At 36.9% G+C, this 142,758-nt stretch overlaps 6 protein-coding genes and 1 non-coding gene across 14 annotated transcripts; 6 read left to right on the forward strand and 1 right to left on the reverse strand.

The window, feature by feature from the left end:
• Positions 1 to 2,407: 2,407 nt before the first annotated feature.
• mtmr8 (myotubularin related protein 8) lies at positions 2,408 to 13,279 on the forward strand. 2 transcript variants are annotated; one of them, XM_059551119.1, is made up of 14 exons: positions 2,408 to 2,576; positions 4,401 to 4,523; positions 4,844 to 5,006; positions 8,160 to 8,317; positions 9,002 to 9,130; positions 9,511 to 9,645; positions 10,073 to 10,205; positions 10,356 to 10,465; positions 10,557 to 10,682; positions 11,242 to 11,291; positions 11,643 to 11,843; positions 12,020 to 12,148; positions 12,336 to 12,462; positions 12,546 to 13,279. In XM_059551119.1, the coding sequence occupies exons 1-14, from the start codon at positions 2,553 to 2,555 to the stop codon at positions 12,834 to 12,836; spliced, it is 1,899 nt and encodes a 632-aa protein (XP_059407102.1). In that variant the 5' UTR covers positions 2,408 to 2,552; the 3' UTR covers positions 12,837 to 13,279. The 2 variants fall into 2 exon arrangements, with proteins under 2 accessions (XP_059407102.1, XP_059407101.1); XM_059551118.1 differs by having other exon boundaries at positions 2,410 to 2,576; positions 12,543 to 13,279.
• Positions 13,280 to 14,049: 770 nt separating this feature from the next.
• On the forward strand, positions 14,050 to 17,412 carry asb12a (ankyrin repeat and SOCS box-containing 12a). The gene is made up of 4 exons (XM_059551120.1): positions 14,050 to 14,131; positions 14,686 to 14,884; positions 15,627 to 16,199; positions 16,998 to 17,412. The coding sequence occupies exons 2-4, from the start codon at positions 14,695 to 14,697 to the stop codon at positions 17,150 to 17,152; spliced, it is 918 nt and encodes a 305-aa protein (XP_059407103.1). The 5' UTR covers positions 14,050 to 14,131; positions 14,686 to 14,694; the 3' UTR covers positions 17,153 to 17,412.
• A 4,830-nt stretch (positions 17,413 to 22,242) lies between these two features.
• On the forward strand, positions 22,243 to 27,341 carry amer1 (APC membrane recruitment protein 1). Of its 4 annotated transcripts, none has more exons than XM_059551121.1 (2): positions 22,243 to 22,374; positions 24,131 to 27,341. In XM_059551121.1, the coding sequence occupies exon 2, from the start codon at positions 24,236 to 24,238 to the stop codon at positions 27,047 to 27,049; it is 2,814 nt and encodes a 937-aa protein (XP_059407104.1). In that variant the 5' UTR covers positions 22,243 to 22,374; positions 24,131 to 24,235; the 3' UTR covers positions 27,050 to 27,341. The 4 variants fall into 4 exon arrangements, with proteins under 4 accessions (XP_059407104.1, XP_059407105.1, XP_059407107.1 ...); XM_059551122.1 differs by lacking the exon at positions 22,243 to 22,374 and adding an exon at positions 22,540 to 22,679; XM_059551124.1 differs by lacking the exon at positions 22,243 to 22,374 and adding an exon at positions 22,712 to 22,783.
• Positions 27,342 to 33,922: 6,581 nt separating this feature from the next.
• Positions 33,923 to 64,813, forward strand: arhgef9a (Cdc42 guanine nucleotide exchange factor (GEF) 9a). 2 transcript variants are annotated; one of them, XM_059551125.1, is made up of 11 exons: positions 33,923 to 34,109; positions 51,488 to 51,667; positions 51,973 to 52,056; positions 57,448 to 57,663; positions 57,998 to 58,177; positions 58,260 to 58,492; positions 58,659 to 58,788; positions 59,671 to 59,802; positions 61,641 to 61,884; positions 62,111 to 62,179; positions 62,892 to 64,813. In XM_059551125.1, the coding sequence occupies exons 1-11, from the start codon at positions 34,101 to 34,103 to the stop codon at positions 63,062 to 63,064; spliced, it is 1,650 nt and encodes a 549-aa protein (XP_059407108.1). In that variant the 5' UTR covers positions 33,923 to 34,100; the 3' UTR covers positions 63,065 to 64,813. The 2 variants fall into 2 exon arrangements, with proteins under 2 accessions (XP_059407108.1, XP_059407110.1); XM_059551127.1 differs by lacking the exon at positions 51,973 to 52,056 and having other exon boundaries at positions 33,927 to 34,109.
• Positions 64,814 to 66,543: 1,730 nt separating this feature from the next.
• On the reverse strand, positions 66,544 to 86,937 carry gab3 (GRB2 associated binding protein 3). The gene is made up of 10 exons (XM_059551131.1): positions 86,851 to 86,937; positions 77,212 to 77,515; positions 73,730 to 73,934; positions 72,176 to 72,579; positions 71,380 to 71,432; positions 71,009 to 71,240; positions 68,867 to 68,957; positions 68,470 to 68,554; positions 67,730 to 67,840; positions 66,544 to 67,422 (listed from the first exon to the last, which is right to left on the reverse strand). The coding sequence occupies exons 1-10, from the start codon at positions 86,920 to 86,922 to the stop codon at positions 67,306 to 67,308; spliced, it is 1,674 nt and encodes a 557-aa protein (XP_059407114.1). The 5' UTR covers positions 86,923 to 86,937; the 3' UTR covers positions 66,544 to 67,305.
• A 17-nt stretch (positions 86,938 to 86,954) lies between these two features.
• LOC132141542 (probable global transcription activator SNF2L1) lies at positions 86,955 to 108,776 on the forward strand. Of its 3 annotated transcripts, none has more exons than XM_059551128.1 (25): positions 86,955 to 87,080; positions 90,393 to 90,476; positions 91,449 to 91,615; positions 91,739 to 91,839; positions 93,275 to 93,375; positions 93,661 to 93,840; positions 93,968 to 94,123; positions 94,295 to 94,426; positions 96,364 to 96,432; positions 96,551 to 96,660; positions 98,015 to 98,241; positions 98,366 to 98,487; positions 99,345 to 99,497; positions 99,637 to 99,769; positions 100,778 to 100,923; positions 101,747 to 101,875; positions 102,065 to 102,175; positions 104,343 to 104,456; positions 104,574 to 104,696; positions 104,786 to 104,918; positions 105,547 to 105,665; positions 105,916 to 105,990; positions 106,091 to 106,228; positions 107,582 to 107,692; positions 108,126 to 108,776. In XM_059551128.1, the coding sequence occupies exons 1-25, from the start codon at positions 86,970 to 86,972 to the stop codon at positions 108,183 to 108,185; spliced, it is 3,105 nt and encodes a 1,034-aa protein (XP_059407111.1). In that variant the 5' UTR covers positions 86,955 to 86,969; the 3' UTR covers positions 108,186 to 108,776. The 3 variants fall into 3 exon arrangements, with proteins under 3 accessions (XP_059407111.1, XP_059407113.1, XP_059407112.1); XM_059551129.1 differs by lacking the exon at positions 86,955 to 87,080 and adding an exon at positions 88,644 to 88,838; XM_059551130.1 differs by lacking the exon at positions 107,582 to 107,692.
• A 2,695-nt stretch (positions 108,777 to 111,471) lies between these two features.
• On the forward strand, positions 111,472 to 111,543 carry trnae-uuc (transfer RNA glutamic acid (anticodon UUC)). Its single transcript has one exon. It is a non-coding gene; the product is annotated as a tRNA-Glu (tRNA).
• The last annotated feature ends 31,215 nt before the right edge of the window (positions 111,544 to 142,758 follow it).

Below are 142,758 nucleotides of genomic sequence, written 5' to 3' on the forward strand. Positions count from 1 at the left end.
AGAAAACTGGAACTTCAGGTTGTATTTAATATATTTCCTTTAAGTAAAACTTGGTGCTTAAGAAACATTTCTGAAAACAGCTTCATATTTTAGGAATTCAAGCAATGGCTGCTGAAAATTCAGGTTCACCATCAAAGAAATCATATTTCATATTTGATCAAATAAATGTACCTTTATGAGCATAAGATTCCAAATAACTTTTATAGTTTCTAAATATATTTAGGATATTTTTCATAAATGAAAATTTATGATACCATTACAATACTAGTTCAGGTATTTTTGTACCGGCTAATCAAAATCAGACAAACATATCTGTCCTTTGTAGCTGAACCCTGTTGACATGCCCAAACCTGGTAATGCTCACATTGAGAGCACAGGAATGAGATACATGAAATGATACGGCTCAGATGGAGCGGAGTTAAGTGTTAGACAGCATTCAGATCTGTGTGTAAAGATCCATCTGCAGATTTGATCCTTTTCCCAAAGGCCATGTCGTTTATCTGGGCCTGTATTCACAAAACATCTTAAGGCTAAAAGTAGCTCATAACTCGCCGATTTAGGAAAAAAACTTAAAAACAATGGGTATGTCTGTCCTAAATTTAGGATTCCAAAATTTTTGCTCTAAGAGTTTCACAAAGCGTTTTAACACTAAACTAGCTCCTAAATCTGTAAAACATTAGTAGTAAAGAAGACTCCTAAGTAACTAAGACCAACTATCCTAATATGGATGTTGCCATCAGTCTGCGTCAGAATATAAACATTTTAGAAACATCTGATGATAATGAGCTTTTAAAAAAGTATCACCTTTGGTTTTAGAGGTTATCCCAATTGAAAATTTCCCTTTGATTATATCCTTGTTCAATCAGTTGGACAAGAAGTAACAGCTGTTCTTGTATCCAGTTTGGTTTTCGTTTATGTTTACACGACTTACTATCAGCCATGATTATTCTACTCCGTTAATTAAAAGGCTGTTTATATGCATATCCGCTAATTGTGTATGATGAGCACACATGTAAGAGGCTGACAATGAACTGAACATATACTTGTTTAATTAGTGACACTTAGCCTGCATTCATTTTAAAATCTTTATTTGAATGTGCATATTTTTATTTTATTTGTAAATCTTTATCTGAATATGGCAACATATCGTGCTCTACAATATTTCTATGAATCACTGTGTGCATAGTTAGTAAGCATTCTGACATCATCCATAGCAACGAGGTCAACCCTGCCCTTTCTCTTAGCTTAAGACTTCTATCTATTCCTTAGTAAAAGTTTGTCTTGGCAAAAACAAATTAGATTCTCCAACATCTGAAGGCCTAAGCTAAAAAAATCTCCTGGGCTACATCCAAATTAGGTTCTAAATTCTCACTTTTTGTATGCATATTCAGATGCAGTAAATGTATTTATTTATTTTTTGTATTTTTTCAGAGTAAACTCTGCCTTGATTCGAATAAAACTCACCTTTGCACTTAAATGCGGTCAATGATTGTTGTCTCACATACTACACTATGTGTATTTTTGCTTTTGTGTTTACAGGACACTGGCAGGTATTCGAGAGGGAATTTGACTTAAGCCGAGTGAGCTGTATGTTAATGTTCTTCATTAGTGTGCTGTTATCAGATAACTGAGCCTAAGGGTCAGGAGGTGGTTATGGAGACAATGGGTCAAGCGATGGGGGTCCTCCCCAGCAATTAGGAAAATCTGGTTGGGCCACCCTGCAGGAGCAACCCCCCTGTGCTGCATGTGTCTGGGTGTAGGTAAGGCCTAATGAGGTTTCCAGATATGTTTAGGATCGTCTAGATCAGGGATTTCAATCTTTTAGATGCCACAGACCCCCAAATACGATTATCCTTATGCGATGCACCCCATCCTTAAATTGAATGTATTATTTTAATCAAAAATTTAAAAAAAAAAGTGAAAAATATTATTTTGAAAATATTTAGTTCCTATTATGTTACATCATTGTGTTTTTTTTCTACTCACTGTACTTTTACACATTTTTTAATAATTGTATTTATTTATTTATTTAAATGTATTTATTTCAATCAAATTTATTATTGATATATATATTTTTTTTAACCGAACTTATTTTAATCAGATTGCATTTATTTATTTTAATCTTTTATTGCTTTAATTTGTGCATTTATGCACAGGCTAGTTATATCTTAAATCTAGGGGAGCTGAGGTATAGGTTTAGACTGATCTTTACCCTTAACATTGTGTTCCTAAAATAATTGCCATAATTATTATTATTTATTTTTTTTATTAATATCATTTGTTGACAGACGGACTGCAGTGGTTTAAATTATTACAACAGCATCCTTCAGGAATGAACTGCTGAAAACCCATACCAGAGCCCATACATCAAGTAGGCGACTGAAAACACGTCGAGCTTCGAGCTATCGCGATATTTGCTTCGGTCAGCTGACATGATTGTAGTCCTCAGGTCAGAGAGGAACGCAACATGATATGAGTTCCTGGAACAAACATGATAACTGCTAAACATCGAAAGTTTAACGTGGATATTTGGATGATAAACCACTGAAAACATGGAACACATTATAACGCCAAAGGTAAGTCTGAATCAACAGGTGTGCTCGGGTAAATTTGGCAGATCTCGTGCTTAATGTCAGATTCAGTACGTTAGTTAACTATTACTCTAAAATGTCGATAGATTTAAAAACATACAGAAGGAAGCGTTTAAATGGGGTTTGTTAAGTTGTTAGGTTTTACTTAATATGCTGTTAAATCCAAATTCGTTTTAATGTTGTTTACTAAACGTAACACGTGATTGGAATGAACTTGAAGGAGTTTTCAGTCCTCACTTCATTAACGTTACTGTAAAAGAGTAACGTTAACTTAACGTTATTTCATCCAAAAATCAGATGTAACTTTGCTCAAGTGAACCTGAAGGCAAAAAAGAGGGAAATTATATACAAGTCTTTATCTTTTTAGATTCTACATACACCTATGATCATTCTCATGTAAGGGACCCCATCCTACTGAAGATATTTATATAGTTTCTTGTATAAAGACCCCATTTATACAGTGACAAACATAATATTGTAAATATATATAAAATAGAATTAGTAAAATATGTATTTTCTATAAAGTTAAATTATTATATTGCTTTTTACTCATTTTAGTACTGTACTGTTACAGTACTGTATTTATTTATTTAATTGGCTTTAATTTACTTTCTTTCCTCCAACATAATTTTAATTCATGTATTTTTTTTTTTTATCTATTTATAGAATTCTTCTCTAAAGTTTTCCACATACCCCAATTTGAAGTTTTCCCTGGATGCAAATTTGAAAAGCCCTGGCCAAAAATATACCCCTGGTTTCACAGACAGGGCTTAAGACTAGTCCTAGACTAAAATGTAAGTCTGAGCTGTTTCCACTGAAATAAACTTGCACTGACTGATCTTAAAAATATATCAGTGCCTTTTTAGTTTTAAGATGCACATCGGTAATGTTTTTTTCCAAGCATGTTTATAAAAATTACTTAAATGTCCTAATTGATCTATGGTCTAATCCTGACTTAGTCTAAGCCCTGTCTGTGAAACCGGTCCATAGTCTCCCATCATTGCCCATCATCTTACTTAACACACTTGATTAACATCATCTCAAGGTCCCTACACAGAGGAACCTTCAAAATGCACAGTTCTGCATGGGCACTTTCGTTACATAATATTATATGGTCATATGATCATCATAAAAAGTATAAAATAATGAATGCTGCAGCGTTTGGCCTTTCTGGATATTTTTGGCGGGACATGGAGGGCTCTGCTCAAAGGATGTCACATGTTGAATCAGCAATACTACAGGAAGCTGACACCTCTGCCTGTTAATAGAGAATTATGGCTTTGAATCTTGATTAAAATTGGCCGGTAGAATCTAAAAAAACCTTCTGTGGCTTACCTTGAGTTTCTTATCTTGCTGAAATACATTAACATGTTCATTAAATAGAGACATTAGAGAATACTAACTTGCATTTGCTGTCCTAAAGCCCTGAAGGAATCATTCTAATCATTTACTGAAAAGATGAATTCTCATGTTGTTTATCAAGTATAAACGAGCAGAATACATAAGACTCAAGGGAAAATTTTACTTAGTGCTGAAGTGGCATCCTGTTGTTTCATTGCTTGTTACTAAGTAACCAAAATGGCAAGAGCTGGAGGAACAGGATGTGCTGACAGTAGTCTGAAGAGGTTCTGTAGGATTTCCTCTCCATTGTGCTAAACACGGACTTGATGATGGGTTCTGCTCCCTGAGGGGCACATCCAAACCCTCGGACTTGATTGTGTCACTAACCCTTGTGGTCGCTGGCTAGTGCTTTTATTATTTGCAGATTGTTGAGTCAATAATTCTGCACTTATGTTTTTGTTTTTACAGGTGGAGTATGTGAAACTACTGAACAAGTATCCTGAAAAGAAGTCAGCTCTGGGCACTCTCTACTTGACCGCTACTCACCTTATCTATGTGGAACAAACTAACATTGCACGCGCAGAAACATGGGTAATGTAGACCACTGTGAACAAAATTTGTAATGGTCTTCTACTTATCTGTTGTAGGATCAGTTACACTTTATATTAAGGTGTCTTCATTACAGTGTAATTAATTATACAGTATTAAGTATTAAATAATATTAATTAACTACTTACTAAATGGTTAGGGTTAGGCTTAGGGATACCTGCATGTACTTATGAATAATTTATTGTTATTGCAATAGTAAGTAGATTTAACATGTGTAACAAAGTGTTACAGTAGGATCTTTTAGAAACACAGATGTCTAGATGTCTGATAACAGTGGATTTACCAATCGCATGTGTTTGAAGGTGCTGCATCATCACATCATGTCGGTAGAGAAGCTTCCATTGACTGCATCCGGTTGTCCACTCCTGATCCGCTGTAAAACCTTCCAGCTGCTTCATCTGCTGTTCCAAAAAGAGAGAGATTGTCAGGATGTCTATCAGTCACTTCTGCACCTCTCTCAACCAGGTGCACTCCACACACACACACACACACACACACACACACACACACACACGTTTGCTTCACTAACCTATCTTAGTGAGGACATTGCAGATAGACTTCCTTTGATTTTATATCAGGTTAATGATTTTTTTTCTACCACCTAACCCAAATACCCTTAGATTAAATCTTTTGCTGATTTATAAGCCTTTTAACTAGTTAGGACCAGTCAAATGTCCTCACTAGTGGGTTTTCGTATTTCGTATTTCACAATATAAGTGATGGCATTTGGACCTCATAAGTGTAGTTAAAACAATATTTGAATTTAAAGGGGTCATATGACATTACTAAAAAGATCATTATTTTGTGTATTTGGTGTAATGCAATGTGTATATGTGGTTTAAGGTTCAAAAAAACATTATTTTCCACATACTGTACATTATTATTGTTTCTTCTCCATGCGCCGCCTTTCTGAAACGTGTAGATTTTTACAAAGCTCATCGTTCTAAAAAAAGTGAGGTGTCCGCTGATTGGACAGCTGTCTAGTGCATTGAGATTGCTCAAGCTTGTGACTGAAATATTACGCCTCTTACCATGCTGTGTTTCCGTGCGTCCCAGTGCAATGAGATAAAACCCATTACAAACGAGGCAATTGTTGCATCCAGTGGGTACATAATTACTGATTATAATGACTTATACTTTCTTTTTATATGTTGTGTTGCATATCGCACTGCGTAAACATAAAACCATGTCTGCATTTTTTTATTTGAGAAACAAACTCTAACAGTTACTCTACACTGCTTAAAACTCGCGTTTGAATCATCAGTGGCAAATTCTTAAAAAAAAAAAAAAAAAAAACGTACTTACAGACTGTGTGTCAGAAGCGCCAGACTGTCCTTGCAAAGTTGGAACTGCCCCACTTTATAGAAACAGCCTTTGAGCACAGACCCATTCTAGGCTTTTCTGCAGGTTCAAGAAACAGTCCCCCATAAAATGTGCTGCACACATCTGAATATTTGGGTTGAACTGTTCTGGAACAGTGTTGTAAATACAACTTAACCACTGATTTCTAGTTGTGTCCTCTTTTGGATGGCCAAACAAAGTAGTTTCACTTTCACAATGAAACACACAGCGCCTCCACAACATGGTGCCGGCGGCAACAACAATACTACAGCGAGAATAAAAGTGCCTTCTTTCTTTAAACAGTTGGGCTACGTTATGCAAATCTTCCCACATTATGAGGTACACATGTGGGGGGGGTGTTTAAACGAGGCATTTCAGGGGGGCGTGGACACGTCTTAACTATTATAAAGAATATCTCAAAAGGAATTCCCACCCTGAGAGATTTATATATGGACAAAAAAATTGATACATTTTCTGAGCTGAAAGAGAAGTTCGATCTTCCTGCTTCACACTTTTTCAGATACCTACAAATTAGAAATTATGTTCGTTCCACTATGCCAAATTTTGAAACATTATCAGCTGATAATGAATTACACAAATTGCTCACTTTCACCCCCAATACCCCAAAGTTAATCACAAAATTTGTAGATTTCTTTACAGTTGAGTTAGATATCTCAACTAATCATCTGAAAATGAAAAGGATTGGGAAAATGTCTTAAGAATATATACATCTGCTCTATTAATGCCAGACACCAGCTGATTCAGTATAAGGTGCTGCATAGATTACACTATTCAAGGGTCAAACTGAACACTTTTTATTCTACAGTTTCCCCACTCCGCAATAAGTACGAATCTGCAGAGGGCTCTCTTGGTCTTCTTTTCTGGGCATGCCCAAAACTCTGTGAATTTTGGTCAGAAGTCTTTCAATTTCTCTCTGATGCTTATCCATGTTAGCTTCCTTTAGATCCTGTGACTGTGGTTCTTGGCTGGTCAGCTTCCTTGCAGTGTCTTAGCCATGCTTTCCGAGTGCCTATACAGTATGGTATGATGATTGCAAAAAAATCGGTTCTTTGCATGTGGAAGAAAAAGTCGAAACCGCTATATTCAAAACGATGTTGTCAGAACTCTCCTCCACCCTACATGTGGAAAGACTTAGATATAGCGTTTCTGGAAATATAGATCAGTTTGATGCTTCTTGGAGGCCTCTTTTCAATCACCTGTTAAAAACCTCTAATAATGGTGATACTATGTGAAATTTAGTTTTCTTTTCTTGTAATTTCTATCTTCTTCAACTTCTGTGTCAAATCTTAATATGCTCAGGGGGTTTTTTCTCTTTAAATCTCATTTTAACATTTGACTTTGTTATCCTCAATTATTTGTCAAAACTAGCGACAGTGTTGACACTGTTGCAGATATATACGCTCTCTGTTATTTTGGTCATTTTCATTAAGTAATGCCCTTGTGAGGTAAAAAGGCCTAGGTGGTTATCTATTCTATTATTATTTTTTTATAATTGTCATTATTACAATATTATTTCACCTTGTCTATGATGTCATATTGTGCAAAAACTTGCCTTGAACCCCTTTGTCTTTATTTGGTGATGTGGTTATCTGCTAAACTGAATCTTTTGAATTTTTAGTTTTTTCCTTCTTGCTTGTGTAGCTGTGTTTTGTCCTGTCTTCTGATTGTACTGTTTATGTGTCAGAAAGTGCAAAAATACCACAATAAATACAATCTACAAAAAAAAAAAAAAACCTTTTATAAAGAATATCTCTTCAGATTTGAGACTTTAGTCTTTGCAACTCTTTGCAAGAGCTTGTAACACTCCAAAGAGAAAGGAAAAATTGCATCAGATTTTATATTTAATTTTAGTATTTGTGCTCTTCAATTTTAACATTTATTTCAGTTAGTTGCCAAGGGCATATTTATAATTTTTATTTAAGTTTTTAAGTTTACCCTTTTGCATAATATTTGTATTTAATTTATTTTGAACTATTTCAAGTAAGTACAATTATTTGTTATAGTTTTAGTTAACATTAACAACACTGGTATAAGTAATGAATATGGTGACAATACATGACTGGCCCAATTAGACAAACAACTAATTTCAACTAATTTTTTTTTTTTTTTTTTTTAAAGCATTCTTATTTAGTTCCCAGTCCAGTAATCTTCCAGTAATGTTTATTTAATTCAGAAAAATGCAGTAATATTTTGCAAACTGACCCAACTGCACACGTTTGCTCTCAGATTCTTTACTCTGCTTTTGTGTCATTTCAGTCAAAGAAGAGGAGCTGTATGCCTTTCTCTATACTCCACACCAGAACCAGGAGGACAGAAGACAGGGTTGGGAATTCATCAGTGTGGCGAACGACTTCAGCAGGATGGGTCTCTCCAATGAATATTGGGAAATCAGCCCCCTCAACAAGAACTATGAGGTAACGTCTTCCTATATATTCTAATATGCTTCCTGTTTAGGACCATTTCACAATAATCAGCCTAACTCTTTTTGTCTACTGATCACAATTATTCATATGTTCTAGATACAAACACCCATATACTACCCTTCAGAAGTTGGGGGTAAAAGATATTTTTCTTTTAAAAAATTCATACTTTTTTTTTTTCAGTAAGAATGCATTAAATGACACTTGACGGTGAAGACATTTATAATATTACAAAACTTTTTTGTTGTACTGTATTTTAAATAAATGCTGTTCTTCAAACTTCCTATTCATCAAAGAATTATGAAAAATATTAAGCAGCACAACTGCTTTAATTAATTATTGATAATGATAAAAAAACATTTTTGAGCGCAAAATTTGCTTATTAGATTCGAATAGAAAACTTTAGTTATTTTAAATTGTAGCAATACATCACAAACACGGTAAAACTGTAATACTTTGATCAGAAAAATGCAGAACAGCAGAAGACAACTTTTTTCAAAAACGAATCTTATCAACTCCAAACTTTTGAACAGTAGTTTATGCACCCAAAATTTGATCAGAATATTCTTTTTTTTATTTGATAAACATTCATATTTAAATTGTGTATAAATTAAGTTATAATTATAATTCATATTTTGTTCCGTCTCATGGATCTTTCAATGTCTCTCTTTCACACAGATCTGTAGCACTTATCCATCTATCCTAGGACTCCCTAAAAATGCCAGTGTTGCGGTAGTAACAGGCAGTGCCAAGTTTAGGAGCCGAGGGCGATTGCCTGTTCTGTCTTACTATCACAAAGACACTAAGGTATACAAGCACATGCACATCATGAATACACATAATGGCTCTGTTACACAACCAAATGAGCACCCACAAAATCCAGACAGGCTGGCTTTTCCAAACAGTAGACATCCTAATTATACTGTCTTTTAAAACGTGTGACCAAATTCTAATGTACCCTTCACCGATAACACAGTCCCAAAATCACTGCAACAAAAGAAAAGCTAATTATTAATACTATATATACTTATTTTATTCAATACTGCAAAGCAATGAATAGTTTAAATCAGATTTACCTAGAGACTATTAACTGCATTTTTACAGTTGGTTTAAAAAGGAATGGTTAGAAGTTGTGCCACTAACAACAACACTATTTTTTCTTTGCATCTTGTGTTATTGTCTTGCAGGCTGCGATCTGTCGCTGCAGTCAGCCTTTGTCGGGTTTGACATCTCGCTGTGTGGAAGACGAGCAGATGCTTCAAGCCATCAGCCAAGCGAACCCCAACTGCCCTTTCATATATGTAGTGGACACACGGCCTAAGGTGTGACCTTTAACCTTAACCTTTCTATAAACATAAGAGGACACGTCCAGAATGATACTTTTAAAATGTTTATCTTTAAACTTTTAACCCTAACTCCTGTGGCGTGAATGCAGGAGACACATAATGTGTAATCTTTCGCCCTCTGACCCCAACTACTCTTCTATTTATGTAGTGACTAGTTAACCATTCCATTCTTGTCATAGTAAAGTCTTTCTGTACCACCAGAATGAGGTTATGGAATGAATTTTATTTTTGTATGTGTTGCAAATATTAATGTGCTCTTCAGTTTATCGGTGCCCATCTCATGTTTCATCAGTGTAACTGGAGAAACAACATTTCATTCCTTTCCCTATTATCTAGGAGATCGTAAACCTTGACCTGACCCTCTGGAGCTATGTATGCATACATTTGTGTTTGTCTTTGTCAGTTGAACGCAATGGCCAACCGTGCAGCTGGCAAAGGCTATGAGAATGAGGACAACTACTCCAATATCAGGTTCCAGTTCCAAGGAATCGAAAACATTCACGTCATGAGAAACAGCCTACAAAAATTGCTGGAGGGTGAGAGAACACTTTATTTAGTTTTTTTAGTAGTACTGGTAGATGCAGTAGCTGATTAGGTTTATTTCTGTAAGTTGCTCAGTTGAGCGTTGGCTGTACCTTTTAAATCAGTAGATAAAATGATGGTTGGTTGTACCATTGCTCTTCCAGTGTGCTCTATGAAGTCTCCTTCCATGAGTGACTATCTGACAGGTCTGGAGAACTCTGGCTGGATGAGGCACATCAAATCTGTAATGGATGCAGGTGTGTTCCTCGCCAAGGTACTGACCTCCATACTATAATTGCATAGAGAGACACACCATCAGGAGTATATCAGCAATGATGAGCTCAGTCATGTTGTTTGTTCTCTAGGCTGTCAGTGAAGAGAGGGCGAGTGTGTTAGTGCATTGTTCGGATGGTTGGGACAGAACGGCTCAGGTGTGCTCTTTGGCTTGTATACTGCTGGACCCATACTACAGAACTATTAAAGGCCTCATGGTAATGTCCCAGTAACCTATAACCTCTACACTCAACACTGGACTCCTCTGAACTTAGTTCACACTCACATTTATGTCACACTGTTGAGCAGGTAATGGCTTTTCAAATTAAGTCATTAACTGTTCCTGTGTAACTTTATTATATATCATATGGGTTTGTGGTTGGTAAAATTGAACACTTTAATATTTCATTTTTAAAATGTAAAAATTAAATTTCTGTGATGGCAAAGCTGAATCTTCAGCGGCCATTACAGTCTTCAGAAATCATTCTAACATGCTGATTTTGGTGCTTAAGAACATGAATGGAAAGTTTAAACAAACCGCATTTATTTGATAAAGAAAGTTTTTGCAACAATATAAAAATCATCATCACTGTCCTCGCATTAAATACCTGAACGTGTTAAAAAAAAAGTTTTTATCTTACTGACCCCAAACACCCAGACTGAAATATGGCAAGATAATAGAATCTAAGGTTTTGACTGTTGAATTTGTTTATCGTGTACAAGAAATCAGGCTGTTGGTTAATTTTATTATTTGAATTTTTATTTTTTTTAATGCAGGTTTTAATAGAAAAGGAGTGGATCTCTTTCGGTCATAAATTCAGTCACAGGTAAAAACTTATACTGTTGTTGCATGTATTACAAAATACCCCCCCAAACATTATCAGAGCTTTCCATTACTCCAAATATGGAAATAAGATATATTTATAATAATAATAAAAGCATTTTAAGATAATTAATGTTAAATATTTTAATAATTAACAATATTTTTTAATAATAATAAACAGTAGTAACCTTAATTCTTAAGAATATTGCAAATATTAAAATGTTAAAACATTACAGTTACCTGTTATATACTATAAAAAGGCTCACTTTATAATAGTGAGCCATTACGATCAATACCAAGTCAATTTTTGTGACATCACATGCTCATTTGTACTGTATGTATATCTGTGCTGTAGGTGTGGCCATCTGGACTCCGACCCCAAAGAAGTGTCTCCGGTCTTCACCCAGTTCCTGGAGTGTGTGTGGCAGCTTTCTGAACAATTCCCCTGTGTGTTTGAGTTCAACGAACGTTACCTAATAGAAATACACAATCAAGTCTACGCCTGCCAGTATGGAAACTTCATCGGCAACTGTCAGAAAGAGAGGCTGGACATGAGGTGAGGAAAGACACACACGTACATGTATGTACAAAAAAAATTATGCAGTCGGCACTGAACGTGTATGCTTCAAAATGAAAAGCAAATATTCTTTATTATTAAAGATGAAATCAAACATGCAGTGATTTGATCGATTTGAAAATGCTTTGCTTCAGTGTTCTTTTGTGGGATTTTAGGTTGCATGAAAAGACGTTTTCCTTGTGGCCACATCTTCTGAAGAACCAGCATCTGTATCGAAACCCCTTGTACCGGCGTTCATTAGAGAGCACTTTTCTGAGACCCAGCACTTTACCACTGCACTTCAAGTACGGATACACTCTTAAACATATAAATAATCCAGCTCTGCCGCTGCAAACTAACATTTAAAGATGACACTTAAAAAAATTCAACTAGTAAAACCAAAGTAATTAGATTTTTATCTAGAGCAGTTTTATTTGTATGTCTTCCTGAATAGTTTTGCACCAAATTTGTATGTCTGTATGTGTTTCCCAGGTTCTGGTGTGGGATGTATAACCACTATGACAGAGGCATGCACCCAAAACAGTCTGTTCTAGACCAGCTGATCTCCCTCACACAGAAGCAGGTGGAAGGAGAGAGAACCATGACTGAATTACAGCGAGTAAGTGGTTTGTGGTAGTTTTGTCAGTGTGGAGAGGTATTCGATTGATATGACGCTGTCTCTCTCTTCTCTGTTTACAGCAGCTGGCTGTTGCAGATGGAGTTCTCCCCGATCCATCCGGACCAATCAACACACCTACGAAACAGGACAGTCCATGTGAGAAGACTCCTACCGCTCCTGTCGTCCAATCAAATGAAAGCTGCGCCCCTTTAATTAATGGAAACGCAGAGGAGGCGGTCCTAGGAGCTGAGAGGTGCAATGAGGAAGAAGGGGCGGAGCCAGGAGCCACCGAACACGATCTGACCTCCTCTGAGGACAAACCTGTTTCTGTGGAAACAGAACATTCCAAAGAGGAGATACAAGAATCCTCTTGAGTCTCCATAGTAACAGAAAAGGACATTCTGACTGAGACCCCAAAGAACAAATGTCTGGATTATTGAAAAGATGCATAAAGTACTGTTTCCACAGCTGAAGCTGCAGCACACTCGTTTGAGATTGTTTATATTGCTGTTTATTAGATTTCTATTCTTGTGCCCTGTTATATCTGTTCTGAACATTTCTGCAATGCTCTTTGTTTTTTGTGGACTTCAGACCATGAGGATTGAAGCTACATGCTTTGAACGTAGGCACAGAATCATCTTCATTTTGTTTAAATGCCGTTCTGATCAAATTTTGCCTTATAAAACTGTTTTTTTTATGTCTTTCTCTTTCTCTACATTTGAAAGCCATATTTTGATAATGATTCATTCAGAAACACAGGCAGCTGATGTGAAATTCATGTTGATAAAGGGAAGATATTGTTAAAACATGGATCAAATTGATTATCAGGGCTTAGTATTATATTTGTATTGTTCCTTAATGCAAACGCTGTTAATTTCTCATGAAAAGGAACACAGCTGATTGATTGCAATAGGATGCCACATTGTTTGAGCCAAGCTCTAATGCCAAACAAAAAATTTGATGTGCATAAAAATATTCTAGGAATATTACCTATTTCCTTTTAAACAAGCCTTTTAAATTGCATGTAGTTTTGCAAAGCAGTACTATTTTTAATGATGTCTACCAGATGTGGAAAACTAGTTATTCAAATTCTTGAACCCTGGCTGCTATGGAACTCCAGACAAGTTTGTCTTATTATGTGAAATGCAAAACCAATGTTTAAAAATGCTTCCTTTATTGAGAAGCATTTGTTTACATTATTATTTTGTGTTTAAATTAGAAATAAAATCTATTGATAAAATGTACAGCAATAGTAAAAAGGGCATTTTGAAATAAGAAATGAGAGTGATACCACTTGAAAATGACCATGGTTACATTACATCTGTTTTGTTTTTTAAACAGAAGAGTTATGCTCTGTGTATTGTGTCAGCTATTTTTATACACGCTTGTTTTGATCATTGCACTGATTTGTACCTCTTTTGTACATCACATTTTCTTTAAATAAATATACATTTAAGTGAACAAATGTGAGTTATGTTATGTGATTATATTGCAGTATGTTTGTAGACAACACTAAACTCGCTCCTTACATAAAACCATAGCATAAAACCAACAGATATGACTGGATCCCATTGGCGCTGTGTGTGAACGCGCACAGCGCCCCCTCTGGTCGCCCACAGTGACACAAGTTCAGCTTCCGCTGTTTGCTGCTCGTCGGTGTTTGGGCTTGGTGAGTGTCCTTGAGGCGAAAACACATGTAAAATATCTACTATATGCTCGTGTTGTATATTTATTGTAGTCTATACCTTAAAAATGCGTGTTTGGTTGACAGCAGTTCTGAAGGAGCGAGTCAAACGCTGCTGTATTTATGTTACAGATAGCGTTACTGGAGTTAAATACACCGAGCTCCGATAGCCTGGGAATAAACATCCGCTTGTTTGAATGCGACTAGCGTTACTCTTAAGCGAGTTAATTAGCATAAAAGCTTTAAAGTCTAGTTTTGCTTGTATTTTTGGTGTTTATCTCGTTTGCTATCATACTAACTGACCGTGTATGTTTACTAGTTCTCGTTAAAGCTAATGCAGATAAACTCTTATCATGACAAAGCATTGCATTAATGTAAATGCTGTCAAATATATTACATAAATATATCATAGTTTACTCATTGATAACAATCATATCCCGATATAAGGTTGATTTGTTATTATGCAAAACTGTACTGAAAGTTCAAGCTGTCATGCAGAAGCCCTCATCTGTGCATCAACTGTTTGTTTTTCTCTGCAGTTCTCATCTATGCTCCAGCTGAGGCCAGTGGAGGAGGATGAAGCAGCCGCTGAGAGTCTGGTGCTGAACCGAACTGTTGCTAAAAATGACCATTTCCTGCTGGCCGAGCTACTGTCACAAGAACGCTACAGGAAGTGCATTAATCAGCAGAGCGGCTGGGGGATCCCAGGCACACCGTTACGCATGGCTGCGTCTAAAGGTATGTTCCATGGTGTCACATCTGAGTTTGTTGTCCACCACGACCACAAGATTCAAGATTTTATTTGTCACATACTCCGTTATATATATATGTATATTGTAAATTTGTACCCCAAATCCAGTCATAAGTAGCATGGGTATATTTGTAGCAATAACCAACAATACATTGTATGGGCAAAAATGATTTCTCTTTTATGCCAAAAATCATTAGGATATTAAATAAAGATGTTCAATTAAGATATTTTGTACATTTCCTACCATAAATATATAAAAACTTAATTTTTGAATAGTAATATGCATAGCTAAGGACTAAGGAATGTTTTGATTACTTTGCACCCTCGAATTCCAGATTTTCAAATAGTTGTAACTCCAGAAATTGTCCTGTCATATCCTAACAAACCATGCATCATGGAAAGCTTTTATATATATATATATATAATATATATATATATATATATATATATATATATATATATATATATATACAATTAAATTTATGCATTTAGCAGACGCTTTAATCCAAAGCAATTTACAGTGCATTCAGGCTATCAATTTTTACCTATCATATGTTCCTGGGGATATATATATATCCCAAAGTCTCTCAGTTTTGGCCTTTCCAGATGGGAACAGGGTGAACAGAGAGTTACCAGGGCGATTGAAGTCTTTGATGATGCGATTGAGACACACTGCTTTCTGCAGGGCTTTGCAGTAATTTTTAACACAGCAGTTTTTTTCCACTGTAGGTCACCTGAGGTGTCTGCAGTTGCTCCTGTCCCATGGGGCGGATGTAGACCGCCTTGATGTTAAGGCCCAGACCCCTCTTTTCACCGCTGTGTGCGGGCGTTACTTGAGCTGTGTGATTGCACTTCTCCGTGCCGGAGCTAATCCGAATGGAAGCCACCTGAACAACAGCTCGCCTGTGCTCACCGCTGCCCGAGAGGGCGACCCCAAGATCCTCTGCCAGCTGCTTCAGCACGGGGCGGAGGTCAACGCCAGGTCAAAGGTGACACTGTGGGCCTCAGGGTTTGCTGTGTGCAGCGGGCCACTTTACCTGTCAGCCATTTATGGACACCTGGATTGCTTCAAAATGTTGCTGTTATATGGGGCAGATCCGAACTATAACAGCCCGGAAGAGAATGTGAACAGCAGAGCCACGCAGCAGAAGACGGTCCTGGAATTGTGTTTGAGACACGGCTGTGGAGTCGAATACATTCAGCTGCTCATTGACTTTGGGGCAAACGTCTACCTGCCGACCCTCATTATAGAGAAGAGCACCAAACAGAACGAAGCTGTTGAGCTGTTGCTGAAAGAGCGAGGTGAGAGAAGTTTTAGTGGCATTATAGCATTGTTTTTTTTTTATTGTCATTATTGTTGTATGGAAATCTGTTTCTACCATGGAATAAAAAATAAAAGTGTTTTTTCGCCTGCAATTCTGAGACAAAAAGGTCAAAATTTCAAGGTATAATTCCAGAATTGCAAGATATATTTATATAGAATTTTTCTTCACAAATTCTTAGTTTAAATCTTGCAATTCAGAATTTTTGAATTGTTTTTCTCAGAATTGTGAGTTTTTACTTTGGAATTTAGAGATTATATTTTACAATTCAGAATTGAAAGAAAAATTCGAATTGTTAGATGTACACTCAGTATTGCAAGGGGAAATAAAATCAGAAATGTGAGATTAAAAATAACTTGCAATTACCTTTTTTATTTATATTTATAACATTAGGGAAACAAGCTTCCAAGGTGTTGGTAATTAAAACTATTAAATATATTTTATCAAATTTAAATAAATCTGAAAATAAACTATAAATATACAATGAAAGTTTAATTTAAATGTAAAATTAGAAGTTTTGCCTGGGCAACTAACTGAAATAAATGCATTTAAGATGAAGAACTAAAATTTAAATGGAAAATTAATTAAATATAAATAGAATTAAAAAAAAAAATAAACGAAAGAAAAAGACAAAAGCACATAATAATACTCAAACTTAATGTAAAAAAAAATCCAAATTAAAGCTAATTCCAAATTAATTTAAAATGAATGAATACTATTAGTGAAATAACACTGATTGTCATTGTTAAAGAACTTTTTTAATCTCTGTTTTTCACAGGGTGCCCGAAGACTCTCACATCTCAGTGTAGATTGGCCATTCGTAAACACCTGATACAGGTGAACAAGATTCAGTCTTTGGACTGTCTGGAGATTCCACCCAGGCTCATCGATTATCTCAAACACAATCCACACAAGAGTGCACTGGTTTACTGACAAAACCGATTACACTCCACTGTGCCTTTACTAAAGGACAGACTCATTCATTCACATATTGACTGTACAGGTAGACCATACACACATCTAGAGCGAAGGAAACAGACAGAAGATCTGAATTAATGACCTGGAATCACTCGTATGCAAACTCATAGATGGACCGATATACTGTTACTAACAACCCTGGTTTACATATATTAAGGGTATTAAACTTGAACATCCACGTAAATTAATTAGCTTTAATATCTTTCAAATTTGACTGTCTAATATTCCCAGAAGTGTTGCTGCAAATGCTCTAGAATTATGCATTGTCATACAGCCTGTTCTGCCTTTGCAAGATCATCTCGTGGTTTCTCATGCTAAATTGAGCAAATTTTTTTTTATTGATTTTTTTTATTGATTTTTTTTGTTTGTTTATCAGAAACAGCTTGTCGAAGGATGTAAACATGTTGGTAAATGACTTATTGATCTTAATATGATGTGTAAAATCCAGTGTGATGTACTTGTGTCTATGAATCCCTCATTTAGAGCAGATGGACTCTTCCAAAAGATGTTGTGTAACCTCCATTCTTCGATAGGAATTATAGCAGAGATATTGAAGTATCTTGCCTGAGGATTATGAAGTAGTCAGTCTATGCTTATTTGGATACACAGGTGTATTTTGAAAACACAATTCTGCTATGAATAACATCTGGCTTGTAGTTTTGTTCATAAAATTGAACCGCTGAACACCATAATTTTTCTCTGTGTTGTCTGTTCTCTGTATTGAAATTTATGGGGTATAGTTTTAGGTGCCAGTTTCCATACAGATATTTATTTCCATTTCATAAAGTAGGATTATTGCACTGATGTGAAAAACTCAGAGAACTAACAATTAGCTGAAAGAGCAGATATAGACAAGACCTTACCAAATACAGACTTGGCCAGTCTAATTTTAGCATTATATGATGTTATATTATTTATGAATATTTAGCTTATCTAAATATTAGCTTTAATTTATTTTTATTTTATTTCAGTAGTTTTGTGTTCTTTTGTCATTATTTTTTGATAATTATTTCTGTTTTGGTCATTTATTTCAGTTGAGTTTTTCATGTAATCTAAATGAACAAAATATTTTAAATAAGTTTTAGTTTAAACACTTTTTGATGTCAAGGACCCCTCGTCCCCTTCTAAAATAAATAGGCTGCAAAATTAAATGATTGGCTTTTTGTCATTGTAGGACTGCAGTCCGTAACTTTTTTTTTTTCGGTTAAAAATAATCCGAAATCAATATTTGAGCAAGTACATAACCAGACAGTGTTCAAAATGATCGCCCTAACAGCGGTTAGCAAATAGGTTTTCACGGGAAATTCAAGCATACTGCCACGTCATTACGTCATGTCTGTAAAGAAGTTGTCCCATCTCCGAGGCTATTGCATGTGACATTTAGAAATTATACTGTACAGAAATTTAAATCTACACACTTTAGACCAGTGGTTTCCAAGCCTGGTCCTGGAGGCACCCCAACACTGGACATTTTTCATATCTCCTTTCTCTGACACACCAATTTTAGATCTTGGAGACTGATGACCTGAATCAGGTGTGTTTGATTAAGGATACATGCAAAACTTGCAGTGTTGGGGTGCCTCCAGGACCAGGGTTGGGGCAATGCTGATGTTGTTAACATTAATAATTTGAGAATAAAGTATATCAATAATAAATAATTTGCATGGTTTGATGTGCTATGAGCAAACCCATCTTTAGATAAAATCACCATTGCTAACGCGATTTATTGTTATGTTTTTTTACTTCAGTTGGTCAGAACAAATGTGACTTGCATTACTAATTCAGATGACAATATATGGTGAAAATTCTTATTTGGGTCATATATTGCAAGACATAGGCTAGAATTTGTCAAGTCACCTTTATTTATATAGCGCTTTAAACAAAATACATTGCGTCAAAGCAACTGAACAACATTCATTAGGAAAACAGTTTGTCAATAATGCAAAATGACAGTTAAAGGCAGTTCATCATTGAATTCAGTGATGTCATCTCTGTTCTGTTTAAATAGTGTCTGTGCATTCATTTGCAATCAAGTCAACAATATCGCTGTAGATGAAATGACCCCAACTAAGCAAGCCAGAGGTGACAGCGGCAAGGAACCAAAACTCCATCGGTGACAGAATCGAGAAAAAAACCTTGCGAGAAAGCAGGCTCAGTTGGGGGGCCAGTTCTCCTCTGACCAGACGAAAACAGAAGTTCAGTTCCAGGCTGCAGCAAAGTCAGATTGTGCAGAAGAATCATCTGGTTCCTGTGGTCTTGTCCCGGTGGTCATCTGAGACAAGGTCTTTACAGGGGATCTGTATCTGGGGCTCTAGTTGTCCTGGTCTTCGCTGTCTTTCAGGGCAGTAGAGGTCCTATCTAGGTGCTGATCCACCATCTGGTCTGGATACGTACTGGATCCGGGTGACTGCAGTGACCCTCTGATCTGGATACAGACTGGATCTGGTGGCTACGGTGACCTCGGAATAAGAGAAACAGACTACTATTAGCGTAGATGCCATTCTTCTAATGATGTAGCAAGTACATAGGGTGTTATGGGAAGTGTTCCCAGTTCCGGTTTGCCTAATTAATGCAGTCTAAAAATCCTTGAACGGATTTGGATATTAAAAGCATATTAGTATGTTATGTGTAAGCCAGGTTAAAGAGATGGGTCTTTAATCTAGATTTAAACTGCAAGAGTGTGTCTGCCTCCCGAACAATGTTAGGTAGGTTATTCCAGAGTTTAGGCGCCAAATAGGAAAAGGATCTGCCGCCCGCAGTTGATTTTGATATTCTAGGTATTATCAAATTGTCTGAGTTTTGAGAATGTAGCGGATGTGGAGGATTATAATGTAACGGGAGCTCATTCAAATACTGAGGTGCTAAACCATTCAGGACTTTAAAAGTAATATTTTAAAATCTATGTGATGTTTGATAGGGAGACAGTGCAATGTTGACAGGACCGGGCTAATATGGTCATACTTTCTGGTTCTAGTAAGAACTCTTGCTCGTGTCACACAATTTGTGAGTGATAAGTACATTTAATATCCACAAGTTGCAGTGACTGACTGCCACACATACTCCTCAATCATTAGATTAATTCGCGCTCGAGTCATGCAGATAACTTTCTGTCGATTTCTCCTACCCTGTCAGATTTTCCTACCTCCCACTAAAAAAGTGGGCAGTACAATTCGACAACGAAAAATGCTACTGTAAAGTTATGGTTTGTTAACGTCTACACCTACCCCAACCCTAAACCTACCCTTACAGTAATGCATGAGAAAAAGGACGTGATATTGATGTGCGCATGCGCAGTAAACCCGGGTAGGAAAATCTGATGGGTAGGATCAGTATTGGGAAAGTTCACTTTCTACATGAACTAGTTCAAAGTTCAATTCACAAATTTTAAAATGAACTAGTTCAGTTCATAGTTCAAACTACAAAATTTTGAACTAAAGTTCACAGTTCCAAAAATGAACTAGTTCATAGTTATTTTTTTCCATACGTTGCTGCGAGCAATTATTTTTAGAAAATTATTGCCACAGCCCACATAGAATCACAGACAGCAATTATTTTATCAGTTTTAACAATGAAGCTATGCGTAAGATTTCATCTTCATATCCAATTTTGAATCCTTATCCAACCAGAGTTTACATTAGCATTGAGGGGACAGCATTTCCCCATTGTTGCTTTAATGCTTTGTCTCCCATTCTCACCGACCTTGTCATAAACATCATAAAATTCTTTTAAATGATCATACAACTTCTTGCTACATGCTGCTGTCGTTTGCTGTTTTTTTGTTTTTTTTTCACGCATGCGGCGGACGGCGGTGCGACATTGATGGCTGGTGTTGCCAGATTGGGTGTTTTTCCGCTACATATTAAGAGCTGTTTACGGTGTGTTTTAGCCGGATTTTCGCATGGAAGGCTCTATAGAAATCTGGCACCCTATTGAATGAAGTTAACCTGAGAGAGCGTGCCGTTCACAGACACCAGAATGAACGAGTTCACAGTAATGTTCATCAGGCATTAATACAGCACGTTCAGTTCACGTTCGCCCAAAATATGAACGAGTTCATGAACTATTGTTCATTGAACGCGTTCAGGCACAACACTGGGTAGGATAAAATGTCAGGACACCGGTGCACAACCAACACATAGAAGATAATTCCGCAAACAGCTGCAATTGCAGATTTTCAAACAGAGATGGCGACAAAGAGGCAAAACTTGTGGACTGCAGCTTTAAAGACATTTTTATTTTGGTGGATAACTTTACAATTCAACACATTTAAATCTGACATCCTCTAAAAAATATGCTTAGTAAAATCTTAATTTTCTGTTGACCACTGGGGCTTTGGGCAGGTTTGGTTTACACCTCGTGTACATCTCCAACAGAGCATTTATTGTTTGAATTAATGGTGGGCAGAGCGAGGCTTCATGAAACACTAAATTAGTCGAAGCAAAGGAGCCGAGGCTTTGAAACAATTCGACACCCGTCTTCACGTTGACACCTAGTAGTCATTTTTAAGTATTGCTCTGAAACCGCACTGACAACGAATCGAATTGACGAATTATAATTTATATGTTGTGCTTGTTATTCCACCATGTGGATTGGGGGTTTGGTTAGCATGTATGTAATTACAATAAATATTTGAAAGTTGTGTTTTTATTCTGTTCTTGTAATGTGTTGTAACATCTCTCTATGAACTCTTTGTGAATATGTTATTCTGGTCATGAAAAAAAATTACATTATTAAAAGGCTGACAACGACTGGCATTTTTTACATATAAAGATTTTTATTTTAATATATTAATAGTTCTACTGCATTAACTACACTTTTGTAATTCCCGGGAGTTGTCGAAACATTAAGTTTCAAGTCAGCAATCCCTAGTGTTAATTGTGTATATTATATTATTTTATTGCAGGGTTATGTAACCTATTGCTATTATTACTTTAATTACCTTTACCTCTTTTTTTCATCTCACTGCTTTTTATAGTGCATGCAAAGATTGTACGTTGAAGTAGACACCATGGTAACTACTAACTACACTTCCCAAAATGCACATTGCACGGAAAAGCCGCCAGCCGCTCCAGCCAGCGCTCAATGAACAAAGTGAATCACAGCCGCGAGCTCCTGCAGCGTTGCGCGAGGACAGAGCACATCACTGCACGTGCGTTCGGAAAAGATGGAAAAATAAGGCGAGTATCGTTAATGTTTCTATATGTGTGCATTTTCGCTATTTGACTGTTAACGTACGTGAGTGTATAAGCATAAACAGATGTTTGCGTATGCAAGTTATGTGTATACCAGTGAAGCGGACGCGAGCTGGTTAGCGTCTGGGCTAGCAGTGATGGTGTCCAGCTGGGGACACTGCGTGTAGTCTTTTGATAGAAGTTCTATTCGATGCCAGTAACATTTTCTGTGCAGTAATTGGTGTAATTGATCTATGGGGTGTAGTTCTTTGGACTGTATGTGTTTCTCCTTTGTTTATGATGCACATACAGTGAGTGTCCAGGCCCGTTGGCTTCAGTCAGCTTTGTTTTGATTGTAGGTTTAATCTAGCGGAACTTCACTCACGTTATGTGTTGCATTGAAGGACTCCTTCAGGTTGTAACACTGTACTCTCATCGATTTTGTTTTTGTATTGTTGTAGGTTAGCCTTTCTGCCTCTGTTCGTATTATTCACACCTACATGAGCAAATGTAATTTACTGTTTAGTACATAGCCCAGTGATAATAATCTGCATGATAGAACATTTTCTTCTTGGTGATAGCTGTAAACAGGGGGAAGACAACAATGCAAATGATCATTAAAATATGATAAAGTAACAGGTAAGTATTATATATTGTATTTTTTTTTACAAATATAATTGTGGGTAAACCATGCATTTATTATTGATTACTGAAAGACCAAATTTCAGTCAATACCTGAATAAAGTCAGGACAAACTGAGATTTAGCCTAGTTGGTGGCAGGATTATATTTTGTGTTATAAACCCTAAAAAGTAATTCATACCTTAAAAGGATAGTTCACCCTTATGTTGAACACAAAATAAGATATTTAGAAGAACCAAACATTTGTTGGTCCCCATTGGCTTTTATAGTAGGTAAAGAAATACTATAGAAGTCAACGGAGATTATTAACTGTTTGATTACCAGCATTTTTCAAAATATCTTCTTTTGTGTTCAATAGGGATGGGACGGTATGAAAATTTAATATCACGATTATAGTGACTAAAATTATCACGATTATCAATATTATCACGGTTTTGTTGAAACGAGATGAAAGTGTTCAAAAATAGTTGATACTCACACTGAAAACATTTCAGCAAGTTTTATATTTAATAATCAACAAACAACTAATAAAACAAGCAACTCTATGCACTTAATTTAAAGAAAGATTAAATTCTGTGGCATTTCCTTCCTTACAATGAAAAGTGTAGAAGCATAGAAAAGCATAGAAAAGTCACTGACTTTCGCCATTCCTTCTCGAAATAAAAACAAAAAAAACATTGTGCGCTGCGCTTGCATCAGACTGTTGCTGGCTGGACATGATTTAATAGTGAGTTATTAGAACCGCGATAATCAAACACGGTTTTAATGATAATTCATTTTTAAACGATATTACTAACCTTCAGCACATTTTATCACGGTTATCAATAAAACCGGTTATCGTCCCATCCCTAGTGTTCAACATGTTTGGAATGACATGAGAGTGAGTAAATGATGACATTTTCATTTTTGGGTGAACTATTCCTTTAAAGTTTAAACCTTTTTTGCAAGGTCATATTTGGGATTTATGGAAATGGACATCTTGAACATAAATTTACAGATACATCTTTCAGTGTTTTAATAAATTGTCATTGTAAATGTTTATTAATAACTAGGTGCTAGATTAGTTTTTTCTTATTTTGACTGTTCCTAACGATGCATCTCAATTTCTGTTTCTTTCACAGGTATAAGATGTTTGATAAACACAGTCCCCATAACTTCCAGCCCGCCTCTCAGGGTGGAGTATTTACTACATACATGCTCCATTAGCCACAGTCAGCTGTGTCAGTATGGAGACCACCACAGGAAGTGAGGTTGTAGGTGCAGAAGGGGGTCCACAGTCAGACTCTGTTTCCCATGACAGCCCTCAATCTCAGTCACCCCCTTCTGTGAAAATACGGAAGGCGGCTTTTAGGTTCTTTGGTGGTCGGAAGAGCATTTGTGTTCTGCCTAGCTTTTTCGGTGGCCGTGGCAGAAGTCAAAGAAAGGGGTCATCAAAAACAGGCGTTACGAAAAGCCAGACATACGATGGGGTGAGCAGAGCATGTTGGGAAGATTTGGGTAGAGGAAGCAGTGAAGCTGCCTCAGGGGACTTTGAGTTTTGTGCCTCCAGTGACCCTCAGAAATCACATGAGGATCATGGGAAGTCTCAGTCTCTACCACGACAGCGCAGAGGCCTCCGGGGGCTTTTCAGCAGCATTCGGAGGCACAGGAAAAACAAAAATGTTGAACTAGAAAAGCGCGAGACACATGAAATGTCTTCAAGCTTCCATGCCGAAACAGTGCCTGGTGCCCTGTCGAGTGTCAGTGACCGTAGCGAAGAGTTGGTGCCAGATGTGCCTAATCAATCCACAGGCAGTGAATGCAAGCTGCCATCGGCTGCCACTGAATGTACGAAAGATGTAACGCTAGTGCCTGAGAAAAGGAGGAGCAGAGTGGAGGTGGATAAGAGGAAGAGAGCAAAAGAAGAGGAGAAAAAGGGGAAGGAGATACAAAATGCGGAACGGGAAGAACTGACGACATATCATCAACCCCTGTGTGCCGAGTCAGAACTGGACCGTTTGGCTGAGCAGAATGTGGATGTTCCTGACTGGGAGCCTCCAGCTGTATCCTGCTCCTCTGAAAACCTAATCTATGGTGACGTTTCGTCATTGAAAAGCTTTGATTCGCTGACCGGTTGCGGAGACATCATTGCAGACCAGGATGATGTCAGTGTCGCCGAGAGTTCTGTGTCTGCCGAGAGAGGCAGCCGAAACGCAGGAAAACGGAGCTCATGTTTTGTCACATATCAAGGTGGAGGGGAAGAGATGGCAACTCCCGATGAGATAGACGCGGATTACTTGCAGAGCTTATGGGAATCTGAAACTAGTAATGAAGTCTGCTATGTCCCCTCAGACATGGGCTCGGATAGCACTTCGCTTACTCCTGATCAGCAAATCAGCTCGATCCATGCCACCTCCAGCAGCAGCCCACTGGGAATCACAGAAACAGCCCTCACTCCTGTTGACCTCTTGAGCCCTCAGAGCGATCGGCAGGAATCGGTTCCCAACAGCGATGAGGGATACTATGACTCCACCACGCCAGGTATGGAGGAGGAGAGTAGAGAGCGTCCACAACAGGAAAGGCTTCCACGGGACAGCTACAGTGGTGATGCCCTTTATGAACTTTTTGAACCTGACGATCATCTACTCAGCCCTGCTCTTCCTCCCAAGGATGCCCATTCATTTGTTGGTGCAGATAAGAGTCAAACAAACTCTCTGTATGCTCTGGCATCCTCTGCCCTAGAGACCAGAACAATGGAGACAGAGGAGGAGCGTCTGAGCAAGATCCAGCATGCCCTTCTGTGCTGCGAGCTCCAGAATCTCAGAAGCCCATCAAAAAATCAGCTTCTGTTCCACACAGACTGCTTCTACGATGATTCAAGCCTTTCCGCAGGCAAGGGTAAGATGGTTTTGAAAGAAGCCATGAATCAGTGCTATCCCCAATCACCACCGAGATCCCAAGCTGTAAAAGAGCCAGTACCTCTCAGCGGGGGTCAGATCCAGGAAACTCCATTGTTTGCCGATTCAGGGTTTAGTCCACATGTCGCTGAGACAAGCAGACGGCAGCCTCAATCTGAGGATCAGAGCCCAGTACTACCCACCAGAGGCTGCAGTCAGTCTCAAGAAGAGCTGATGGTCTGCTTCTCCCAAGCACTCGTAGATTTCACAAAGAACACCCGGCTTTATCGCAACTCAACTGAGAGTCTTGATGGCTCAGAGTCGAGTTCTCCTTTCGGACCGAGTCTGAGTGCCCTGCCCGCCATTGTCACGTTCGACGTGGTCGACATGGAGAATGAGGGTGAATGTGAGCAGCAGACCGAGCTTGTTGAGGAGGAGGAGGAAGAGTTGGCATCACCTTACGAACCCTTCGAGGATGATGGCTGTTACCTTCAGCAAGATGCCTTTGCTGAGTGTGACCAGCGTACTTTTGATGCCTACGAACAGAGTCTCTTGCTAAGTAACGCTTGGGGTATTGCTAGCCTTCCTCGCCATCTCAGTTTGGGTCGACCTTGTCCTCCCGTCCCCGCCCCATTAGCACTAAACCGTCGCAGTCGCTCCCTTGACACGGACAGTCTGGAGTTTCAGACAAGTGAGCTTTACACCAACTGTGACTCTGTATTTTCACAGCGTAGGACTGCTGATTGTAGTGATACGGCATTACCGCAACAGCCCTGTGGGATCACTGTTGATAGTTGGAGGCGGGGCTATGGGCGGAGTTTTGAGTCCTCCAACTCTTCTCAGCAAGAAGCGAAGTTGCCACACGTGGGCCAGTCAACTATAAGACCTTCACATCTCCCTCTAAAGAACAACTGCCATAATCGTAACCTCCCTGGATCCGCTAGAGCCGATGGCGATGGGGAGATTTTGTTAGGGGGAGGCGATGCTCTTTACCCCTGCAGTTACCCCCCTACAGGTATGCAATGGAAGAATCGACCTGTCGGTGTCACTCAAGGTGTGCCCCACCTTCGCTCTGAGCAATCGGCAGACCATCGAGAAATTCCCATAAAGAACCGGAGGGGGGAACTTCAGGGTAGCTTTACCCCTGCACCACCCAAATTATAAACAATCTCTCCCATTCCAAGTAAAACAATAATACAACTAGACAAGTCTCGTCACCAAAGTATGCTGGATGTTTACTGACAGTCTTGAATTGTATCCCACTCACACACACTGTAGTTGCTGTTACTGCCAGATAAGCTATAGTATTCTTTTGTGATGTACCGTGTAGTTTCTGAGCTATGTTTTAGTTTCTGTGAGTTTAAGAGGACGTGTATTTGTAACTGTATTTGTTACAGCATTACTCCGCAGGTGCTGTCTGTATATATGCCATATTGCTTTGCATTTATGTAGCCAAGTATTGCTATTGAAATTGATCTATTAGGTTTGGTTTTAGATATGTTTTTGGTATATTTGCAAAAAGACGACAACCTATAAATGACTTATTTTAGCATAAGAATGAAAACCTTCATTAGAACATTGAAACCGATATCATCTTAGAATTTGTTTATCTATCAAATTCCGTAAGAACACATACTTTTTAATACAACACTTTTTTTTGGGAAATCGAAAATATGCTGTATGTTTCAAGTTTTTAATGTTTAGATCTTGGAACTTTTTAAACATCTTGTTTAGCTAGTTACACATTTCTTTAATATGGTATTTTTCATGTTTTTGGAATAGCACATGCTACTTTCATAGGAAAAATGCCTGTTAAATCAGTGGCTTTTTGGCCAACATCTTTGATTAACTTCTTTATTTACAGAAGGCTTAAGGATCGGAGTATAGAATCTAGTTTATTTCTTTTTGTGCTGCTAAACATTATGTGATTGTTTGGGATTACATAATGTACTGTATTAACTGTATGGATATCTGCATATTATTACTGAGTATTCTTTGTGTACATTTGAGACAGATCTGGCCTTCAGTCTTCAGTAAATATGATTTATGTAGTTGGTAGTCAATGGGTACTATCTTGAGTCATTTGAGACAGAATGTCAGTAAAGCCTTTAACGATGTTATGTGATTGTTCTGTGCTGTTATACCACAGTCACGGTCATCTATCCTTATCAGAATGCCAAAGTCAGGTTAATGCACTTACCATTTTTACCAGTGCATATATTCAGCTCTTAAGAATGAATCAACCTTTGTGTTTCCTTGCAGATAAATCCAGTCCTGTTCTATAATTAATGTTTTGTTCAGAAAACCAAAAGCATTTTTTCCTCTCATTTTGTGTTTTAATACACAAGCATGTACATACACAGACAAAGAATGTTAGAACTTTTCAGAAAAACTTGACCTTCATAGCCTCAATGTTGTCATTTTCAAAAGGTTTAAACATGTCAATCACAACACACTCAACGCAATCTCTTTCCACACAGAAATCAACACTGATTGGAAATAAACCCTTAATAGGCATCACTACTGCACATTTGTGAGTGTTTTTTTTAGTACCATAGTTTAGCTGTAGTTTCCAATGTTAGATGATTTGTTAATAGTGCAGCTTTAGGTCATTATTTGGCCTGTTATATGGAGTTTCAGTAAAACCTAAAATATTTTTTTTTTGGAGCATGCTTAAAAAAACATGTTTTGCATTATTGAAGAGCTTCTGGTATTTGGGACCACCATGACTTTCGATGTTGTTATTATTATTATTATTATTTTATTGTGCTCTTGTACTGTGAGTATTCTTAGGATTAGCAGAAAACAGAAATGATCTTAATATGTTAGTGAGAAAATGGAACTCTTTTAGATATATTAAGACTGTACTATCTATTTTGACAAAAGAGAAATGGAATATTATGACTTATAGCAAACTGTGTGTAAGCTTATCATCCCCCGACATGTGCACTGTAATTCTGTTTTTTATTATTTGGGGAAAACCTAAATGGACAAATGGATTTTGGATGTGGCACTTATAGGTGAAATAGCATTAGTGCCTTATTATTATTATTATTTTGAGCTATTAGGCATTGCCTTGTTAGTAGAGCTGATGCTATATTTGATTGACAGGTGGTCTCCGTCAAGAAGGCTGCAGTTGTCATGGAAACTGGTTAAAGCTGTCATGCACGTCTTACTGTTATGAGCTGGGAAGAGCAAAATAAATGTAGGCAATTCGGGACTGACAGCAATTGATGTGTCATATTGTCCTTTCCCGCCTCCCCTCTCGTTTTTCTTTTTTGTCAGTATGTAAATTATATACATCAGTAAACATAAGAAAACGGATCAGCCATCACTTGAGCGGTTTTGGCTCCCTCTTCTGGGTAGATTGTGTCCAACCACTATGTTTTGATTCCTCATGTCATAAATGGTTTTAATATTGTTTTACACTATCAAACATAATCATTCAAAACCATCTTGTTGTTGATTTTATTTTAAATGTATCCATCTGTGGGCCTTACTATGTTTACATGTGATGACAATTTAAAAAAATTGTCTAAATTTAGTGTAATTAGCAAACTGTGTGCAAAACCTCTCAGACAAGTTTGTTAATATCTTGCATTTCACCCTGTCGCTCAATTCATTTAGTACAAAATTGCCCAGGTTTATGCATTTATATTTATTTATCATTTGCTGTTACACAAAGCGACTCACAAACGAGGAACACATGAAATAATTCTTAATATCTTAATGTTTAAAATCTGTAAGAGAATATTGTGATGCACAACAGCTAGACTTGACACAAAACTTCCATCTCTGCTCTGATTTTTTTTGTGTGTGCTAGTCCACCACTGCATTAGGGGGCACTCTCAGCATAAAACACAACTAAAACAACAGGACTGCATTTATGGTGTTGTTATAATTTTGGTGATAAAACAATTTACAAGCTTAATCATGTAGGTGAGTCAAAGTGCAGAACTGCTGATAGAGATTTATGGATACAAAGTTACAAAGTTTAACTTTTAACAGCATTTGCAGCATACTGATTGATATACATTAGCTTGTCTGTTTACTTCTGTCCTGACGTCAACCAATCAACACGCAGCATTCCATCACATCCCTGCGGGATGCACTCCCAGGGTTGCTATGCAATGGCAATCTTGTATTACGTAGAATAAAACCACATGATCCAGAGTTTGTTTATTGCTCTCACTGCGCATTGAAATGTTTCTCTTGACTGGGAATGACTGTCATTATCATCTGTTTGTCTGAATTGAAACAGATGGCAGGTTTACTGAACTCTGTTAAAAGTGCACACAGTGTAAGGTAATTTGAAGAATGGTGTATTCCACAAGACCCATACTAGTTTCGGCCAACAACCAGAACCGTACAGTGGACAGATTTCAATATGACCTATTTCTACGTGGTTTGTGTGAGCATGTTGATGATTCCTCCATTGGCACTGAGCTGTGTGATGAATCTTTTTCTCAGGAGAGAGTATATTACATAAGCCTTCAGTCTCTATCTCTCGATCCCTTAACAACCTTGGCATTCATCCGAAATGGATATTAGAGTTTGTATAGACAAGCTTGTAGGCCTACTGTTGTCATTTTTGCGATTGTCTCTTTTTCTTCATCTTGAATGAGAGGGAAAACCTATTAAAAAGAAACAAGTCCTTTAAACTTGGAGCCAGTATCATGCTTTTGGACAACAGTACTATTATGGTAATACCATGGTATTCTGTGAAGTACTTTGAAGCCATGTGAATAAGCGGTGTATGAATATGGAGATAATCTAGTACTATTATATACATCAAAGATCCATTTGTGTACTGCTCTGCACTGCATTTTTGAAGCAATCTTTAATATTTAATAAGAATCATAATTTAACAGTGATTTCTAGATTGAAGCTAAAGTATTTTTAGACAACTTGGAGAACCAAGTAAACAAGCGGTGTATGAATATGGAGAGCATATATACATCAAAGTGCAACTGAACTGTTATGTACCACTTTGCACTGTATTTTAGAAGTAAATAAATTTAAACCATAAATACAATTTTTAGATATATTCAAATATAAATATTTTTAGAAAACATGGAGAACCATGCAGATAGACGGTGTATGAATATGGAGAGAATTTAGTATGATTATATTAAGTGCAATTGTACAGCAGAAGTCCGTTTTATTTTTTGTATTTCAGAAATAATATGTTTAATAGTATTTTTTAGATTTTAGGTTTAAGCTATAATTTTAATAGTGTTTTTAAAAAACATGGAGAACCCTGTAAATAAGCAGTGTATATGGAGAGCATTTAGTATCATTATGCTTTACATCAAAGTACCTTTGTACTTTTGTGTACTGCTTTGCGCAATATTTTGAAAATAATTTTAGATTCTTAACAGCAATCTACTAGAATATTTTAGACTGTACATATGTTTTAGTATTTTTAGAGATATAAAAGAAGTCACAATCAGTAATTATTCATACCTGTGTACGTGTCATTAGCCTGGAGCTCAAGACTTCAAAACCTCCTTTTATCTACAGATATGGAGCACTTATGTATTCCACATAATAATAGCAGTATAGCACCATGTTTTATTTATGAAACTTTGAGCTCTCTTCTCATCTGATTTATTCATGACTCACACACATATGCCACAAAATACACTATTCTAAATAGTGCCTTGGGAATGAGGTAAAGCTTATGAGGACTGTGTATATGTGTGTATATATACATAAGATGCCTAAAGTTTAAAATTGCATGAGCCGGACAGGACATATTGTCTCCAAAAGCTTTTATACACATACACACCCACTCCCTCTCTGTTATGCACACACATATGCCCCCAAACATTGAGTCCATTAGTGACATCCCAACTCGCACACTGCCTGCCTTGGTTTTAAACTATGAATACACTCTTACGTATGCAAGAGCTACATCACAGTAAACCTCGGGACACACAGAGGAGAGTCAGGGGGAGGGGATCTTGTGATCCCCAGAATGCTTGTTACATCATCTCTCCTGCTTCATTGCATAATGTAGCAAAAATATATATGTGAAGGTCAGCTAGAAAGACTCTGACAACAGAACAGTTCCGCTGGATTGGTGTTCTGTGTGTCTTTCTGTGTCAGTACAGGAATTTCAGATTAGTGCTTTCTTGCAGGGTTCATTTGTCCCCTAATCATTTGAAGAAAGGGTGATGGAGACGGTGATTGGATAGATGTTTTGGCTTCGCTTTTAAGTATTACAACAAGAATGTACATGGAAAGTTGACACAGTGCTCCTGCAGTGTGATAGAATAAGCCTGTACTTTTTTGGATTTGGCAGACACTTTTTTTCATAATGACATGCACTGTATTTAAGGTGTACATTTTTATCAGTGTGTGAATTTCTATGGGAATCACATCCAGATATGAACGTTAGTTAATTAATGCATACATAATTATTTATGCACCTCATATTGAGAGAGTACATGGAATATTTAATTAAGAAAATGCATTTTAGTAAGCTACATGAATATATATATATATATATATATATATATATATATATATATAAAACATAAAATGCTCAAAAATTTGCAAACATATTTTAGTAAAATCACAACTGATGTTACACAACATAAGTCTGCACAATAATCTAATATCTAAACTATATAAAATCTACTGCTCAACCATTCAAATGTTCATCAAAGTATCCTGAAAAGGAACTGTTTTTCAAATAAATCTTAAGCATCACAACAGTATTTAACATTAATAAATAATAATACCGTGTATATATATATATATATATATATATATATATATATATATATATATATAATTATTATTATTATTATTTATTTTATTTTTTTTGAGGAGCAAATCAGCATTAAAGAATGATTTCTGAAGGATAACGTGACACTGAAGACTGGAATTTCAGCTTTGCCATCACAAGAATAAATTCCATTTGAAAATATATATGAATATACTGTATATATTTTTTAACTGTAATAATATTTCACAATATTTGTTTTACTGTATTTTTGATAAAATAAAATTAAGCTTGGTGGGCATAAGAGACATTCAAAACATAAAAAAAAGAAAAAAATGTCAGTGACCCCAAACTTTTGAACAGAAGTGTTTATACAGGCACTTGATCTCACTACAGAAATGAAGCAGTGATTCAAACATCACATTAGCTCCTCGTCTATTGTGTGGATGTGTATGTGTCTGTTGTCTGTGTGATTTCAAACACACATTGTATATAATTATGCCTGATGGCAGAGAGTAATCTCCTCTCACCCATGATATCAATGTTTTCAGTATCATATTACATTAAGCCTGCCTATGATGGCTAAATAATAATAAACTATTTAAAAATGAATGGTGTACAGGACTGTATTGTCTGCATGATGCATAATTAAACACATCTGAAGTACTGAGATTCATATTCAAAAACAACACCTGCACATTGAATGTATTCTGATTTTGCCAAAAATAAACAGCTCTATTCTGTCATATTCCATTGAAGTGTTTGTTAAAAAACAATATATTATATTATATATTAAAAAGGTAAAAACAAGGGGTTAAATCTGACAGCTTTATTAAAAGTGCTTAGAATAGCAAAAATTTAATTTGAGAGAGTTGTGATATTTTTGTTTCCAATAATTAGGATTCTTTTGCATTTGATGTTTTGAGATGGGACCCTTTTGGGACACATTGCAGGGGTTGTATATTTTTACCAGGAAGTGTTAAATAGATAAATACGTAGATGGTGCCTGCTTGCCTCAGTCTGAACGATGTAAAACAGAGTGCAATTTTGCCCATTTCTTTCCTTTGTTTTTGCTTATTGGACATGTTCCTTTCTGTACTGCGACGACGAAGAAGCAAGTTCCCAAAGCCAATAGTTCAGCATTATTTTTATTTTTTTTGATTATGTAAGGTTTGTAGCCTCCTCAATAGCAGAGTGAAGCACCCCTTCTTTTGACTGATGGTTGGCTCCTCAGTGTGTGTGTGTGTGTGTGTGTGTGTGTGCACCGCCCATACTTCAGCTCTATTCATAGAGAGAGAGAGAGAGAGAGAGAGACGCAGACTCCCACCTCGCCGTGAGAACAGAACAGCGTCTAACCGGACTTACGTTTCTCTTCCACACGCCGCGCGTTGCTCACGGGGCGCGGATACAGGGTTGCAGCTGGCGTCGGGGGCTCGAACCTGCGGAAAGGACACGGATCCAGGACCAGGACTGATCCTGAGGATGATGAAGGTGAGGCTGCCTGTGATGCTCCCGTGAGCGTCATTCTTCTGGTTTACCGACGATCTCTGTTAACGGATACGAAAATAACGGGGGTGGTTATTTTTTGGCTATGGTGGATACACACGAGCAGAACAGAGGTCGCGGAAGCGTGAAATGACATCTCGGCATCGTGAAGCATTCTTCGTTTTATTCACCTGGGAGGCAGCGAGTTAATGGACGCTCCCCCTCGCGCCGCTCTCAATCCGCCTGCGCGGAGAGACTCGCACCGTTCCAGTGCTATGGAAACGGGAGAGATGGAGCAAGCGCACGACAGAGGGGGATACCCAGCACCTCAGCGCCGCCTCGGGCATGTCAATGACGCTGGTACATTTTGCGCTCTCCTAAATGTGTCACGGTGTCCGTTAGAAACTGTTCAACTTTGATTTAAGCGCGATGCATGTGCGTGCGCAAAAGCTGTTCGGTTTTCTGCCTCCGTCGTGGCTGATTCTGACGCGAGTCCGCGTTTTCTCGTTTATTGATCATGAGCGACCGGCCTTCTGTAGTCAAGCGCCGGGATGCGCGCGCGCAAGCACGCGTGCGTCCGCTTCGTTTATTTTTACAGACATGATCGTTTGTGCGCAGTTTATCGGTGTCAAACGCGCACACGCGGATTTCGCGGTCGAGGACGAGACTTGAAAGCTAGGCCTGCGATGACGCGGCTTTGGCCTCCGATGAGAGTATAAAACCCGGACAAAATGAAAGAATTGAAAGAATGCTCGCGTATTTTGTTTCCTTGAGGTGTGTCCTCGAGCTGATCGCAATGAGACGCTCCGATGATCACAGGTGCCTGGCAACCGTGTCCTGTGCCTCTCACGTCTTTAATTTCTAATGCACCATCCTACACCATCTCTGGTTTCTCTGATGTTTAACAGATCTTGTCTATTATAGAGAAGCCACTTATCATCTGTTGACCTATGAGCACACTACACTTTTTTTTGCTATTGAGGGACATTTGAACAAGCATGGATGTATTGTGCTATCAAACAATGTATCCAGGCAGTTGCATCTGAATGGTCATATACTGAGGCCATGCCTTATTGCACACCCCATTCATCCAAGGTTCAGACTAAAAACACGAGAGAAGTTGGCGTTAAACCAGTGACATTCCTTTGCATGGTTTGTTTTAATTAGATTTCACATGCTTCTTGTGCAGGTAGATGCTAGACTGTAGTAGGGGAGTGTTGTAATTTGTAATGAATTTAGTTTTAAAGCCTGCAACTCAGTGTTTTTGCAGAACAGTTTGTCCCTAAACTGTGTAAAGTACACTGGACATTTTAAATTTTTTACATATAATTTCAAATATACTTTTTTAAATGATTATTCCTTGCACTTTATTTCCAAATGGTAAAAAAAGGAAAGAAAATCAGTTCTGAATTTTAAACCAAAATATCATCAAATATAGAAATAAATGAAACTGTTTGTTTACTGACATTGTTTATTTGTGTTCACTTGTAATCATCACAAATGTGACTTTAACATCAGTAGAAGTTGGTCAGACATGATTCTTCTTTGTTTTTAAATGAAGATTAAACTTTTGTATGGACGTTATATTTCAAATGAAACAAGACCCAGCTTCAGGGATATTACACCAACTGAAATGTGACCCTGGACCACAGAACCAGTCATAAGAGTCAAATTTCTGAAATTGAGATTTATACATCATCTGCAGGATGAATAAATTAGCTTTTTTGATGTATGGTTTATTAGGATAGGACAACATTTGTCAGAGATACAACTATTTGAAAATCTGGAAAATTGCCTTTAAACTTGTGTGAAGGAAGTTCTTAGCAATGGATATTACTAATCACAAATTAAGTTTGAATATATTCGCAGTAGGAAATTTACAATATATCTTCATGGAACATGATCTTTACTTAATATTCTAGTGATTTTTGGCATAAAAGAAAAATCACAAATTTTGACCCATACAGTGTATTGTTGACTATTGCTATTAATATACCCCAGTGACTTATAACTGATTTTGGGGTCCAGGGTCACAAATTATAAATCATATGTGCAAAATGTTCATACCTCACATTAGGTTTGTAAATTTCCTGTAAATTTGAGCTATTTCTATACAGAGACTGAAAGACTCTACTTCCGCCTCAGAGCAGTGTTGCTCATGCATGACAAGGATTTCATCATTTCTTATTGGCTAAACTGATGGTGTTCCAACATTCTTATCCCTAACCTGACCCCTTCTAGAGGACAGACGGGGGTTTGGCTATTCTCATTAAAGATGATTACGGAATCACTGCCATCAGCTAAAACATGAATCAGCTGAATCATTCCCGAGAACTCATGTTGTTCAAACCATCAGCCTTAGTGTTTCGTGTGTTCGCGCTGCAAGCGCATATTTGCAGACTGGGGTTATGTTGTGCGTTGGAGCATAATGGTTCGGATGCATCCCACTGAAGTGCTGAAACCGTTGACTCACTCTCTCTAAGGAGAAACAATATTGCTCCCAAAAACTTCACTGATGGCATACTGCATCAAACTCTGTAATACTTCTGCTGGACACTCAAAGCCACAGTACATCATCTCAATACACACACACTCAAAAAGCTGTGACTCGAGGGGTACCTTTTCAAAAGAAAATGTACTATTTAGATACTAATAAACACTTTAGGTACGATACAAATAAGCGTCTCTTATGGGTAAATAAGGTACAAAGGTTTTAAAATACTGTCAATATGTGTACCTTTTGACAGCTTTGTATCTTTAATGACCCGTTTTCATTTTAAAACACAAGGGTTTGAACTCTGTGACTGCTTTATTAGCTGTTTTTTTCTTCTTTGACACACCAAACATATTAGGCACTGTGTTTATGTTCTGTCATATAATATTAGAAATACCAGACGGGAAATTTTCACATATTGTCACATGTAAAGCGGTTGTACGCACACACTGCAATTATGCATTGAGACATCAGTTAACACTGGTGTGGGATGTTGAGCACAGACTCATTCTGTACTGCCAAGCTATGGTGGGATATTTCCCTTTTGCATCAGCATGCAGTCCTTCTCTTCTAACAGATCTGATGCACCTGTTAACAGTGAAGGGAAGTCTGGGAAATGTACTGCCAGTGCAAGAGAGTGACTCGGACTTAATGTCACAAATGACATCATGTAGTTTGCATTATATGCCCTAGAGACAGATTCTCTGCCTTCTTTAAGTGCGCAATCTCACACAAGTGTAAATGCGCATGTTGGCGTATTCGTTAAAACAGAAGCTTACGGATTCACTTTACATCCTACTCTCGTGATGCCAGCAGCCTTTAATCCTGTCCTCTGTAGCCATCTTAAAATGCACTAGATTCAGCTCGGAAAATGTTACATAAAAGGTGATTGCAGAACAACTGAGGTATGGAGGCTTTCTAGATAGTATGCTGCTTCTGACCTCATGGTGCACATTATAGGGGTGCGTTCTGGTCTTTCAAATTAGCGGCTTGAGGTTTCAGGACCGTTCCACCGAGCTGGTGTACGACATTCACATGGAGAGGCATGTGCATCCAAAAATATGACGACGTAAGTGTGGGAAAGAGCGGGAAAACCAAGAGAATGGCCAGATTTAGAAACATCTGCACTGGGAGCGTAGGCTGGGAATCCACCCACCAACACACACAAACACACGCATGCACACACACACACACACACACACACACACACACACACACACACACACACACACACACATATCTTTTGCATCTTTCATGGCTGAAAGGCTTTTGTGCATTTTCTCATCTCGTGTTTGTTTTAGGAACCATGTGGGCAGGCAATGGTGCATGAGTTTAAAGCATTTATATTCTAAATTTAGACCTCAAGAAAAAAGTGCAAAATGTTTTATCAGGATGATTCATATCAACGTGGAGGGAATAACAGGCTCAAGCGGCATCATACGGCTAAGCAGCTCAGACTCAAGTAGTTGCTTAAAACATTTGGTTCATAATGTTACTTCTTTGTCTGCACATTTCATTTCTTTTATTATCTCTCCCTGCAAGATATGATGAGAATTAATGACTATATGAGTTTGTTTGTGTGTGTATGCAGTAATGAGAGCTTAATCCATAGGGTAGCAGTCTATTTTAATGCAATCTTCTCTCTCCACGTGCTTTCTCCAGTTCTCGCTCTTAGACTCCTAGCCCACTGTACTCAGATTACATAATCGTCCTCCCCAGTCAGGTGTGTGTGCGTGTGTGTCTATGGTGAGGCAGCATCCTCTGCTCTCTTAGATGTTCTGTTTTCCTTTTCCCCCTTTTTTGCAAAGCTATAGCCCTTATAGGGCTGTTCTTTCTGTAGTGCAGTAATAATGATAGTGAAAGAAAGAGTGATGGCAGTCCCTGAGAGCTGAAGTGCTGACCTACAGCAGCTGTTCTACTGGAGGGGTGGAGATATTCGATTATTGGACATGGAATGTTGTTAGAGGGCCTAATGGGTAATTTGGACCAGATGTTGAGGTAGACACCCTGGTGAGTGTTTTAAGCCTCTGCTGTGCCATTTGTCCAAAGAACCGCAGCTTTCTTAGAGCAGAGGTATCTGACATCTGTGCTAGTGAGCTAGTGAGGGGTCATTTCCTTCCTAAAAACAAAAGTGTAACAAATCTTGGATATATCTAGATTCAAATGAGGTTGATGATTGACTAGAATTGTAGAAATGGCAGCACCTCGAGGTTTACCCACATCGCTTTTACTAGCTGGACTCTGTTACACTTGTATCATCCCCTCACTATTTGATATTCTTGATGAAACTCTGTTTTTTTTATTGTCAAGATTACAGATAGTTTTTAAATGTATATTTTTATGCTGGTCAACCTCAGAAATCTAAGACCGCTTGTTAGTGGCAAAAGAAATTGAGATGGACGATCAAATCAAAGAAGGCTGGCGCTACTGTCTTCAGATATCGAATGTGAACTCAGGTGTGATGCTTCAGTTTGTTATGGTGAAAGATTGTGAGGTAAGATGTAAGTAGCTAAAAATTAAGTATTTCTCAATGCAAAGATTCTAGAAATCTTTCGGACTTGTCGGTGAATGGTGGATGGTAGATTCGTGAGAAGAATTGGACTTACGGGAGAAGAATTGGACTTATTGGACGCATCATCAGTAGTGTTCCTCTGGGTCATGGGGTGTTTCGGCCTTTGACACTATACACCCTCCCCAGAAGTGGCCAGCTCTAGGTTGATCAAACCTCAGCTAGCGTCCCAAGTCCAATTAGCCATGAGAGTCACCTTGTTGTCAAGCGGCGGACATCTCAGGGGACTGTGCATGGCAGAGACGTCCTGTTCCCTGAGTCAAGCCAAAGCAGACTTATCTCCTGGCACACTACTTGGGGGCCCAGCTGGGGTCGTTCCTCTTCAGCCAGAGCCACTGGCTGCTTCTTTCTGCTGCCTCTGATGCAGCTTTAACGGCTGTGCGCTGGTTCTGGCCCTTAATTCCCAGATCCCTCAGCAGTTTTGTGGTGGATGTTCCCACAAACCCTCCCACAAATGCCTCCTCCATGGAATCCTCCCAGGGTACAGTGAGTTCGATTATGTATACCTTCTTTATGGAGGGGGACCAGAGCACCAAGTCAGGCCTCAAGGAGGTAGTGGCAATCTCTGAGGGGAATACCAGCTGTTTACCAATGTATGCCAGCATCTTCCAGTCGCGTGCTAGGCACAGCTGGCTTCTCTCTGATGATGTGGAGTTGCTCCTGGCAGCTTTAGCCCCTTCACGGACGAAGGCAGTTACCCATGGTTTTGTTGAGGTGTTAGGCATTGGCAAAGACAGGGCATTGATGCTGGATCGTTTTTTCTCCAGTGTGGCAGCAAGGCTCTCCAAAACTTGGTTGTGGCGCCAAGTATATCGTCCTTGGGTAAGGCTGGTTTTACACCGGATGAGTATGTGCCAGAGGGAGGCTGGCCTGGAGCACAGGATGCACCCAGGATCTTCACCGAACCACTGATGGAGATTAGTTGGTGTTGGGAGGACATCATATATGGCTCTGATGGTAAAGCTCAAATCCCTCGCTTCCATGGCCCACACATCCCTCCAGCTCAGCCTCCTGCTTTCGACACTCTCCCACCGTGTTCACACGGTGTTGAACCTGAGGATGTTGAGGATCATGTACAACCCTTAAACATCTCATTTCATCTGCAGCTTATTCTCATGTGAGATATTATTATGTGGCACCGCGTGTATCAGAGCTGTAGGCTATCAACCACACACTGAAATATTACACGATAAAATGATGTAACAGCCCCTGAGATTATCAGATTGGATGGTGATGAATTTAGTGGGATGAAATCCTGTCTATAAGAGCCAAACCGAGGCAATCTGTTCATAAACAGTGAGAATACAGCAGTAGAGTAACACTAGCATTAGAGGGCCATGACTCCTGTGTGTGTGTGTGTGTTATCTGTCGTCACTTCATTCCTCCTGCCTTTATTCCTGCATGAATGAACTGTACTCAGGAACACTCTTCCTCTATCTCTCTCTTTCTTGCTCAGTCTCTCATTCTCTGTATGAATGCCTTGGTGCACATATCAACAAAACTTATGTCCTTCTGTCAACACCCTTACACACTATCATTAAATTGATTATGGACTGATTATTGATTATGGATCACAGGTTAATTGAATGGGCATTTGTTTAACATTTGACCCAAATCACTGAGCTTTCTCAAGAGTAAGCTTTGACAAGAGATGATCTTTACTTGCTGTTTTAGACCATTCTGGCTTCTGGCTTTAAATAAATGTAACATGGATCCTATCCAGGGCTTTAAAAGTGAACTGAAAATCACTTTTCTGCATGTGAATAGAGGCAGAATATGGAATCAGAAATGCAATTCAAATGAGAATATAAGAAAGTAAAATCAAAATGAATTTAAATGTACACTATGCAACTTTTGGCGCTCTTGAGGCTAATAAACAAAACTGTATGCATATAGTTGTTGTCAAGACAGATCTAAAATGATCTGAATATAAACACTTAATACAGACATATCTAAATGTTCAAGATAACATAAAAACATAGTTTGAAAAATGGATTTATGTACTTGCTCATTAAATAAAGCTTGAACATTTTGAATTAAAGAAGGTTACATATTGTAGCTTTAAATTCATTATAATTTTAAACTAAAAACACCAATTTTGTCCAGACTAGCTTTGAATGTAGCCTTTTATCACATTTGGGAAAGAGTTTTAAACTTTGAAGGCTTAGGCCATATGGACAACATTTCTATCTTATAACATTATTGGAAGCTTGTGTTGAACATCCTGTCTCCTATTTTTCTAGAAAGTTCATTGGAGCTCAATGGAATTATAGTGTAATTGAAAAAGAGGCCCTTGCACTGTTATTAGCTCTCAAGCATTTTGATGTGTACCTGGGTAGTAGTATTAGTCCTATTGTGGTATATACTGATCATAATCCCCTGGTGTTCCTCTCTCGTATGTCAGGTGCTAATCAACGGTTGTTACGGTGGTCACTTACTCTACAAGAGTACAGCTTAGATGTTCGTCACAAGAAGGGGGTGAAGAATGTTATGGCAGATGCCCTTTCAAGAAGTTAAAGGAACACTCCACCGTTTTTTGAAATAGGGCTTATTCACATTATTTCCAACATTTAGATAGGTGGGCAAATGCATTTTTGAGTCAGTGCATGCATTGTTTTAGTTTGACTGGGTCGGCGTTAGCTTAGCTTAGCACAATGAATGGAATCCTTTGTTGCCAGCTAGCATGGCCTGAGTAAAAGTGATCAAAAAATTAAAAAAAACCCCACCTAATTACTTCTTGTGGCCTGCGTATTCACAACGAGTACAAATAGCGATCCAGATTAACACTAGGCGATTTCCTAGGCAGATATTGACTTGGGACTATATTATGGGGAAGCACAGGCGAAGCACTGCTGCTTAGGCGAAGCACTGCTACTTCGGCGCAGAGATATCACGCAACACATGAAATCCCACGACTTCCGTCAACATACCGGCGTGAATAGTCAAGTATAGTAGCTGCCTGGCTATTTTCCTTACAGTACACGAATGGCGATGAACATGGCTGATTTTGAGAGAGACGAAGAGATTGACTTCTCAGACAGTCAAGAACCAGAACCATACCTATTTGAACCAGAGTTTACAGAAGACGAGCTGCGTGCTTTGGAAATAGAACGACAGGAGGAGGAGGTTGCGATCGCTCGTGATGAGAGCCAACATGAACTGGTGGTGTGAATGTGGGGGAATATGCCAATCTATGCCGACGGAAATAGAGTGTCTATGCTGTAGAGAGTGGGACATGTTTTTGCCATTGATGACCAGGCTCAACACGTCAGATCAAGATAAGCGTGCCCGAAGTTGTGTCACATCTACAGAGGATTTCACTGCGCTGATCCATTCTGCAGTACTCGATTTTTTTTTCCGGTGTGACAAAGTGAACTGGAAAAAACGCCCCACGCCGACTGGACCAAATGGAAAGCTGTCCACAGAGTAAGTGATTATTTTAATCATGACGCATGTATAGATCGACCCATATTATAGCTGTATTCACATAGAGTTGATGTTTTCACAGGCAATATAGGTTATATAGGAAAAGAAATAAAAGACAACTTACATGTGCACTTTGTTCTTCCTGTGTTTTCAAAGTAGTCCTCTGGTGCAAAATGTTCTTCGCAAACACGATACTGTTTTATTTTGTTGAGAGGCGTTGAACTACAGATCTCCAGAGCTGGTAGCCATTTATTTCTTAGTTCCACATTAGGTGGAATTCTGTGAAACATTACATTCGTGTATGTCCTTTGCTTGTTCTCACAACCTTTTGCTATGCAGGTAATAACCATGTTTGCTGTAACTTCTCAAAATTAATCATCCAAAAGCGAAGACACTCGGTGCAGGTCACGCCGGTATGTTCTTCTTCTTCTGTTTTTTTTGACGCGTTGCACGCCGCTATGTTGACGGAATTCGTGGGATTTCATGTGTTGCGTGATATCTCTGCACCGAAGTAGCAGTGCTTCGCCTAAGCAGCAGTGCTTCGCCTGTGCTTCCCCATAATATAGTCCCAAGTCAATATCTGCCTAGGAAATCGCCTAGTGTTAATCTGGATCGCTATTTGTACTTGTTGTGAATACGCAGGCCACAAGAAGTAATTAGGTGTTTTTTTTTTTTTGATCACTTTTACTCAGGCCATGCTAGCTGGCAACAAAGGATTCCATTCATTGTGCTAAGCTAAGCTAACGCCGACCCAGTCAAACTAAAACAATGCATGCACTGACACAAAAATGCATTTGCCCACCTATCTAAATGTAGGAAATAATGTGAATAAGCCCTATTTCAAAAAACGGTGGAGTGTTCCTTTAAGAGTGGTACCCGATTAATGTATCCACCATCTAGGAGATGTTTGGGTTGACGTCTTTATTTTGTTTCTTATTTTTATTTATTTTTGCATTCTTAGTGGTGGGGGTGTTACGCCCTGTGGACGTATTTGTGAATTGTGCGCTCTTGGGAGAGTGATTTCACCTACTGGGCAAGTTAGGCATTGCATGTTTTCTTCTCTTGCTCTTTCTGCCTCTCTCTCCGTTATAGATCGCTAATTGGATTCCAGCTGATGTCAATCATTCATCAGTACTGAGTGATTTATTAGTCTTTATTACCTCTTAACTTTGTGAATGAACTTGTCAATTACAAACTATGAGAGAGCGTGTGAACGCTATGGTGGGTGTGTTTATGATTCTTTTGTGTTATTTTCTAATTTATGTAAGTACCTTTGTTTGTCTTTCTTAGGAAGCGGTAGGGAGAGGGTGCCATTTTCTTTGAATTAAAAATTTTGTTTATGTTTATGGTAGACAGGGAGATAGGTAAGACTCTGTCATTTCTTTTCTTTTTTTTTAGTTAAAGTGTAACTAAACCCCTGCTTAGTCTCCAACCGGAGACATGCAGTGACGAATTGATTGACAGCTGCTGTCAGAGACGCTAAAATGAAGAGTGACTGTAATGACGCAAGTAGCTTTGCAACAGAGCGTTCATTTGAAGTAGAGGACTTTTCTCCCCCACTTTCACCTGAAGTGGAGGATGTCGAGGTGTCTGTTCATATCAAATCGAGCCGCTGGCTCAAACTGCGGTCTTAACTCCCGCACCGCGTCGCTTTTCAGCGCGAGCTGTGTGGAGAAGCCCATTTCCACCTCATTTGCGTTGGAGAAGCAATCCCGTGTAAAATGCAGTTTGCACACTCGAGCTCTAGGCGGGAACTTGCGTTCTTCCAGGCCAAGTGCATGCAACCACTGGCTCCTAGTTTTAAAGTCTGCTGGTAAACTATGCAGTCCAGCAGTGCTGTCGCAACTAGCAACACACCTCCGTACCATCCTGACCACTGTACTAAATACAGATAAATTTATGCTAACTTGAAGATCTAAATAACTATATAATTGCTATGCTAAATAGATGCTATAATAGACTATCCTGCTCATTATCAATACTCGCAATTCCAGCTCCTGACTCACTACAGTGATTTTGATGGTTTTATACTGCCAAGGGCGTGGTAGCTCGTACCAAGGGGCGTGGTGAGCTGGAAACTGCTTACGTCACCTGCCACCGCTTACGTCACTTGCCACCGCAACATCCAATAGGAAAAATCAACTGCAGTAGCCCCCGTTCAACCTGAAGAGGGCAGCACTCACACGTTTTTACACCATATATTGTAGAATTAAAACACTTTATACTCAAATGTAAAAAAAGTTACTCGAATCAATGAACAGCACTAATAAAGCCCCATTCTTATAGATCATTAACTAAAAAAAGTTGGTTTAGGGTTTAGTTACTCTTTAAGGTTATTTAGAGTTTCCGTGTTTAGTTAGAGGTTTTTTTGTTTGTTATGTTGGCCTGGCCCTCTCCTGAAGATTTGCTTCCTTTGTTATTAATAATTTTAAGTTATTTGCTTAATTTTTAGTGTTTGTGCTCTTCTGGATCAGGGGATTGATGTGACCGTCAGACTTTTTTTATTTTTTTTATTTACATTTTGTTACGACTTAATTTAACCCCTATACTAACAGTGAGGTTCGTAACAAGTGGGTTGTACATGATCCTCATCCGCTGTTCTCTTTTCGTGTTTTAGTGTGATCTGATGCTAGCTTGGACAGGAACACTGCTTTTCCACTGCAGTTTTTCTGACTGATTTGCATAATCCTACGGCCTACTGTTCCCTTCAGAGAGAGAGGAAAAAGCACGTTGCAACATTATTGAGACGGCACAGAGACAATTCTTCTTAACTTTTAACTTAATAAATCAAACTCATTTGTATTCTGTTATTAGTGATGAATTGGTTGAACTGAAGTATGAATGATCCTAATGTCTTTTTCCTAATGAGCCAGGAACTGATTAGTGAGATGTTAGTAAAAACATTTACAGTCAATTATGGGAATATGGTATGACTTTACGATAACAGTTGGATTAGTAAATAGTATTTCATTAAAACATTAAAATCCAGTCAAGAGTTTTAAATTAACTTTAATTATGTATTACATAAACAAGTGTTATATTTCCTTTATTTTTTCATGATTTGAATCACGGAACAAACAACAAACAGTAGCATACTGTGACTTATTGTTACATTATCATTTCATTATCATGGACTTTTAGTTTGTTTTCACTAGTTTCCTGTCTGACTTTGTTCAGTTTTCCCGCCAATCTTTAGTTGTCATTGATAGGTCTTTTTTTTAAATATTATCCTCATTTGCCATGTTTTTAAGTTGATATGTTCTCACCTTTCAATTTGTCTGGGATTGTGTCGAACACAACTGTCTTGTAGGAAATTATAATTTGTATATTTATTCATGAAACTTATTATAAAATAATGAAGCATTAACATAAACAAGAACATCTCAGGCAATCACAGCTATCTTAATATTTACAACGGCACAATTCCGACAGATATTGCTTTTATAAAACAGTTCAGTGAGCAAGAGATTGTTTTGAATAACATACATTCTAGATATTATTGCCAGTAACTTTGTAATTTTTTTGCATTGCTAATTAAAACCGTTCCAAGCTAACAATAGCAGAATTAATGACAGCAAAGCGTCACTTTTATTTCTAAAATTTCCATTTTGTTGCTTGAATGAATTGAGTGAATCATTCAATGATTCACTTACATAAACAACACTTTTATCCTGGAAGAAACAGAGTGTTTGAACTAAAGGGTTAAATTAATAATTTAGTGATTCATACATGAAGGCAGTCACTTGTTGCCACCTATTGGTAAAACAATGTGATTCACATGAAATAGTCTTTGAAAGATCCCCATCACTAATGCAAGATTTTCACCCAGTGATGGTTGAAATTTCAGATCTGTACACACAGCTGTCGAGCATGTAATACAGAAACAGTTACCATATCAGATTACAAACATGAACAAGACACAAGTAATGCATTTACACACATAGCGATACATATAGCTTCTGGAGAATATTCTGTACAGTACAGGTGCATCTCAATAAATTAGAATGTTGTGGAAAAGTTCATTTATTTCATTAATTCAACTCAAACTTTAAAACCCGTGTATTAAATTAATTCAATGCACACAGACTGAAGTAGTTTAAGTCTTTGGTTCTTTTTATTTAACAAAAACCCACCAATTCACAATCTCAACAAATTAGAATACTTCATAAGACCAATGAAAAAAATATTTTCAGGGAATTGTTGGCCTTCTGGAAAGTATTTTTATGTACTCAATACTTGGTAGGGGCTCCTTTTGCTTTAATAAAGAGAAGTGACATACAGCCAAGTATGGTGACTAGGGGTGTAACGGTTCACAAAATTCACAGTTCGGTTCGATACGATACACTGGTGTCACGGTTCGTTTCGGTACGTTTTAGATACAGCAAAAAGAAAAAATTGGCAGATAAATTTCCTTAATTTTTAAAAAATGTTTTATTTATTAAAACTAACAAAGTATGTTTTTTTTAATGTTTTTTTACATTGAACAATGATGGAGCTATTCTTTACCCATCTTCTATGGTGTTTTCTTAGCAGCATACAGTATAAAACAAAAACAGCTCCTTATAAAAAAAATGAAAATGTTATATTATTGTAGTAGTTATGAACAAATACAAAGATGTAACTTTTTATATGGAACTCTATAACTTATATTGAATGTGTTTTTACTCAATTGGTTCTCTATAGGGCTTATGTTTTTTGGAACAAAGCAGGAATTACGGTCTGTCTGAAATGGGCTCGTGAAGGAATATTGTAACGTGGCTCAATTACATTAAGCATGTTCTTAAAACCTACGTTTTCCATTACAGAGTAAGGCGCTCGCTCACTCAGTACGCGCTGAAGGCTCGTTGCAAAATGGCTAATGCGTTTAACAGACCAGAAATAGAAGATCCTCCAATAACCAACAGGTCTGGTGTTTGGGTGCACTTTGGATTCCCTGTAAGCTATAATGGTGATGATAGAAGGAATGGTAAATAGTAAGGTCTCAAATCCGCGGCTATAACGTAAATGTAGCCTACCAATCGCCGTGGTGATGTCTTTTGCCCTGCTTGAATCCGTTGGAAATGTCTGTCTAAATGCTGCGGGGATAGTTTGTTGCTGTAATGATGAAGTAGAGGCAGTCGGATCCATCTGCAGGACTTTATTGAAGCAGGTATCAAACCAAGGATGCACAGAGCATAAAACACTAAGGTAGCACGAAGCAACATGCAGCGTGGTAAAACAACACTTCACAGAAAAACACAGAACCAGGCAGTCCAGATAAAGGGGGGATAATGATTAACAGGTGAATATGATGATGCTAATGAGAAAACCAGACAGGGCTTGAAACTAATGATAGCAGAAGGGAAGGATGGGAATTGCAGTCCTAGAACTCAGGTGACAAGGAGCGCATGAGACCGGAGAGAGGTGAAGGCGCGCGCTCAGTGACAGGCGCGCGCTCCGTGACAGTTGCGTGTATGTTTCTCCTTTTTTTCGTCTTTTTCCAGATACTGACACACTAAGGTGATGTCGGCGTAAATGAGTTGACATGTTTCAAGTTTTTTTCAAGACATTGTCAAGACATGTTTTTTTTTTGTATTCCCGCTGGTGTACCCTAGATGCGACATATCATTGTTTTTTTTATCCACCACTCTCTTGCCATCACCATTATAGCTTACAGGGAATCCAAAGTGCACCCAAACACCAGGCCTGTTGGTTATTGGAGGATCTTCTATTTCTGGTCTGGTAAACGCATTGGCCATTTTGCAATGAGCCTTCAGCGTGTATTACTGAGTGAGCGAGCGCCTGACTGAGTAGCCTAACATAAACATATAAGTTGGTGTTTTTTTCTTCTTCGGGGGTGTCAGGGGCATTGCCTGTTATGTCGTTTGGGTTATTGGGCTACCTTGTTGAATGCATATCATTATATTTCACAATTTTTTTTTATTTTCCAAATATAATTAATTAGTCCAACGAACCGTTCGGTCCATAATGCGTACCGCGTACCGAACCGTAAGCCTCGTACCGAACGGTTCAATACGAATACGCGTATCGTTACACCCCTAATGGTGACCCATACTTAGAATTCATGCTCTGCATTTAACCCATCCAAAGTGCACACAAACACCATGAACACACAACCGGAGCAATTTATGCTGCGGCACCCAGGGAGCAGTTGGGGATTCAGTGCCTTGCTCCTCAATCGTGGTATTGCCTGCCCAAGACTTGAACCCACAACCTTATGGTTAGGAGTCAAACTCTCTAACCATTAGGCCACAACTTCCCACCAATTGCTGCCTCAATTCAGCGTGGCATTGAGGTGATTAGTTTGTGGCACTGCTGAGGTGTTATGGAAGCCCAGGTTTCTTTGACAGTGGCCTTCAGCTCATCTGCATTTTTTGTTCTCTTGTTTCTCATTTTCTTCCTGACAATACCTCATAGATTCTCTCTGGGCTTCAGGTCTGGTGAGTTTGCTGGCCAGTCAAGCACACAAACACTGTGGTCATTTAACCAACTTTTGGTGCTTTTGGCAGTGTGGGCAGGTGCCAAATCCTGCTGGAAAATGAAACCAGCATCTACAAAAAGCTGGTTAGCAGAAGGAAAAATGAAGTCCTCCAAAACTATTTGGTAAATGGGTGCAGTGGCTTTGGTTTTCAAAAAACACAATAGACCAACACCAACAGATGACATTGCACCCGACAATCATCACAGTCTGTAGAAACTTAACACTGGACTTAAACAACTTGGGCTATGAGCTTCTCCACCCTTCCTCCAGACTCTAGGACCAGTTAAACAGTCCAGTTCTTCTTTTCCTTAGCCCAGGTAAGACGTCTCGGACGTTGTCTGTGGTTCAGCAAATTCCTCGACACGTCTGTGAATGGTGGCTCTTGATGCCTTGATCCCAGCCTTAGTCCATTCCTTGTGAAGTTCCTTTAAATTCTTGAATCTATTTTTTGACAATCCTCATAAGGCTGCAGTTCTCTCGGTTGGTTGTATATCTTTTTCTTCCACAGTTTTTCCTTCCACTCAACTTTCTGTTAACATGCTTGGATACAGCACTCTGTGAACAGCCAGCCTCTTTGGCAATGAATGTTTGTGGCTTACCCTCCTTGTAAAGGGTGTCAATAATTGTCTTCTGGACAACTGTCAGATCAGCAGTCTTCCCCATGAATGTGTAGCCTAGTGAACCAAAATGAGAGACCATTTTGAAGGTTCAGGAAACATTTGCAGGTTTTTATTGGCATGTCACCATATTCTAATTTGTGGGCTTTTGTTAAATGTGAGCCAAAATCATCACAATTAAAAAAACCAAAGACTTAAACTACTTCAGTCTGTGTGCATTGAATTTATTTAATAGACAAGTTTCAAAGTTTGAGTTGAATTACTGAAATAAATGACCTTTTCCATGACATTTTAATTTGTTTCTAAGAATTTTGATGACTTTCCATAGACTTCTATTTCTTTTATACTGATTAAACAATATTTTCAATCCCCAACCCTAACCCTAAACCTACCCCTTAATTTTTTTTGCATTGTTACACTTTCAGACAAACACAATTTTGGTTCTCACAATGTAGCATAAACAAGAACACACACATTTATGTTGGGTAATTCAGTGCCCTGTACACTTGAACAACAGTAATGGAGTTTAGATATCAGAGCAGCGGAGAACTCTCGCATTTACCCACAGTGTGTTGTGACACTGAGATAACAACTGCCATGATGTGTATCAAATGCAGTTGCTTTATACAAATCAAACAGATTTTACTCTTTCTGCTGACAACATAAAATTTTTTTCTCTTTAAGTGCGCTAAAGAGAATTTTTTACAGCCTGGCTGCCTCTGAGACAGAGAGAGAGGAAAAGTGCCTGGAGTTGTGGGGGTGAAATCCTGTAGCTGATTATGTATGAGTGTTTCTGTGTAGAGAATTACCAAGCCATCATCTCAAGTTGTTGTCATGGGCTTGTATATATGAAAGTCAGCTGGAAGCAATACTATAACGCATCTCGTCTTTACTCGAGCATGGAAGCCATGGTTACTCAAGCACAGCTTCTCTATAGCTCTGTGACCTTGTACATTGCCACTTCCTTCCTATATGAGCATAACTGAACCGTGGGATCCAGTTCATTTGAGATCTGATTTGGAGCTGGTTTTAAAGAGACATTCTCTTTTAAATTGTGTTTATTTCATTAAATTAACTCTCACAACTGAATGTTTAGAGCAAGTTAGGATGAAGTATGCTATTTGTATGGCACTGTAGTCAATATCTAGTTGTTAGTCATTATTATATAAATAGCATAAATTCTTTGTGTGTGTGTGTGTGTGTGCGTATGTGTATTTAACTCATGAACTGCCCTCAGATATTTTTCACCAATAACAAAAGTTATTGGTGAAATTATACAATTTCAGTTTTACTGTATTTCTGAGCAAATAAATGTAGCTTTGGTGAGACATCTTTCAAAAACATTAAGAAACCTCAATTAATTTTATTTGCTGTTAATACTAATAAGGGTTGCACATTATTTTACAGTTCATGTATGGGGCAGGGTTTGGTTCATGGTTAGTACCTATGTATTAACTATTTATTGTAATTACTACATAGTATGTACATGAGGAATACAATGCTACCCTAATTAGGCCTATCTACTTCTCTCTAAAAAAGGGCTATTGTGTCTATCCTAGAAACTTAATCTGCAGCTTTTGTTTCCAAACTGAGATGAAGCAGTCAGAAAAACAGGGCAAACCCAAATGAGATGCAGCGCTATATCTCGACACCCCTGTCAGTTTTGTTTCCGCAGAGCTGACTGTGGAATGGAAGCCAGCATGTGACTGTTTGATGTTAATCCAGAATGTTTCGGATGTTATGTAACTGTTGTCCTCTTGTAGCTCATCCTGCATCTCCTCCATCTCTCTTTCGCAGTTGGTCAGCGGGGGCTCTGTAGTGAATGCTGAGGCAGTATGGGACCATGTGACCATGGCTGACCGGGAGCTGGCCTTCAAGGCCGGAGATGTCATCAAGGTGTTGGACGCCTCGAATAAGGACTGGTGGTGGGGTCAAATCGACGAGGAGGAGGGCTGGTTTCCTGCCAGCTTCGTCAGGGTGAGCCTATCTCTGACATATACCTGTCTGATGGCCACCTGTCTAAGACACCACATCTGTTTAACACAGCTGTTTTCATACCCAATACCGTTTCTAACTCAATAGATGTCAGATAGAGCTGTTTTAAAGAGATGCAACATGCACGCCTGTCGAGAAATGAACAGTATGAAAGATTTTCAGGTAAATGATTCAATATTAAAGACATACTGTGAGTCACAGCCCAGTCAGAAGAGGTCACATTCTTCGCTTTAACCTCCATCTTGAACCCAAACTCTTGTTTGTGTTGCTGTTGTTGTTTCTCTAAGGTGGAGTCCCACCCCCCTCAAACCAAACAGCTTTTTTATATCAACCCTGTCGCTGCATCACGCCTCACAAACGCCACGGCTAAGGTGCGTTTTTTTCAAAACCACTGCTTACCGTTTGACCGTTGAATGCATCCCATTGCTTACTGCTCACATGTTGTCGCTGTGTTCCAACGTTTCGTTTCCGCCACAGTCGCCGCGCTTCGCTTCCATGGCAACTTGTCTTCATGCCCGGGTCTGGCAGAAAACACTGAAATGGGAAAAAGATTTTGTTAATGTTATGCTGACTCAGTTGTGACATTTAACAATGATTACTATCAATATTTCCCTCTTTTCTGACAGTATCTTTTCTTTTTCTTTTTTACTGGGACTTGAGCAGATGTTGGTCTTAATTTGAGCCTCTCCGACTGCTAAAGATCTATCTATCTATATCTATCTATCTATCTATCTATCTATCTATCTATCTATCTATCTATCTATATATATATATATATATATATATATATATATATATATATATATATATATATATATATATATAAAGAGAGTTACAGAGACTGAAATCTCAAAAATAGATTTTCAGACAGAAATTTAAACATAAACAATTTTATCAGTCCCTTCAGTGATTCTAAAAGCATCTCTTTAAATTGTGTCAGGGGTCTCAGTGGGTCCCATTGCAAACACTTCCTCTACCTCTACCTTTTCTTTCGCTATAATGAGCCAGTTTATGCTTGAACCCCTTCAACCTCTTGTATATTATATAAACCTGAGAAAAGTCTTTCACCTGTATTTCAGGTGTTAAATTATTAGGGATAATGTAAAACCCAGATCTAATATCATGAGTAAAGTGTGTTGAAATGTTGTGAATAAAACTAAAGGAGGTGATATGATCAAGTTGCACAGTAAAACTGAAATATTAATCATGTGCAAGCACAGTCAGGCTTGATAATTTGCATATACATGCAGATTTGCCGCTAGCCACCCGGGGGGTGATGGCCCTGCACATAACTAAAGATTAACCCTCTGTTGCACAACATTCCCTCTAGGTAACAAACCTGTTCTCTATACATTGCATAAACACATGATAATTGACATAAATGCAATTTCCCATTACATTTTTATGAATTAACTTTTATGACTTGATCATATATAGCTGATATCATATTATGTTTTATTTCAATTGGATCTTTTTGTACTATAATTTCGTAAATATAAATTATAAATTACCTATTATTTAGATTGTGTACACTATTCAGAAGTCTGGAGTTTTTGGATTAATTTTTTTGCAAAGAAATTAATACTTTTATTAGACGAGGAGAAAAAAGTAAAGACATTTATAATGTTGCAGGAATTTTAGTGCCATTTTATGCAAGTAAGTTCTTCCATAATGAATGCAATAGAGTGTTAATAACGCTATCGTATTGTTAATGATGCATCTGCATTGTAAGTCCACTGCAGTTGTGCCCAATATGAAATATGAACATAAACCCTTTTAGTGGGGATCATGGGTGAAAGGATAAAAGGAGGTGTAGGACAGATATGTGCTTATGAAAGAGGAGTGCGTTCGTAAAGGTGGAGTGCTCTTTAATGGGACTTTTATGTAACTTGGTCTTAACTTTGGCTACATACGTCGGGTTTCCTAAGTGCATTTCTCAGTTCCCTTTTTGCTTTCTTCTTATCTTTCTCTTTCCTCTCTTTTCTAACAGTCATCTATTCCCACTTCCTCCCCAAACACACACAGATGCCAGGTTGTGTAAGCCACTCTCTGGGGCATGACAGGTGTGAGAAAATCTCTTCGCTGTACAGAAGATATCACCTGTGTCCGCACAGACAGATACATATTTAATAAAACACACACACACACACACACACACACTATATCACTCTGTAGCGCACGCTCTTTATTCTGACACTTTGAGCATCTCTTATGCAACACTGAGAAAGGACAAGGAGAAACAGACAGGAAGAGAATGAGTGTGAGAGAGATGGATGCGGGAGAGTCTGAAAGCATTATGTCAAACCAGTTGGTGGCGCTGGCCCGCAGGTTTGGCATCTCTCTCCTGCTGAGACCTGGAGCTCTCGTGTCATCAGAAATCATTGCTCACTGTTTACTCACAGTCCACACACACAACACTAACTGTGCCCGCGTACGAGAATCAGCAGCGTACGGTGGAGCTAATAGAGTTTTAATTCTGAAACCTCACATATATAAAGACGAACACAGCTTAAAGGTGAGGTAAGCATTTTATTATTTGAAAATAAATTGTCGTTTATCCCAGTTGCAGTGTGTAATTTCTGCACCATTAGCAGCACAAAATGCAATACCTAAAATAATGCAGTCAAATTTTGCCACAGCAAACTGAAACCAAAGAATCCAATTTATGGTGCTTCACGAATGAATCCTGTTTGCAAACAAATGAGTTCAGGTAACGTTATATAATTTGAACAGTCGCATATTGTGAACTATTGAAATGGTACATCTGAGAGTGAATATAATCATACTAAGTACTCAACTAAAAGAGATTGATAAATGTTGTATTAATGTCACTTACAAGGGTTAGTTTTTGGTTTTGGTGTAAGATGCTGACACCTTTACACTGTATCCTCTGTTCTGCTGTGTCTTGGGTTTCTCTTCACTGTTCGGTGAGGTTGAGTCATGAAGCATAAAATGAGACGTCACTTTTCATTAGAGTACAGGAGAGAAGAACAGACAAAAAAAACAGATTGCTCTGGGAGGAGAGGGTGAGAGAGAAAGATAGAGAGGCTAAAATAGATTGGACACTGAGAGGAAGGAAAGAGAAGATTGAAGTGTGTGCAGGTGTGTGTGTGTGTGTGACATCTGCGTCATCGGTGTTCTTCTGAATTTCTTTATTTCTAGAAACAGACAACCGTAGCAACACACTCGTTGTGTAGCCGGGCAGCAGGATCACTAAACTAAGCCTTTCTCTTGACAAGGATGAGAACGGACAGCTAGCATGGCTAATGCACTGGAAAAATGCGCTGAGGCAGAGATTTCTAGCTATACAAGTATAATTTGAGATTTTAATGAGATCTTAATCCGAGAAACATCCTTCAAGAGATTAGACATCGTATCTATGACTCTGTGTAGAAACAGAGTGTGTGAGACAGAAAGAGAGAGAGAGACAGAGAGAGAGAGAGAGAGGGCGAGGGACTTATGCAGGACATGGTTTCAGGGTGAACAGAATCTGTGACAGGCTTGTGTATTTATGAAAATCTATTTTTAATTGTGTCCATATCAGGTCAGCAGTGTTGTGTGTATGTGTGGGTAAAATTTTGCTATGTCTGTGCTATCTCAATGTCCTAACAAGGATAAAAAACCCTGAAATTACCTACACTGTGGGGACCAGCCAGCAGTTTCCATGAAGAATACGGCTTAAAGGGACAGTTTAGCCGAAATGAAAGTTCTGTTATTATTTACCCATTCTCATGCCATTCCAAAATGAATTCTGTTTATTCCCCCCAAAATAATGGAAGACCATGGAAGCCTGTTTCCACCACTGAATAACAATTAAAAAAGTTAATTGCAACATTTTATTTCACAATTCTGACTTTTTTCTCAGAATTATAAGATATAAAGTCACAGTTGCAAGTTACAGAGTCCGAATTACTTGATATAAAGTTTATATTTCACAATTCTGACTTAACTCGCAGTTGTGAGTTCATATCATGCAATTCTGACTTTAGAATTTGCAACTTTCTAAGAACTGCATGATGTAAACTTGCAATTCTGAGAAAATTTCAGGCTTTTTTCCCCTTAGAACTGGACTTTATAACTCGCAATTGCAAGTTTATATCCTACAATTCTGAGGAAAATAGTCAGAACTGCAAAATATAAAGACGCAATTGTGTGAAACAAAGTCAGAATTACCCCTTTTATATCATGCAATTCTGACTTAAAGGTGGGGTAAGTGATTTCTGGTAGCCAATGTTGATATTTCAAATCACCAAAACAAGCACACCCCTACCCAAAAGGGTCTCACCCCTGTTTTGATAGCTCCGCCCCACACATACATACACAGACCAAGAAACAATTACGGTGGAATCTGCTGTATTATTATCGGCTGTATTAAATATATTATCTGACTTTTCGGACACAGACAGTGGAGGAGGTTTAGACGCTCCAGGCTTGTAGAGTGTGGAAATAATGTGTCTTTATCATAGCTGAAGGGAACGACAATACGATTGCAGATGAACAAACAAGTGAACGTGACACACAAGCATATTCAAGCAAAAGCCAGCATATATTAGTTCTGTGAAACAAACCAAAACCAATGTTACTCAGCTATTGAGAAGAAACAAAGCAACCTTTACAATTTCTGAAGCTTGAATTCAACTAAAAGAGCGACTAATGCTTTCTTCAAAACTTCACCTTTAGTGGTCCACAAAAGAAAGTTATACAGGTTTGTAACAACATGAAAGTGAATAAATGTGGACTGAATTTTCATTTTTGTGTGACCTATCCTTTAATAAAGTGATTAAAATAATGCTTTTATTAGGCTACTGATATGACCGGTGTCTACATCTCATTTTAAATGCATTTGACATATTTTTCAAAAGTATTATTCTTTTCATAAAGGGACAGTTCACCCAAAAATTTAACTTCTGTCATCATTTACGCATGTTGTTCCAAACCTGTATGACTTTTTCTTTTGCAGAACACAAAAGAAGGATATTTTGTCAAGTGTTATTTAGAAGTCAGAGGTAACCAAAATATTCTTTAAGACATTTTCTTTCATGTTTCACAGAAGAAAATAAGGGATTGGAACAACATGTATGGGTGAATTATAACAGAATTTAAATTTTTTGTATCAACTGTTCCTTTAAGTTTTACCTTTTGTACATCTTTTGTTTCTGTGATTTAGGTGTATAGCTCAGTATATAAAATGGGTGCATATTCATTGGTTTTTATTGTGCGTGTGAGAAAGAGAGTTAGAAAGTGTGTTCACGTGTGTGTTCACATCATTTGGCTCACCTTGGAAAGCAAATGATAGGTTACATAATCAGGGCAAACAAAATCACATCAGATCCTCTCAACCACCAAACACACATATACTGTGTTCCTACAGTCACAAAAATAATTCATTGGATGAAATCAATTTAATTAAGTTAAATGTATCTCCCTCCTTCTCTTCCCTTCTTCTGGCTTATGTGTGTGTTTCTTGGCAGCTCTGTGACAGGTCCAAATGCAGATTCATTTATGTCCATGTGAAATTTTTTTACTGCAATGCCTTTGATGTGGAAAAATGCAATTGGGTCTGGTGCCACCAGAGGGCACACTCTGACTCCTTTTATTTCACGTCAATGTAACTTTAACCCCTGAAGCTTTAAAAGCCCTATCTAGACCTTTTAAGCCCTTAACTCCGGATGCTCTGAGTCGGATGCTAATCGAATGTGAGCACAATTATCATGATTAGTTTAACTGATAATAACAGGTCTCTCTTAATGTGTGTGTTCTAGTTATGGGTAAATCAGGAGGAAAACACCGTGGTCGAGGCTGCTGAAAGCTCCAGCGAGGTGCAGAATGGCCATGCGGAGGCCAGTCCGAACCCCAGCACTGACTGCCTGTGTCTGGGCCAGCCCACGCAGAACCGGGACCAGATGAGGGCCAATGTCATCAATGAGATCATGAGCACAGAAAGACATTACATCAAACACCTGAAGGACATCTGTGAGGTAAAAACATGCCAACGCTTTCAAAGCTCAGGAGACTTCACCAAGTTCTCATTTAACCATCTTATTTGGTCGTCTCATATGGTTCCCCTAAAATGGAGACAAACTACAACTGAGACAAAAGTTAAGTAAGAGTTTAAAATTGTACAGTTTATGTAAAAGGCATGGCTCAGATGAATCAGATATTTTAATTTTTGGCTTGTCATCTTACTAAATGTGAGCATAACACGTTAAATACATTTAAATAAATGCAGCCTTAGTGAGCGTAGGAGACGTGATAAAAATCCCCAAACTTTTGATTGGTAGTGTAAGTTTGTGTATGTGTTATGCCTTTTAGGGCTATCTCCGTCAGTGTAAAAAGCGCAGAGACATGTTTAACGACGATCAGCTGAAAGTGATCTTTGGAAATATCGAAGACATTTACAGATTCCAGTTGAGCTTTGTCAGAGACCTGGAGAAACAGTTTAACACAGAAGAACCTCACCTCAGCGAGATCGGACCTTGCTTTTTGGAACACGTGTGTATTGAAACACAGAAAATCACACATATGTACACAATGAGTCGAGGATACTGATTTTTTATGGTTTTTTTTTTCACAGCAAGATGGATTCTGGATCTACTCGGAATACTGTAACAATCACGTTGACTCCTGTATGGAGCTCACACGTCTCATGCGAGACGCACGATACCAGCACTTCTTCGAAGCTTGCCGATTGGTTCAGCAGATGATCGACATCGCCATTGATGGCTACCTGCTCACACCAGTCCAGAAAATCTGCAAATACCCTCTACAGCTGGCAGAGTTACTGAAATACACAGTACAAGAACACAGGTACACACGAAACGCACTAACTCCAGGTGCATCGTGCAGATAATGTCACTCGGGTCCACAGAATATATGACTGTGTAAATGACACATATCTGGCTTCCACTTATCATTTTGACATCCCTCATTTTCACTCTTCTGTTTCGCTCATTCTTTTCTCTTTCTTTCCCAGTGATTATCGGTACGTAGCTGCGGCGCTAGCTGTAATGAGAAATGTCACTCAGCAAATCAACGAACGCAAACGAAGGCTTGAGAACATTGACAAAATTGCCCAGTGGCAGGCCTCTGTACTGGATTGGGAGGTGTGTGGCTAAAGCTTTTCAGACAAAATCATTAGTAAGATATAAACGAGAGCAATGGAAGAGCTAAACAGGAAAAAGATATATAAATAATAATAGTAAATTATTAAATAAGTAGCACAACTGTGTGTATATGATTTATAGGTTTTTGAAAGAAGTCTCTTTGAGACTCTTTGAGAAGAAATCTCTTCTCAATTTGATTTGATGCTCATTTATTTTTGGTGCTCAATTAATAATAATTAATTTTTGAAGCAGTGTTTGTTGCTTAATATTTTTGTGGTAAGTATTCTTTCTCTAAATCTTGGATGAATAGAAAGTTGAACAGCATTTAAAAAAAAAACCTTTTTTTTTTTATCCATCCTTATTATTAAAAGTATTCATTATTATTATTATTTAAGAAATGATACCTCCCCTACACTGTTAAATATTAGCATCACAATATTATGCAGCAAAAACATTCAACATTGATTATAATAAGTAATGTTTCTTGAGCACCAGATCAGCATATTTAAATGTTTTCTAATGACCTAAGAATAATTTATTCTGAAAATGATATTAAGTAGAAAATTACATATCAAAATATTTAGAGAAATTGTAATAATACTTACATTATATTACTGTGTACTGTATTTTAGATCAGACGAATGCTGCCTTGGTTAGCATAAGAGACCTAACTTATTCTAACCCATAAGTGTAATTAATATTAGTTAGTGTAATAAATATTCACTCACTCTGATGTTATTTCCTTTTACAAGCTCCAATCAGTGATGCATGTTATTTACATGCAACCTTCATTTGATTTGAGAGCTGCATACTAAGACCTGAGCGATGATCAGAGCCTCAGTGGTGTCAGATGGAGTGATTCATTTGTTATTGTGTGTGGAGGGCGATGATATTCTGGACAGGAGCTCAGAGCTTGTGTACACTGGGGAGATGTCCTGGATATATCAACCATACGGACGCAGCCAAACCAGAATCTTCTTCCTATTCGATCATCAGATGGTCCTCTGCAAGAAGGTGAGGAAAGGGGATGAAGCAAATAACTGATTAAATTGTGGTAGTGCAGCACAAATGAGAGTTTGTGATTTGGATTCCATCCAGAGGTAGGAGCTATTTTATGTTTTAACTGTCCTCCAAACACCCTTAAGCTTAATGCACGTGGCCCATTTTTAGTCTTTCCACAAAGGTGCAAAAACAGATTTCTTCAGCCCCATCTGACATGCACAGACAATACAGCAACACAAAAACAGAGACAATCAGAGACATATGTGACCCTGGATCGCAAAACCAGTCTAAGTCGCGTGGGTATATTTGTAGCAGTAGCCAAACATACATTGTATGGGTCAAAATGATAAAAAAAAATTTTAATGCAAAAATCATTAGGATATTAAGTAAAGATCATGTTCCATGAAGATATTTTGTAAATTTCCTACCATAAATATATAAAAACTTAAAGGGATAGTTCACCCAAAAATGTCAATTCTGTCATTAATTCCTTAGCCTCATGTCGTTCCAAACCTGAAAAAACTTTAAGACCACAAATTAAGATATTTTTGATGCATTCTGAGAGCTTTCTGACCCTCCCGCAGACAGCAATGTAATTAACACGATCAACATCCAGAAAGGTAGCAAGGAGATCGGTAAAATAATTAATGTGACATCAGGGGTTCAACTGTAATTTTACAAGCTACGAGAAGACTTTTTGTGCACAAAGAAAACTAAAATAATGACTTAATTAAAAAATTTGTCTCCGCGTTAGCGTAGCGCCATTTTCAGAATCAGAATCAGAATGAGCTTTATTGCCAAGTATGTTTACACATACAAGGAATTTGTTTTCGTGATAGAAGACAGTGGAGAGTATCCACTGAACGCAAACAGCGTATCCTGTTTTTTGTCAGCCGCACCGCATGGATACGTTGTTTTCGTTCTAATCAAAACGTAAATTAATGTTGAAAACGTATCCGCTTGGTGTGGCTGACACAGAACAGCATACGCTGTTTGCGTTCAGAGCTCTCAGAATGCATTCAGAATGCAATGTGTGTTCCAAAGATGAACTTAAGAGAAGACTTACAGGTTTGGACGTTATAAGGGTGAGTAATTAATGACAGAATTTTCATTCTTGGGTGAACTATACCTATATTTTTATTAGTAGTATGCATTTCTAAGTACTTCATTTGGACAACTTTAAATGTGATTTACTCAATATTTAGATTTTTTTTGGACACTCAGATTTCAGATTTTCAAATAGCTGTATCTCAGCCAAATATTGTCACAAACCATACATCAATGGAAAGCTTATTCGCACTGCTTTTAAATGATGTATACATCTCTATTTCAAAAAATTTACCTTTATGACTTATTTTGTGGTCCATGTAAACATAAATCATGATATACCTTTTCTTTGATGAATAGAAAGTAAAAACCAACAACAACAACAACAAAAGCATTTATTTGAAATAAGTCTTTTGCAATTGTAATTATAAATGTCTTTACTATCACTTTCGATCAACTTAATCCATCCTTGCTGACCAATTGTATTAATTTCTTTCTTTAGAAAAATCTTTCTGGTCCCAAATTTAGAACAATATATACAGTATATAGAATATAAAATTAGAAACTATTGTGTATTATGTCTTTTGATCATGGCCAGTCATAGTTGCTATCACACAGAATACAACCTCCTGGTGTAGCAAATACCTTGATGTGTGTGGAGAGGAGAGGAAAGGAGGTGGTGGATGAGAATGATGTATTGGATGTTTCATGCTGGAGCAGAATAATCAATCAATCCAGTTTCATTCTATCAGTAATCTGTCTGGATTACAGACATACCCATAAAGTCTCTCCGCCTTCCACAGGATCTCATTCGCCGTGATATTCTCTACTATAAGGGTCGGATTGACATGGATCGATACGAGGTCATTGATGCAATCGATGGCAGAGATGATGATTTTAATGTAAGTGTGAAGAATGCCTTCAAACTGGCCAACAGAGAGACAGACGAGATCCACCTGTTCCTGCCCAAAAAGCTGGAGGAGAAAATCCGTTGGCTTCGAGCGTTTCAAGAGGAAAGAAAGATGGTTCAGGAAGATGAGAAGATTGGTGAGTTCAGACATTATTTCTCATGTCGTCTCAAATTTCTATGCTGTTATTTAATTTACGCTAAATGTTTGTTTATTCCAGCTTTTTCAAAGACATTGTCCAAACAAGTTCATAGTCACTACTCACACTTCACAGTGATTTAAACTTTGTTCTGTTCTTCACACAAAGCTACTAACTTTTACACTGAATATTTTTATTTTTTTTATTTTATTTTTTGTCCCTTTAGGCTTTGAAATCTCTGAGTATCAGAAGAGACACGCTGCCTTGACCGTTAGGAGAGTTACCAAACAGAAAGGTTTGAAATCTTGAAGCCTGTTCTTAAAGTAGAGCGGTGTGATAAAATAATAACGATAATTATCACGATATAATTTCCTCAGTAAAACGATAACAAGAGATTTTCAAGTTCTGACAATAAAGAGTCAGAATTAATGGTTTGATATATGTACGTATATATAGGCATTTATCATTGTTGTGTTTTTATTTTATTTAATTTTTTTTATTTTATCATTATATATTTATTTATTTGTTAATATTCGCTGGCATGGGGTGGGAGGTTGTTCTGTAAAAACGTGAAAAGCTTTACATAAAATATATATATATATTAAAAAAAAAAATTATTGTTTTGATGTCTACAATTTTCACTTACGAGCAAAAATCTGCTTTTAAAGGCTGCCCAGCACCATCTTGAAGTATGTTCCTCATAGAATTTAGATGTTCTTAGAAGTTGTTGTGTCTCACTGCTTTAGGCAGAATAATCCTTCTGCATAGCATAATTTCCATGCTAATGGCCAATAAATTAAAACTGTGTTCTATTGTATTGCTGTTACCATGGTGAAAAAGTGCATGCTAAGAAAACATAAATAAACTGATACAAATTGGAATTGCAGTAAATAAAAAATAAGTGCATCAGTAATAAGTAATGCTGCAGTAACAAGTGATGTTAAACATAGTAACCCATTGCGTTTATGCATTAATTTTTGTGTATTCCCTTGTGTTCCTCTTCTCAGGTGTGGGCCGGTCTGGCCCCCCAGCACACCCACCTCCACTGGACCCCATGAACCCCGGGCAGTACCTTCTCCCCGACGGATACGGGCAGGCGGATGGATACGAATACGAGCCCAAACGCAGCACATCTCCCTTCTGGCAGAACTTCAGTCGGTTAGCTCCCTTTAAAAAATAGAACACACTTCCACCAGAGGTCGGATACACCAGCCTCTGTATACTTGGAAAAGCACTATTCTACTTAAGATACATCAGCGGGACTTGAGGAGGACCGACACACACACAAACTACAGGAGAGAGGACGGACCTCGCTTTACTGGGGTTTACCAGGCGTATTTCTTTTACTGGGGTTACGGGGACACCTCGCTGGGCTGGCTGCACTGAATACTGTACACAACATGTTGTAATTCACAGAATCACGCAAACGCACACACAAAACATACATTTTATCCCTCAGCACTCTCTTTGTAGAGAGGTTTTAAATAATGAAATATAGTTTCTTCTCTATATGAATCAACGGAAATCGAATTTTCACCGTTTGAAGCACTAAACCAACGTAATGACTCTTGCTGTCTAGCGCCGCCCTGGTGTTCCTCCGTGCACTGTGACTATTCGGGGCATTCTCTCTCACCCAATCTCTCTTTTTCTCTCTCAATCTCATACTCCACATTATCACGTGTTTTTCCAACAGTTTCAAGTCTGGTCAGAGCTGAAGATTTTTGTTTTCCTGGACAATTTCTCCTTGAATGGAACCTGCTGCACTCTTTAGTTTGTTTGCATGTGATTCAGTTCATTGCAGGTATTTTTATTTGTGTAACTCTATTCCTACGGGTCTCAAAGAACAGTGGATCACGATTTGCAAATTTGTCACAGCAGTTTCTTACACCGATTGCGGTATACTGGAAATACGGATATTGGAACAACTTTGACATTCAGAGAAACCTCCAGTCAATCAAGCTAAAAGTCATTTTGGTTTGCTGGAGCTTTTAGGCACCTTGATAAAAACACAGAGCAGAGAAACCTAAAGGAGGAACTGTTTTGCTCAGAACAGTGGACCTCTGTAGCTTGTTTACGTCAGAGCCTTGTTTATCCTGAGGTCTCGGTCGCAGCTTCACCATTGTTTCCTCTCTCCTGTCATAAATGCAATCCGACAGAAGAACAGAAAACCTGAAGAAAAAAAATGTAATGCCACCTCTGAGCCCTATCTTAATTTTATGGGGAATGATACCTGGACCAGGATGACTTTAATCCTACTGATCAACCTCGTAATGACGTGCCAATTCATCTCTAACATGCCAAAATAGTCTGGTTGCCAAATTTTCCTCTAACAGGTGCATTGGCATGTGCGAATGCCAACCCCATGAGCTGGTACCCCGCCATGTGACTTCTCAGGCGAAAATTAAGTCAGTGAAATTTGGTTATCGCTGCTAGGATTAGCATGACATAGCGTTTCAGTTTGTAATTGTTTTTTTGGGATTGTTTTTGGTTCTCTCTCTCTCTATATATATATACAGTATATATATTTATATTTATTTTTTCCCGAATTAAAGGGACTTGTGCAAAATTTAATTTATGGTATATTCTCGTTTTGTCTGATAACTTTCAAAGGATAGTATTTAGTCCAATCACAATATTTATAGTATTGCTATAAAACATTATTTATTCTATTATAGTGTGAATTTCTTTTTCCATCTTGATCCTCTTTCTATATTTTAGAGATTCTGCTGGAGTGTTAAAGACCCTTTTGGGGCATAAAAAAATGTAAGAGGACAGTATGGAAGAAATATGTCACACACGTGTACTAAGTGCCACATGAAACTATGATTATGTTACAAAGGAAAATATCAGTTTAATATTTTTGATTCGGTGATCTGATTGAAATAACATTATATCATTATTTCATAATAAACTTCATTATGGAGAAAAACAGAGTTGAAATTAGTATGTTTCCTCTGGTCTCATTGTAATTTTCATTTTATCACCCGTTTGCTAAACACAGTGATGTTGGTTTCATTTTGAAAAATGTTCATATCATAAATGGGTAAATAGCTTATTGAATTCCAAAAGCTGAATTCAAATATGTAACAGATGCACACTACTATTTAAAATTATGAAGAAAATGACAGTAAAAGCATTTACAAGACATTTTTATATAAAATTTTCCACAAAAATATAAAAAATGTGTTTCTTGAGCACCAAATCAGCATATTAGAATGATTTCTGAAGGATCATGTGACACTGAAGAGTGGAGTAATGATGCTCAAAAATCAGATTTAACATTACAGGAATAGATTACATTTTATAATATATCTAAATATAACATATGCTTTTAAATTATAATAATATTTGACAATATTGCTGTTTTTTTTCACAAAACTTCTTTCAAAACAAAACAATTGTGTAGGTACAAATGTAAAATGTAAAAAGAACAGATTAAAGAAGAATCTTTGAGGGTTTTTTGTTTTCAGTTTATTGAGCTGAATTGTTTTAAAGTGATTTAATGTGTTCAATATGCATCACAATAATTTACCTGCTGACGGATAATCATCCATTATTTCACACAGGTTAGTAAGGTCTCTGAATTTCAGCAAAACACGCAGACGCTCTCTCTCTTTCAGTCACTCGATCTTTCTCTCTCACTCGTGTATTACATTTCTTCGTGAAACATAAAGCGAAAATCAAGATTGGCAGGAAACTGTTGATGTCACAGTGATAGTTTCCCATGAGATTTTTGTGCTCTCGTCAGTACAGCAAAATCTGACCACCATAAAAGAACAGTGGCATATAAGCACAGCATGACATGACACAAAAAATCTACAACTTAAAACAGAAATACATTCGTAATGCCTTATAATCGTGAAAGGTTGATGGGAAAAATACATTCCGATAAATATTGGCAGACCTTCATATCCCTGTTAGGTCAATAATCTGACAGTAGTCTAACATGTTCAACATTCAATATTCACACAGGAGTCAATCCTTAAAAAGCAAAGGCAGATTTCCCTTCTACAAAACATTCAATTCCTTCATAGTTTTGTTCTTGCATCCAATCACAGTGTGTGGTTCCAGTGGTCTACAGTGGTCTGACTCTCATCAAACATGATCTCGAAGGTGTGCAAGAAACACATTCATCAGTAGAATTGTGTTTTTGGGACACTCTTCAGTGATTGTACACGTCATAAATATGTAACATTCATAATATCTTTGTGACACCTTTGAAAACATTATTTCAGAATTCACAAGGAGGCAATGTGACATCAGTGTGCCGTTATATTCAGGGAATTATTTCAAAATAACATCCCAGGGAGTGCAACTCAGTCACTCTGTACTTTTTCCAAGTTAAATAAATGATCAACGATTCATGTGAATTTTATAAATAATTTCTGTTAGAAAGATTTGTGCTCTGGTAAACAAATTCAAGCTTTGGTGACATATGTTTTTACATGAGATTAATGCTGTTAGCATTGTTTGGATTTCACTACCAATTCAGTTTTAGAACAAATTTAAGCAGTAGTAGTATTAAATTAAGGTCGGTGAAGAGAATTCTATGCTTTTCAATAAATTACACACCGTCATATTAAATATGAATTTCAAAGTGGCTGCGGTTTTGAAAAAAAACTTACACTGTCATTTAAAAATTTAAGAAAAAGAATAATTAAAGAATTAAAGGTTTTTTTTTCAGCAAGGATATATTAAATTGCTCAAAAGTAATGGTTAAGACCTTTATAATGTTAAAAAAGATGGATAGAAACTTTTAAATCATCAAGTTCTTTTCATCAAAGAATCCTGAAAATCCTGATTATTTCAAACGTTACTAAACATATTCAAAAAGTAAACAGTTACTTTAAATTGTATTCGGATTTTTAATATTTTTTTGCAGGCTTGGTGAGCAGAAGAGTTTTCTTTCAAAAGCATTACAAATCTTACCAAACCCAACTTTTTGAAAAATAGTTTATGTAGCTAACAATTTAGGACTAGAACCTTTATAATACATATGAACTCACATCCTTCTGGTAGTTTAGCACTTTTTTAGTACATACTATCAATTTGTTTAAAAAAAAAAACACCATTCACATTTGGGGTATGGCTGTATAGAATTTATGATCAAATTAACATCAACTGCATATTTTACTTTACTCATAAACCAAAATTAATAGGATATGCTAATTCTCTTCCCGGTTAAAGAACTACAAAACAAAGCTTTATTCTTGAATCAGTGTGTTGGAGGTCTTTTATTCTGGAATAATTTCCTGAATTATATGTCATTTTATTTTTGGAAGGTTTCTTATCCAGCTCTGTACTGGCTCCTTTTACAGCAGTGTAAAAAACCAACATGTACCTGAAATTGTAGGAGATGAAAACAAGTCAAGTTTTGAACCATGTAATAATTTAAATGAATTATTTCCCGCCCCAGAGGGCTTAGGCTTTTGACTGACGGACGTCCTTCCACTCCAACTTGGTGTTTTGTAAAGCCTGTGTCTTCTTCTCGTCTACCTTCACGTAATCCACCCTGTACTCGTCTGCCAGCAGCGCTTTCTGAAAACATCAAAAAACACAATACCAACAAACAATCAAAACACTAATCCACATGGCCGCAATGCATCAAGCCAGCAGGCAGATTTAAGCCATGTCATCTTTAGAGCTGAGGGCTTACAAAGCAACAGTAACTGGGACAGGAAGTGCTGAGTCATTGTTATCACTGCTTGAGGATTCATTGTATAAAGCCACAAACGATCACTACAAGAGATAGCAGTACCCACTAAAACCCCACCAACATGCACCAAATGTTTGTCAGGTGCAAGTAAAAAATATGGCTCTTAAACAGTTCATGCCTACCACTGACCTTCTGAACAGGTGAGGGGGAGGCAGAATTAAAGTCAAGTGACAAGTAATCCAGCTGAGACGGCCTCATCCAGGGAGCAGAATCACAAGCTGGGAACAAGAGCCGAGACTCCTGAACAAAGGAAAACACATACACATATAACCAAAATATATATATATATATAAAATACTGACACACATTTTATGGTTTATTGTTGTGTGGAGGCGTGGCTCACTCAGAAGCATCACATCAGATATCACAACAATTATATCAATAATATTATAATGTCTATACATGCATATATATATATATATATATATATATATATATATATATATATATATATATATATATGCTGCTTAATATTTTTGTGGATTCGTCGATTAATAAAAAGTTCAAAAGAAAAGCATTTATTTAAAATAGAAACCTTTTGTCACATTGTAAATGTCTTTACTGTCACTTTTGATCAATTTAATACATCCTTGCTGAACAGAAGTATTATTTTCTTTCAAAAAGGATAGGCTTTTGAATTATAGTGTTTATCATTGGAATTTAAACATGAACTAACATACAGTTTGCCATCTTTTTTTTCCTGAAACAATTTTCATTGCTATTTTGAGATTTACTGTTTTGTTTTGGCATTGGTTTATCATTCTTTTGCTTTAGTTTCTACCTCTTTGCTCTATCTATTGCTAATTTCAAGGAGAAACAGAGCAATCAATTATTAAGGAGAGAAGACGGGTTAAAGAAAGTCCCGTTACCGTTGGCGTGATGCTCCCTTCCTGTTCAGAGCCGTTTAGGCCCCATACCCGCCGCCTGTCCAGAGGATCAGACTGAAGTGATGTGCTAGAGACAAACAAACAGACACAAAACACTGCAACTTTTACATACTGTACATGTATACAAATATCTTGCAATTAACAAATAACATAACATCAGTGTGGCGTTCATAAACATCACAAACAAGCAAAACAAGCCACTTGTGGAGAGTGGGCTGCAATGGCAGGAAATCGAGATCAGGTGACCTGAGCAAGAGCAGTGTCAAAACAAACACAGTGTCTTTGTTGAAGATGTAGGACACAGGCAGAAGTGATTGAGAAGAAGAACAGAGTTTGGGGTCATTTTGGTGTGTAAATATTAGTCTGTCACAATTCTCACCTGGGTTCTGTCATTGTGCGTGTGAGGGGAACATGGAAAGGACATTCAGAAATTGTGGACAGACCCCGCAGGTCTAAAGGAGGCGGTCGAGCTGTGAAAGCAAACACAGAAAAGTCAAACACTCCTTATCTTTTTCACCACACACTCAAACAAACACTTTCACTTTTAATGAGGCATTTCCTTTCTGTGAAGCCTGTAGGAACCCTGCGCCTCCACTCAAGACACAATGCTGTCTGTTCTGTGTCTCTGACAGTCACGCACTTCCTCTCTTGGCAAATTCTAAGTTGAGAAAGAATTTAAATTGAAATGCCGCAAAGAATCTCTTAAAGAATTATGCCCCTGTTCAGAATGAAATGTTCCTTGGAATTCCTGAGAAGTGACGTACTGTAATCTGGTGACTGTTTTGTATTTATATCATATGAGAGAGTTTTGCAATACATCACATGAGCAAGATTGCTGTTTCCCCCAAAATACCTACAGGACTGCAAATGTGATAGTGATACAACAAGACGTTAGTATTGTGTTATTTTAGAAAAAAATATTGTTTGTATTCTCTGTTTTTAATAAATTTCACCAGTGAAAACCGTTACAAACAAAGCCAAAACAAAAGTAAAAGCATATAGCAGTGTTTCGTTGCTAAAGTAATCCACCTTCATAAATGAACCGAGTGAGCCAATGATTCTTCGTCTCCGAATGAATCAGTCTTTTGAACGAATCGGTTTAATGAATGACTGAGTCCTAGGAATAACTTCTATTACAGTGACTTGCCGACATCTACTGGCGGAAAAATAATTATTATATTATAATAATATTTCGATTTCATTAAAAAAAAAAAAAAAAAAAAAAAAAAAAAAAAATATATATATATATATATATATATATATATATATAGCACATTAATGTCCATTTAAAAATTGCATTGTTTATGCAATTCTAATTCATGGCAGACTTTGTAAATATACCTAAATGTACGATGCAGCTTAAAAAACAAGATTATGGACATATTTGTAGCCTTAAAGGTTTATGAATAATAAATTATATTTTGAATAAAAAATAATTTTTGCAATGTCTATTAATATTCACAATTCGCAGCCCAGAGCTTCGCCAGTTCGCAACTGATTTATTTTAGGAGCGAGTCATTTTATTGAGTCATTCAACGAAAAAGAATTGACTTATTCGTTCAAACATGATGATTCATCCAGCAAAGAATCAATGAGCGAGTTATTTGGTTGTTCGTTAGGAAGCTAATCGTTCAAAAACAGGGATTAATTGAAGAACCACACTGCTTTGTATTACTTGGACAAGCTCAGCGATTAAAGGTAAGGTCACATTTACAGTTGTTCATCGATTTTTTTTTTAAGGCAAATCACTTTTCCAAAGGACTGTATTTTCGCGCCAGAGTCTGCACCATTATTAAAAATAGAATTATTTTTTATTTATTTTTAAATACACAGTGGCTGTTAAACCATGTTAGAATTCGAAATGAAATGTTCTCTACAATCTCGAGGTAAGACTGCAATAGTAAAACAACCACGAAATGTGGATTCTGTTTGACACACAGATCATGATCATGAGCTCTGCTGCTTCTCATCTTCCTCATATTAATTTTCAACATGCGTCACTCTTCTGTAGGCCTACCTCTCCTCACATGAGATCATCTTTTTCATTTCTCTATTTTCGTTTTCTGACGTAGCTTACATCTCCAGTGCTGTTCTAGTAATTGAAATTGCTTGATGACAGCAGTTATAGCTAACACTGCACATCAATATATCACATAGCTCTGTTGTGCAAATACCTTAAAAAAATTTAAACATAACGAAAACCAAGAATTCTGAAATAGCAAGGCTCCTAAACCTATGTCGTCATCACATCCGGTCTTTGAGCTAGACATTAGTCATTGTTACAGTTTGTTTAACGTGGTAAAAAGTGTTTGGAATAGATGCATCTTATTGGCTTAATGTGAATTGCATTGTCCAAATGCTGTTTTGGGACATAAAATAAATGTAAATCTTATTTAAACATTTATATTTAAAGGCAGCAGGTCATTCTCAATAAATAAATGATAATGCTAGAATCACAAAACTCTGGTTGTCACTTGTTGTAGTACTGGTAAACCTTGCATTTTAACCCAGAAACATTTACCCCGTATTCTTGGTTTAAGGTTGCGGTCGACTGGAGGTGGCTCAAGGTCAGAATTGGAAGGCGAAGGCAGTTCTGTTTTGCCGTTAGTGAGAAAGGAGATGGGGAGGGTGGAGGGGCTCATGGGTATGTATCCGTCTGAAGTCACATCAGAGCAGCCGATCGGTGGGGAGGCCATGGGCACATATGAATCCTCAGAGTGGTTTTCAGTAACTGTGGTATTCAGAAATATTGGCTAGAAATAGAGATAGAGAGAGAAACTCACTGACACATCTGGTTTCTGCCAGTAAACATTCAAATTGATCCGTATTTACAGTGCCTGTTTAACTTTCTCCAGGCTCATTTGACTATTTTATATTTGAATATTTCTTTACCAAGTTGAGGCTTAGACGTTTGTTCCAGTTTCTTCCAGCATTGTCATACTCTACTGAAAACATGAAAGTATAGTATTAAAATATATAACAAATATTGTTGAAATGTTATAATGAGAAAAGGGTGTCATTGACAACATCGCCCCGCTTCATATTTGCTTAATGAAATCCAATAGTTGTTTCTCACTGATTTCGGGGTGATTCCAAAAATAGTGACTTTTTGCTCTAGCATGGCACACTTTCTCTCAAAATATGGGCATTTCGTTGCTTTTTTGCTTATGACAACCATTTTATAAATTGAAGAAATCTTGTATTATCCTCTAATCACCATTCAAACTGTCACAAAGGCATTATTCATATCTTCCTCTGAACCAGGTTACAGCTATTTGTTAAATGTATGACATTATTTAAAGCCTCGGCTGGTACTGATTTGGAGGTAAGAATTATGGCCAATGACAGAAGAAAATGCAAACATATTTTCTGCTATATCTGTGGGACTTCTACTGCAACAAAAGGCCAAAAATATACAGATTTTGTGAATTTGTCTTTGTATATTTCTTTGACATTAAATGGTACATTTGAAAATGTTCCCACTCATTATAATACATCAGAATACAAAAAAAAAAAACTGAAATTTTGTTATTTTTATAAGTGCATTTATGAGAAAAAAAAGAAAAAATAACTGATGTGATGGAACATTTTTATGGATATTTTTGCAATCAGCTTCATCAAATGAAATGATAAGAATTTTCTTGCAAATCAGCAGAATTTGTATTTTTATTTTTTTGTGCATTCTCACCTCTCTTAAAGTGGTCTATTCCTGAAAGTGACGTCCTGCGAGGGAGGAGAGCAGGTTGTGGCTGATTACAGCTGGTATCCTCATAACAATGATGATCGGACAGGTGTGTAGGTTTGGGTGGGAGGGGAGGAGGGGTCTGTGGGTCTGATGTACCGTAGAAGGGCCTGTCGAATCTGAAAATGTCCTGTGGCCGGCGTAGAGACATGGGAGACGAGAGGCAGGACGAATGGGAGGAAGAGAGAGAGAGCGGGCCACTGGGGGCACTGAATGGGGGCTCACACATCCCACCCAAAAGAAAAGAGGAGGGGGAGGAGTCAATGCGTGGGGTGGGGCTAAACACATCCTCTGTGTACTCAGACGAGCTCTGCTCAAAGGAGCGTTCAGAGTTAGAGATGCTGTTAGACCTAGGGAAGGACAAACAGAGATAAGCATGTATGCACAAAAACAATAACCATATAAGTACTGTTATATAAAACACGGTTATATCAAACTTCTATGGAAAATATATTTTTTGTTCAGTGAAAGGACAATGGTGTGTTGTCATAATGAAACTATTTCTATTTACACAGGCTTCCTCTGCTGAATGATTTAGAAATCACACATCTGCATAACAAATTTAAAATGTGCTTTCATATGAACTGTCTTAGAAAGACATAATCTAAATAAACAAGTGTAATGCCACATATTAAGTATGTTAAAAATTAAACATTTCCTTAGGTCTCTGAGACACAAGTCAACATGAAATGAAATAATACTTCTATTCAGAAAAGATGAAGAATTGATCAGAGGTGAGAGTAACAATATTTATAATCTTACAAAATATTTATATTTCAAATACAGGATGTTCTTTCTATTCATCAAATAATCATAAAAATTGTTTTCTCAAAAATATTAAGTAGCACAACTGTTTCCAACTGTGATGATAATAAGAAATGATTCTTTAGGACCAAATCATCAGTATATTATTATGATTTCTGAAGGATCATTTGACATTGAAGACTTGAGCAACGGCTGCTGAAAATTCAACTTCGCCAACACAAGAATGAATTACATTTTAAAATATATTAAAATATACAACATAAAAAACCTGTAATAATATTTCACGATATAACTGTTTTTACTCTATTAGAAAAAAAAATGAATGCAACCCTGGTGATAATCAGAGCTTTCAAAAACACTGAAAAATTATACCGACCCCAAACTTTGTGAACTGTAATATACCTGCATAGTTTTGTTATTCTCCATAATGATGCAACACAAAACTGCATTACTAAAATCATTGTGCATTTGTATAAAACCAATAAGTTCCTACTTTGCATGCATGTAGCTGAAGATTTGTTTGAATCTAATCACCGTGTGTTATGCTGCAGTGACCAGAGGCGAAAAGCGTGAGAGATTTTCTATTCTCATTTATTCTCTCTCAGTCCCCTTTATTAAATCAGATTAGAGGAAAAGCTGATGTGCTACATGGAACGAATCTCATTTCCGTATGGAGATTAACATATAAATATTATTTTTGCAATGTGTGATCATAAGAAGCAGAGTGGGTCTTGCCTGACGATGCTCTTCGTGCCGGTTTCACACTGAGAGAGAAAGAGGTAGTCAAGTGGAGGACTGATCTCTGATTCGCTGGGCCTGTCCAGGACTTCGTGGTTTTCGACGGTAACTGTGTCCTGATTGGCCACGAGAGAAACATGAGGAGAGAGTGCAGGAGAGGGCTGCTGGGAAGAGGAAGTGCGATTAAGACTGTCCATTGATTCTGTCAAAAAGAAAAAGAGAGAGATTTGGTTTATACATTATCAATACGTAAAAGAATGCAATAACCATACTTCACAAATACCATTTCTGAAATACCTTTGCTTCTATTCCAGAAGGTGGCAGACCAAACCTCCCCCTTCCAGCCCCCCACACACCACAACCCACACACACACACATCTCTTTCTCTTCCTGTTTAGACTCAACAGTGCGTTAGCAGTGGGCAGACATTTCTAAACCACTCAGTCTCACAGATGAACACGTGAGGCTCATGCCTGCTACACTCGCTCTCAGCACATGATGCGTTCACGGTTGATTTTTGGGGTGTAATCATTTATTTTTTTTAATAGTAAGCAAAAATATTTTTGGAAGGTGGAACTGAGTTGAAATAATGCTGAAAAAGGTCACTGTGGAAAGTTTTGTGCCGTTTCCATGGTCAAATCGATGTTTGCTTGTGAGAATGAAATTGAAGTGACAGTCTCATTTTGGGAGTAATTGTTGAGCAGGTTAATTAAATAGGCAATTTTAAATAATCCAAGTGGTTTTTTTTGCGTATAAACTGGTGTCCAGACAGCGTTTGGACGTCTGATATCACATGCAACCTTCTGGTGCTTGAAAGGCATTGTGATTAATGCCGAGGTAATGTTGTGGTAAAACAGTCGTAGATAACCGGCTTTTGATCACGTTGCAGCTAGCATGCTAATCTGAGGGGGTTTGTATGGGCTCACGTAAACATTGCTTCTTTGGCAGAGCCTACTATTGTGTATCCAACACTTGAACAACTGACAATGACTCACAACCTTTCTGGCAGAAGAGAATTCTGAGAGGCACTAGGCGTGTGGTTGTATTAATTTCTGTAATCCTATATTTACTGTAAACAGATATAGGTTTTTACTTAAATGTGTACGCCTATAACGATTTTGCACAGTATTTGTTTTTGTAGGTTTAAGATTTTTGGAACCATTTTTTTTATAAGGTTGCAGTGAGATGCCTTTAATTATTATGTAGAGCTGTTTTTACACCCCAAGTCCGAGGTTGCCATGGTAAAGGGATTCAGGAGAACAGAGAAGTGGTTAGCAGTTGTCATGGTGATGGGTCATTGACAGTAGAAATACAGTAAGCGGTCATCATTGACAGGTAGAGTGAGGGACACACTGAGACGTTGTAATTGTTGAGAGGGAGAGTATATATACAGTGGTTGTCATGATGACAAGTCAGAGTGACAGATGAGAGATAACAGTGATGTCTAACGTGTGGCCCTGGCAGAAATCAACATTAAGTTCACAAAATTTCCCAGAAGCCTCGGTGCAGTCTTGAAGCAGGATCTGAAACTGCGGCTCTCCAGGTGCGACTACAATCTCTGCTGTGTCCTTCTGTCACCCCCACTGCAGGAGAGTCTTTCTGTAAATAATCAGTCCTGCTGGGGTCTGTAACGAGGTTAGCGACCAAGACTTTGAGTCTCCAAAGCTACACTTGCTATTTCAATAATACGTCTGATAGTCACCTCTGGCATCCATCTAAGACTTAAACAACAGGAAGAAAAATGGTGAATTAAGCCTTTTACAGATGTCTATGTGTGTGGAGAAAAGGGCATAGATGTGCCTGTTGTTCTATATATAATAGCTTTATCTTTCACAGTAGTTTAGAGGCGTGTGTAACCCTCCAGCGTGTTGTGTATTAGACAGTAACCATACGCGTGTGTGTCTGAAACCCTCCCGGCTGCTGTGTCACTCATCTTTCTGTTATCTTTCCAAGTAATGTGTAACTTGTGGTTTCTCTCACTCTCTGTGTTTGGTATATCACAGTAGCCATTCTAACTGCTAACATTCTTACACTTATTATTGTTCCAGCTTTAACAAAAACATGTTTTCTTGCTATGATGGACACAGATCGTGACACTGGCTGTTTGCTGTTAGTTAAATATATGGGATGCTACAGACTTAAGAGCATCTGTTATGACAGACTTGTGTGTGTCTTAACACTCCTCTGTGATGCAGCTGTTGCTCTGCAGACGATTCAAAAGAGAGGAAGAGAGATGGAGGAATGGAACAGAATATTAAAATAAGACCTCGCCTAGATTACAGCGTCATGGATTCTGTCTGCGTCTCTCAGTCTCTGCATCTCTCTCTGGAGAAACGTTCTGTGGTTAATTATTTCCCAGGCTAGGTTTATTCATTCTAAAACTGAATCTTTAGGTTAATGCAGGGATCTGATGTGGTGAAAGGGCTGATCATAGGCTGTTTTTGAAGTATTTTATGTACAAGGGATTTTCCTGTTTTAGTTCATCTGTAGTACTTTCCTTTCTTATAAACCCACATGCATATACGGTTTGTATTCATTAATGACATGTTTACAGCAAAGACAGGTTAAATAATTCTAAGAATTTAATTTTGAGATGCTTTTGTTTTTAGTTAGACTAGAAGTTGTTTTTCCAGTTTGTCCTATCGCCTGCCACTTACTGGGGTAGAAAAATTATTACAATTTTTTTCTGTTAATAATTTCTAAAATGCACATATAAAAAATTTTATGATCAGAATTTTATTTTTTCTTAAATAATATTTTCATCCAGCACGATTGCATTCAATTAATCAAAAGTGACAGTGAAGACTTTATTATTTTTATTTAAAAATTGTTTATTTCTGTTCTTTTGAACTTTATTTAAATCAAAGGATCCTAAAAGTGTATCATGATTTCTACAAAAACATTAAGCAATATATAGTATATTAAACACTGATAGTAATAAGAAATGTTTTTGCAGCACCAAATCGTGTCATAATAATTTCTAAAGGCTCATGTGACATTAAAGACTTATATAAAATAAAATAAAGTTATTTTAGATTGTAATAACATTTCACAATATTGCTGTTTTGCTGTTTTAGTTTTTTTTTAATCAAATATATTCTGCCTTGGTGAGCAGACGTTATTTAATAAGAATTTTTTTTTTTTTTTTTACATTCTCATTCTCACATGTAAAATTGAATCAATTCCAAACCAAGCCCTTGTGCTAATGTTAATGTGTAGTGTTTTGCATTGAAAAGGGGAAAAATTAAGCCAAAGTGTCTGGAGTCAGGAGTGTTTTGAAGAATGAGGTCATGGACTGCTCATTCTTCAGAGAAATCGTAAGGTAATTTTCAATAGTAAGATGATAAAAAGGGAAAGAAAACTGACTGCAACCCAACATTTCCGACACTATTAGGAGTTTATTAGCGTCTAAAATTGATCAGCTGCTGAGCATGTCATACTAAGTGCTCCAATAAAACTTCTGTAATAAACCTCCTCACCTGTATGTCTGTTCAGTCCTCCAAACATGCAAATCTGTCCAATGTTCTGTACCCAGATGTTCATCTCTTCTGCTGTTTTGGCCAGCAGGTAAAAGATGCGCGTGGTGGTCTTGACCACAAACAGGTGCTGATTCTGGTACTGGCGTTTAGTGGGCCGCACCTCTGCCTCGATGGTGACCTCGCACTCCTGCAGGTCGATGCTTCTGATGGGTTTTCGGGAGCTCTTGCTACGGTAATATTCCAAAACATCAGGATTCCCGCTCATCCGACCCCTCCGCAAAACAAACCATCGCTTTCGCCATGACTGAGAGAGAAAGGGACAGAGAGCGAGAGACAGAGAGAGGAACAGAATTAGATTAACATTGTTCTGCTGAATGGACTCAAGTCTTCTCTAGAGCTTTAGATCTTTAGGTCTTGTTTTCAGACTGCAAGCATTCACTCTTCACACGCAGAATTTGGCCCCATTTAGATCTTGACACATTTTGGTCTTGATTGGTATTACTTTGAGCAATTCACCTGTACACATTATTCCAGATAAAGTAAATAGCTAACTGAAACAAGTTTAAGTGAAGTTACCAAAACTAAAAGCTTAAAAAATATTTTAAAAGTTAAAAAGAAAACTGAAAAAATAAAAATAATAGGTAATTCAACATTTTAATAAATACTATAATAGTTTATAAATAATACTTAAATAACACTGATCAAAATATACAGTACCAACTTCCTCTGAAACAAATGTACTTTTCCACTGATGTCACTAAGGCTGGCTGTTGGATAATGTTAATAAATATGTAAACCGATAATTATTACAAATTATATGTGAGTACAAAAGAATATATAATTACAAATCAGTCTTGCCCCAATGTCATATTTTTCACATCATGCCGTGTCGGTGTTGAGGAGCCAATTTCATTGCACAATAATGAAAACGGCTCGATTTATTATGACTAAATGTGAAAATGAAACTCGAAGAGTAAACAGTGATCATTACAAGAGTTCAGCCATTGCAGAAATGGTCTTAAAATGGGTCTAGACTGATACATCTGTGGCATTTGTATAAGTTTTTTTTATTATTTCTCCAATATCAAATTCAACACCGGTGTCCTCCCTTACCGACTGTGACCGTGGCAAGGCTAGTGTACATGCGAGAACAAATTTACAGATAAACTTCTGTCTAAACTGGCCAGGGTGTGGTCTGCAGTCAGAGATGACTTACAAACTTACTTCCCAAGAAACACACACAGAGTAATCTCTTGGAGCAGAAACAGGGTGCTCATTCGGTTATAAGAAGTACATAATCAACACAGTCAATCAGTATAAATCTCCTGGCTTAGCAGTAACAAGAAATCCAGTTTCTGCACTGTAATCAGTTGCAAAACATGGTTATTAGATGAATTAAGTTGTTATTCAGTTAAAAACATATTAGGTTATTATGACATCATGAGGTAATTAGGTTAATTATGAGGTAAATTCATATACTTTCAGTTATTGGGTCATAATGTCTATTTTTTATACAGTGTATTATGTGTCATGTTAAGTGTGTGAGTGTGAGTGTGTGTGTGTTTTGTTCTATTATGTCCAAGTAGTACCTGCCTCAGGTGAAATCTGGAAGTCTGTCTATCAGAGAATTCCTCTGTGCCTGTGACATTTCCATTTTCTGTACCATACTGTTTCCATACTGTATAGTATTTATCTTTGATAAATTGATATCACAGAGAATGTTCAGTTTAAGCATGTTAAATACATTTTGAATGGTGACATACTCCGTCTGAACACAATTTAGGAATTGGTCTATGTCAGTAAGGTGAAATTGGAAAGCCAAAATGACCATCAGATGCGGCACCAAAAACCCAACTAAAACCCAAACCAAACAAACACCATCTGTCATTGCCACTAGCTTGGAATGAATCCTTATTCCAATTCTTGAGAATGTTGTTTCAGTCAAATAAGAGAAAGTTCAGCAGTTTTGTGTGGCCTTTCAACATAACAGCTCCCATTTTCTGGAACCATCAGCAACTTGGATGTTTTGTTTTCTTCTGTCTGACATCATTCACTTCTGTTGTTTCGAGTTAAAGCATCTTTGTTCACTTAGGTGCTGTTTTCTTTGTGTAACCAGAATTTCACTACCGCAGTCAGCTGTTACACAACACCTGACGGTAAAGACGTCTCACACAGGCGTCTAAGAATTTAATCGAATTAACTCCCCAGCAGAGTAGAGTCATTTAAGATTTCTTGAGAAACAAGACCAGTTTTCTAAACTTTTCTCTAGTTATGTTCAATTCATTCAAAAAAAAAAAAAAAAAAAAACTTTCTTACAGCAATATTTTAAAAAGGCCACAGTCTTGCACTTGTATCATCAGGAAAACCCTGACTTCCTCCTTTGAATTTTTTTTTTTTTTTCAGATGGCTAATATGATCCAAGCAAATGCATGTTGGGAAAGAAAGCTGCAGAGCTGTAGGATTTCTATCCCTCTATAGAATCATAAGACAAACTCTCTTCCTCTTCTCTGAGATCCAGAATAAGTGCTGACATGAGTTCTGAAAGCCAGATTAAACAAGAAGAGGTCAGAATAGACTTCTCCATTTGTTTTGGTCTTACTGCCTACATTTTTTATCCAGTGACTTATAGTACATTTACAGTACTCCCAGGAGTGACATGCCTATTAAAATACCAGGGGCGCATGTGACTCCTCAGATTTTTAAGATGATGACTTTGAATGCAACATCCAAAAAAGGGGGTTAATGTGAAGTGAGAAATAATTTGGAAATCATTTGGTTGGTCTGATGGGAGTCACAACTTCGATAGATCATTTGTTTTAATCCAAAGTGGCTCCAAACATATAACTTTTACCTGTCAAACACTAAATGATTTTTTTTAAAGCAGTTTTTTTCCTTTAATTAAAACAACAAAAAGATACAGTGATAACTGGCTGAAAAATTATAATGATAATAATAAGGTATTTTGGATATTATGCTCATGCTTTCCATTTTACGACATTTCAATCAATTCTGAACCTTTTCACATATACAGTAAGTGTTATCACACTGAAAAAAATTGACATTACAGAACACTTCTAAAAATAGATTTTACAGTAAAGGGGGAGAAATGGCCACAAACACTTCCTTAAAAGTAATCACACCTCGTTAACACATACACAGAACACATAAAGGAAATGTAGCTTTTTGTAGCATTTGCTTAAATGCTGCTTACAAGGCAAAAGTCTCCATGTTCTTGGCTTTTACGATAAGAGATGCAAGAAAGCTGACAAAGGCTAAAGTGGGTATATTTTACCCTGAAACCTAAGCAGTTTCTCAGTTATTATTATTTTTTTAATAAAAAAATAAGTAAATTTTTTTTTAAAGAAAATTGCTAGCACTGGTGTACTGTCAAAAACTCAATTTAAAACAGGCTTGAATGTATATGGAAAGTTACAAAGCACAAACCACTAGGCACTGATTAAAACCCAGTTATCTTTAACAATTCTTCCATCTTGAGTCACTCGTGTGTGTGTATTTCACTGAAACACATACGTTACTCTTCCCGTATCTGAAAGTGTTTTTCTGCAGAATTTGTCAGAGACCACACGTTGTTCTGGGCATGCTCACAACAGCAGGGTCAGGCCATGGCCTTGATTTACCTCTGTCGTGAACAAAGACCTTCTCTCTATTCTTTCTTTTGGAATGGATACATTTTCTTCCCCTTATGCATGCATGTTTTAGTCAAAGAGAGGAACTAGAACTATGTTTTCCCAGAAACCCTCACAGAAGGGAAGTCTGAAAATGGCCTAAACGTTTTTCTGCGTTTAACAAACACCAACATTTTCATGTTTAGATGTGTGTGGTTTTAAGAGTTTGTCTACATGTGTTTGCAGCATATATCTGTGGTTTGGTCTGTATTAGGGCTGTCACTTTTTATTCGATATTCGAATATGCATTCGAACATGACGTGAAATATCCTAACGCATTCTCATCCCAAGGCGTCATATACTGACCCTCTTGACATTTCGTCAACATCCTACGCATATGGCACCCTCTAGCGTCAATATGAGACACAGATTATGGGTTAAGGTTAGGGTTAGGGTGAGGGTTAGGGTTAGACCGCTAAGAGGCGCCTTCTGGCCCATTTTTATCTGCTTCTAATATTGACGCTAGAGGGTGCCATGTGCGTAGGATGTTGACGAAATGTCAAAAGGGTCAGTACATGACGCCTTGGGATGAGAACGGTCTGAATATCCGTAATCGAACTATAAATAAAACATCCGGTTTTTAAAATGCCATGTGTAGCGCATTTTTTTTACAGTCTATGATTAGACCGTCTGTTTTTTATTTTATTCTTTCTCATCTTATCCAGTAGAGGGCACTCTAGACCTATTGTAGCGTAGGCCCATGACCAAATCAAGCGAATAAGAGCTAGTAGACAGGCACGTCTGTGTGCTCCGAACGCGTGTTCTGTACTCCACCGCGGGGAACATTGTAAATAAAAAGAGAGCCGCACTTAATCCAGATCAAGTTGGTGTTTCTTGCAAACAATATGAATTAGACTAGACTGCCTTACTCCTGCTGCTGTTTAAGTTGTCACATCATTGTTTGTTCCTGTTCTGAATAGTTTTTTTTTTTTTCTTTTTTCATTTAGCCTAATGTTGTGAGATATGCATAGTGGCACTTCATATAAGTTGATATTTTTAAGTTGATAACCTGCTACTTCAAACATTAAGTAAAAAGAAAATAATAATCCAGATAGTCCTGTTTATGACTCACTGTTAATACATTATATATTCGAATACATTGCATGGTATTCGATATCTGTTCGAATTTGATTTTTCTCAAAAGTGACAGCCCTAGTCTGTATGGTTGGTTTAAGACGAAGATAAGTAAATGTGAATCCAAACTAACATTTAACAATGTGATTTGTTTTCTTCCTAATGTAAACAACAAAGAGTAAAGAGAAATTGGTTTCCCTTTATTTTGTGCAAACAAGTAACGATAGTCTTAATCACGTTTTTGTACTTATAGGCCTCTCCATCTTATTTAGCAAAATGTAAGTTCAGGCTATTTTCTTTGGATGTTCGAGACTTTAGAATTCTTGGCCTTCAAGTAAATAACTATAAGTATAGCAGTGCAGTAAAAAAAAAAAAATGCGTTCTCACATTCAAACTCACGTCATCGTTAACAGTTCTGTCTAATACAGATAGAAGTCCGTCTGATAATCTGATAGAACAGTTAAACAAAGGAATGAATGTATACAGAAATTATTATAACGATTGCTTTTATATTATTAATAATAGGAAGGCAAATATTATAATACTTTCTCGTTTGCTGCCAGCATTAAGCAAATACACATTTATATAATTTAAACAAATCTTTGAATGACTAATGCATAATTAATTTCACAAACCTTGCAAACTAAGTCCAATCCAGCTGTTCACTTAGATCTTGTGAAGTGTGCATTTTTATCCAGCATGATTGTGTGATATCTGTTACGGTCGGTCCGTGTAAATTGAATGCTTTAAACTTTAAACTCGTGATTTCAAATTATGCTGCACTTTATGCATTTGCCCACTGTCATGTTCATGCCATTTTCACTGTGTGCTGTATGTAAAATGAGTTTTACCCTTGCTTTATTTGAAAAAATATGATTCCCAATGCAGAATCCCAGAATACTGAATGCCCTGTTGGTTACAGTGTTTACGTCCTTTTAATTATTTTTTTATTAAATATTTATTTGTTTGTGAAAAATACTTTGTCATCTAAAGTATAAGTATGTTTTTTTTAACAATTGTATGTTTTATTCCATTGTCAAATGATTTAACATTTCTTAAATATTAATAATAATAATAATCAAAAAAAAATATATATATATTGGTTTTATATCAGCTATCGGCCCCCCTGCTTTCCAAGATATCGGCATTGGCTGTAAAAAAACAATCGGTCGACCACTAATTATAATACATTAAAATAATATGTTAACAAAAACTAGTATGCAGTATAACAGACTTTCTACAGCCTCACACATTCAAGTTACAAATGGCCTCACCTGCTCTTACGTTAAAAGTAAGGAGGAAACAGAAGTAAATTCATCTGTTACTCTTTATGCATATTACATCATTTTGTAGTAGGTATCGACTAATGTGATTTTTTTTTTTGGTGAATCATTGTATCATTCATTCAAGCAATTTGTTCAAAAATGCTAATTTATTTGGAAACGAAACAAATGATTGCCTGTGTGAGTGAGTCACTGAATCATTTACTCAAATGATTAGTTCAAAAACGTTGATTCAGGAAGGAAGGAAACATGACTTCAGAGATGGGTCTGCTTTGTGTTTCTATGAAACACACTACAGTTCTGCTGCTTGTTTGGAACTATTTATGTTGACTGAGCAAAAACAACTGGAAAAGTATACACTCGCATTCATGCCTTGCATATGCATGCAAGTATGTGTGTGTGTGTGGATATATATATATATATATATATATATATATATAAATATATATATATATATATATATACACACACACACACACACACACACACACACACACACACACATACTTGCATACATATGCACGGCATGAACACCTCTCACACTTCTCCAACTCAAATTTTTCAATTGGCCAAATTGAATTAGTGTGAATTTAATTTTATAAATTCAATTAGGCCAATTGAAAAATTTTGATTTGACCAGTCACTAGAAATGTTTGAGTTGGAGAGGTTTTTATTTTTTTACAGTGTACTGTATATAACAAAATATTTTCTATTTTAATATAGAGGAATTTTTCACAGATGTTTCACTTGAATTTTGAATTACTTGTTATATCTGTTTTACATTTATACACATTTTATTTTAGGGTTAAAGAAAATGCTTCGTGTTTTTATACAAATATTTTTCTTATTGTGTACCTCAAATGTATGTAGTATTATACAGGCTAAAATGTTAAAAGTTTTTTAAGATTATTTTTTTCTCAAAGTGTATGAAGTGGTAGCAGTATCCTGCAGTGTGACTTAATATACTGAATCTAAAACAATTACATCATTATATAATTAAGGGAGGGATATTTTTATACTTACATACGGCATCTTTAAAGTCAAGGATGATTAAAAATAGAGAAACACTTCAAGGAAATAGTGACCTGTCACAGCTCCTTAAATAATATTCTTTAAGCTTAAATGTTGAAAATCATTCAAAGAATGAAAGAATTGAAAGAAAAGGATCACACTGCTAGCTCACACACACTACAATCCTTCCCATTTTACTATCAGATAAAGCCACAAAACCAGAGAAAGAGAGAGAGTTGGAGAGAGTGAGCGAGCGAGTCAGCAAAAGAAAGAGTGAGTGAGCGAGTCAGCAAGAGAATTTGCTTGCTCTTCATGCAGTGCCTTAAACTATTTACTATGACACGCACATGAGCACAAACACAGACTACAGCCATTATTTGTCAGTCATCGGGTTACACCACTAACTAATAGCAGTCTAGCCACTTTTGCCTGTTTGGTCTCTGATAGCACAGCTCATTTCTGAATGCTGGGTCACTCAACTGCCTGGCATCCTACACTTCCCATGTTTTGCAACACACCCAAATTTCTCAAAAACAGAGAGAGAGAGAGAGAGAGAGAGAGAGAGAGAGAGAGAGAGAGAGAGAGCATGTTTGTGGTGTCAGACTGACACTTTGGACACATCTAACTGGTGGTCCTCCCAATTCCTCTTCTCCACCAAATAACCGTGACCTCCACTTCCATGAAGTGGACTAATCAACAGTGTCTCTGAATGTCTAATAAATTTTAATTAGAGTAGCACATATATTTTGTGGTATATAAATCGTCATGAATAATATTGCGCACCTGCTTTTGCAAAGGCTGTTTTATGATTGTGAATTACATATATTAATGAGCAAAATATGAACTCAGTAATGAATCTAGCCAAACTAATGACAAAGGAAGCATAGAAGATTAGTAAATTGGTAGTTGACATGTCAGTTTGACATGCTATATTTCACCTAAAGCTTCGATTTTGGGAGTAATTCTTATACACACAGTTCTTATTTCCGGCAATTAATTAAGAGACCAAATGAAATAGTTGTGCTGTTAAAACTTCATATGTCATACCAAAGAACTAAAGAAATTATAAAAGAAGCAAAAAGGTTATTAAAAAGTATGAACAACTTAAAAGAAATGGTGACCAAACCCATTACCTAAAATATATCTCCTTTATTCATTTACATATTAACCTGAACAAGGTGTTATTGTAGTTAACTTAAAAAAAAAATTAACAATAAAGAAGCATTTTATTACTTGAAATAAAATATTGCGTTCTGCAGTTACTGTATATCATCTGCTTTATATGCTTAAGCTATTAAAGTCAGAACTGTCCAAGTTTTTATCCTTCATCAGGTGAAACAATGGCTCAGAAAGAGATTCCATTGATATTGCTCCATCGTGTTATTGTTATAGCTGTGGATGGGACATCCCTATTCTCTCAGAACTAGAATGATTATTTAAACCTTACAGTTATAGCCAGGTTATAGTTGTAATCCTCTGTGTGTCTAGATGATAGAGGATTAAAAAAAATCCAAATGAACCCACCATGAACGAGCTTAAGGATTTAAAGACGACATAAACAGATAATAAACAGAATCTGGACAGTTGTCATCCATTGATGTGGGTGCTAATGAGATTATAGTTATCATTCTTGTTGTTAACAGGACTGTATACTGTTAATAGGGATTACATACCACTCATCCCCCTTTACAACAGATTATACAACACCATTTAACACCGTAAAAAGAGAACACAGGTAGGCTGTTTCAGTTTTAAACTGTTCCACTTTTACTTTAATAGTTCCTGTTTTAAACTGTTTCCTGTTTACATGTATTGCAAACGTCATAACGATACAAGTAGCATTTGCTCGGACACAGGTAAAACGTGCACTGTAGCTTCTAGTCTGACAGATGAAAGCGCAGGGTGAAATGAAAACATAGTGAAATGCTTGTGTAGTTAAGCACAGTAAACATACACAGATAGCTTGCTAAAAGAAATGAGGAAGGAACAGCAAACACAGAAACAGCAAAAGGACAACAAAATATGCGCTCTGCATTTCTGCAATAGACAAATAACAAATAGACTGCAGTTACATGACAAAGCACAGTGCTCTGTCACTTACATACTAAAATAAACTGCAATATACTGTTTTGTACAAGTAATCTAGAATTTGAGATGCATTCCATGACAGAGTTCTACAGTACAGCACAGGTAAACTGCTTTGTCACAAAACACAGCACTGAATTTGACAGGCAAGAGGCAATGCAAAGCAGCACAGCCACGTGCAAGAAGGCACACAAATGCTGCACAAACACAGCTGATAATTAGCATGTGTAAAGCATCGCATAACAACGATCTTAAGTCCACAGGCAACAGAAATGAAAATGCAGCTGAATAGTATAAAACACTGACAGAGACAGAAAGCGCAAGTGTAAGACATAGTTACAAGGCATAGGTCAGCATTTAGTATGTATTAAAATGAACTGTGCAGCACAGAGACACACAGCTGTGTTCTAAATACACAGAGAATGTAGATCATTATACTGCAGTACCCGCTTCTAATGCTGAACACATCAGACACACAGACACACAGGACTTTTACTTACAAATCTCTTTAGCTTCTTCTCCGGAGGGGATTTTATGAGCCATCCTGTGCACACCACATCTTCTGTGCTCATAGCTGCTGCGTCTATCTGTGTGCGTGTGTGTTTCTGATTGCAGACTGATGAAGGCAGAGAGAATCCTGTGCTCAACCCTCCAAATACGGAGAGGAGGAACTCACAGCATCGACCAAGGACAGAGTGAGAGAGAAAGAGCGAAAGAGGAGGAACAAACAGTGGGTGTGCAGTGTATTTGTATGTGATCTCTGAGAGAACATGTATGTACAAGTAAACCGTCTATGTGTGTGTGTGTTCTGGGTGGAGGAAGAAAAAGATGGTCCTCCCTCCAGTATCTTGTAACAGACCAGCACATGACCTTGTGTGTATGTGTATGTGAGAAAACCCAAGGTCAGTTTGGAAAATGGTGTGAGGGGAATTTTCACTGGTTTACTGGGCCATCTGTTGTTGGAGCCTTAGAGAAAGAAAGAGGGAAGGAGGGAGATGGGAAATGAAAAATTTTGAATTATTTCAAACTTTTTACATAGATTTTTTATGCATGCCACCATTATCAGCCCTACCAATTTTTTTCAGGTAAACCTCCATTATTATTATTTTTTCTGCACATTATGGGAAAAGCAGGTTGTGCTGCATGAGGAAATGCTGTGGTGTCTGCCTGCCATCTAGTGACCAATATCTAAATATCAAAATACTTTTTTTGGGCACAAAATATTTTATTAATATTACCACCTTTTATGCTTCTGTTTGTGCAATCAACATAGTTTCCAAAAGCACAAACATAAAATAACATTTGAAAAATTAATACAATTGTAATTACTCTACTATCGCCATGATTTTGCCAAGTAAGACATGTTCCTGCATCAACATCTTTTGTCCAAAAATTTTACCCTACCCATAATTTATTCTTTAAATCAATGTGAAATGATAGTGGATTAACAAGGGTGTAGAAGCACCTAACCTAAAAACAGATATTTCCTGAAAAGTTATATCTAAATTCTGATTGGTTGATTGGAATGTTGTTCCAGGACCAACAAGGATGTTGATCCAGGAATGTGTTGTACTTGGTGAAATCACGCTCACCTTATTCTATACAGCAGTGGTTCTCAACCAGAAGGCCGGGGCCCTGTAGGGGGTCTCAGTACGCTTTTAAGGGCACCTCAAGATATCATAAAATGGTAGAGAACAAGCATTAAAAATAAGCCAATATACAAACAAACACATAAATGCTAAATTAATTAATTGATATTTAATGAAAGGTTTCATAATGTCTTAAAAATATGGATATATGAAAATGCACATTTTATAAATGTTTGAATTTTTTTTCTAGTAGCTATGTCTAGATCTTTTTTATTTATTTATTTTTTTACTTATCCTTACTCCTTATCCATTAAATCACAAACAACTGGAAAAGTCATGAGATATATGTAACAAATTGACAACTACTTTTTTTTTATGAACTGTATTAAAACCTGTTATGGTAATTTGACTCGAAACATAATAATCATTATTTATGGATGATAATTGTTTAAGGAACCCACAACAATTGAAAACTAAAACGCACTGTGTTATTGCCGTTTTTTAATTAAAAGGTATTATTAATACTAATCTGACTCATTTAATAGAAGGACATTTAGTTTAAGCTGAGACACTGTTAAAAAAACCCCAATATGATACATTTGATCTTTCCGCTTTGTGTCTCAGTGGTTGCTGTTTGACAGTTTATCGCGAGATCTAGAGAACATCTCTGAAAGCGGCTATGGATCACTCTGTTCTCGCGAGATTTGGTTTGAAGCTCTGAAAGGGGCGTGTGCGCTCGCCGTGACTGTAGGGTTCTGTCATGACGCATACACCAAAATTATGCTTTTTAACTTACTGTTTGGTCACTAGTAACTCATGAAAAGCTTCGTACATTAACCAACATGTCGGACGAAGAGCTACCGTCTACTTCTCGGGAGGCGCACGCGGAGAAGGAAGAGGTAAAGAGAACGAGAAGTGCAGACGGACATGAAAAGCAGGATGCAGAAGTTTCCAGTTCATCTCTGTTTGGGGGGGAACGGAACATGGCGGGAAGGCGGAGTTCAGTTCACATCTGCCGAGCTTTAGATGTTTACATGCTGTTTCAGAGCATGTTTTTGTGGCTTTGACATATTTGCATGCAGAGTTGCGCGCGCTTTGTGCAGCCGCAGACGGAACGCATGCAGATCTGTCTGTTCAACGTCAACAACTATATGCAGGCATGCATAAATAAACACTCACATACTCACTGTTACTGTCAGTTGAAATGACTCTGATGTCACTCTGGCTTTATTTGAGCTTATGTAAACCTGGGTCAGTGAGAGTATTGATTCTATTCCACTATCAGCAGTTCATCTGGGCTCCAGCTTTTAGTTGTCAGAACACTTTACATGGTTGTTCATGTTTCTGCGTTTAAATAATCAATTAAATATTGCATTGCTGTTTACTGTAGTGATTATGATGTAAGATTTTTTAAAACATCCCTTAAGAAAGTTATAATGGTAACCATAGCTTCTGCAAAAATACCTTAACTAGTACATAACCATAACTTGTTGTTATTATTACTAAAATAAAATTACGGTAAGGTATATAAAAAAGAAATGTAGTAAATTTATTTGTATGTGAAAGGTTTTAATTTATAACCATTACAATTATAAAACAAAAAGCACCTGTTTACATAGAGCTGTTAAAGAAGAATTTCTCAAATTAAAATAATAATAAAGGGAAAAAAAATATTTATTTCTTTGGACATAGTAACATTAATAAATGTAATTTCTTCAGCGCTGGCCTGTGAGAGAATTTTCAGTGAGGATGATGAACAAATACATTTAAATTGAACCAATAAATATTTCATAAGGTTTGATTAGGGCTGCACGATTATGACAAAAGTGATATTCGCTGATTATTCCCTACGAGCTCCTATGAATTTACATTCAATTATATTTTAAAAAAGCTATATATTGTTTGAAGCAACTGCATGCCATATTGATATAAACCAGCTGAAAACACTCATGCTGAAAAACGTATTGTTTTGGTATTATAATGTTATACTAAAATTAAAAATGGAAATAACTCGTAAGCTAGTCTATAGAAAGAAGAAAAATACAACTTTTAAGCATGCATAATAATTTAATTTTGACTTTGAACATGGCTGTGGCATTCTTAATTGTAATCACAATTAGAAATTTGATTAAATGTACAGCCCCAAGGTTTAATGGTTATATATTTCTGTTAATTATGTTTCTGTACATGCAGTAAATTATATTTATCTAATAATCTTGATTATTAATGATGCATTATAATTTCTCTGATCACAATAGCAGGACAAATCTTGCAGTACCATATAAAGTGATCCATATTTAACTATTTATAGACTATTTCATTATAAAAAATGTAAATATTTACCTGTGGTTCAGTCTTCATGCATAACTTTTGTCATGCATAACTTTATCTTTTGTCTTGCCACAAATGGGTTTGGTGATGTACTAATGTGTGTCTTTGATTTGTGTTTCTAGGAAGACGCACCATTTCTCCTGGACCCTCCTCCTAAAGCAGCTGTGAAGGAGAGCTTGGCTGACCCTGAGTATGAGGAAAAAAGAGTGAGTTAATTACACTTTTAATCCATAATGTCAATGTATAATGTAGTGGCAGCTGGTTTTTAAATACACTGAGGTGTTAGCCAGTGCTAACCACAGGTGAGAATGAGGTTTGCAGCAGAGGTGGGAGTAAGTCACACATGTAAGTCTCAAGTCTTAACCTTCAAGTCTCAAGCAATTCCAAGTCACTGCTTTATGTCAAGCAACTCAAGTCAAGCCTTAGCTTGGGTCAAGCAAGTCACTGTCAAGTCATACAAATGTTCTATGATTTAACTGAATTTATATATTAAAATAAATTAAAACTACAGTAGTCATGGGCTGTGAATTTCTGAGCATTTCTTAGTTTCAGTCACAGTTTAGGTCATATTTGGCAGAATTTAAAATTCTTTTTAAATGATGAAATACAAATAATGTGAAATAAACCAGTTAATTTTAAAATGTGTCATACTTTGGTCTCATACAAAAGTGTTTTTTTTTTTTTTTTTGTTCTACAAAATGTTGTAAAGTAAAAATATTTTTTATTGAGTTAGATCTAGGGCTGGACGATATGGCAAAAATTTATATCACAATATATTTCTTAATTTCAGTCAGTACAATATAATTCTGATATCGATATGAACACTATTAAAAAGCCTTGTAAAAACTGCCAAGAATTGTATTTAGCCTTCATACAAAAAACAAATGTGAAATCACTGTCAAATAATCGTCTCAGACTCACCTAATTAATATTCATATCTTTAACTTCAAACTACAGTATAGGCTAATATACACTACCAGTCAAAATAACTGTTTCATAATTGGAAATATTTTAAAAGGTAATTTATTCCTGTGATTTCAAAGCTTTGTTTTAAGCAATTAATCAAAAAATTATATCGCGATACATATTGATATTGAATTATTGTCCAGTCCTAGTTTGAAGTAATCATTTGCAGATCATAATTTACTCAAAAACCTTGGTCTGTCCCTTTGCTATAGAAAACAGACCGTGCCAACAGGTTTGAGTTCCTGCTGAAGCAGACAGAGCTGTTCGCTCATTTCATTCAGCCTGCCAGTCAGAAATCCCCCACCTCACCTCTGAAGGTCAAGGTGGGGAGACCCCGAATCAAACAGGATGAGAAACAGAACCTGCTGTCTGTCGGAGAGTGAGTCAGACACACATACACTGACATGCATGAGTTTAGCGATTATTCCCAAAGCTGTTGGTCAGATACGTGTCATCATGGTGGTATGGTTTGATTTATTTGTGGGCCGTGTTTGGGTTTCAGTAACCGTCATCGTCGAACAGAGCAGGAGGAGGATGAGGAACTCTTATCTGAGAGCAGGAAGGCAGCTAATGTTCTTGTTCGCTTTGAGGAGTCACCATCATGTATGAATCAATGTTTCTATGAACAGTCAATCTGTTTCTGTTTATTAATGAGTCTCACACGGTTTTAAATGTAAATAGCAATTAATATTGATACTTTAATATATTGGTTATTTAAAAACAAAAAAATCTGTAATTATTTACTCAATCCCAATGTCATTCCAAACCCATATGCTGCCATTTCTTCCATGGAACACAAAAAGAGGATTTATACAGAACTTTTAATATGGTGCAAGTTATTTAACATGACATTTTAGTAATGAGACGAGCAAGAATAAATAGTGTTTGATGTTACAGACATCCAAAAAAACAAGAATAATGACATAATTTTGGCCTTTCCAACATGAGCTATCATATGAGTTGAAGGCTCTGAATGTAGTCATATGGGTTACTTTGGTACCCATGGTACTTTCTTTTTGGATCTTGACAATTCATAGTCACTATATACAGTAGTATGTGGTCTTTATATGATAAAGAATTTTGTATTACACGGGAAAAATAACAAAATGCATTTTTGAAACTACTTGAGAATGAGTAAATTTCTCAACGGAGAAGTGGTCTTCAACCAGAGGGCATCAGCAAATATCCAAGGTGCCTCAAAGTTGACTTAAGATGACTTAAAATTGAACAAAACAAGCATTAAAAATAAGCCACAACAACTAAATAACTAAGAATTTATTTTAATACACATAATTAATAAATCTTTTTTTTCTTTTTTTTTTAAAGAACTAGGATTTACACTTTCTTTGAAAACCCGACTATATGAGGTAGACATTAATATCATTTAAATTAATAAATTAAAATTAAGAAAATATTATAAAATAAAATATAGCTCTGTAATAATTTTTTATAACTAAGTACATTTTTTTCTAGTTAAGGTCAAAAATATTTTATCGGGGTAGAAATTGTGGATAAAAATATTTGTAATATTTATAGATCTAAAAATCCTTATCCTTAATTTTTGGTGATGGGCCTTGGGGTCAAAAAGGTTAGGAAGCACTGCTTTACAAGGGGAATGTGAAGTTTCTGCAACACTAACAGTCCCAAATGAATTGCAAAAATAACGATTGTTTCTAAACACAAAGAATCCCACAGAGCCCATGCATTGCTATTATTTTTTATTATTTAAAATTCGAATTTTCTTTGGAATTTTAAGGCCATTTTTCTTACTTTATAGCCTCTTTGAGCTCCTCTTGGAAACTGCAATTATTTTTATAGTTTTGAAATCACACACTGCACCTTTAATAACACATAAGGTGACAACAAATTCACATGAACTGTGTTATCAAGTTGTCAAGAGCAACAGACACCTGTAATGTGATGTGTAACATTTAAGCACCTCTTCCAGTACTTGATTTCATGAGATGATTTATTATAGCTTATTCACCTGTGATCCGATTCAATGGTTGCTGATTATTAATTTTTGATTCATCGCCAGATGTAAAGAATGGAGCTTTGAGAGATTATCAAATCCGAGGCCTGAACTGGATGATTTCTCTGTATGAAAACGGCATCAATGGCATCCTGGCTGATGAGATGGTAAAATCCCCAATCCGTTTCTCTCTGATGTTTTAAAATGACGCTCAACACATTTAAACCCAGCATGGTCCTATTGGCAGGTAAAAGCAACTATATGATAGTCCTTAATGGAACGCCTACATTTTCAGAAATAGTCTGAATATGCGTCATTGCAGAACCACACAGATTAATTACAATGAATACGCGGATCCAGCATCTTTTCTGTAAGACTGTGATTTTTCTGGGTCTGTCTTGTTGATGTCATAGACTGTGACTCACTGGATTTCCGTATTCTGATTGGTTCAGGGTCTGGGTAAGACCCTGCAGACAATCGCGTTGCTAGGCTACTTGAAGCACTACAGGAACATTCCCGGCCCCCACATGGTCCTAGTGCCCAAATCTACCCTCCATAACTGGATGAATGAATTCAAGTGCTGGGTGCCCACCCTGAAGGCCGTCTGTCTCATTGGGGATAAAGATGAAAGAGTAAGGCTTCTCAAGTCTTTCTGTTTGTTTTTTGTGCCCTTTCTACCCACTTTCACTCTACCAGCAGGTCCACCAAATTGCTTGTATTATAATTAATCAGTCCTAATTAATATATGCATGTTTTTAGGCAGCGTTCATACGTGACGTGATGATGCCCGGTGAATGGGACGTGTGCGTGACATCGTACGAGATGGTGATTCGGGAGAAATCTGTCTTTAAGAAGTTTAACTGGCGCTATCTGGTTATCGATGAGGCCCATCGTATCAAAAACGAGAAATCAAAGGTATCTGAACCCATACAAACATCTGATGAGAACCAATTGATGCAAGAGTAACTAAAAAAAGCAGAGCTATATGTCTCATAACACTTCTGAGATGATTTAATGATCTGATACAGAGGAAAAAACTTCAGAGCCATCTTTCCTGTCTCTTTCTCTTTTATCTCCGGCTCACAGTTGTCAGAGATTGTGCGTGAGTTTAAGACGACCAATCGTCTGTTGTTGACTGGAACCCCACTGCAGAATAATCTACATGAGCTCTGGTCGCTTTTGAACTTTCTGCTGCCTGATGTGTTCAACTCTGCCAGTGTGAGTCAGACTTTTTTAAATGTCGCAGCCTGCTTTATCTCCTCCCACACGTTATGTTGCTGTATCTGTCACAGTTGTGTTGGAAGTTTGTGTGCAAATGTGCTGTGTGTTTAAAGCAGTCTTCACTTTAGATTATAAAACCAAGTTTATAATCAAATCAGCAAAGAGACTGGGAAAAAATGGCTCCAGACTGTTTTTAGTTGAATGTGAATTTCCTTGATTCTACAGTACCTTTCAAAAGTTTGGGGCTAGTAAGATTTTTAAAGAAATGAATACTTTTATTCTGAAAGCAAGATTTGCATAATCGCTAACCCGATGGGACTGTCGTTTCTTCCAATTGAGCTACCAAGATGTATCTGTACTAAAATATATCCATTTCTTGGCAAGTATTCTCTTAAGTAATCAGTAATGCCTTAAGTGAACTTAAATAGAGTTGAAAGAAATCGCATGTGTATCATTATATTGGATCCTTGCATCAGGTCTTTAAGGAACAGAAGCCTATAAACAGGGGTGCACATAAGTGGTCCGCAGGTCCGCATGCGTGACCAAAATAAAAAATGTGTTATATAAATATGTTCTGACAGCGCATTTGCATACCGACATGTTTGAAAGCTGTTAATACACGATTACCATTTTAGATCACAGACTGTGCTATATAAGTTTTATTTTCAACATGAAAACATAAATCTAGGCTATGTCATGCCGTTTTCAAAGCACAATGCAAAACTGTGACATTCATCCACTGACGCTCTTTAATCAGCAGCAGCGCTAAATCCGGAATCGCGTATACTTACTTGCCGGCTACCCGCCAAAATAAAAGCCTGCTGATTTTTAGTTTGAATATGATGATGAAAATGATTTTAATGTATTTATTTTCAGACTCTTTTATCCAAAGTGACTTAAAATTCAGGATTACATAAAGCGATTCTTCTTAAAATGGCAAACAAAGAAATTAGTAGTAAATATTAGCATTTTATTTTTACATTTACTGTTAAATAAATGTATTTGTATTTAATACTAGGACTGCCTTTTATTTTTAATAATATTATCACACACTATTATTTAGTTTATTTACTATTATTTTATTAAAAAAAAAAAACGAAATAAAGTGCAATAATATTATACCTATTATTAATTAATTTTTTTATAGTTATATTTAATTGGTCACGCTATATGCAGTGTGAGGACCAAACCAAATCTCCAGGTTCTCTTATGAGAACCAGGCTGAAAAAATTATGTGCACCCCTGCCTATAACACCTGCTGTTGTCCGTCTTTCAACTTTCAACAATGTTTAATTTATACAGTGAAAACTATGCAGTGTTATATTACATGTAATTATTACATTTCTGTACCTGAAAACTAATGGTAGACCTTATTTTATTTGTAACTTTGTACTTTTTTATTTGTCTAGGCTATACTTGTAATTAATTTATTTTTCTTATTTTATTACTGACAGTTCAATGCCTGACCTTTATTAGTTATGTGTTACTCGTTTTTGCTGTGGTATTGAAGAATTGTTCTTTAAATATAAAGAATAATTTTTTTTGCTTATTGGAAAAATTATCCAATGTGCTAGTCAAAATCTGGAATATGATCCTAACCATGAATTTTGTGATCCGTTGCACCCCTACTCTCTTGACTTGTTGTTTAAAGAAAAATACATTCATAGAAGTTTTTGATCATGCTGATTTGTCCACAGAGAGAAAAATTACATTTGAATCATAGTCTAAGAGGCACGATTTTGATCATAACTCAGTGAGAAGCCAATAGTTCCCCATAAAAAAATATTTCTAAATGAAAACATAAAATCCTTCTGTAATGGTTAGGTTTAAAGGTTAAAAAATAAATCAATAATATAAGCTCTAAATGAAGACAGTAGAAGTCAATCGAAAATTACTACCAAGAATACATATCTGTGTGTGTTCTAAAATTTCAGGATTTTGATTCCTGGTTTGACACAAATAACTGTCTTGGTGACCAGAAGCTGGTTGAAAGACTTCATGCAGTGAGTCTTACTTTCTCTTTGGAAGATATTTATTGTATTGTTCAGCATTGAAGTAGTTTTTGTTGTTGATGGTGATGATAATGATTGGCTGTTGAGGCTATTGAGTGGTTGTTTTCAGGTTCTGCGTCCATTCCTGCTGCGTCGTATAAAAGCTGAGGTGGAGAAGAGTCTTCCTCCTAAGAAAGAGGTGAAGATTTACCTGGGGCTTACTAAAATGCAGAGAGAGTGGTAAGATATTTATCATGTAGTGCAGTTTGTTTTTACAATTGAGCAATTGTTGCACAATAGCTTACACACAGCACAAGCCTGATTTTGAGAGCTGTATGTGACTGCATATGCACTGGAAACAGAGTATGTGTGAACCTGGCGTTATGTGTGTGCGCTTTGAGTGTGCATGAGCATACGGGCTCCAGGAGAACGGTTGAAACACTAGCAAGAATTAAAAAGAAATGCAATTTATAAACTTTAGTGACGATGCGACACTGCCTCGATTATGCAAGTGACAATTCTTGTGCAGACGCGATTGGATTTGAAGCCATTTGCGAGAGAGAGAGAGAGAGCACGCAGTTATTCACTCGCGCTGTTTGTGAAATGATGTCTCACAGAAAGTTTTTACATTACTTTATTTAATGAAGAAATATAAATTGTAGCTCACCTTCAGCATTATAATTATTTCACCTGCGCCGGACACAGACCACTGCATGTTACTCCAAACCTCTGACGACAGGTTACAGATCAGTTTTTTATAGAGACCGCTGATCAATCATCCCAAAGTGATTATCGGAGCACCTCTAGATGTACAGTAAATGCTGATGTGCTTTTGTTATCTGCATGAGACTGCAAATTATTTAGAACTTAGATGGACTGAGTTGTACGTTTTTAAAAAGTGCTGTGTTTTTTGATTCTGTTCTCAAGTAAAAAAGGCAAAAAAAGTGTCATTCAGCTTAATGATCAGTATCGGATGAATTATTCCGCAGGACTAGATTGGGAACCTCTTGTTTTTCTCTGCAAATCATCACTTACATCTCTCTTCATTTTCACGGGTGCGTTTTAAAACATGCCATATGGTTTGATAAACACTTTGGATGATTATGATATAGTGTTGGGTGTGCTGTGTACTGGTGAAATGAAAATATACTGTAAACAAACACTGTTGCTTATCAGCCAGATTTTTATTAATTTTGAACTCATCTCATCGGAGGCTTGTCTGAATGACTACAATATAAGACATCCCTGTACTGTATAATTAGACTAGTGTAGGGTCATAACTGACTCATAACTAGACATGTTTCTTACAAGGATGCTTATTTCAGTTATAACAGCAAAAAAATCTCTCTCAAAAATCAAGGGGGGTGGGGGGGGTCCATTTTTCTCAGTTTACATTTTTTGGACTCCTTTTTTTTTTTAAATAAAGGGGATTTAATATTACAATTAAAACAATGAAGAAATATTTTAGGTTTAACCTTTAAAAATAAGGTTTTAATAATTTTAGTAGTAGTCTACGAACATTCAACAATTCGCACTTATTGTTAAAATAAATTTTCACACACTAATAAAGTGTTTGTTTCCTTGTTTTAACCAGGTACACACGTATCCTAATGAAGGATATTGACATCCTGAACTCTGCCGGTAAGATGGATAAGATGCGACTTTTGAATATTTTGATGCAGCTGCGGAAATGCTGCAACCATCCGTACCTGTTTGACGGGGCGGAACCTGGTCCCCCATACACCACGGACACACACTTAGCCACCAACAGCGGCAAGATGGTTGTGCTGGATAAGCTTCTTCCTAAGGTGCAAGAGCAAGGTGAGCAGTGTATGTGTGTTTATTAGCTTTTATTGGGCAGATATTTAGGCATGTTTTTAGTTAGAATGCAGATTAACTTTTTCATGTTTTTGCATGCATTTTTCCGTTGCATGTATGTGCACAGGATCCAGAGTGTTAATATTCAGCCAGATGACACGGATGTTGGATATTCTGGAAGATTATTGCATGTGGAGAGGGTTCGAGTACTGTAGATTGGATGGCAATACACCTCACGAGGCCAGAGAGGTATACATACTGACACATGCATACATTAAATAGGATGGTTTAATACAGACACATGCATGTTACGCAACAAATGGCTCTTATGAGCCAATTCATTTTTTATTGAATCAAAATCATACAGCATAACCGGTGTAGTTCACTGATTCATGATGACAAATGACTCTTTTGAGTCAGTTATTAATAGTGAATCAGTAGTTAATTGACTGGTTCATTAGACACAGTTAAAATTTCACTTAAAGACACATAAGTTTTGTCAGTAGCAAAAAATAATTTAATTAATTAATTAATGAATAAGGCAGGTAACTGGGAAACTTGTTACCTTTTTAAATCACGATTCCCATCTCTAAATAGCTAAAGGTATAAAGGAATGATTCACCAAGAGAAAGAAAGGAAATCAACAGGCTTTTTATAAAATTATGAGACACGTAAAGATACTTCACGTGGAATCTCAGCAGAGTTTATATAAAGACACTGATTAACCAACCTGATAGTCATGGAAACCGATCAGTTCTGGGGTGAATGTTAAGTCTGTTGGTTACATGGGGATGTTAGACACATTCATTAGCTAAGAATATTCTTGCAAATACGGTACATTTCATTTCTTTTTCTATCAACTTCAAATCTAACAACCAGTTTGCTTGTTTTTAGTGAATTTTATGTAATATTGTATATTGTTCGATTTCATTCATTATGTGTAAATTTGTTATACATGTAAAAATCAGTTGTAACGTAAATTGCTTTATGTATATCAGCTACTGACCACCCTTACAGACTACCATATGAATTATAATTATATGTCAAATAAATAATTTCTGTCTCTCTTAAATGCTGTCCTTCTATCTCTGTTTCTTGTGCATTAGCAAGCCATAGATGCTTTTAATGCCCCGAACAGCAGTAAATTTATCTTCATGCTGAGCACACGGGCAGGTGGGCTGGGAATAAATTTGGCTACGGCTGATGTAGTGATTCTCTACGACTCAGACTGGAACCCACAGGTGGACCTGCAGGCCATGGTGAGAATCACAACGCACACACACAAGACTGCAAAATCAAGCTCAGTGAACTTTATGATTGTGAGCCTCAGAGAGGTGCAAGCGTTCTTTATGACTGTTGTTTTAAATGGTTGTTGTTGTGCCGTGGACTGTATTTTAGGACCGTGCTCATCGTATCGGACAGAGGAAACCAGTAAAAGTGTTCAGGTTGATCACAGACAACACAGTGGAGGAGAGGATTGTGGAGAGAGCGGAGATGAAGCTACGGCTGGACTCTATAGTGATTCAGCAGGGTATGAACACACTAGGACTAAAACAGTTTCTGCAGAGGAAAAAAATGATTCCTTGCGGTTCAGTCTCTACGGTTCTCATGTCTAATGGCACCTTTAAAAATATAAATATTAAACTGTGAATTCAAATGTGTCCATGTTTTAGAAGTAATTACAGTAATTCTCTCTCTCTGAATGGCTGTAATGGCAGAGATGGCAAATGGATTTAACAGTCAATTAAACAAAGAACTCAAACTTCGTATTGCAAATGTGTAATTATAAGTAATTTGCATTACTTAAAGTAAACAAAAAAAACTCTACAGACAGTTTGCAAATTGTAGATGCTAATAGATTTCTCACTGGAGAAGATTTTGAACTAGTACTGGATAGATGAGTTTGGTGTGTTTATGGTTTATTGGTGTGATGTTGAAACCTAGTGATATTTACTAGTGGCCAGTGTGTGTACACTACTGTTCAAAAGTTTGGGGTCAGTATGGTTATTTTTTTATAATATACTTTTATTTAGAAATTGTGCATTAAATTGATCAGAAGTGACAGTAAAGATTCATAATAATAATTGAGCACCAAATCAGCATAGAATGAGTTCTGAAGGGTCACTGATAACTTTAGTAATGTCTGCTGAAAGGCTTTGCCATCACAGGAATAAACTACATTTAAAAATATATTAAAGTAGAAAACACATTTTAAATTGTAATAATATTTCCCAATATTACAGTTTTACTTTGTTTGATTTTTGATCGAATAGAGACTTTGTGAGCCTAAGGCTTAAGACAAAAAAACAAAACAAAAAACAATAAAGAAGAGAAAAAAAAAATCAAACTTTCGAATTGTAGTGTATGTTTTCTATCCACCATATCCCATTAATAAATGTTGATGTCTCACATGAAGTATTTTAGTGTTTATATTTACCTAACCATATTGAAACTTGTGAAATGAAATAAATAGTCAAGTAGGTTTTGCCTGTCTTATGTGTTGTACAACAGTCATGTGCTGTTATCTGTGCTCTTACAGGACGACTGATTGATCAGCAGAATAAACTGGGGAAGGATGATATGCTACAAATGATTCGCCATGGAGCAACACACGTGTTTGCCTCTAAAGACAGTGAACTAACAGATGAAGACATCGACACCATTCTGGAAAGAGGTGCCAAGAAGGCGAGTGGACACAAACAAATTAAGACTAGACTGAAAACTATATGGTTGGTTTAAAGGGGTCATATGATGCAATTTAAATTTTTCCTTTCTCTTCGGAGTGCTACAAGCTCTTGGTGCATGAAGAAGATCTGTAAAGTTGAAAGTCTAAAATCCAAAGAGATATTCTTTATAAAAGTTTAGACTCTGCCACACCCCCCTAAAATGGCTTGTTTAAACAAGCCCCCACATATCTACATCACATACATACAAAAACACATATGAGCTTCATCACTGTGTTTGTCAAGCCACTCTGTTCGTCTTTCGGGTTTAACTGATGGTAAAACTAAGAACACTGTTAAAAAATTGTGAAAGATGAAGCTTGCGACTATGGAAAGGGGCGCTACATTTCCGACAAGTGCTTGCGGTGTTTGGCCAATCACAGTGCATTGGGTCAGGTGGTCAATCAGAGCACACTGCGCTTGTCAGAAAGAGGGACTTTGTAAAAAATTACAAGTTTGAGAGAGGCGGGGCTCAGAGGACCTAAAATAATATACACTATTTGAAAATGAATGTGTTTTTTTTACATTAAAGCATGTCAACATATTCTGTTAAACCAAATACACAAAATAATGATCTTTTAAAAAGCATCATATGACCCCTTTAAATTCACTGGTAAACTCAGTAATAGCTTCAGATTCAAATTCCGAAGGCATTCATGTTCAAACTGATGAATATAAATAAAACCCATCAGATTTTCTACACATCATGAGAATTTTCCACTCTTCCACTCTGGTTGATTCTATATATCCCTGTTGAATTCTAATCGCTGGCTGTCCTTTCTCAGACGGCAGAGATGAACGAACGCTTGAAGAAACTCGGCGAGAGCTCACTGAGGAACTTCTCCATGGACACGGGCGGCACCGAGACCAGCCTTTACAAATTTGAGGGAGAGGATTACAGAGAGAAACAAAAAGTTAGTGTGTGTTTGGAGGTTTACTGGATGGGAATTCGATTCATACTTGCGAATAATGCGTCTCTGAGGTGCATCGGAGTCTTATCAGTGTGCACTTGGCAGCTTTTTAAGCTCTGCACTTTCATGTCACAGACTGTGAGAGTGCATGTGTGTGTTTGAGTGTTTTAAAGAATTCTGTGTGTTGTGCAGCTAAGTTTGATCGAATGGATCGAGCCTCCTAAGAGAGAAAGGAAGGCCAATTATGCTGTAGATGCTTACTTCAGAGAAGCACTGCGAGTCAGCGAACCAAGAGCCCCGAAGGTAACACACGTACACAGTTTAGACACTGAAATGATTTTTTTGTCAGTGCTAGTCATGACCGCATACTCTAATGCAAGTACAGTGTACACAAGCCCAGTACACAATAAATATTGCACTCCGATCACTCTTTTCAGTCACTGCACTGAGTTGAAGTAAAAAGTAGAAGTAACTGAAGGGTGCTGTGTCATCATGTATTGGAGGGAGGTAATGGATAAAGGGTTGAAACACAAAGGTTTCTGGTTCAAACGCTGACTCAGAAAATGACCTCATGAACTGGACGTTCTTCTTCTGTCTGTCCTGTCACTGCTGTGCCCTTGAGAGAGACACTTAACTCTAGATTGCTCCTTGAGGGACGCTTTGTTCATAAAAACATCAATAAGGATAAAAGTGGCTACTAAAGAAGTAAATGTACAACTTCCTGTTGTAGGGGAACATTGCACCTTTGATGCAGCTTCTTAATATTTATAGTTGTTTTAATCCAATATGTAAATTTATCACAGTTGCTGATGTTTCTGTTAAATTCATATTCATAAACCTATCATCTTTTTTATTATAAAATATATAAACATGATGTGTACGATACATTTTGTGAATGTATTTTTCGATATGCTGGTTAGTAGGGGTGTAACGGTATGCAAAAATCACGGTTCGGTACGTACCTCGGTTTTAAAGTCACGGTTCGGTTAATTTTTGGTACAGTAAGGGAAAGAAATGCAAACATTAAACTGCAGGTTGTTTATTACTATAAAAAGAATAAGAAATAAAATACTGCTGCAAAGTTCTTCACTAAATAAAATACTCTGTCTCAAACCAATATCATATAATAAAATATAATGAAAAATATAAATAAATAACTATGATTACAGTGCAGCATTATCAATCCCAGCTTGTAGGCCTGCTCATATTTAAAAAATATATATAACCTTTCCGAAGTGTAAAGTGCAGTTTAAACAGTTTCAGTTTTTAGATCTGCTCAGATTTCGTTATAGTGTTGGCCCGATCGGAATTAAGAGCAAAGGTCTGTTTAAATGCCGACGGGAGCTGCGTTTGAATTACAATCGTTTTCTTCCTAGTTGTAGTGATGTTCACACTCGCGTGATGCCTTTTGAAAACCTTACGCCAGCGCCGTGTCATGCACGATTCTGGTGTATAAAGACACAGAAAATGCGAAGCAGCTGTCACGCAACTGACACGCAGCAGAAACGCCACGCTCACGCCACGCAGCCAGTGTGTCACTGGCCTTATAATCAGCTGCAGGGCGGGATTTGCGCTGAACGCGGAGACTTCCGACACTTAATATGTTCGTTTGGAAACACGAAAATGTACTTATGTTCCGCACACAAAATATTGCATTCGGTGCACTGTACCGAAAGCCCTGTACCAAAATGGTCCGGTACGAATACACGTACCGTTACACCCCTACTGGTCAGTGCTTTTATTGTTAACTAAAACTATTAAAAATCATCTTTGTTCATTGAAATAAATCTGAATATTATATGAAAAGCTTAAAAAAGTAGAAATGTTTCCTTAATAAATAAATGAATACATTTCAGTTATATTTCAACTAAAATTGCTGTAGCTAAATATAAAAACAAAAAGCTAATAAGACAAAAGCACAACAAAATTACTAAAATTAGAGGCAAAAGTAAAATATTAATACATACTGTAATAGTATATAAATAATACTAACATCCCATCAGACTGTCTCACCAATCATCAGTATTACTGAATCTTGATTTTATGTTGAGAAAAGTAACTGTCAAAAACCAAAAACCATTGGGAAAATTGTATTGTGTTGCTTTTTGCGAGGGCAGAGTACACTAGCTTTAATATTGCCTGGTTCTTAAAAAAAACTGATTTCCAGTAAATGTAATGGAAGTTGATAGTTTATAAAGTTATAACTCTGTCAGTGAAATACTTACAGCAGGGAGCCAGTAAACCTCGATTTGAATTAATATCATTCAATTAAACTGAAAACCAAATGAGTGTTTTGATTAAAGTGAAGTGTCCACTAGATAAAGATGCATCTGCCACGAGTATAACAATGTTTCTTTCATTATACAGTACACATCCAGAATCACAGATGGTTGCATGAAAATATCTGCACAACAAGTGTAGGTGGAGAGATCAAAAAGTGTGTGTGTGTGTGGGTGTGGGTGTGATCCAGGCTCCTCGGCCTCCAAAGCAGCCCAACATCCAGGACTTTCAGTTCTTTCCACCACATCTCTTTGAGCTGCTGGAGATGGAGATTCTTTACTACAGGAAAACCATCGGATACAAGGTGAGCACTTTGTACGTCACAATTGTATTTAATATTCCTGTAGAGTCTGCTCAAGTTTTTGCTGACGAAGCATCTGATCTAAAGCGGCGTGTGACTGTGTACGTGTGTTTATTGTAGGTTCCACGTAATCCAGATATCTCGAATTCAGCACAGGTCCAAAAAGAGGAACAAGCAAAGATAGACGAGGCCGAACCGCTCACACCTGAAGAGACAGAGGAAAAAGAGAAACTACTCACACAAGTACACATAATCATCCTCTCTGCCACTCGCTTACACATTCATACACACTGGTAAAGAGCAGAGCTATAGCAGAAGGTTTTTTCCCCCAGGGTTTCACAAACTGGAACAAGCGGGATTTCAATCAGTTTATTAAAGCAAATGAGAAGTATGGTCGTGATGACATTGACAACATTGCCAGAGAGGTGGAGGGAAAGACACCTGAGGAAGTCATGGAATACTCCGGTACAGTGCACACCAGTGCAACCAAACAAAAGCACAACATCTATAGAAATAACAGTAGCACTTTATTTTACAGTCTTGTTTCTCATGTACATACTATGTACTTATTAATGTTATTACAATAACTAGGTAATAACTAGGGACTAACCCTAAAGCTACCCCTACCCCATTTAGTTACCTTATATTACCAGTAAGTTTCTTGAACTAAATGGTCTTATGGAATCCTGTTTAATTGGACTTGTTTTAGGTTCTTGTGACCAGAAAAAAAAAGAAAAAAGTAAAAACAAGAAGAATATATTAAAATATTAAATATAGTAAGATGAGAAATTAATGTAAGCAATAATTAACAATAACTTTTATATTATTAGAATAAAATTGCTGTCATCTTATATTATTAATTTCAGTACTTGAAGTTTAATACGTTGATTTTAGTGCAAACTACTAATTAAAGCATTTAATAAAAATAAATAATAATAAAATAAAAAATGTTTTTGGGCACGTAGTTGACCATCGTGACTCATCCCTATTGTACACTTTACATACATATATAAACATGCATAAAATACCCAAGTAAAAATGTCACTGCTGTAATAACTACACAGACCTTACACATTGTTTGTCGTTATAATAGCGGTGTTTTGGGAACGCTGTAATGAGCTGCAGGATATTGAGAAGATCATGGCTCAGATAGAGCGAGGAGAAGCTCGCATCCAGAGACGCATCAGCATCAAAAAAGCCTTGGATGCCAAGGTCAACCTTTCAAAATATTTGACATGCCAATTATGTTGTTGACAAGCCAGTTTTTTAATGGCTGCTGAATTATGATTGTCTGGAGGCTTTAGTATTCCTTGCTTTTGATGATTTGCAACCTCAGTACGAGGCAATAAAGTCACAGCCTTATCACGCGAAGCAAGAAACTTTCAGAGAAAATTAATTTTTTTATGCAATAATAATTAGTAAATATTACTTGTTTGATGACATGTGTTTGGTGTACTTGTAGATAGCGCGGTACAAGGCTCCGTTCCACCAGCTCCGCATACAATATGGCACGAACAAAGGAAAGAACTACACCGAGGTAGGTGCACACAAGAGAGAGAGAGAGAGTTTGTGTGTAGTGTGTTTACGAAGAACCTAATATAAGGAAAGTTTTCTCTTTTGTGTGCGTGTGCCTGCAGGAGGAAGACAGGTTTCTGATTTGCATGTTGCATAAGATGGGCTTCGATAAAGAATATGTCTATGAAGAACTTCGACAGTGTGTACGGAACGCTCCACAATTCAGATTTGACTGGTTCATCAAATCCAGGACTGCTATGGTGAGAACTCTAACACTCTCAGAAAGAAAGCTACCAAACTGTCACTGGGCGCTACCTTTTCAAAAGGTACTAACATGTACAACCTAAAAAAAGCTAATATGTATCTTTAAGGTGCTTATATGTAACATTTAAGGTTAAACATGGTGCAAAGATGTACCTTTAAGCTTTTGTATCTTAGGTAATTGTCCCAGTGTCCTTGACATAGGCAACTTGGAAATATCAGGGGATATTTTTGTTGAAAAGAATAATTGTTGTTCTCTGCAAGTATTTTTTCTGTCATAAAAATCCTCATCCAATAGTCATGAACGACTGGAAAATCTATAATGACATATATGTAATTTATTCAGAGACCTTCAACATTTCTCACATTACAGTATATCACAGTTTATTCGCTATAGTTCAGAACTCAAGAGTTAAACTGCGTATAATAATAATGATGCCATTCTTCTGTTAGACTGTAAAAAGGTCGGATGAGCAATTAAAGAAAAAAACAAAACAAATTTGTATCAGTTTTACTGGTGTTTTTTTTTGGGTATAATATGTCACAGTTTACTTTATTTTGCTATACTCACTCACACACGTTGCCCTTAGACAAGAACGCATTTTGGTTTTAGGACAACTTTGATGAAAGGTTTTAATCCACTTCAAATGTTGACTACTGTACCCACTAGTAAAAAAAAATATATAAAAAATTTAATCTGATGTCTGATTAATTTTGGTTTGACTATATATAGGGGAGACTTTTAAAAAAGGAACATTAAATGTCAGTTGCAAAGAGGCATCACCACATGAAAAAGATTAATAAAAGTCTAAAAGACACCTTAATTTATTATTAATATTAGGGTTATGTTACCATCAGCTCACATTAGATGTGAATGGGAAGTCAAATATGGATTTAATTCAGTGGTTGTGTGTGTGTGTGTAGGTTTACTTAGCTGTACTTTGGGGACAGCATTGTCCCCAAAAGTGAACTGAATTTGTCAATGCTTCAGAGAGTGGGAAAAAAAGTTATTTAAATGCATAAAAGAATCCTTTAATGGTTTGGGTTAAGATGAGTCTGTAGTGTTATTTAAAAACAATAAAATAAAAGATAAAATCCTGTGGAATGTTCTCATTTAGACAGCCGAGTAAGTGTGTATGCGTGTCTCACACAAATACAAAACAGTTTTTAATCATATTAGATCCAGGGATGTTTTTTTTAGGTCATATTGGAGTGCGTGTTTGTGAAAGCGTGTGGGTGCAGATGCTCGTCTGATGTCTGAAAGGAATTGTAAAAGTGGATGAGATGTGATGTGTAACTCTTGTGCTGAGATGATGAAAGAGTTTCCTTGCGTGTTTCGTCTGGTTCGCTAGGAGCTGCAGCGCCGCTGTAACACGCTCATTTCTCTCATTGAGAAAGAGAACATGGAGATAGAGGAGAAAGAGCGCGCCGAGAAGAAGAGAAGAACACCCAAAGGACAATCAGTAATACGTCCTGTCTTCTTTCTTTTCGCTCCATCTGTTGTTGTGCCCCGTGCTTCACGTCCCCAAAGACTTTCTCTCTAGCTCGGAATCACGCTTGAACAACTGAACAAGAACAACATGCAAATGATCAAAATTCCCCTCAGATTTACTGTCCGCAGTAACATGTAGTATATCCCACTGACGATTTCAAACCTGTCTCTCTGTTTATGTATCTTGTCCATCTATTAGAGCATGTGCATGGTGAGTTGTAAGATTTTGCCTGGAGCAAGGAGTGTTTTTTTCTTTTTTTCTGCCACTTCTCTCTTACTTCAATACCGTTCCATCACATGCTAACTGCCAATAATATCAGCAAGATCTGTCTGTCTATCTATCTATCTATCCTCGGTCTGTCTAACTGTCCTAAAAATATGCTGTTTGTTTCATCTTGTCACAGGCTCAAAAGCGTAAAGCCGAAGTGTCGTGTGACAGGAAAGAGAAGAAGTCTCGTACCTGACTCCTGTGGCCGCAGCTCTTTGCTCCCCTCTCTTCGTCACGAAGCACTACAATAATCAGACGCCTCTCTTCAGCATTTTGACGTTCTGTTTTTATCTGTTATATCTGTGACTCAACACCAGTTTCTTAAAATAAACGTACATTTATAGCAAAACAAAAGCTTTTTCGGGACATACAAAATACTTCCATATCCTGTTGAATTTTGTCCCACGGGCTGCATAAATGTTGGCAGCTACACAACATTTTGCTAAAGCTTGTTTTTATTAAGAAATTTTTCAAAATGTTCTGTTTATATCGTTTATTTAGCATGCTAAATGGGGGCTCTAAAGCCTGTTCTGATCTTGTTTGTGTGTTATAAATGAAAATCTTTTTGCCTGAGACTCTGTTGTTGTGTGTTTAGGGTCTCTGTGATCTGCACCTTAATACATGTGATCAGTAGCTTTGTACATCCAGTCTTCTTAAGCTCTTTTATACATTCATGTGCTATTTTAATGTTGCACTTAAGCTATTTTACACATTCTTGTCTGCACTCGTTTGAACCTTTCCCGATCTTTATATGTACAAGTCCAGTATTATTAAAAAACTGAATCTGTTGGTTTTGTTTGCACGTTTTTTTCTTATATGCTTATAGCGTGGACAAAAAACTGTGCCACTTTGACTTTACAATCTTTGCATAATGGGGATAAAAAATCTTGTGTCTTAACTAGGCATGGAATGACAGAACAAGCAATAAAAGCTTTCTCTTTTACACTGAAAATGATTTGGAGTGACCCGAGTAGACTCAGTGTCTTGCAAACCACAAGACTACTGTATGTTGTGTTTTTTTTCTTCAACTAGTATATAATGATAAAGAAAGATAAATCAAAAATTGGCCAAAAGACCTGTCAGTGTCAGTAGTACTGATTTCATAAAAAAATTTAAAATTACTTTGACAAATTTTGCTGATGTAAATGATAAAATATGAAACCGTTATAACCTGCCTGCACCCGAGGACCTTTCTCAATCCTTCCCCCTATCTGTCCTGATCTGTCCTGTCATAGATATTAATCATAAAATTAAATAAATATACTTTACGGTCAAAAGTTTGGTATCAGTAAGTCTTGAAACGTTTCTTAGGCTGCATATATTTGATCAAAAATACAGAAAAAAAGTAATCTTGGAAAATGTAATTACAATATAAAACAATGGTTTCTATTTTAATATCCTTTCAAATATAATTTATTTATGTGATGCAAAGCTGAATTTCAATCAGCCATTACTCATATCACATGATCCTTAAGAAATCATTCTAATATGCTGATTTTTTAATTAGAATTATCAATGTCGGCAACAGTTGTGCTGCCAAATATTATTACTATTTTTTTTTTGGAAACTGCTGTACTTTTTTCAGGGTTCTTTGATAAATAAAAAGTTCAAATAATTTATTTGAAAATAATATTGAAATATTGAAATAATTGAAATAATATATTTAGAATTTATTCAAAATATAAATCTTTTCTAACAATATAAATCTTTGCTAAAACATCCTTGCTGAATAAAAGTTTTTATTTCTTTCAAAAAAAAAAAGAAAGAATACAAATTTACTGACCTTAAACTTTTGAACTATAGTATATATTGTTAGAAAAGATTTCTGGTTTAAATAAATGCGTTCCTTTTAACTTTTAACTTTTTATTCATCAAAGAATCCTCAAAACACTATTAGGCAACACGACAGTTTCCAGCTCTGATAATAAATCAGCATATTAGAATAATTTCTGAAGGATCACGTGACACTGAAGACTGGAGTAATGATGCTGCAAATTCAGCTTTGATAACAGGAATAAATTAGATTTTGATGCATATTAAAATTGTAAAATGTGATTTTACATCAAAATAATATTTCACAATATTAACATTTTTCCTGTATTTTTGATCAAATAAATGCAGCTTTGATGAGCATAAGAGATTCCGGTAAAAAAAAAAAAAAAAAAACTTAATCGCCTACGTCACTGTGACGTCACCGCTCTAGCTGGAGGCAAAACATAAGGCAGAACCTTATACAGTCTATGGGCAGAACTCATTGCAGGTGCGCTAAAAGTTTGAGGTTTTGACTTTAAAATGTCTTCTTGTTGGGTTTTTGGCTGCCAGAATAGAAGGAACAGCACTTTTGTTTCAAAACTAAAGTTTTACCGGATCCCGGCAGACATTCCTTCACAGAAATCAAGAAGACAATTGTGGTTGAATGCAACGGCGTACAGACTGGACGGAGATGATCATAAATAATGATCGTGTTTGCAGTGCACACTTCATATCAGGTAAAATAATATATGCATATGAAATGGTGTGTTGGTTTTATCTAGTAAATCAGCAAGTTTCTGTTTTATAGGTGAAAGTCGCCAACCTTCAGTGCACTAACTTTAGCAAGTTTAAATGTTAAACAAACCTTCAGCGATAGATGTGTGCGCCATCCTTTGAATGGTCTCTTAATATAATACACATTTTTTAATCATAGTTAGCCCAGCGATAGGTTACATTAGTAAATAAACCTTGACAAAATTCCCCATACCACCCAAAAGTAATTCATATGGCCGTATGGCATACGGGTCAGGTAGCCTGCTTCCATCCGCGAGAGTTAATAAAAAAAAAAAAGCTGTCACGGTCCCGCAGAGTCAGGGACTGTACATATTCGGACAGTTCCGAACCTTCTTCTGCATCCATGTTTAATAAATCCCTCCCAAAACGTGCTAGCTTACGCTTGTCAACATTGCGTCCGCGCCTCTTTTTGCCTCCAGCTAAGCCCCGCCCACCCGGAGACGTTGGAATGTTTACAAACTTTTAAGGGGTCTATATGTAAAAGGTGCGAGGTGACATTGGCTGTAGTAGCACAGATCTCGCCACATGGGTGCGCTGTTGTACTTCCTGCCGCGCCATAGTACATTCTCAATACGCTCTTCTGTTTAGTGTGTAAGTTACCACACGCTCTCACAGTTTCTGTCTCACACTCAGACAACGTGAGTACAGAAACCGGTTGTCTGAAGTTAAAGGCACGGAGAAACACCTGAACGAGCAGAGACGAGCTGCTGGCCGGTATCTGACTCGGGTCTCACTCTGAGCACATCATCGGTTCCGTTACCATACCGCACTGATGACATCTTATTTAAGCATGCAGCAGACAAGACAAGAAACCTGTACTATCAGATTGAGAGCCTTGGTTCAACAGCACTAAACAAAGTCTCTCTATTTCTCCCTGCCACTTTCTCTATCGCTGCCTCTTCACTCCGCTGCCTTTATTCACTCCTTTGTCCAAATACCATATGGTCTAGCGGTTAGGATTCCTGGTTTTCACCCAGGCGGCCTGGGTTCGACTCCCGGTATGGGAACGCATGCTTCTGGGAAGTCGTGGCCTAATGGTTAGAGAGTCGGACTCCCAATCGAAAGGTTGTGAGTTCGAGTCCCGGGCCGGCAGGAATTGTGGGTGGGGGGAGTGCATGTACAGTTCTCTCTCCACCTTCAATACCACGACTTAGGTGCCCTTGAGCAAGGCATTGAACCCCCAACTGCTCCCCGGGCGCCGCAGCATAAATGGCTGCCCACTGCTCCGGGTGTGTGTTCACAGTGTGTGTGTGTGTGTTCACTGCTCTGTGTGTGTGCATTTCGGATGGGTTAAATGCAGAGCACAAATTCTGAGTATGGGTCACCATACTTGGCTGAATGTCACTTCACTTCCATTCACTTCCATATATAAAAATGGGGGGTTTAAAATTGATTTTGCAGCTGGTGTGTGTCTCAATCACACCTATAGGATTTATTCAAGGCACACACACTCGCTCACACACAGTCATTAGTACCCAAATGACCTGCTGTGACAGAACTGCAGCCAGACTCTTGCATTCTGCTTCCTGCTCACTGGCCCAGAAATCCAATCTCCCCCATCATCCATCTACGTGTGTGTGTGTGCGCGCACGCGTGGCAGTGTGTGTGTCTTGAATGCAGGTGTTAATGTGTTTTGTGCCTTATCTCACTCAACCAAACACACTACATAAAATATATGCAGCTAAGAAAGACCAAGAAAGAAGGGGTACACTGCAGTGTTCACTCTTCTGTTTCACTGGGGACAGGAACAGGTACAATTGTGAGTATGAACGTAATGTCTTCATTTTCAAAAGACGATTGGAGACTTACAAAATGAAATATGCTCTGAGGCTGTTTACCACAAAATGCTTTTCTGGTAATGTATTCTCGCAGCCCCATGCTGTCCAGAGCTGTCTCTCTTTACTAACTGCTGTTATTTTGGCATTGTCTAATAAACTAGCTCATTGCAACTGTGAAAATGAATATAATATGTGTGAGATTGAATGTTTTGATTGACATCACTGATGCTATTTACAGTAGGCTACTGTATGTCATTGGTTCTTTTGTGTCTTGTACTCAAACACAAAGGCACAAGTTCGAATATACTTAACCTCTTAAGGAAATATTACTCACTAGTAGCTCCTTATAATGTTTGATTGGAATGAAATTGTGGCTGTGAGGGACAGAAGTACAGTGCGTTCATTGAATTGTACTGTCCTTGTCCTTTAACAACATGCCGAATGTTCAGCTGACCAAAGGTCTTTCTGAAAGTGGACAAAAACTCCTTAAAACAGTTTTGAAAGTTGTGAGCACGATCTAGGACCTTTATACGGTGTGTGACATTGAAAAGACGGTACAGTCCATCCCTCACAGCCTCGTTTTCATCCTTGTTAAATTCACCATGCTGTCTAATAGGTCTATAGCAAGTCTTATTATGTGTTTTAAATGTCACTGCAGTATTAAATTTGGACTGCATAAGCTAAAAAAAATAAATAAATACTTGTCATTACTTGTCATCTTCAGCTTGGCGTTGGACACAAATACATTTTTTTCCCCAAAAAATATTGGTTAACTCTGGATCATATAATGACAAAAGCACTATAGAAGTAGCAAATTTTATATAATCATTATATTCAAGCTTTTCTGAAGTCAAATAATAGCTTGGTGTCAACTACAAGTTTGACATCAACATCAGAGATGTCAAAAAAGGTGAATATAATTGATAATATTATAGTATATTGATTTACTGACACTTTTGATCATTTTAATGCATCCTTGCTGAGCAAAAGTATATGAGTATACAAAAAAGATGTTACAGTAAAACATACTACATACTACTTCAAATAAAAGCTGTACTTTCTTCTTTATATTGAGCAAAGAATCCCGACAATTCTATTACAGTTTCCACAAAAATTTTAAACAGCAAGTTTTAAACATTGAGAATATTAAATGTTTTTTGAGCATCACATCAGTGTATTAAATCTAACAAAGAAGACTAGAGTAATGGCCGTTAAATAATATGTGAGTTTTAGGAAAATTATAAACATTTAAATATATTTAATGGCAAAGAATAGCATAAACAAGTTAATGTCTGATTCTTTTTTTGGGGGGGTTAATTTATTCCTTTAAAGGTTAAACACTATATTAAAGCCTCAATTTCATTCCTATCATAAATTAAATATGGAACTATCTGGACTAAGGGAAAACTCATATGAACAAATTTATACGAAGGGGCATATTCCCTAATCCCGTTCATAATCATGTCTACACCCTTAGTAATAATTATTTCTGCACCAAATAACTCAAGAGCATCATTTTTAAATGACAGATCATCTGCATTTATTCTTACAGCCACTAGGGAGAGTTTTTCAGGTTCCTGCGCCCCACCCAGTCTTTTCCCAAATAAATTATCATTATGCACTGCTAAAAAATATAATTTCAGCCACTGATGTTGCATTTTTAGCATTTATTAAAATAAGTTTTAACTGCGATACACTAAATGTGAAAGGACCTTGAAACACTAGTGTTAACAGCTTGTGCTAATTGGCTTGGAGTAATTTGTTTATCCAGCTGTACAAATGAGACACGGGGGTGCCACAGGGACACCGCGCCTCTCCGAGTAGAACGAAAAGACCAAACCTAGATTTTGGAGATTGTTGCCATGGATGCAACTTCCCTCCTGTGAATGATAGTGTTTACAGTCATTCGAATGATGCTTGTAAGGAATCACTTTCTTTAATTCACCTCCTATGAAGCATCTGCTAGGAATCGTTTGCTGTGAATCACTTCTTTAGAATCATTTGGTTGACATATTCTTTGTAGGCTTGTCTGTTCCTGCATGGATGATCAATAAATCAGCGGCATCACAGATCACAGACCAGCATCTCAAGATAAGATAAGGCCATAAAAGGTGAACTAGTGAAATTCTGGTAAGGTTTCCTTATTTTGAATTGTATTTACATGGCAAAAGAATTAAAAACAAATATAGCATGAAAGTTAGGTTTAAACCAGCCTCAAGACAGCATGGCCATGGATCATCCACTGTCTGTTCAATGACCGCTTGTTGCATATTGCATTCAAAAACTGCAAGTGGAATAATTAATTTCAGATAAACTTGCCTAAAAAACATGTAAAAAAAAAAAAAAAAAACACATTAAACTGTGATTGATGGATTGATTTTTAATGTCAGTCAGATTACCTCCTGCTTACTAATTGGGCAGTTCTTGGTCAGACAAAGCTGCAGTGAGGACTAGACTTTATGCCACAGGCAAAAGTCTGGCTACACTTGTATTTACACTGGAATAGGATTGAATCCATACCACAATTTTAACTTTAGAAACACATAAGCCTCTGGCACCTAGCTATCAATACTAAATCAATGCCCAAAGAGTTTGTCAAACTTTTAATGCCATGGTCCCTTAAATATTATGGTCCCCGTTGGGACCCTTCATAAAAATATAAAAGACATCTATATTTCATGTATAAACTGATAAAATGACAGAATTTGAATTGTGATAAATTAAGTAAATATTACTGTATTTGGAAAGTATTACTTTCTATTAATGTTGTGAATAGAGTAAATTAGTTTCATGGTTTCTGACTAGTTCTTAAATTTAAAATTATTAATATTATTAGATTTTTACTAGGGCCATCATCATTAACGCGTTAATGCACGCAATTAAAATTTTATCAGGTTGTTAAAGCATGCGTGACTTCGTTATAATAATGTGTTATAATAATGTGTTATAATAATGTGTTATAATAAGAGTGCTCTTTCTTGATCGCACATTTTATTCATGCACAGTACAGACATTTCTGTTCATTCACTTTGTTTCAAACACATTTATGATAATGAATGTATCTGTCTACAGTAGTTCATATATGCGGTTGGTTTAGGTTTTTTTTGGCATCTCAATGTAGTCCTGTTTGCTGTTCGGTATCACAACTTGACTTCTCTGAAATGTAAAAAAGCTCTTTGCTTTTGCACTGTACACATACTATTTTTTTTTTTTTTTTATTCTTTCATACGTGCTTATAGGGGCTCCTTTGGTGTCCTTTTGGAGTTTCTAAGTGTCCTTTTTTGGAAAGACATCTAAATTTATAGAAAATACAGATTTTTGAGAATCACCCTTTAATCTTTTGGTTTACTTTGCTGGATGTAGCAAATGATGACAAAATAAACATTTGTAACAAGATACATTGTCTATGCTTAATTTCATGAAGTGTGCGATTAATCGCGATTAATCAAAGAAAAACGGTGTAATTAATCTTGATTAAACATTTAAACCAATTGACCAATTGACATCATTTTTCCTCTATATTTTTCTATGGGCTACCTAGCACTGCTTTGCAGTCCCATATCTTAGTTAGAAAACCCCTGACTTAAAAAAAAAAAAAAAAGGACAAAATAACAAAACTAATAATCATGTGTATATATAAAAATTAAACATAGACATGGCCTACTTTATAAAGAAACTATAACAATAATATCAATTACTATTATATTTAGTAATAATGTAAAGTTTATTAATTCAATAATCATTTAAACAAAAATACTAAAGTATATAACATAACTTGTTGTTAAAAACAACAACAATAGTAACAATAAAGAAACTATTATTGTCTACACGTGGTACATATGAGTTACATAATTCTTATATTGGTGTTCTGTTACAAAATGCTTGGTTGGATTTGTCAAATAGCTTTGAAGACTTTGTAGTTATGTAGTATAGTCCTAATTATGACTTATGAATCATTCAAAATCCATTAATATATTTAACTTCATAGTCCCCCATCATGGATTTTGTCTTCATCATATTCTGTCTTGTATACAGTGATGAATGCATTTAGACCATCAGATTTGTACACAGCAGGAATAAACTGCTCTTTATCTCTGCGTTCGGAAGCTCATTTAGTCTTATTAAAGTTCAGAGCTTGTTCTCTGTAGCCCTATGTAGGAAAAACGAGCTGTGGCTGTCAGACGCAGAGTCCCTGAGCGCATGCCGAGCGCCTGTGCGTGCGACGCTGCAGTTAAGTACGTGATCCGCTGAGGAAAAAAGGGCATTTTCAACACTGACATTTACGTGGATTAATAATAAATATCTCATTAAATTAAAAACATCTCTTCAGTGGCCTTGTGTTTACAAATTAATCTTTTGTCAACATTTTCCATGCTTCACATCACACTGTGTGAACTTGGGAGAACTGTGTTGTATAACAGGTACCAAAATTTACGGATTTATATTGTATTATTGTCATTTTTACCATATTCATGTTATTTTTAAGATAAAAGCGGGCATATTACTGTAGCTTAAATTTCGGAAGGCTTTCATTGTGAGTGGTGTCCTGCTATTTTGGCTTTACGAAACTGAGATGCATTGAAATAACAATTCTGTGCTGAAACAGAAACCAAAAATTCAAGATGCACTTGGTTGAAAACCGAAACCGGTTAAAATATTTTGAAATACTGTGTGTAAAAGATTGTATCGATATTAGACTTTTTAATTTCTTTTAATTTCATGAATTTGAACTGAGAGACTACAAACTAGGGCTGTTGATTTCAGTTTTTCACAACACGATTATCGTGGGCTCAAAAATTCATGATAAAGATAAATTGTGATATCTAGAGAAATCTTGAAAAATGTAAAAAATCATGCAATCAGTCAAACTAATCTATATTTATTTATTTATTTTACCAATAAATCATACCATTGCATTTTAAAGAAACAATTATACTAAACAGAAGAGACTAAAATGCTAACTGTTCTTAATTTAGCACAGTATCAAAGTTAGACAACTTATGGGAATAACTACATAATTCTCATAATGCAAAACTGTCACCGTAGCTGAGTAAATAATGCATTTTATTTAGCTACAGTGACAGCTGGATGCCTTGTCCATATAAGGGATTTCCTGGAATTTGTTTTTTTACTTTTATGAGTCTCACTTGTGGACTTTCTGCATGAGGTTGCTCTCTGGTGTCGAGTATGAATTAAACAAATTTTGAAGTTTGAAGAGGTGGTACAATGGTGTTTTATGTATGCAGAGTTGTTCACAGTGTTAAAGAGATGGATTCTCATGCTAAACATGGCCAAAGATTAAAAAAATTATTTAGAAGAATGACTGAGAATTTCTGTGCTGAAAATCTTACTTCTGGGTTGGTACAAGTTTCGGCTGTTTTTTTTTTAAGATCGTGGATTTAATGACGTAGACGAGAGTGGAACTCCTTATATGAGCATTTCTCTCGTAAAAGCGTGCCCGCGCACACGTAGAGACCAAGATAACACTGTTTACATGAATGCCACTTTTCAGTCCCACTGCAAACATGGGTGGGTCCCTCTTACGGTTTTCTTTTTTCCTTTCTCTTTGCTTTTTCTTCAGCAAAATTTGTGTGTAGTGTGTGCTATTGTGTGTGCTACATGCTATTGTTGAACTTGTTCTTAAAAAGCCCAGTTTAGACCCAATGCAACCAAGGGCGTAGATTTGGTTTGAACATTGGGGGGGTTGAACGTTGTATGCTGCCCGTTATTTTTTTCAAAAATTTTTTTTTTTATGTGCATTGATATTGGATAATTTATTTCTTCCTATCTATCTATCTATCTATCTATCTATCTATCTATCTATCTATCTATCTATCTATCTATCTATCTATCTATCTATCTATCTATCTATCTATCTGGCAACATGCTTTAACTGATTACAAATTCAACATATACAAATATGAAAGAGACAACATTTAGACATTTATTTTAAGATTTTTACATTCCACCTTAATGCATTTTAATTTTTTTAAAAACATTAAAGGCATTAATGTATAGCCTAACTTTACAAAGCTGCTGTTTTTCTATACTGTTTCCTATTTTATTTTATTGATTGAATGGCATCTTCTTTACCTGACTACCTGCTCCTCCTCTCCCTCTGCTGACTTTTCTACTCTGCAGCTATATTTACCTCGAATCTGTTATAAAAACATGTTAAGAGATTATACACCTCATGACATTATGAAATTTGTGTATAATCATCATTCATAAAATTCTAACATAGTAGAGATTATCAAAAGAAAGAAATTAAGTATTGAAACCGCCAGTAGGCGGCAGTGTCTCATTGTTTTAATGAGTTAGCCACTTAAATCGTTAATTCATCCAATTCGTTCAAAATTCAGATTAATTTAGTAAGAAAACAAACACCGATGTGAATACTTTTGTCGTTGATAATTACAGACACTATTGAAAAATATACTAGCAAAATAGACAGCTGCTTTGGTAACTTGTTATACTGATAGTTATAGCCATAGACATCATATATGATGTCTATGGTTATAGCTAAATACATTGCAATGGATTAGCTAGCTAAAATATATGTGGTGTGTACTAACTATTACACAATATTCTCATACCTCATTCTCAGTACATGCTGTATTTTTTTTTGCATCCCTCTCTGACCAGCAGTAAAATATAGTCCGCTGTGCAGCGCTTCTCTTCATTTTTGGCGGTAACATTAACCGTGTGCTCTCCCATTCAAACACCACTAGTATTTTTTGTCTGATTTATTATGACATACTCATATTTGATTAGGTACAAAATAAATGAATTCTATTTTTTCATATTATATTTTTCATTTGATCTACTGTGATTTTCATGTTGAAATATTGGGGGGGTTGTAACTGATGGATTTGAATATTGGGGGGGTTCCCTCCCCCCCATCCCCCCCATAAACTATGCCCCTGAATGCAACCAATAAATTATAGGCCTATATCTAAACTCCCTTTCATGCTAAGATTCTAGAGAAAGTGGTAGCAGAGCAGCTTACTACTTTCTTAGAGATAAATGATATTTTGGACAAATATCAGTCAGGGTTTCGTAAAAAACATTCTACGGAAACTGCACTGGTGAAAGTTTCAAGTGATATTTTGATGTCAGCTGATTCAGGGAAGCATACAGTGTTAGTTTTACTGGACCTTACATCTGCCTTTGACACAATTGATCACAATATTATGCTTAATAAACTTCAGGATCTATTAGGGATATCTGGATCAGTTTAAAATGGTTTTCATCTTACCTTACCGGCAGAAGTTTTAGTGTTTTTATAAATCAGATCATGTCAGATACTGTAGGTTTATGGAGTGGTGTTCCTCAGGGTTCTGTCCTGGGACCGATTCTTTTCCTTCTGTATATTCTTCCTCTAGGACAGATAATTAGCCAGTTTCAGGATGTCTCTTATCACTTGTATGCAGATGACATTCAGTTATACTGTTCTTTTAAGCCTACTGAGTTATATAAATTGTCATCTTTAATCAACTGTTTGAGTAAGATCAAGAAGTGGCTAAATGATAACTTTTTAATACTGAACTCAGCCAAGACTGAAACTTTAATCATTGCCCCTGAGCAGAGCATCCCTCAGATAAAACAACATATCAGTGCCTTAGGTTCGTCTGTTCAGCCGAGTCTCAGGAGCTTAGGTGTTGTTTTTGATGCGGCCATGTCTCTGGAGAAACACTCGAAGCAACTTATTAAAAACTGTTTCTTTCAATTAAGGAACATTTCTAAGATAAGAGCCTTGGTGTCAAAGGCCGAGTTGGAGATAATCATTCATGCTTTTATTTCGTCTCGTTTAGACTATTGTAACAGTCTTTTTATTTGACTTAATAAGAAGGATCTTTGTCGTCTCCAGACTGTCCAAAATTCTGCTGCTAGGCTTTTAACCCAAACGAGTAAAAGGGCACATATTACTCCTATTTTAGCTTCTCTTCATTGGCTACAAGTGAAATTTAGAATGCACTTTAAAATTTTGGTTCTAACTTTTAGAGGCCTTACAAGGACAGGCGCCCCCATACATCTCTGACCTGATACAGCTGCGTACGTCCTCACGTAGTCTGAGATCAACAGGCAAGAGATTTTTAGTTGCCCCCCTTACACATTTTTAAACTAGAGGGGACCGTTCGTTTCAAGTTGTGGCACCTCGGTTGTAGAACGCTTTGCCTCCTTCCATACGCTGCTTGGATTGTGTGGAAAATTTTAAAACCCAGTTGAAAACTCTTCTCTTTAAAGAGGCTTTTAACTAGACTGTAGGGTGGCCTTATGTGTACTTCTGTTTATTTTGATTGTGCTGTAATGTATTTATAAGTGTTGTGTATTCTACCTATTGTTGTGAAGCACTTTGTGATTTTTATCTGTGAAATGTGCTTAATAAATACATTTTACTTACTTACTTACTGTGTGTAGTGTGTGTGGTCTTTTCTAGACTGTTCAATACCTCAGCCTCAATAATGTAAATGGCATGGTTCTCTTTCCGCCCACAATTCAGCAGTGCGTTCACTGGCCTGGTCTAAGGTGGCCATGTGCTTTCTCTGATAATGTTTAGGCTGAACAGCTGGTCCTAGATCAAGGCGCCACATCACACCACAGGACATTTCATCAGGAGAGACCACAAAGAATGGGAGTCAGAAAATCAAAGGCTTTTCAGCTTTTAGAGGACAATGTCATTTATTTCCTATAAAAACACTGCTGCCTCCGTTGCATGGATGTCAGACTGAGAAACAAAGTGAAATCTGTAAACAGCACAAGTCGATAAGGGGGCTCTGGGCTGACCTGATCATGTGTGACCCCCTGTCGGGCGCATCAGTGGTTCCCATGGCGACCGAGTGTCTGCATTTGACTTCTCTTTCCACAGTCGATGGCTCTCTCTCTCTCTCGCTCTCTGTAATGTCATACCTTAAATGGGGATGACTAATTACAAGAGTTAATTAATTTAACGTGTGTTTGCATGCATATGAGGTATTTGCCTTACTTGGAGTTTAAGTGATTGCATTTTTGTGAGTGTGTGACAAAGATAGAGAGTGTGTGTGTGTGTGTGTGTGTGTATGTGTATGGCTGCCCATGCAGATTTGGCTAATCCCTGATCGTGAGATGGCAGAGAATATGCTGGATTTTTTAAGACTGCCTTCATTCCATGTCAATAAATAATGCCAAAATTCTCTCTCTCTCTCTGTCTCTCTCTCTCTCTGTCTCTCTCTCTCTCTCTCTCTCTCTCTCTCTCTCTCTCTTTCTCTCTCACACACACACACACACACACACAGTTTGTAACATCAGTTCCCCAATTACATTCTGTTTCCTGTATGAACAAAATGTCATTTTCTGTTCATAAATGTCCCACGTCTCCATCAGTCATGAACATGCAGGAACATTCTCTTGATATTCGGCAGCAGACAAAGCCACTGCTTTTAGCCCGGATGGAAATATATGTTAATGTGTGCATGCAATTAGGTGGAAAAGAGATAAAAAGAGAGCGAAAGAGAGAGCGAGAGTCTGAAAATATGCATTGCTTAATGTGTATGCATTGCAATTAGAAGAGAGGGAATGAAAGGGACAGAGTAAAAGAGAGAGAAACTTCTGAAACCTCGCTCCCTCCTTCTTTCATTAACATTATTTTGTGCATAAAATCTCCATGTGAACAAAAGGGATGAACAGAAAGCAGCGGCAGAAGCAGTGGACGTCGCAAAGCGTGAAATTTCCAGAAAATCCCATAAAGCATTTATTTAGCTCTTCCTCCCCTTAGAATACATTACATCTTGTCATTGTTTCAGTCGCTTTACGTTGGAATTTTGCAGTGCCTGTATCATCTGTCCTTACAGAGAAAGGGACCAGAATGTTCCAGCTTTATCGCATTACACATGCCTTGAAGTCCCTTGATTGGACATTACTAAATGTTAAAATTGATTTCAGTTTATTGGTGTTCAGATCCCTTAATGTGTTTGCAGCTCAACCCATATCTAATAAGCTAGAGAAGTTTGTTACAGACAGGTCTCTGTGGTCTTCTAAAGCTGTTCTAACAGTCAGAACAGAACAGTTATGAGGATGCACAGTCCCCAACTATGGAATAGCCTGCAGAAGATATCAGGCTCTCTGGGGAGATGTTCAAAGAGGATGAGTTCTTGCACTCAGAAGCAGACGTAGTGGAATAAAAAAAAAAAAAAAGTATAAAGAAATGTGTAAATGTTGTGTGTATGCACATACAGTGTCTTCTCAAAATATTAGGTGATAAATTCATAGTACAAAAATAAAACCATGGCAATATTACGAAATATAACATTTAAAAGTATAAATCACTCATTATTCTAAAGAAACATTGTCCAACAGTGACACCAGCAGGTGAAGTTACAGAAGGAGTTTGCATCTGTCGTGCCTCCCCTGAGCCCATTGAGTTTTAACAGACCCCCTAAAGCTTGCTGTGAGTTTGCTGGGGGGTAATTGAGAATGAATGGGGGAAGTTCATGTGAGGGGAGGCAATCGCAATATGATTGGATATGACTGGTTGATTGGCTGTGATTTGTTCATGCGATAAATGCTCTTGTGTTCATGCACATTCCGCATTTGCAAATCAGTCTGGATGAACAAAATAATGGTGTTAATGGGAAGACTGATTTAAAAGTTGAAGTAAATAACTCGCACACTTTATATATAATGACTTTGTTACATCAAAATTTGAAATGGCCAAAAAACATGGTCTGTGGGAGTGTTAAATGAGTAATTACTTGAAATTTAAAGAAATATATATATTATTTTAAATATATATATATATATATATATATATTGTTTGAATTGTTACTGCCTTGAGTTATTATTTTGGAATTAATGTAAAATGCTTAAAAACATGATGAGATCATACTTGGCTTTAATAAATAGAATATCAGTTAGAATAGGATTTATAAAACAAACGACAGGAAAAGTAGTGAGAAAATTAATGAAGTAAACAACTATTTTAAACTCTTTTTTCATGTTGATATACACATTTATATTAAATATTCCACTATCATTATTGGAGATAAGGACTGAAACTACAAAGTCATTATGCAGAAGTTAAACCAAAATTATATGAAATGTACTGTATATGCCTCAAGCGTGTAATGGAAATGTTATGCCCCTTGCCATACTGTGATGCATGTCCCGGTCAGAACACCGGTGCGACAAGACAATAACAATAAAACCCATTACAAACGAGCTATTTGTTGCATCCAGTGGAGACATAATTACAGATTACAATGACTTACACTGTCTTTTTAAGTGTTGCATTTCATCGTGCCACGTAAACATAAAACCATGTCTGCATTTGTGATCTGAGAAACGACAAACAACAAGCCTACTCCACACAGCTCAAAACTTGCGTTTGAATCATTAGTGGCATATTCTTTAAATATGTAAATGTACTTACAGACTGTGAGTCAGAACAGTCGGCAAAAATCAGTGGACAGAAAGGTTACTTGGAACAAGAGTCCATACACAATTTCTAAATATTCATAAATTTTTCTGCAGCATGAAATAAGTTATTTGGAGAATAAACCCTCTTTAATAAAAATGTCTCTCTACGTACTTGTGTGTGTGTGTAAAAAATAGTTTTTGATATCCTTCATATTCTGTGTGCTAGTCAGTTCACAGCACTGATAGAAATGAATCTTTTCCAATCAGTTTAAATACATTTTTACCTTTTTTCCTCTTCTAAATGTGTGCATCATCTTTTGAGTCAAATACTTACATTTAATCAGTGAATTAGAATAATAAGACATTTATGCTCTTACTAAAACCAAATTATATCAGTATCAACAAAATTCTTTTTTGCAATGCAGAGGAAAAACAGAAGCTGCATGTGAGGCCTCTAGATGTAGGCCTATTTACACACTATTTACTTCAGCTCAGAGGGACATGAATGCATTTAATCTGCAGTTACAAATGCATGCATAATATTTTGTTATTTTAAACATAAAACTTTGAATACTTATATTTTACTATTTAAAAATGAAAAGATACTTTAAATGTGAAATTAAAACCGCCAGTAGGTGGCAGTAAGTCACTGTTAATAAGGGATTAATTGCGATTAATTGAGTCATTTAAACAGTTGATTCATTCAGGAACGAAATACCTTTATGTTGCTCAGAGACGCAAAACAGCGCTGTGGCTGTGCTTAGAATTATTTTTGTCGACGAAATATAGCAAAAACAGGCAATATAGTGCCTAAAATGTAAGAAATTAAAATGACATCCAAAATTTTCTGAAGATAGCCTGTTTACTTCAGAAATACAGTGATATAAAATGCATTCCAAACGACTCAAAATAATAAACTACAAAGTTAACAAAACGATGCACTATGCTGAGCGAAAGCGCTTCTCTGCTGTCTTCGTGTGCTATCGGAAACTTCCTATTTCCCACATGTGAGTGGTGCTGCAGTCTTAGGCCCACCCCAATGATCTCATTGGTTGAGATGTGTAATATCGCTCATCCAAAGCCAGTACTGATCAACATCCCACCCCTCCTGTGACCCATGGTTTATCTGTGTGTTTTTAGAGCCAGTGAGCAACGAGCTTTCAAAATAATAATAATAATAAAAACACTGAGTTAATGCACAATAAAATAATTGTCGGTGTTAATTAATAACACAATAATAACATGTTAACTCGCACAACCCTACTAATTAACATGAAATCGTCAAATTGCTACTCCATATCAATCGCATACGACAAAAATACAGAATAATTAGAACAATCATTAATGCACAATAAATAACATTGTCGTAATTATGCACATTTTTCCCAGAATGTACTTGTGACCTGGCAGCAATTCTTCCACGACGCGACCCAGTGGTTGGGGACCTCTGCTATTAAACCTTCAAATATGAATTAATTCTAAAGCCGCCTTTCCACTGTCACCGACAAGCGACAGACCGGAAGTCATTCATTTCCAGTGGAAAGTAGTGCGGGAGCTGCATGGAGTTCCGTTCACATGAGTATGCAGAAATTTCGGATCCGATTTGAGCTTTGGATGCGTCCAAATATTTGAACTTCTGCGGCTAGACCATATTCGACCTCCCGACCGGATGTGATGTATTCTAATCAAAACTTTAGGCGTATAACAATTCAAAATTACCTATATGTTGCACTTTAACATTATTCTTTAAACACTATTTCGGTTGAAATGGTGCTTTAGAATAATTATGGCAGAAATAATTATCTTATAACTATAAAATCTTTATTTACGTTGATTAGCCCCACACAACCCACTTTTTTATATTGGCGGGGGGGGGGGGGGGGGGTTATTTGATTTGTGACGATGCATTCATACATTAATTATATTAATTTTACTGAATATGCCGAGGTAATATTCGGTATTCAAAATATTTGAAAGTTTTGTGTGACTGCCACTAGAGGGAGAAATGCGACAGTCGTGTCTGAATGTCGTGTGCAGTGGAAAGCCGACTTACCTCTACCTTTAATTCAGTTAATTGTTATACAGTGTCCTTTCATATACTGTCCCCGTTTGGGATTTTAATTTAAGACATTGTCAATTCAATTCTGAATGGTGTACAATATAAAAACAGCAAAGGGAAGTCTAAACGCATGTTTTGCCAACATTTCTTTACCCTGATAAATATCTGCAGTATTTTGTATGCTTGTCTCCAGATTGTTGGATGCTAGTCCCAGTGGATGCTGATGTGCTGGTCTCCTCACAAAGCTTCTTAACCCGCTTAATCAATGTTACAGAGCTACCGCCTCCCCTTATGTCAGCACCGCCCCATCCTTTTGGTCACCGCCTTGTAGTCAGGCTCCTGACTGGAGCAGGTGTGAGAGGAGGGGCACAGTAAAGGTGTACTGCTGGCAGTGTGTTCTGGTTATGAGCACTCAAGTCTGCTTAAGAAGTACCGAACTCTGCACGGGGTGTAAATCGCTACTGCTGTACTCTGCTCCTATCCACACCAATGTGATTAATACACACTACGTTTTAGTTTCTGCAAAACAATTCCTTTTGACACACTATTACCCCCAGTTTTCGTATTGATGTTTACTTGTTTATAATAAACCACACCACATCCACAATATCTATCTTTGTTCATCTCGCTACATCGGAGGTCCAACTCGAAAACAAACAAAAAAATGTGTATAGTTATTATAATTGATTTAGAATATTATTTTCTACATTTTATTTTCAATAAGATAAATAAATAATTTTTCATTTAATTAATTATAATTAATTATTTAAATGATAGAAATGTAATTAGTATTAAAGAAATAATTATAAACCTTCTATTGACAAGAAACATTCATTAAAAAGAGTCTTGAATATAATTTGTGAATATAATGAAATATTGAAGAATATTTAAATATTATTATGATAAAATTAACTTTTAAATGAAAATAGTGAAGATTGTTATATTGATATTGAAATATAAAGGACATTTTCATCAAAAGACAAACACTTCAACAACAGAACTGCTAGACCAGCACCAAAACTCCAGTAATGGTATAAACTAGCCTGGGAACTAGTGAAAGATTCATGCCAGCCAAAGTTGTTCTTTCCACTTGTTTTACTTACTTTATGTTTCTTTTAATACATAATGGATTTAATTGTGTATTTATTTATTATGTATTTACCAGCATATCATACTTCACTGTTTGCACAAAAGGTGCTACATAAAGTCTGAACTGAATTTGTAGCCCCTCAATCCTTGTGCCCAGCGGACAGCAGCAACAAATTTATCAGGAAAAAAATACCCAGCCTTGATGCTTTTCCCTTTCGTCTCATCTGAGTAAAGATTAATCTGATCTACAGAGCTCACATCTCCCTCACACGCTTTCGACCAGTGTCACACAGCCAACCTCGGCTCATCGTCATTTCTCATCCCTTCATCTGCAGTCTCTGATTTTCCATCAGCCAGCCCCTCTGCTGACACGAGTCCCTGCACACACACACACACACACACACACACACACACACACACACACACACACACACACACACACACTCACACACACACACACAAACACACACAGTCAATGGAGTCATGTCGGGTTACTTGTCTGCTCCTGCTGTGGTCTTTTCCTCTCTCAGTATTTTCAGTTGCCTTATGCTCAGGGAATTTAAATGTCACTCATTTCTGATTGGTTGTATATACAGAAGCGATACAAGCTGTTTGTGGTCTAAAACCCACACATTCAAAGCGCTAGAGTTTCAGAGCTGACATATACACTACATTTTAGATCTCCCCTATGAGAAACACAAAAAGAAACCTTTGCAGGTTTATTAGGGAGGGTCAAAGTTTCTACGCCTCTCTGTTTTCGGAGTGAACATGATTCAGAGCAGAAGTTCAGATACTGACACAATCTTTTCCCAAAAGCCTTCATGATGGCTTCATTTTCAGTAAATGGCAGAATGTCTGAGATGTTGACCTTGCTTTGCTTCACTCATTCTAGTTGACCAGCATTTCATCTTTCATAAATAAATTCATCAGATTATTTTTCAGAATTTGAATGCTGGAAATATGTCCTCATGATTTTCACACCCACTCCCTGCATTCATCAAAGAGGGAGATACAACGAACAATGACTCAATCGAGGACCTAGCGTGTTGGAGCTGTGGCACTGCAGGTGTATATGCTCATGATACAAGCCTCTTTCAAACAAAGAAGTTGCAGGATTTGGTTCATTCACACTGCCAGAGCTGCTCTGTTTACTGTGCTTGCATTCATATAAGCCTAGGGTAAAAAAGGAGTATGTTAAAAACTGTCTGGTAGCATTGACAATTTATCAAATACTGTGGTTTTCTTTAATATATTTATAAATAACGTGCAAAATAATGTTTTAGCCTTTCTTTTCTGTGACAGGGAAGCCTATACAAGAGCTATAAGAGTTTACTTTGAAATAAATGCTATAGGTACATTTTTTGTATAACCAAAATATCATTTTTTTTTTGCATCATGCAAGTAGGTCATAAGCAATCCACTGGCATAAATGATCAGCATTCATTGATTTCGAACTGTTTGAAACAATGAGTACTTTGATACATGCATCGCTCATATTTAATTAAATCATAGACTTTTTAAGTTTAATAATAAAGTTTTTCTATTAACTATTAAAATGAAAATTCATATGTTTGTTATACCGTTTTAAGATATTTAAGACTTTTTATGAACAGAATTTATATAAAACTAATAAAATGTAGTTAAAGACTTGTCTGCACACACATGGTCCTAAATATATTTGCACACATCCCTTTTAAGTCTCTAATACAAGTCGAGCCCTGCACTGTCTGGATGTGAATTTCCAAAATGCAGGTAAAGACAAAAGTGATACTGTATCACAGGACCTGTCCTGTGTGTCAGAAATTTGCTTAGGCCTTGTATAAATTATACAGGGAAAAATAGGTGTTTGTATTCTTTTCAGTTCTTAGATGTCGATGACAAGTTTTCTATTAGTCATGACTTCTTGTCATGAAATGTTAATATGACATGAAATACACCTGAAACCTGGAGAAAAGTATGAAAGAGCATGCATAAAGACCTGTGGTGCTCAAAGAGATGCAGGTTCAGATTTGGCCAGCCTCAGTTTCGTTCTCCACTTTCCTCTCTAAACCGGTCTGCTCTATAAAAGCAAAAGCCCAACAAAGAAAATAAAGAAATTCTTTAGCTATTTCTTTTTGCAGTGTAAAAGCACTTCCACACAGTCTTTTTGTGTGGCTTCCACATCTCACGCTTCTCTCTCTCTCTCTCTCTGTCACCACAACTTTGATACTGTTGCCCCTAGAACTCAAAGACGTTGTGACAGTCCTTTAATCTGAGTATATCCTGTCTTCTGAGGTAAGAGTGGGGCCTAGAAACTGAGTAGAACTGAGGAAAACATGCATATTGGCAAATAAATCAGCTTTATGTGAAAGCAGATTGGGGGATGGATTATTGGGGTTAAAGTACAGGTACTCTAATGAAATATTAGACCAGTAAAGTACAAATAATCAATTAGTCAGCACTCAATAAAAAAAATTAGCAGATGCAGAAATTAAATATGCATGATATGCAAATATTTTATTTTATTAACAAACCTACACCATAAAAAGTGTAAACGTGCAATTTTAGCATTCAAGCATTTTATACAATGAGATTAAAGGGACAGTTCACCCCAAAATGTTAATATGTCATGAATTACGTTCCAAATCCGTAAGACCTTCATTCATCTTCAGAACACAAATTAAGATATTGTTGATTAAATCTGACGGCTTTCTGACCCTGCATGGACGGCAATGCAACCACCACATTCAAGGCCCAGAAACCCAGTAAGGACATTGTTAAAATAGTCCAACTTTAAAAGTAGTCCATCCACACACGTGTGTCATGGTAGTCTTGTGAATGTGCATCAAAGACTTAGTTTTCTTTTCTTTTCACACAAAAAGTATTCTTGAAGCTTCATAAAATTACAGTTGAACCACTGATGTCACCTGGACTATTTTAACAGCGTCTTACTACCTTTCTGGGCCTTGAATGAGGAAGGCGCATTGCTGTCTATAACGCATCAGAAAGCTCTCGGATTTCATCAAAAATATCTTAATTTGTGTTCCGAAGATGAACTTAAGATGTCTTACGAGTTTGAAATGATGTGAGGGTGAGAAATTAATGAAATAATTTAAATTTTGGGTTGAGCTATCCCTTTAAAGGGATAATTCATCAAAAAAATTTAATATATATATATATATATATATATATAATAAATTTTATCATAATTTTATCATCCACTGCCATTCCTAACTTGTATGACTTTCTTCCGTGGAATATAAAAGAAGATATTTTGAGATATGTCAGTTCTGGTTCCATTTGAAAGAGCCACTGTATGGGTCATAAAACACTGTTTGATTACCACCATTCTTCAAAATACCCTCTTTTGCTTTTTGGAGAAGTATGAATAAAAGTCCTTGCAAAGTTGGAATTGCCCCACTTTATAAAAACAGCCTTTGTGCACAGACGGCATTATAGGCTACTCTCCTATGTTCAGGAAACAGTATTCTGTACAAATGTGCTGCATGCATCTGAATATTTGGGTCAATAAAGAAATTGACAGAATCTAAAATTTTGGGTTTAACTATTTCTATAGAAGTTTCTAGTATATAAGCTTTGGGAAAAGACTGGAACAGTAACTTTTTGTGCCATCTGTCAAGTCCTCTACACACTCAAGCTTTTAGATCCATATTACTCCCAGTTCTTGGCTCATTCTGAATCAGACAAGACAAATTCAGTAAGTGGTTATCCGAATGCTCCAACAGGCTCAGTGAATTTGTTGTTATATAAAGAAAAGGTGTAACTGGTTCAGTGCAATTCGAGAATAAATTCTTCAGTGCACTCTGTTAACCAATTCAGCAGTTTCATTGAAAAGAATCAGCTCAAAAGAATTAGACAGATCAGAGCGGGCCTCGGTTCAGTTCAAAATATTAAGAAATGATATGTCTCTCTAAAATGTAGTGGTGTAAAAAGTAAGATATTATGCTTTTGAGTTTAGTCAAGTATAAGTAAAAGTCTATGAAATCATAGTAGATACTTGACAAAATGTACATTCGAACATGGAATATACAGACCTAATATACTTCAGTGCAAAAAATTTAACCTTATCTCCCTTAGAAACTTAACTCTCTTTTAAATATATATTGAATTATGAAGCTTCATGGAAGACTAACAGATGGAAGACAACACCATGTAACCAGCATAATACTTGGTTTTAACCAAGCACACACACATGCACATACACACACACACACACAACTCATTGAGTTGGAAGAGAGAATAGATTAACTCTCCCCACTCTTTGAGTTTAGTTAGAGTTGAACATTCTTCGTTATCGACCTAGAGATTAGCTCACCTCCACCCTTCTACCTCCCCGTGGGGCGTTACCATGGAGATACAAATGTGGGAAAGAGGCTGTAGCTATCCCACAATTCCACACGTCTCTACGGGGCAAGAGATCAAACCGAAAGACTCTCTCTCTTTCGCTCCGACTCTCCTTTGTTAACCCTTAGAAAGCTCCCTGCTGCGGCCGGATCTTTTAAAACTCAGTACTAAAGATTTACAAAGTGTCTCTCTGTAGGAGAACATTGAGACCAGCAGGAGTTGTAATCATACAACCGCCCAAACAATTCATTATCAAACCCCAGAGTCTAACCCTGAACCAACCACCGATCTTACCAAACCTGTGCACACGCCAAGTTCTTGGAAAAAAGCTTTTTTACTTGTCTAATGACTGAATTTTCAGCAAAAGATAAATGCAAACACTATTAACACAGATAAAAATGATTAACATCGAGATGGAAATAATTTATATACACAATTTAAAACATTGTGGTCAATTAGATTTTTGAGATTTTTGAAAGGAGCCTTTTATGTACACTCAGGCTGCATTTATTTGATCAAAATTAACAGTAATGTAATTACAATTTAAAATAACTATTTTCAATTTTGACATTTTAAAATGTAATTTATTACAGGTACATTTTCAGCATCATTACTCCGGTCTTCAGTGTCACACGATCCTTCAGAAATAATTCTAATATGCTCATTTGATTCTTAAGAAACATTTCTTATTATTATCAATGTTGAAAATATTCTGCTTAATACTTTTGTGGAAACTGTGGTCATTTTTTTTCCAAATATTATTCCTTGATTTATACAAAGATCAAAAGAACAGCATTTATTTGAAATTGAAATCTTTTGGTAACATTATACAGTAATTAGCTTTTCTGCAAATTTTTATCAATTTAATTAATCCTTTTTTAATAAAAAGTATTTAAAAAATATATATAAATTATTTATTTACACCGTTCTATAGCCAAAGGTTTCATGGCCACAGTGATTCCTCACATAAACTCTCATTTTAGGAGGATTTGCCTGAAGGTTATTTTTGTAGGTGAGACTGAAGGTTATGTATTATAGATTTTGCCTTTTTTCTGCTTCTGTTTGTTTGATGGCAGTCTGGTAAATTCGGTACTGTGTCGATGGACGAAATCTCATCGGGTGCCTGTTAGTTAGATTATGTCTGTTGTCTGGTAATGGTAAATGTGATTTAACAGTAAACTGCAGCGGGGGTCACAGCAAAGCCCAGAGCTGAACTCTCATGTGGCTTGACAAGAATGCCATTGCCCTGTGGGAGTCATGAGGCAGTAATAAGATGAAAAGACAAACCACTCGTGGCAAAACGAATGGGAGCATTGGCAATGCCTCACTTTACTCCAGGACATACTAGTAAAAAGGTAATATATTTAAAATACATTTACTTCATACTAACTATAGCTATCGAGTTAGAATTAACAAATTTACTGATATATCGCTTGACTTATTATTAAACTTTATATGGAGTACTTGTGCACAATGCCCATTTCTTTATATTAAGCCTAAAATGTTCGAATAATTTCAGTCCATAAATGCAAGGTATTTAAAGTGTACCTGAAGTTCAGAGTACTTCGGTATAAATTAAGTTGGACTTCAGCACTACTCCTGCACATTTAAAGTGCATTCAGCGCAAAACAAGTTTTTCCAGTTTAACAGTTTGACTTTAAAGTACAATTGCAGGGTATTTTTTTATTAAGTAAATAAATATGTAAATGTATTTGTAGTATACTTAGCATGAAATAAATGTAATTTAAATGCATTTTAGTATATTTATTTTTCACCAGGGCATACTACATACATGCCTTTTTTTTTTTTTTTTTTTTTTTACTAAAGAATCCATGTTTGATTTATTTGACATGTTATTGAAAAGAAACACATTTGCAGAGATTTCTGTTTTCCTCCATTCAGTTAGATCTGCACCTGCATGCCTATTGCCTAGATGAAAAATAGCTGCCTGGGGGGCGTTGCCAAGATGGCCGCTCAGCACACTGATTTACCATAAAGAGACTCCAGCCAGTCAATCAAATTTATACCCTCCGATTGATTTTAATGAAATCACAGCCCTGCATAATACATCAGGACATTCTCTGTACATAATCTAGCAGCCATCAATTAGTGGACTGTGGCACAGATCCAGTCTGAATGGGTGTGTTTCCCTTTTTTCTTCCTTCCAAGCATGGTTCTGTTGAACATATTGTTTGTATCTTATTCAAATGAAGTGCAGTTATTAAAATAACATGTCCTAGTAAAAAAAAAAAGTTTATTGTTCTCCGTGCTTCAAGTGTTAAACAGACAATGTCTCATTTGCTTATTAGTGCTGCTAAAGAGTGCCTGTTTTTGTATTTGTGAGTTCTCAATCCTAAACATCATCAAATCAAGTTCATTCTGAGTTCACCAAACATCATCAGATATGTCTGAGAATTGCACTGTTCACAATATGAGTAGGATAATGAATGGTTCATATTTCTCACTGGGTGGATTAAAAGGGAACAAGAAAAATACACTCTTCTTTCTTCACTTTTAAATGTATTTGGAAAAATAACGTAGGCATAGTTATTGAGTTAATTCAGGTTAATTGGGACAGTTTATCTCATTATATTCTAAAATATCAATCATTTGGGCTTCAAACAATCATATAAATGTTTTTCCTAATTTGAAAACAATATTATTAAAATGGCCATTACATTTTCACCATTTAATTTGTGAACTTTGAATGTTTGCTTTCCAGCCAGATCTTTATGGCCAATTTACAAACCCCAATTATCTTAATGATACTAAACAAAGTATTAAATTGTTTAGTTTTCTTTAAGTCTTAACATGTTGCACACACACACACACACACACGCACACACACACACACACACACACACACACACACACACACACACACACACACACACACACACACACACACAAGACCTTAAAAGAAAATCTGCAATAAGAGATTCAGCATTCACCTAGATGAGCCTTTTTTTGAACCATTGACATTTTATACTTGCTTGTTGTTTCTACATTTCTTTAAGTTCGATCAATAATAAATGCAAAGCAACAAATGCCCTTTTATATTAGTCAATCACTTACCCCTCTTTTAGTGTGTGTAAGAACGGTGTATATTTGCTCATTCACACTTCTCTTTCTCTCGCTTTCAAACACACACACACGGCCAGCGGCGGAGAATTTTGATCGTGTGGTCACATTGATGCAACAGTGACTCAATGGAAGTTAATGATAGCTTTTAAACATGTTCTTCATCTCTCTCTGTCATAACTTCCCCTCAACTCATCTACACTGGGGGTTCAGCATGCCAACGGCTTAGGCATGCTTAAAAATGATAAATGCCGAAACATGAAAAAAGGATTCAGTGACAGTTAGGGGATAGAATAATTCATTAGCTGATTAAAACAATAAAATCCAATCAAAAGTAAAAATGATAAATGTTTATTTACCAACAAAGTTGTCCCTATAAATGAACTAAATCTGTGATTGTCCTCGACAGAAAAAAAGCTAAACCAAATAAACATTATTATTATTATTATTATTATATTTTTTTATTCTAAAGATGCGAAATGTTTTGCTTTTGAATCAGGTTAGGGTTTGGGTATTTTGTATGTGTGTATACAGTATGTATGCGTTTATGGGTATTGTGTGCATATATATATATATATATATATATATATATAGCAGTCGTTGTAATTATAATAACACAAATCAGTATGTTAAAGACTATGATATATCCTCACATAGACAGCTAGTGTGTGTGTGTTCTTGTAATCTCTTTATTTTGCTCAGGTCTTGAATTCTGCCCTGCAATTACAATGAATCAGCGTTTCATAATTGCTGCTTAAAACATCTACCTTCCAAACTTCTCTCTCTCTATTGCTCTCTCGCTTTCTCTCTGCATATGTTGAATATGGTGTTGGAGGAGGCGGCTATGTGTGAGAGAAAGCATTAAAAAAGAGAGAGCTGCATCAAGAAAGTGATAATGTCTATTCCTCTGTCTCATTTGACTTTTTATTTCTCTTTTTTTCCTATCTCACATCCATCTCTGCACTGCTGGTCTATACATCAGTAAAGCTGAGATCCAGACTCCCACCCTCCCTCTTTCTGCTCTTTTAGTCCAGCTCCCTCACTCCCCACTGGGCTTGAGTTGTCAGAAATCCCCCTCTCTCCCCTGGATCTCCACTAAGCCTGGTTCTTACTTGCTCGCTCACTCAAAGATCTGTCCTTTGGGAGAGCTGTATACCCTGCATGCTGGGGAAAACAGTGTGTACATAGACACACACACACACACACACGCACAATGACATGCACATGCATGGACATACATAAAAACCACAAGTACATACAAATGCACACACACACATGCTAAAACAGACTTACTCAACACTCATGCACACACATTTGCTCTCTCTCACACACAAACACACAATGAAATCTGCATGTTCTTTTAGCATGGGTGAATAGCCTTAGTCAGTGATGCTTAGTTTTTCCATTTTCTTGCTGTCACATGCACTGAATACAAACAAAATCTTCGCCGTTTGAACCCATAGCGCAGACATTAAAAGACCATCTTCTGTAGGATACCACTATAAATGCTTCTTATGAATAAAATGTGCTGTCCATCCACATGGTCCAAAGCATTCAAATATTAAGCAGAAGTGAGAGCAGCTGGATTTGACACTGAAATAAAAGAACACAGGGCCATTTCTGACATCATAAAACATCTATCTGTCTGTCCGTCCATCATTTTAATGTTTATGGAAATACTTTTGCTGATTACTTGTGTGTTTTTGTATGTTGTGTCTGCATTAGGAACTTGTGAATAATGTTAAATTTGTAATTTTAAGCCTGGCAGGGGATCTTATTCACGGCTGGCTGCATAAACAATTGAACACCTCCGAAGCTCAAACCGAGAAGAATGTGAAGAAATTGTAATCAGCAACTGTTGAGTTATTACTATGCACCCACCCGTGGAACGTGTTTTGTCCTTCTGATGAATCTGGTAAAAGTCAACTTTTTCATCCACCCAAACCTGTATCCAGGGGTTAGTTGGGACACATAGCTTCAGGTCTCACAGTTGTTCATCATTACAGACAGAAAGAAAAAGCCTTCCTCTCTTCTCATCTCCACATCCTTTTTATTAATCAGTAGGGAAAGATCTGCCACCAATTAAAGAGATAGTTTACTCTAAATGTACAATTCTGTACATTTCACCCTCCTGTCATTCCAAACCCGCTTGGCATTTTTTTTCTACAGAACACAAAAGCTGATATTTTGAAGAATGTTGGTAACTGGTTTAATGATCTAAGCTAGTTATATCCTAGCTTGTCAGTGAACTACGGCTCTGTGTATTATCTGCCGCTCCATTTGAAAGCAGGTGATGGGGATTCACCGCCAATCACGGAACCGTCTTTACTGATGAGATGCACATGATCATATCGCTCGATATATTGTCCAGCTGGTGCACTTAGGGCATGTCCGAATCAACTTTTAAGTTGTAAAGAATATCTGCAGTGACATTTTTGTAAAGTATGTTTTTAAATGAATTGTTAAAATCTATCTTGAATTTGTTTTGTTTAAAAATAATTGCATGGAAATGAAAAGTAATAACACTAGAACACATAGGTTTTATGAATAGAAAAGGTTTGGAGGCCTTGCAGTATTGATTTGAAGAGGAGGGGGCCTTGGAGTAAAAAAAGTTGAGAACCACCGATATACTGTATCCAGGAAACTTAGAAAGACTGAATGTAATTTGTATGATAGTAGAAAGTGTGATTTTTGCCTGTAGGAGCATATTTATGAATTAAGAGTATGACTAATAAGTTTCAATTGTACTCAAGTATCATTTACCAAGTAGTTACGTTTCTCAAGGACTTTAAGTCACATCAGAAGTTCTCCCAGTGAAATCCATTTTAGTTTAACAGGTCACTGTTCCTATAAAGAAATGCCTTACAAGTCACTGAAACCTAGACTTTGACCTAAAGCAATATGTTTAATTATCACCATCCCTCAAGAATGAATTCAATCTGATTATAAAGTTAAGCTACTTATGAATTTAAAAGCTTTAAAAATTCAGGAAACCGGTACAGCTCTACTCAGTCAGGACAAGTTGTGAGTCTATTTTATAAAGTTTGTATATCAAAGTTGCTTTAATGAGACAGTCTCATCTGATTGATTTCATTTGTCTATTTCCATTCTAAGAACTTTCATATCTATATATAAGTTTTTAGCTAGGTACTTTGTCTTGTAATTGAATACAGTTTTGCATAATAGCCATGGTCTACCTTATATACAATTTCTCTGTGTTTTTTTTTTACACCTTATGCTTCCTTATAATTTCAGCTAATTGGAAGACTCCCTCATATATAATATTAGCTCTTCTTTCTAATTTAAGAACAATGTAATACTGGAGCTTCTTCCCCACTCTCCTTTCTATAACATTTACAAAACTTTATTTAAATGATTGAAAATAGAAAATCTAAGAATGTCATTCAAAACTTTGTCACTGCTGTGCACTTTGGATGGGATAAATACAGACCACTAATTTTGAGTATGGGACACCCTACTTGGCCACTTCACTTTCAGTGTCATTCATGACTTGAGCATTTCAGAGTAAGCTTTAGCTGTGTTTGCTGCTGATGGATTTTCCCACAGGGAATTAAGGCTGCTTAAAACACACTCACAGGTCTCATTAACTTACAAATGTCTTAAGAAGTTTCTTGTAGAATCAATTCATACTTGCAAACTCAGGGTTTTTCTTCAGAAACAGATCAGTTGCCTTGAACACAGAAAAACAGGTCATGCATCTAAGAGCCCAGTTTTTTTTTTACAGTGTTAAAAACGCAGCATCATGATACTGGGGTGTTGTCAGGGCATTCTACTGTATATGTCATAATAACTCAGGTTTATCCCTTATTGTCTGGGATATTTTTCAGCTGTTTTATCATATACCAGATAACATTTCTAAATTTGATTGTTTAGCACTGCTGTGGGACATGTTGTATGTCAGGCCCCGACTGAAGCTAGTTTCTCTTTTCTTGGTGGAGTTTGAGTTCCCTGCCACTGTCGCCTTTGGCTTGCTCAGGTGGGTTTTTAATATTTATTAATATAATCAATATTTAACATTGACATGGTTGTGAAACTGAACTGAATCAACACAACTGAATTGAGCTGAACAATGACACTTTTGTTTTTGACAGAGCTGCTGTAGCTAAATTAAACTTGGTAATAATTGATGAAGTGTACAGTTTTTTAACTGAATTGAACATGACACTGCTATATTTTAGTGCTGCTTTCCAGCGGAATTTAAGTCATATTTGGTAATGTTTGCATCATTGCCTCTGTTATTTTCCTGTTTAATACAGTGAAGCTACTTTGAAACCATTTGACATTTTAGCGCGAGCTAATCTAATATCCTGGTCTAAAGTATGAAGACTCATTTTATAAAAAACAGTTTACAAAGAATCCTAACCAGCGATGTGATGCAGTTCTTTTCTGTTAGGTGGCCAAATTCAAGTGATTTTAATTAGGGGGTAAGGATGCTTGTAAAGAGCTCTGAATGTTGGAGCACGTTGTGGCTTTTGTACTGAGGTCTGGCTAAAAGACTCCACAATACAGCATCAATGTATCCGATCAAGTGAGGAAAACTAAGTTCAAACCCAATAATCTCTGTCCCTCTTTCTTTCACAACCCCCCCCCCCCCAACATCCCCCCTCCAAGGGAGAAAAGAACAAGAGAGGTTGAGGCAGAGAGGGATGGTTTCCCTGAAGGCTGGTTTATAAGAGGGAATCCAGAGTAGAGAGGAGACATGGCTAATTTACCACAGAAACACCACTGACACCTTGATGAATGAGCCTCTGTATACCTGAACACCGTGTGTGTGTTGCGTCCACAGTATAACCGTGTGACACACACCCGAGTGTGAAGGGAGGGGTCGAGCCCCCCTGTTCACCCCGCTGTTGCTGTTGCCGGGGGCAACTGGGGCCATAGACAGGAGGAGCGGAGGTAAAAAGGGGGGCAATAAAAATTGAAAAGCAGGATAAAGAATAAGGGGTTGCGAAAAGGTGACTGAATCAGGGAGAAAGCAAGGAGGGATATGCCAGGCAGGGTCATCGCATCATACGGGTGTCACTCTTCTTGTATGCGGCACAATCCACCCAAAAAACTGAGCTTTAGCCTCATTCTGGATCCTTTCCAGAAATACAAATGAAAACATCCTCGATATAATGCAGCAAATCATCATCATAATTAAATGCATTTCACTTTGAGCCACCTGATCATCTCTACTGCAAGATATAATAGGAGACTCTCTCACAGCTCAAACTGTACAGAGAGAGAACACAACATCCTGTTCCTCTCCTGTTGGTAGGCAATAATCATATCACCATGACAACGCAGAAAAAAAAAAAACCCTGGGAAGAACGGGTCTGTGATGATTCTGACGGACCCTTCGGCAAGATTTAAAAAAAAAAAGCAGGTCGGAAGATATCGCAGCAACACTCCAAATCTAAACAACTAGAAAGATTCACAATGACCTTTAGACGATAAGAGTTTTGCTGTTGGGAAGTGTCAGGATATATTATGAAGCTCAGTGAAATGTTACAGTATGTGTATGTGTGCAGCTGTGTCTGTAGTTGTCATATACTGTAATGTCTGAATGCTTGAAACGCTGATACACTGTGACTGGCAAATGCTGTCTTACAGTTTAAGATCATGTGTGTTGGTATGTGGTGCTGTACATTTTGTATGTAGTCATGAACAGTAATGTTTCAAAGTTTATACTTTTATATATTACAGTATATACTATGACAGGTACACTAAATTTTGTCTTACAGTTTAACCAAATCTTGCAGTTTAGGCTGATGCACTTTATTCTTAAAACACACCACAAAAAAACTCATTTTTACCTTGTTTTCAGCATCCTCAAAACAAGATTCGATTACCTGAGAAACCAAAAGATGATGAATGTTTTTAGTGATTATCTTGTTCTTTAGCAACAATCTAACAGTGTAATTAGGTTTATACTTTTAAAAGTTTAAAAGACAAACTTTCAAAACACAAACAAAAGTTCCAATAGTGTCATTTAGAAAGTGATTCAACAGAAATTTCGGGTAAGTTTAAAAGTCTCACCATTGCCTCATTTATTTGACCCACCCAAAATATTATTAGAGTTTAAAGTAACTGTTTTGTATCTTAAATGTAATTTATTCCTTGTGATGGCAGTTACTGCTCCAGTGTTCGGTCACATGACCCTTCAGAAATCATTATATGCTGATCTGGTGATCAAGAAAAAGTTATCATCAATGTCAAAAACAGTTCTGCTGCTTAATATTTTTTGAAAACCATGATACATTGTTTAATTATTCTTTGATGAATAGAAAGTTTTAACAACTCGACAACTCAAGTAAATTCATCTGATTTTATTAGACAGACTATACTACATGCTACAGACAAAAAGTACTTATAGGGGTTGATATGTTTATAAATTAATAATATGACAACCATCCAATGATATGATACAACATTTAATGTTATTTTTATCACCTGAAGTAAACTTATTATACACAACAAAAACATCCTAATTTACATTACAGGTTAGAAAACAGTATCTAGTACAGGGACTCGAATCAGTGAATTGAGTTAATCAGACCCACCAATGCTACAGAAAAAGAACTGAATGTGTTTGATTATTCCCTCCGCTTAGACAAACAGTGATGTAACGATGGAAACACTAGCTTGTTACTGGAAAAACTACACTTTGAAGACAGCTAAAAAAGGTTAAAAAACAACAACAGTCTATTACTGCCATGCCACTGAAATATTAAATTTGTACCATTGCTATTTTTAGTTAGTGTTAATCCTGTTGATGTTTGTCAGTGCCTTGACAAAAGATTGTCTGTGCTGTTGCCGTAATCTATATTTAAATCTTAAATTACAGATACACTGTGACCTGTAAACACTGTGTTATAACCCAGATGTGTGTGTGTGTGTGTGTGTGTGTGTGTGTGTACTCTCCGTCTCCATCACCAAAAGCCCTTGCTTTGTCTGTATTGCTGATCCAAAATGACAGCTGTCAATCACCAGCAGAAATAAACCAGCAGGTCGGGGGGAGGGCACATGATCTGTGTTGTTTTGTTTTGAAGGCTAATTCCGTGACAAACTCTTTCTTTATGCCTAACCCGCAGAGTGCACTTTCAAGTTGGAAATGAGAGTATTTTTGTAATGCAAGCGGACCGAAACATGTTTAGTGGTTAAGCAGCGCAAAGGCATTAATTTGCCAGAGCATAAGAGAGAGAACCCGATGTACCTACCGGGCACTGCCATCCCGACAGTTAGGATAACAATTTTAGCATATGTACCTGTGCATGTAATTTAGTCATTATGTTATGCATCATAATGCCTCCATCAACTGAAGAGCTTATTAATGGGTTCAGATGCTCCTGTCCCCAAAGATCTGAGCAGATTATCGCGACTGTTTCACCATAATCTGATCTGAACAGCTGCCTCGGGGCAGAGACCTGAAAACACACCAGACAGTTAGGAGAGAGTGGAAAAAAGAGAGCAATGGAGAGTTGGAAAGCGAGATAGAGAGATGGGAGGGTAAATTAGAGAGGCAAGATCAAAAACTATAAGAGAAAAGCTCTAGTGGGGCCCTTTGCATGCAGTGACAGTACAGACGGCAGTTGGGTGCCCTCGGGGCTACTGTGATCGCGAACCTCTATCAGTAAATTACACTCTGAGGTCATGAATAAAATGTCTATAAAACTAAAGGGGTTCTGGATTTTGTTGAAGTTCTGCCACAGCCTCTGACAGCAGTCAGTGCAACTGCACTTAAACTCTGCCAAGACTGATTTCACCCTTCAACCGTGCTGTCATTTACCTTGAAGCTTTCACCTTTTTCTACAAAACGTGTCTTATTATTTCCCAAGCAAAGGCCTAATGAAGGTTTAGAGACACAACACCTCCTACACACAAACACACCCCCATACTGTCTTTCATATGCTCTCTCTCTCTCTCACACACACATGGGTATAAACGCATGCAGACAAACAGACACGTCTTCTTTTGAACGTAAGGCATTGGCTACACTACTAGAACGTAGGACTTGCCAAAAAACGCCCTGCATAATTTATTGGGAGATTGTTAGATCTTTGTCCATATTGATGTTATATTCATAGCGTGAGCTTTGAAAAAGTCTCGACATAACCATCCTGATTCAAAACAAAAGGTTCAAACTTCACAGAAGGAACCGTACAGAAAGCAGAGCCTCACTGAATCAAGAGAAATGTGTCTTTCAGTGTTCAGAATCTCTGTATTCAAAGCAAAATCAATCACTCCCGAGGATCAAAGGTTTATCGCACACCTGAATTTAATTTGTTTTGGCACATACACACAGAGACAGCTGTGCATACGTGCCTGTCATTTAGAAGACACTTTTATCAAGAGGACGGTCCCCCTCAAGCAACCTAGTCAATTGCTCAAGGGCACTGGCACCTTTCCTGCTATCCATCCATCCATCCTATGCTAAATACAACATAACTCAGTCAAAACAGTATGGAGTCAAA

This window comes from Carassius carassius, chromosome 5 (genome assembly GCF_963082965.1).
Source record: "Carassius carassius chromosome 5, fCarCar2.1, whole genome shotgun sequence".
Taxonomy (NCBI): domain Eukaryota; kingdom Metazoa; phylum Chordata; class Actinopteri; order Cypriniformes; family Cyprinidae; genus Carassius; species Carassius carassius.

What these genes read in the sequence shown, in the direction of transcription:
- mtmr8 (XM_059551118.1), top strand. Translation starts at nt 2,553, where the DNA reads ATGGAACACATTATAACGCCAAAG. An exon ending in ACTATCACAAAGACACTAAG is followed by an intron (nt 9,131 to 9,510) that starts GTATACAAGCAC and finishes ATTGTCTTGCAG; the next exon opens with GCTGCGATCTGTCGCTGCAG. An exon ending in CCATGACTGAATTACAGCGA is followed by an intron (nt 12,463 to 12,542) that starts GTAAGTGGTTTG and finishes CTCTGTTTACAG; the next exon opens with CAGCTGGCTGTTGCAGATGG.
- asb12a (XM_059551120.1), top strand. Translation starts at nt 14,695, where the DNA reads ATGCTCCAGCTGAGGCCAGTGGAGGAGGATGAAGCAGCCGCTGAGAGT. An exon ending in ACGCATGGCTGCGTCTAAAG is followed by an intron (nt 14,885 to 15,626) that starts GTATGTTCCATG and finishes TTTCCACTGTAG; the next exon opens with GTCACCTGAGGTGTCTGCAG. An exon ending in GCTGTTGCTGAAAGAGCGAG is followed by an intron (nt 16,200 to 16,997) that starts GTGAGAGAAGTT and finishes TGTTTTTCACAG; the next exon opens with GGTGCCCGAAGACTCTCACA.
- amer1 (XM_059551121.1), top strand. Translation starts at nt 24,236, where the DNA reads ATGGAGACCACCACAGGAAGTGAGGTTGTAGGTGCAGAAGGGGGTCCA.
- arhgef9a (XM_059551125.1), top strand. An exon ending in ACCTGAAGGACATCTGTGAG is followed by an intron (nt 57,664 to 57,997) that starts GTAAAAACATGC and finishes TATGCCTTTTAG; the next exon opens with GGCTATCTCCGTCAGTGTAA. An exon ending in TACACAGTACAAGAACACAG is followed by an intron (nt 58,493 to 58,658) that starts GTACACACGAAA and finishes TTTCTTTCCCAG; the next exon opens with TGATTATCGGTACGTAGCTG.
- gab3 (XM_059551131.1), bottom strand. Translation starts at nt 86,922, where the DNA reads ATGAGCACAGAAGATGTGGTGTGCACAGGATGGCTCATAAAATCCCCT. An exon ending in CCTTAAACCAAGAATACGGG is followed by an intron (nt 68,958 to 71,008) that starts GTAAATGTTTCT and finishes TTGCTTTCACAG; the next exon opens with CTCGACCGCCTCCTTTAGAC. An exon ending in CGCACAATGACAGAACCCAG is followed by an intron (nt 68,555 to 68,866) that starts GTGAGAATTGTG and finishes GTTTGTCTCTAG; the next exon opens with CACATCACTTCAGTCTGATC.
- LOC132141542 (XM_059551128.1), top strand. Translation starts at nt 86,970, where the DNA reads ATGAAGGCAGAGAGAATCCTGTGCTCAACCCTCCAAATACGGAGAGGA. An exon ending in GCGAACCAAGAGCCCCGAAG is followed by an intron (nt 102,176 to 104,342) that starts GTAACACACGTA and finishes GGTGTGATCCAG; the next exon opens with GCTCCTCGGCCTCCAAAGCA. An exon ending in AAGAGAAACTACTCACACAA is followed by an intron (nt 104,697 to 104,785) that starts GTACACATAATC and finishes TTTTTCCCCCAG; the next exon opens with GGTTTCACAAACTGGAACAA.